The sequence below is a fragment of the Panulirus ornatus genome, chromosome 39, assembly GCF_036320965.1.
Source record: "Panulirus ornatus isolate Po-2019 chromosome 39, ASM3632096v1, whole genome shotgun sequence".
NCBI classification, from domain to species: domain Eukaryota; kingdom Metazoa; phylum Arthropoda; class Malacostraca; order Decapoda; family Palinuridae; genus Panulirus; species Panulirus ornatus.
In genome coordinates this window covers 4,078,372-4,222,550 of record NC_092262.1, presented here as the reverse complement: position 1 = coordinate 4,222,550, position 144,179 = coordinate 4,078,372, and the positions used below count along the sequence as shown (strand labels likewise).

The 144,179-nt window shown below is 39.6% G+C and overlaps 4 protein-coding genes across 7 annotated transcripts; 1 reads left to right on the top strand and 3 right to left on the bottom strand.

Annotated features, from left to right (window-relative positions):
• Positions 1-33,129: 33,129 nt before the first annotated feature.
• On the bottom strand, positions 33,130-50,353 carry LOC139761042 (uncharacterized). The gene is made up of 11 exons (XM_071684805.1): positions 50,133-50,353; positions 47,789-47,905; positions 46,551-46,739; positions 45,806-45,897; positions 44,296-44,465; positions 43,953-44,139; positions 41,418-41,557; positions 38,393-38,568; positions 36,526-36,675; positions 36,069-36,195; positions 33,130-34,655 (listed from the first exon to the last, which is right to left on the bottom strand). Exons 1-11 carry the CDS (start codon positions 50,187-50,189, stop codon positions 33,580-33,582), a joined length of 2,481 nt encoding a protein of 826 aa, XP_071540906.1. The 5' UTR covers positions 50,190-50,353; the 3' UTR covers positions 33,130-33,579.
• Positions 50,354-59,004: 8,651 nt separating this feature from the next.
• not (ubiquitin carboxyl-terminal hydrolase nonstop) lies at positions 59,005-78,924 on the bottom strand. 2 transcript variants are annotated; one of them, XM_071684804.1, is made up of 11 exons: positions 78,904-78,924; positions 70,216-70,345; positions 69,642-69,857; positions 67,556-67,728; positions 67,013-67,159; positions 64,524-64,627; positions 64,055-64,197; positions 62,119-62,222; positions 61,749-61,900; positions 60,443-60,592; positions 59,005-59,189 (listed from the first exon to the last, which is right to left on the bottom strand). In XM_071684804.1, the coding sequence occupies exons 2-11, from the start codon at positions 70,229-70,231 to the stop codon at positions 59,147-59,149; spliced, it is 1,248 nt and encodes a 415-aa protein (XP_071540905.1). In that variant the 5' UTR covers positions 70,232-70,345; positions 78,904-78,924; the 3' UTR covers positions 59,005-59,146. The 2 variants fall into 2 exon arrangements, with proteins under 2 accessions (XP_071540905.1, XP_071540904.1); XM_071684803.1 differs by lacking the exon at positions 78,904-78,924 and adding an exon at positions 72,270-72,508.
• Positions 78,925-80,544: 1,620 nt separating this feature from the next.
• On the top strand, positions 80,545-87,774 carry LOC139761040 (ubiquitin-like protein 4A). The gene is made up of 4 exons (XM_071684802.1): positions 80,545-80,701; positions 81,576-81,681; positions 83,654-83,862; positions 84,188-87,774. Exons 1-4 carry the CDS (start codon positions 80,654-80,656, stop codon positions 84,263-84,265), a joined length of 441 nt encoding a protein of 146 aa, XP_071540903.1. The 5' UTR covers positions 80,545-80,653; the 3' UTR covers positions 84,266-87,774.
• Positions 85,810-124,514, bottom strand: LOC139761039 (uncharacterized). Of its 3 annotated transcripts, XM_071684799.1 has the most exons (10): positions 124,400-124,514; positions 123,310-123,436; positions 122,760-122,902; positions 121,849-122,022; positions 120,092-120,204; positions 119,330-119,511; positions 117,972-118,091; positions 116,812-116,934; positions 111,047-111,326; positions 85,810-94,109 (listed from the first exon to the last, which is right to left on the bottom strand). In XM_071684799.1, exons 1-9 carry the CDS (start codon positions 124,489-124,491, stop codon positions 111,078-111,080), a joined length of 1,323 nt encoding a protein of 440 aa, XP_071540900.1. In that variant the 5' UTR covers positions 124,492-124,514; the 3' UTR covers positions 85,810-94,109; positions 111,047-111,077. The 3 variants fall into 3 exon arrangements, with proteins under 3 accessions (XP_071540900.1, XP_071540902.1, XP_071540901.1); XM_071684801.1 differs by lacking the exons at positions 85,810-94,109; positions 124,400-124,514 and adding an exon at positions 124,200-124,352 and having other exon boundaries at positions 110,266-111,326; XM_071684800.1 differs by lacking the exon at positions 85,810-94,109 and having other exon boundaries at positions 110,269-111,326; positions 117,972-118,088.
• Between the last annotated feature and the right edge of the window lie 19,665 nt (positions 124,515-144,179).

Below are 144,179 nucleotides of genomic sequence, written 5' to 3'. Positions count from 1 at the left end.
GCAAAAGTCATGAGTAAATTACGCATTCTAATGTTGATATACAACTAACAATATATAAACAAAAACCAAAATAAAAAGGTATATACTTCATTTATGATGACAGCAACACGATAGCTAATTTCCTAACGAGTAAAAATATATTGTGTTTCCATCTAAACGTCTGAGTTTAAAATACAGAATATTATAGTTATACAAAGATCAAGACTTGTAGTACAATATCTACACGTTTGTCCTGAGTTTATATATATATATATATATATATATATATATATATATATATATATATATATATATATATATATATTCCTATGAATCCACAGGGAAAATGAAACGATAAGTTCCCAAGTGCACTTTCGTGTAATTATCACATCATCAGGTTAGACACGCACAAAATTGTGATCCTTTCCAATATATATATATATATATATATATATATATATATATATCTTGACATTTTCTATAATATTCTGCCTCCGGACTAATACATTTACTTGAGGTAAAATAAATACAGACAACATTTCTATTTTCCCGGTAAGAGTATTAGAATCTTACAAAAAAAAATCTAATGCTTAGATACTTGTGAAATCTGCTGAGCAAATGCTTTAGAAAGGAAGACAGAAAATTATGGTGTGTGGTGGTACCAGGTGTAGGGTTGTGGCAGGTGTGTGGTGGTACCAGGTGTAGGGTTGTGGCAGGTGTGTGGTGGTACCAGGTGTAGGGTTGTGGCAGGTGTGTGGTGGTACCAGGTGTAGGGTTGTGGCAGGTGTGTGGTGGTACCAGGTGTAGGGTTGTGGCAGGTGTGTGGTGTTGACAGGTGTAGTTGTGGGGGTGACGTGGGTAGGGTTGTGGCAGGTGTGTGGTGGTACCAGGTGTAGGGTTGTGGCAGGTGTGTGGTGGTACCAGGTGTAGGGTTGTGGCATGTGTGTGGGTGGTACAGGTGTAGGGTTGTGGCAGGTGTGTGGTGGTACCAGGTGTAGGGTTGTGGCAGGTGTGTGGTGGTACCAGGTGTAGGGTTGTGGCATGTGTGTGGTGGTACCAGGTGTAGGGTTGTGGCATGTGTGTGGTGGTACCAGGTGTAGGGTTGTGGCAGGTGTGTGGTGGTACCAGGTGTAGGGTTGTGGCAGGTGTGTGGTGGTACCAGGTGTAGGGTTGTGGCAGGTGTGTGGTGGTACCAGGTGTAGGGTTGTGGCAGGTGTGTGGTGGTACCAGGTGTAGGGTTGTGGCATGTGTGTGGTGGTACCAGGTGTAGGGTTGTGGCAGGTGTGTGGTGGTACCAGGTGTAGGGTTGTGGCAGGTGTGTGGTGGTACCAGGTGTAGGGTTGTGGCAGGTGTGTGGTGGTACCAGGTGTAGGGTTGTGGGTGGTGACGGCTTAACAACCTACAACCAGTAATTCAATGGTTCCATCTCCACACTACAGAGCCGGGTGTGAGCTTCACCCATCCCAGCACACACTAGACCTTCCATCATCAACTCGACCCATCAATTCTTCACCAACAAAAGAAAAAACCAACCATCACTTCCCCATCACCCCCTTCAACCCTTCACCAACTCACAACTCACCAATGTATGAACATTTCTTAAACATATCTGCCCCATTTTTTCTCCTCTATCACCCCCAATATTTTCCTTCCTTCTGTCCCCATTTCCCAGCGACCTCCCCATTTCCGTCCCTCTGGTTCCCCCTTTTAAAGAGTTGTAACATTACGACCAACTACCCCTCATAAGTCTAGCCTCCCCCCCCACCCCCTCACCCCTACGCTCCCAGTACCTCATATTTTCTCCCCACAACCACCTTAAGCCTCCCCACAAAAAATAAACTTTCTCCATTTTCTCACAAAAATACAGACGTAAATCCTGCTGGTGTCTTCCCATACTTTCTCCATCAAATACTTCACATTCCTCCTCACAAGGACGCCACGTTTTCTCCCGAGACACTCTACGTTTTCTACCTCAGATATTCTATTTTTTTCGGCCTCAGACATTCTCTACGTTTTCTACCTCAGATATACTACGTTTCCTACTTCAGATATTTTACGTTTTCTCCATCATACACTCTACATTTTCTTCATTAAATATGCTATATTTGTTTCCATCATACATTCCATTTTCAATCCACCAAACACTTCATGTTTTCTCCACCAAACACTCCACGTTTTCTCCACCAAACACTCCACGTTTTCTCCGCCAAACTCTCCACGTTTTCTCCACCAAACATTCCACGTTTTCTCCATAAACACTCCACGTTTTCTCCACCAAACACTCCACGTTTTCTCCACCAAACACGCCACATTTTCTCCACCAAACACTCCACGTTTTCTCCACCAAACACTCCACGATTTCTCCACCAAACACGCCACGTTTTCTCCACCAAACACTCCACGTTTTCTTCATCAAACGCTCCCCACTATATTCTCCAGGCCTTTTTACTAAGCCTTCCTCATTCGCCAGCAGCCGCACACGAGAGAGACGAAGACAAAGCTTTATTGTACGAAAATATGAAATGAAAAATAAAAACAAAGGCATTCCATTGAAAGAAAACGAAAGAAAAGAAACTTCTATCGCGAAGGACTATAAACACAGAAGGATATCATCAAAGTCTCTCACCCGGTTTACTTTGCTGTGTACTAACATAGGATTTCCAGCTTTATGGTCAATGATATATTTGATTTTTAAGAACGTTTTCTTCAGGGACACGCAGTAAGATCGGGTATTGTTGTGGTTTCAACGTATTTTTCGCCTTTAGGATCTTTTAAAACTATATCAAACATTTGTGAAGATAAGAACAAATTTTCCTTAAGGTAGATCTGTTCAAAGGAACACACGAGGTTGGTGAACATTCCAGGAAGAACATGAACATGAACAAGGATTACCGTGAAATGAATATGTTGGATATATCAACACACACACACACACACACACACACACACACAAACACACACACACACACACACACACACATACACACACAAACACAAACACACACACGACATACACACACATACACACACACACACACACACACACACACACACACACACACAATACGTCACACGCTACAAGGTTGTATTGTCATAACTGGACAGAAAGGGAGGGAGTCCACCTTACCTGACTCCCACGTGGAGAGCAGCGTCGGTGTGAGAGAGAGAGAGAGAGAGAGAGAGAGAGAGAGAGAGAGAGAGAGAGAGAGAGAGAGAGAGAGAGAGAGAGAGAAGGGAGCCAATGCTCGCCCAATACCTCAATTTTTGTGATGAAATTGGTTTTTAGGTCTCTCTCTCTCTCTCTCTCTCTCTCTCTCTCTCTCTCTCTCTCTCTCTCTCTCTCTCTCTCTCTCTCTCTCTCTCTCTCTCTCTCATAGTAAATACGGAGGCATATATATATATATATATATATATATATATATATATATTATTTCATTTATTTTGCTTTGTCGCTGTCTCCCGCGTTAGCGAGGTAGCGCAAGGAAACAGACGAAAGGATGGCCCAACCCACCCACATACACATGTATATACATACACGTCCACACACGCAAGTATACACACCTATACACCTCAATGTATACATATATATATACACAGAGACATATACATATATACACATGTACATAATTCATACTGTCTGCCTTTATTCATTCCCATCGCCACCTCGCCACACATAGAATAACAACACCCTCCCCCCTCATGTGTGCGAGGTAGTGCTAGGAAAAGACAGCAAAGGCCCCATTCGTTCACACTCAGTCTCTAGCTGTCATGTAATAATGCACCGAAACCACAGCTCCCTTTCCACATCCAGGCCCCACACAACTTTCCATGGTTTACCCCAGACGCTTCACATGCCCTGGTTCAATCCATTGACAGCACGTCGACTCCGGTATATCACATCGTTCCAGTTCACTCTATTTCTTGCACGCCTTTCACCCTCCTGCATGCTCAGGTCCCGATCACTCAAAATCTTTTTCACTCCATCTTTCCACCTCCAATTTGGTCTCCCACTTCTCATTCCCTCCACCTCTGACACATATATCCTCTTGGTCAATCTTCCCTCACTCATTCTCTCCACGTGACCAAACCATTTCAAAACACCCTCTTCTGCTCTCTCAACCACACTCTTTTCATTACCACACATCTCTCTTACCCTTACATTACTTACTCGATCAAACTACCTCACACCACATATTGTCCTCAAACATCTCATTTCCAGCACATCCACCCTCCTGCGCACAACTCTATCCATAGCCCACGCCTCGCAACCATACAACATTGTTGGAACCATTATCCCTTAAAACATACCCATTTTCGTTTTCCGAGATAACGTTCTCGACTTCCACACATTCTTCAAGGCTCCCAGAATTTTCGCCCCATCCCCGACCCTATGATTTACTTCCGCTTCCATGGTTCCATCCGCTGCCAGATCCACTCCCAGATATCTAAAACACTTTACTTCCTCCAGTTTTTCTCCATTCAAACTTACCTCCCAATTGACTTGACCCTCCACCCTACTGTACCTAATAACCTTGCTCTTATTCACATTTACTCTCAACTTTCTTCTTTCACACACTTTACCAAACTCAGTCACCAGCTTCTGCAGTTTCTCACATGAATCAGCCACCAGCGCTGTATCATCAGCGAACAACAACTGACTCACTTCCCAAGCTCTCTCATCCACAACAGATTGCATACTTGCCCCTCTTTCCAAAACTCTTGCATTCACCTCCCTAACAACCCCATCCATAAACAAATTAAACAACCATGGAGACATCACACACCCCTGTCTCGTATCTCGTATTTATCTATTCAGTGGCACAATCAATGAGGTCCAGTACCTCATGTATGAGTTCTTGACCTTCCAGCACCTCATGTGTGAGTTCCAGACCTTCCAGCACCTCGTGTGAGTTCCAGATCTTCCAGCACCTCATGTGTGAGTGTCTAGCCTTCCAGCACCTCATGAGTGAGTGTCTAGCCTTCCAGCAACTCGTGTGAGTTCCAGACCTTCCAGCACCTCATGTGTGAGTGTCTAGCCTTCCAGCACCTCATGTGTGAGTTCTAGACCTTCCAGCACCTCATGCATGAGTTTCTCATCGTCCAATACACTGGAACCTCACACGAAAGGACAGGAACTTCTCTTCCTCCACTAAGCCACTTCACACAAGACATCAACATACTTTCCCTCGATCTCGCCAGACCAAAAAATTTCCTCCTGGATTCTGGCGCGTTTTTGTCCCCTGGAGCGGCGGTTTCCCGCCAAAATTGCATTCCATCTGGCGGCGCTGATGGCGCGAAGGAGCAAAAATCCCGCCAAGAACATAGCCATCTCACCTCTCACTGCGCCAGTTCCCGGCCGCTGATAAAGAGAACAAGAGACACACTCTCTCTCTCTCTCTCTTTCTTTTTCCCTTAATGCACAACCATTCCGCAGTGGGTTTTTTTTCATCAGTGTAGAGCGACAAGCGTTAGAGCGACCGGTAATGGATTGAAGCTATAACATACAACAAATCGTACATAGGAAAATACAACTTTCATATATATTTCTCCTACGCCATCATGGTAGGATCAGACTCCATATATCATATATATATATATATATATATATATATATATATATATATATATATATATATATATATATATATATATATTATGTGAGATGTTTGAGGACTATATGTGGTGTGAGGTGGTTTGATCGAGTAAGTAATAATAGGGTAAGAGAGATGTGTGGTAATAAAAAGAGCGTGGTTGAGAGAGCAGAAGAGGGTGTTTTGAAATGGTTTGGGCACATGGAGAGAATGAGTGAGGAAAGATTGACCAAGAGGATATATGTGTCAGAGGTGGAGGGAACGAGGAGAAGTGGGAGACCAAATTGGAGGTGGAAAGATGGAGTGAAAAAGATTTTGAGTGATCGGGGCCTGAACATGCAGGAGGGTGAAAGGCGGGCAAGGAATAGAGTGAATTGGATCGATGTGGTATACCGGGGTTGACGTGCTGTCAGTGGATTGAATCAGGGCATGTAAAGCGTCTGCGGTAAACCATGGAAAGTTGTGTGGGGCCTGGATATGGAAAGGGAGCTGTGGTTTCTGGCATTATTGCATGGCAGCTAGAGACTGAGTCTGAACGAATGAGGCCTTTGTTGTCTTTTCCTAGCGCTACCTCGCACACATGAGGGGGAGGGGGATGGTATTCCATGTGTGGCGAGATGGCGATGGGAATGAATAAAGGCAGACAGTGTGAATTGTGTGCATGGGTATATATGTATGTGTCTGTGTGTGTATATATATATGTGTACAATGAGATGTATAGTTATGTATATTTGCGTGTGTGGATGTGTATGTATATACATGTGTATGTGGGTGGGTTGGGCCATTCTTTCGTCTGTTTCCTTGCGCTACCTCGCTAACGCGGGAGACAGCGACAAAGCAAAATAAATAAATAAATATATATATATATATATATATATATATATATATATATATATATATATATATATATATAAGGAGTGGCTTATATACCATATGGTGTTTTCTGGTATATCAAGATATATTTGTATACCTAATCCTTGATTTGACCTCTATATAGTGCGCTGCTGTATTCGAAACTCGCTCTATGTACGTAACAATGCTCTCTCTCTCTCTCTCTCTCTCTCTCTCTCTCTCTCTCTCTCTCTCTCTCTCTCTCTCTCTCTCTAAGGACCCCTCTAGTTCTTAGTCGCTGAGGCCTGGGACCAAGTATGTGAGAGAGAGAGAGAGAGAGAGAGAGAGAGAGAGAGAGAGAGAGAGAGAGAGAGAGAGAGAGAGACAGAGAGAATGGATCACTCCCCACATCACATAACATTTTCGCTTAGTACAAATACCCTTTCAGAAAACGGGAAGACAATGAAACATCATGTTATGAAAAAAAAAAAAAAAACGGGAGAAGGGAGGGAGGAAGGGAAATATTCCTCCATCCAATCAGCGTAAAGCCTTTTCATGTTTACAAAATTACAATAGCGGGTTCCTCCCTTCCCCCCTCCCTCCCTAACAGCTCTCTCTCTCTCTCTCTCTCTCTCTCTCTCTCTCTCTCTCTCTCTCTCTCTCTCTCTCTCTCTCTCTCAAGCGTAAGGAAAAAAAAGGAAAAAGAGGTAAAATATTCTTAATACGTGGTCCTCTGGCTGGGTTGACTTTGATCTGAGAAAACAAAAGGATTATCGACCAATCTTGCAAGGTCTATAAGGCGAAATCCTCACGTGCCGATATGAGGATATAGCATCTAACACATCTTCAAATATGATAAGGTCTCTTTACTGTAGTACCCGAGCGTCAAAAGAGAGGAATGAAAACGGTGTGTGGTACCCTAATACACACACACACACACACACACAGACACACACACACACACACACACATACACACAGACACACACACACACACACACACACACAGACACACACACACACACACACATACACACAGACACACACACACACACACACACACACACACACACACACACATACACACAGACACACACACACACACACACACACACACACACACACACACACATACACACACACACACACACACACACACACACACACACGCACACACACACACACACACACATACACACACACACACACACACACACACACACACACACACACACACACACACACACACACACACACACACACACACACACACACACACACACACACACACACAGAACAAAGCAAGTCATTAGAAAGGTAAACAAGCTTACTATAAAGTACATACGAAGCTGGCCAAGCTTCAAGCTGGCTCGGGTCATCATTAACACAACAAACTAACAAATGTTAAACATGGCTTAAAGTTGACTACGTAAACACAGAGGCTCATTAACACTCACAGTTCACTTTCTGTAGATGATGTGTATGTCTTGGTAGGAATGTAGATGCAGCTGTAGAGAATGCACGTGCCACTGTAGAGGATGCACGTGCCACTGTAGAGGATGCACGTGCCACTGTAGACGATGTACGTGTCACTGTAGAAGACACAGGTGCCACTGTAGAGGATGCACGTGCCACTGTAGAGGATGAACATGCCACTGTAGACGGTGCACGTGCCACTGTAGAGGATACAGGTGCCACTGTAGAGGATGCACGTGCCACTGTAGAGGAAGAACGTGCCACTGTAGAGGATGCACGGGTCACTGTAGACGGTGCACGTGCCACTGTAGAGGATGCACGTGCCACTGTAGAGGATGCACGTGCCACTGTAGAGGATGCACGGGTCACTGTAGACGGTGCACGTGCCACTGTAGAGGATGCACGTGCCACTGTAGAGGATGCACATGCCACTGTAGAGGATGCACGTGCCACTGTAGAGGATGAACGTGCCACTATAGACGATGTACGCGCCACTGTAGAGGATGAACGTGCCACTGTAGAGGATGCACGTGCCACTGTAGAGGATGCACGTGCCACTGTAGACGGTGCACGTGCCACTGTAGAGCGTGCACGTGCCACTGTAGACGGTGCACGTGCCACTGTAGAGCGTGCACGTGCCACTGTAGACGGTGCACGTGCCACTGTAGAGGATGCACGTGCCACTGTAGAGGATGCACATGCCACTGTAGAGGATGCACGTGCCACTGTAGAGGATGAACGTGCCACTATAGACGATGTACGCGCCACTGTAGAGGATGAACGTGCCACTGTAGAGGATGCACGTGCCACTGTAGAGGATGCACGTGCCACTGTAGAGGATGCACGGATCACTGTAGACGGTGCACGTGCCACTGTAGAGGATGCACGTGCCACTGTAGAGGATGAACATGCCACTGTAGAGGATGCACGTGCCACTGTAGAGGATGAACGTGCCACTGTAGACGATGTACGCGCCACTGTAGAGGATGAACGTGCCACTGTAGAGGATGCACGTGCCACTGTAGAGGATGAACGTGCCACTGTAGACGATGTACGCGCCACTGTAGAGGATGAACGTGCCACTGTAGAGGATGCACGTGCCACTGTAGAGGATGCACGGGTCACTGTAGACGGTGCACGTGCCACTGTAGAGGATGCACGTGTCACTGTAGAGGATGCACGCGCCACTGTAGAGGATGCACGTGCCACTGTAGAGGATGCACGTGCCACTGTAGACGGTGCACGTGCCACTGTAGAGCGTGCACGTGCCACTGTAGAGCGTGCACGTGCAATAGCTTCCTCAGCACCTCACGTGTGGTGCCGCACCAGACGCCCGTTTTCTCTACCTTTTAACGTACGTACATACGTACGTACGTACGTACGCACGTTTTCGGTCGTTGCATGACGTGGTCCGTACTATTCTACTCTGTTCTCCTCCGTTGTCGACGCCGTTGCTCCGTTGGATCTCGTGGGACTTCCTTAACTACTTCACTTCCTCGTAACTAGGTAGTTTAACCTTCTCACTGGGACGGTGTGTGTGGGACGGAACCACCTCTGGGATATATATATATATATATATATATATATATATATATATATATATATATATATATATATATATATATATATATATATTTACGTCAACTAGCTGTTCTAACAACACTCAGACTACAGAGGAACAGTTCGTGTTGGCACAAGCACCAGGGAGCGTGCGTACGTCCACGCCTGCGTACTGTGGGTTACTGAGGTGAGGTTGTGGTGTGGTGTGAGGGTGAGGGAGGAGGGTGATGGTTGGTCATCGTGTATACACAAACTACCCGACCCTTCGCTTGTTTGCTGGAGCAGTTATGGCCATAATGAAGCAGTTTTGTAACGATTTCACTTCTTTTTTTTCAATAATACGACGATTTGACGACTGAACACGACGGTACGACGTTTGAACACGACGGTACGACGTTTGAACACGACGGTATACGATCCTTGAGCACGACGGTATACGACCCTTGAGCACGACGGTATACGACCCTTGAGCACGACGGTATACGACCCTTGAGCACGACGGTATACGACCCTTGAACACGACGGTATACGACCCTTGAACACGACGGTATACGACCCTTGAACACGACGGTATACGACCCTTGAACACGACAGTTCCAGCACTGAACACTGGAATTCGATCTTTGAACACGACGACACGTCTGTTCGAGGCACGTCGGAACGACCATTGAATACGATGGTTTGGCCTTTGGCCTGATTTCTCTGGGTCGTACTGTCGTGCCCAAAGGTCGTGCTGTCGTGCCCAAGGTCGTACTGTCGTGTTCAAGGGTCGTACTGTCGTGCCCAAGGGTCGTACTGTCGTGTTCAAGGGTCGTACTGTCGTGTTCAAGGGTCGTACTGTCGTGTCCAAGGGTCGTACTGTCGTGTTCAAGGGTCGTACCGTCGTGTTCAAGGGTCGTACCGTCGTAACCAAGGGTCGTACAGCCGTGCTCAACAGCTTCAACCACGTAAGATAAACATACGAACATCTATAATCCATTCGAATAATCCACAAGAAATGCCATAAGGTTTACGAACCCAAGAACGAATCATTTTCCCGGGAGTCAAAGATTCAATTGCTTCGTGAGCGACGTTTTTCAATCTGGCTTGTGACTCACGATTAATAGCTTGTCAATTGCCAGAGATGAATACAAACATATCCAATTTAGAAGAGTGATTTTGTTATGTTCTAACACGATGTTAAATGGTTCGACTCCATAGGACGAAGCAGCGACGAGACGCTTGGCAAGTGACGCAACTCCCGAAGCAGTGAGGCTCAAGTTTCGAAACAGGAAATATGCTTCCGAAGCAGCAGCGAACGAGATTCCGAAGCAGCGAGAGCGTCAACAAGACAGGGTAAGTTATTCATGGGCGTCGTCTGAAGGTTTAAAACAGTGAATAAAAATTTCGAGACAACAAATACAGTTTTGATGCAATAAATGAGGCTTCGAGACGGTACAGATATGATTTGAAGAACGTGAGCGAAGCTTTGAGACAATATATATATTTCTTTTTTCTTTCAAACTATTCGCCATTTCCCGCATTAGCGAGGTAGCGTTAAGAAGAGAGGACTGGGCCTCTGAGGGAATATCCTCACTTGGCCCCCTTCTCTGTTCCTTCTTTTGGAAAATTAGAAAAAAAAAAAAAAAGAGGGGAGGATTTCCAGCCCTCCGCTCCCTCCCCTTTTAGTCGCCTTCTACGACACGCAGGGAATACGTGGCAAGTATAATTTCTCCCCTATCCCCAGGGATAATATATATATATATATATATATATATATATATATATATATATATATATATATATATATATATATATTCGTAACGGATCGAGTCTTACAGTCAGCGAGTGGATGACGTAGTTATAATACGTCATACGAACGACACAACGACACAGCGAACGAAACTACAAGCGAGGCAAAGAAGCGCTTCGAACCAGGGATCTGAGGCTTGGTGAAGCGCGTGGGACAGCCAGCGCCCCTGGCGGCAGTGAGGGAAGGTAGACAAAGCCACGTCCCAGGAGGAACCACCACATGGTTGTTGTGACAATGTTTACTGCCTCACATTTCCTGGATTAATTTGGGGGAGTTGGCTAGTGTGGCCCAGAGCTGCTGTGGCCCGTCTCCCCCCCTAGCTTGTCTCGGGCCACCGGTAGTGGCCAGGGTGGGCCAGACGATGGCCAGATGTTGGCCCACATGGAGTACCATCCAGACACAGCGCTCGGGGCAAGAAGGACATATGATGCCACTCCCCCACCTCACAAGTCTCATACGACGTAATTAACTACAGTGATAATTACTCCTGTTTACCCTGTGGCATTACCTGTTGTTTACCTCACTACCTGTCTGTTTATAGAACTGTTTACATGTCTATTTACATATTTAAATGTTCGTACATCTATATACACGTCTATCTGCCTGTCTTTCAGTCTATTTCTCTATCTGATGTATCTATCTACTGGTCCATTTATCTATCTTTCCACATCTATCAATCTACCAGTCTATCTGTCTATCTATTCATCAATCCATCCATCTATCTCTTCATTAGTTTGAAAAATATTGAAAGTTGTTTCCGATGTTATCATGATAGCACTATACTGTTCAACACTTTAGTGCTTCACAAAGAACAGTAAATATCCCAAAGCTATATTCCTGTTGTGAACAGACTCCCTGTACCTGTTTGCCACAGTCCCACATCCCTGTTGTTTATAGAGCCACATCTCTGTTGTTTACAAAGCCACATCTCTGTTGGTCACAGAGTCGTGTTTCTGTTGTTCACAGAGCCACATCTCTGTTGTTCACAGAGCCACATTCCTGTTGGTCACAGAGCCGTGTTTCTGTTGGTTACAGAGCCGTGTTTCTGTTGTTCACAGAGCCTCATCTCTGTTGTTCACAGAGCCGTGTTTCTGTTGTTCACAGAGCCTCATCTCTGTTGTTCACAGAGCCACATTCCTGTTGGTCACATTTGGTTGCAATAAGGTACAACAGATCTGGAGGCATTGTCACAAACTTAAGTTATTCCTCCAAGTTTCTCAAAGTCTTTTTGGAGATACTTGAGTTTGCAAATCCTTGATTAGAGTTTTAAGATTTTGTAATCGTCTCAGCCAATCCTTGACGTACCTCCAGAGAAGTCCAGATGTACACAATCAAAGTTTTGTGATCTGTTATGAACCAAGCCAGGTCTCCAGTGGCTATAACAAATGACATACTATAGAGAGATATAGACCACAAAGGGAAAGATAAGGGTTGAGATACAAGATAAGAAAAGGGTAAAATACAAGAGATACTGATAAGAGATCTTCCGTCTCTTTCCAATGGCCATTTCATTCCTGTCTCTCGACGTATTTATGTCTAATGTTTATAAGGTCGTTAGAATTTTAAAAAGACGGGAATAATTGGGAATATACAAGGAAGCCTGATAACACAAGACCTGATGGTCCATGACCAGGTTATCTGCTGGAGGACAGTACATGGAAGGACAGATAACACAAGACCTGATGGTCTATGACGAAAAAACAAGTTTGGTTGAAGTATGTGGTGTGGGTTGGTCCCTAGTGAGGAGTTCTGTTGGTTTCGACTCCCTCCCCTGTTCCACACCCCAGTACCCTCCCCAGCCAGCCACACCCCCAGCTACAGACTCACCCCCCCAACCCCTCCCCCCCCCTGCTCCAGAAGACCATCCCTCGTGTGGTATGGTCTTGCCAACACCATCTGACTCCCAGTCACTCCCCCAGAACCTTCAGGTCTCCCCAGTCACTCCCCCAGTCCCTTACCTAACCACCATACAACCTCCCAGCCTCCCCCAGTATCCAACACCACCAGAGTTATGTGCAAGACTCACCTCCTCTCCCCCCCTCCCCCCCAGTATACTCCCCCCCCCAGCTCCCCCACGATCTGGGGGACCTACCCCCCCTCCCCTCCCCCCACTCCCCAGGGTGACGTCCGAAGACGCGAGTCGCTCACTCCAGGAATTTAATATTTGCTCTGCAGGAATGCCTGCGTTTTATGAACCTGGAAGGTAGGTAGGTAGGTAGGTAATGAGGTAGGCATGTAGGTAGGTAGGTAGGTAGGTAGGTAGGTATGCAGGTAGGTAGGCAGGTAGGTAGGTAGGTAGATAGGTAGGTAGGTAGGTAATGAGGTAGGCATGTAGGTAGGTAGGTAGGTAGGTAGGTAGGTAGGTAGGTAGGTAGGCAGGTAGGTAATGAGGTAGGCATGTAGGTAGGTAGGTAGGTAGGTAGGTAGGTAGGTAGGTAGGTAGGCAGGTAGGTAATGAGGTAGGCATGTAGGTAGGTAGGTAGGTAGGTAGGTAGGTAGGTAATGAGGTAGGCATGTAGGTAGGTAGGTAGGTAGGCAGGCAGGCAGGCAGGCAGGCAGGCAGGCAGGTAGGTAGGTAGGTAGGTAGGTAGGCAGGTAGGTAATGAGGTAGGCATGTAGGTAGGTAGGTAGGTAGGTAGGTAGGTAGGTAGGTAGGTAGGTAATGAGGTAGGCATGTAGGTAGGTAGGTAGGTAGGTAGGTAGGCAGGCAGGCAGGCAGGCAGGTAGGCAGGCAGGTAGGTAGGTAGGTAGGTAGGTAGGCAGGTAGGTAATGAGGTAGGCATGTAGGTAGGTAGGTAGGTAGGTAGGTAGGTAGGTAGGTAGGTAGGTAATGAGGTAGGCATGTAGGTAGGTAGGTAGGTAGGTAGGTAGGCAGGCAGGCAGGTAGGCAGGCAGGCAGGTAGGTAGGTAGGTAGGTAGGTAGGTAGGTAGGTAGGTAGGTAGGTAGGCAGGTAGGTAGGTAGGTAGGTAGGTACAACTTAGTGCATTAGGATTTAAGGGATTTCCTCTGATGTTCCCTAAACCGTTTGGACCACAGGTTTAACCTTCTGGACCACTGGTTCATTGAGTAGATATGTTTTCAAGAGTTTTGGTTTATTGAGGTTTATCTCATGGTTTATGGTTTATCAAGTCATGAACAATCAGGACTGTAGCCACAGGTTTAAGAGCCTCTGTGGCTCAGTGGCTAGGGGGGATTATCCTATTCCACTCATGGGCCAGGGTTCGAGTCCTGGGTCGGGCAGGGTAATTGGACGGTTGGCCCTCATCCAACCCAGCTGCGCATAATCATCCCCCCCTCCCCATCCCCATGAGAAAATAGCGATAAACCTGGCGTAGGCTGCAGTGTGTGTACGTGTTTTTTACACACACACACACACACACACACACACACACACACACACACATACACACATACATTAATATCGACAGATAAATACACAGATAGGTTGATAGATACATAGATAGATGATAGATAGATAGACAGATAGATGGATAGAGAGATAGATAGATAAAAGGCTAGATATATAGATAGATATATACATACATACATACGTACATTCACAGACAGATGGACAGACACATAGATTTATAGATATATAGAAACATATAGATAGATAGATAGATAGATAGACCCTGGTCCACACCACAGTTCGTATAACTATAATACATCAGAAACTGTTACACCCCCAACCCCCATTTTCTCCCTGTGTAGCGTCTGTTCACAACACCTGAACTACCTAACCTAACCTAAGCTAACCTAACCTAACCTAAGCTAAGCTAAGCTAACGTAAGCTAAGCTAACGTAAGCTAAGCTAACCTAAGCTAAGCTAAGCTAACCTAACGTAACCTAACCTAACCTAACCTAGCCTAATCTAACCTAAGCTAAGCTAAGCTAAGCTAAGCTAAGTTAAGCTAAGCTAAGCTAAGCTAACCTAACCTAAGCTAAGCTAAGCTAACCTAACCTTGTACCAAGATATTCCAACCACAGACGTCGTAAAGACACACCCCATCCCCCCCCCTCCCAGGAACCCTCCAGTGGAAGGAGGGAGGGAGGGAACCTCCAGTGGGAGGAGGGAGGGAGGGAACCTCCAGTGGAAGGAGGGAGGGAGGAAACCTCCAGTGGAAGGAGGGAGGGAGAGAGGGAACCTCCAGTGGAAGGAGGGAGGGAGGGAGGAAACCTCCAGTGGAAGGAGGGAGGGAGGGAGGGAACCTCCAGTGGGAGGAGGGAGGGAGGAAACCTCCAGTGTCTGATGGAAGGGAGGGAGGGAGGGAGGGAGGGAGGGAGGGAACCTCCAGTGGGAGGAGGGAGGGAACCTCCAGTGGAAGGAGGGAGGGAGGGAGGGAACCTCCAGTGGAAGGAGGGAGGGAGGGAGGAAACCTCCAGTGGGAGGAGAGAGGGAGGGAACCTCCAGTGTCTGATGGAAAGGAGGGAGGGAGGGAGGGAGGGAGGGAGGGAGGGAGGGAGCGAGTAAAAAAAATATTATTTAGACCGTGTGAATATTGTATGCTTGCCACCTCTCGACCCAACACACAAAGTGACACAGAGATCATACATTAAATGTGATTAAAGTGGGAGCGTTTGACATTCCCACAGCCAAGTGTGGCTACACTCCACCCACCTCTCATGTGACCTCCCACTGAACCTTATAATATTTCCTCAAACTCATGCGGGAGCTTTATAATGCCTTCACTATGTTGGTTTGGGGTTATATATGGCTATAAGGCTCCTATATCACTCATGAAGGGTTATAAGGCTTCCTAGAGTGCTATAAGACTCCTATATCCCTCGTGGAGGGTTATAAGGCTTCCTGGAGTGCTATAAGGCTCTTATATCCCTCACGAAAGGTTATAAGGCTTCCTGTAGTACTATAAGACTCCTATATCACTCATGGATGATTATAAGGCTTCCTAGAGTGCTATAAGACTCCTATATCACTCATGGAGGGTTATAATGCTCTCATAATCCTCCTCCACACCCACTAAATTACCACTTAGCCCACCTACACCTCCACACCCACTGACTCACCACCTACACCTCCACACCCACTGACTCACCACCTACACCTCCACACCCACTGACTGACCACTTACACCTCCACACCCACTGACTTACTACCTACACCTCCACACCCACTGACTCACCACCTACACCTCCACACCCACTGACTGACCACTTACACCTCCACACCCACTGACTCACCACCTACACCTGCACATCAACTGACTTACCACTTAACCCACCGAAACCTCAACACCCACTAACTCTCAGTGAACACCATGTAACCCACATCTCTTCCTATAAATGTTTAAAAAAAGACAACAACACAAAAAAGAATAGTCCCGTTTTAACAAGACTGGATTTTGCTTTCACGGTTCTAAACCTTTTAATACCAAACCACAACAATAACTCGCCAACACAAAAACTAAAACTGATAGAAAACGAAAGGAGGGAAATTGAATCACTGCTTCACAAAGCGATATGGAACCTGGTTATTGAAGAATGGGTCGTTTACAGGGAATATATATATATATATATATATATATATATATATATATATATATATATATATATATATATATACACTCGGCATTTGAATCTACGTTTTAAATGTTTATATCTTATCTAGAAAGCTATGGTTACCTGTTCATTCGAGATCTAGCAATAGTGTGTATGTGACAATGGGTCTAGGAATAGTTACTTAAAACGTATAGGGGTTGGTCACTTGTGCGTCTGAGCATTTGATGTTGATCTGGTCAGACATTTGGACAAACCAGATCAACATTGATCTTCCTCGTGTGTTGGTCAACCTTACTTTCCCTTCCTACCACCAGGGGGTATCGTTTATATGGCTCCTGCAGCGCCCAGGGTGTTGGCCACGTCCACCGGGGGAACTCACAAGCCAAGAAGTACTGTGATCTCTAACGTGTGTGTGTGTGTGTGTGTGTGTGTGTGTGGGTTACGTTCATGATAAATGAGTACATTTCAAGTCAGAAAGTTACTTCATGACCGTCAGCAATATATGTTATACTAAATCTAATTCTACTGTGCTGGAGACACGAATGGCGTCCAGAAAGCGGAAGGAGAAAGTGTAACACTTGTATGTCTGGGGAGTGAACGTTTTAGACGAGTGTGTAACTATGGGACGGAATTAAAAAGATCACGAGGCTAATTGCTTCAAACTTATGTGGTCATTATGAATGTAGTTTGTCAATGTTGTGTTTATAGATTTTAAATGATTTAAGAACATAGTTTACTAATGTATGAGTGACCTTTCGACCTCAATGTGGAGAGGTTCGACGATTGTTTATGTTGTGGTTTTGAGAGGAGTAAGGCTGGAAGTGTTGTAACCCACAGGTTGTTATGTTCATTGATGTTGTACTGTAAGGCTACAAGTGTTGTAACCCACAGGTTATTATGTTCACTGATGTTGCACTGTATTCAAATCAGATTCGATAAAAGTGATTCGTCTGGTAACGTTTCATTAAACCGATGATGACTGAAACACACGTTGCCTGTTTCAAAAGCTGTTTCAATATGCAAAGACCACGCAAGGGGGGGGGGGCGTAAAACTGAAACGTGTGTTCTTTTTTCGTAGTTTCAACAATATGTTATATCCAGATATCATATAACTCACTTCTCCCATGTCAGAAACCATCTCTTTGGCCTTCACCACCAACCATCTCTCTCTCTCTCTCTCTCTCTCTCTCTCTCTCTCTCTCTCTCTCTCTCTCTCTCTCTCTCTCTCTCTCTCTCTCTCGCGTTTCACAAAGGCATATATCCCAACTGCCACTCACAGGGCAACACTTCGTAGCCACGCTTGTCTGAGGGAAGGAAATTAACCTCAACATCCAGCCTCACTGTTATCTGCAATGTTAAATCATTTCACCGTTTTAACTCTTGGGGGTCATTGTAGGCTAGGATATGTTTGTGTGTTGATACAGTCATTACAACTGGTCTTTTATCATTCTCACAACCTCGTCACAACACGGACAGTTGTTCCAACCTTTACCCTAACACGAATTATGTAATCAAATATATATATATATTTATATATATATATATATATATATATATATATATATATATATATATATATATATATATATATATAGATTATATATATATATATATATATATATATATATATATATATATATATATATATATATATATATATATATATATATTCCTATGAGTCCACGGGGAAAATGGAACACGGTAAGTTCCCAAGTGCACTTTCGTGTAATAATCACATCATCATGGGAGACACAAGAAAGAAATATAACAGTCAGTTGACATACAACTAAGAGACGAAGCTAGGACGCCATTTGGTAAATGTGTGTGTATGTGTGTGTGTGTGTGTGTGTGTGTGTGTGTGTGTGTGTGCAATACCAATATTCCAAAGTAAGGATTAACATGGCGAACCGTGTTAATCCCTTCCCGCCACCTCGTACGCAAAACTCACTGTGATCAAATCATTGTCAGCAAAGTAATAACCTTGTTTTATAATCTCAAGCTGTACGAATAACAACCTCTTTCATATATATATATATATATATATATATATATATATATATATATATATATATATATATATATATATATATATATATAATCCTTACAACCATCAACGATTATAGAGGTTAATCTACGTTTCGTAATAAGAGAATATCAACCACGAGGTTGTAGAAAGTCTTTCCTTAATGATGGGGTTGAATAACACGTTATTCTCCCCGGGATCCAACAAGCTAACGTAAAGGCTAATTCAACAGACTGTTGCCGGAGAACAACAGTAAACGGAAATAAATGCCCCAAGCGAACAACGCACAAGAGAAAACAAATATATATACATGATGAAAACGATATGTACCGACTTACAGGATACTGGTCGAAGGCAACTACCACTGTAACAACATCTCTGTTACAGAAAACACAACCCTTGTAATCTCTGCTATATCATGGCAAACAATTGAGCATCGTATTGGCTTACAACACATGGGGGGGAGGGGGGAGGGGATAGTGTATGAAAGAAGATGGGGTGTGATCCTTGCCCACCGATGTGGCAATAGTGGCAAACAGATTACCCCGTTACCCTTCACAACTTTTAGTGAAATTAATTTAGCTGCGAGCAATGGCGAGAAATAATACACACACACACACACAGAGTGAGTCCACAGATATAACGTGAAGCATGATTGTCTTCAGGAAAAAGGATGCGTATCCATGGTGATCAATTTAAGGGGAAATAGTGCAACACTGTACTTGGAAATACGCAGTATTTTCTTCAATGCGTCAATATCATCGCTCTGGAATTAGCAGTCTTTCGTAAACACGACGCAATGTGATCTTGGGAAAACAGAATTGCATTGTTGGGTCAACAGCTTCTGTGTACTAAATATAAATATAATGTGGCAACGTTGAATGCCTTTGGTGGCCTATGATATCACAGTTCGCACCACTAGATGGTGTTGTACTTGTGTTTATATTACGACGGTTGTCGATGCTTCACAAGTCTATTTGGCTGGGAACTTTCTGCTGTATTGCGAAAGAACGTAATTCATTTTCTCTATGTAATATTTAGGCATCAATATCATATTTTTACACCTAACTTAGCCTCACCACCACTTAACCTAACCTAACCACTTAAACCATTATAACGTTAATTACCCAACTAACCTCCTCTTATTGTGTTGCATTATATCATTATCATGTATATATACCAACGCATAAGTTTCTACTCTTATTAAAATAAACAAAGTAACTTTATCAGTGTAACATTCTTGCCTTACGAAAATAAACAAAGTTAATAATGTAAGTTTCTTGTCTTATCAAAATAAACAAAGTAATATTAATACTCTAAGTTTCTAATCTTATTAAAATAAACAAAGTAACTAACTGCAAAAGTGTCTAGTCTTATCAAATTAGACAACGTAATGTTAACATTAAAGTTTCTTGTCTTACTAAAATAAACAAAGTAACATCAGCAGTCTAAGTTTCTAGTCTTATTAAAATAAACAGTACCGAGTATGTTATTGTTTACATAATCTACGACTACATTACAACCATGTTGTATACTGATTAAATCATAGCCTTCACTTCAAGTTGTAAGATTACCATAACTCAAGCCAACTATAGAAAAATTAGTAATTAAAAATTCTATTGTTATTTGACAAGTTTACTTACGAAAAGCTAACTGGCGTATGGTGAATATATAAACACGAATTTAATATGAAATTTCAGTTTACATTTAGATTTCCATAAGGCTTTCATGTCGTATATAAGAAGCGGGATGCTGATGCGTCAAGACAGAAAAACGAAAAATGAGTTTAATGAAATAAATTAATGGGTAACTACGGGAGATCAAAGCCTGGTCGAGAGGGAGCCTTTAAGCTCGTCCTTAAATCTATATTCCTGCAGCTGAGCGAGGCTTGTGCCTCCTGTGTCCTCGTTTGATGTGAGGTGGTTGTGACAGCTGATGGAAAGGAGGAGGAGGAGGAGGAGGGGCACCACCAGTTTAGCCATGGTTTCCACATTCCCTTTTCCCTGGATTGAATTTACAGCAGACTTATATTACGCGAAGGGAAAGATTGGTAAAGAGACGGGGGTTCTAGACCCAGGACATCTATCTATCTATCTATTTGAAGCCTGGTTCTCTGCTATTCCAAATCGTCCCACTCATGTTGACCCAATTGATCTATTAAACAAGCCGTAAAGATTATACACGCCAAATTAACTTAACATTAGCCTACCTCGTCTGTCATGTTTGCATATCATATACACCCGCTTAAGCCAAAGGTAAATTAACCAGTAGGAAGAAAGAAGATTTTTACTATTTCTTAAAATCTTTAATGTCTTCCTTTGTCTCGGCTGAAGCGTAGTAGGATGAACATAATAAGATGATAGACGAAATACGAAAGAGAAATACGTCAGACGAAGACAATTATTAAGTCGATATAAGAGAAGTTTAGAACTATGGCTAAACTTTCATATTGGGCCAATATTACCTTATCATATTCTTTTTCGTAAAGAATCGAATAATTCATCGACTATAAATGAATAAAACTATCATTTATCCTTTCTTAAAAATGAATATAATTATTTATCATAAAGAAACACTCTTGGTCATAGATTTACGTACAAAGTCTTCCTTGAAAAAAAGAAAAAATATCTTAAAAACCTTCAAAAAACTTCCAATATACATTTTATGGGTTGGATGCGAGGTCCATCCAAACAATCCATGGTTTCTATAGCCTCAGGGAATACGCTGGCAAAGTGCATCTTGTGATTTATATATATATATATTCAAGCCCAGAGAGGAAGCGGTTTCATGATGTAGGAAGACTTTCTGCAGAAAACTTTGGCATTTTCTTTAATGGCAAAACTTTTGGTTCTCTTCGAAATCGTGGCTATATCTATAGCAAGAGGAACTTATAGTATATAGCCTCGCTCTTATAGCAGTGAACAGATACAAGACATAACTCACTACAATGCCAGGCCATATTCCATGAACTCCTACATCACCCATCTGTCCTACAAACGCATATTTCATCAACATATTTAAAAAAAAAAAAGTTTGAAGTTACTAGCTCACATTCGCCGACATTGTGAACACCCACATTACGTTATCGCATCAAAAAATATCTACTTTACTGCCACATTGAATATCCTTAATGGGGGAAATTCTCACTTGTTATATATAAAAACTTGCTAATGAGGGTGTGATAGGCTACGGAAAAGTGTAAGGCAGTTCAAATAACTTTCGTCTTTATAACTAATACATTCCTGTTGGATTATAACGATGAAAGATCTAACTAATTATAGGAGAGTGGTCATGTACACTACCAGTACAAGTGGCGAATATCTCTCTCTCTCTCTCTCTCTCTCTCTCTCTAGTGTATCGAAGACAGAGAGAGAGAGAGAGAGAGAGAGAGAGAGAGAGAGAGAGAGAGAGAGAGAGAGAGAGAGAGAGAGAGAGAGAGAACTCAGTTACAAATTATGGCTTTCAAGATTGAATTACCCATCGAACTAAATGAGTAGTTAAGTCTGTAGTTAGGAGAGTTAGTAGGGTCAATAAGTAAATATAGTTATATCCATTTATCTATTCATTCAGTTACCCGTTCATGCATTATTTCTTTCATCTATATAAGCCTGTGTCTGTATCTTTCTGCGTACCTGTACCCAACAAACTGTAATATTATCAAAAAAATGCAGTCTTAGGAATGGCCCTGGTCAAATCAAGATCATAAAATGTTAATATGTCACTGTTATAAATACGTCAGTCAGTCATTTAAATGAAGCCCTGTATCTTTCACTTAATATATATATATATATATATATATATATATATATATATATATATATATATATATATATATATATATATATATATATATATATGAAGGGAAAAATACAGAGGGAAAGCGAGACCAGACACTAACACAGCTAAAGACTGAACCGATTATCCGAATTATTCTTTTTCTCTTTTTATCCGAACGAAGGAACCGGCCGGGTATATTCGTCCGAAGACAAAGGATACATACAAATATCACCCTTAAATGTCTAAAGTCATTAATTGTCCCTAATCCTCATGATTAAGACTGACACAGCTTTGACCCAGGCTTGGTTTAGCATGTCTGCTGTAACTCAACGGAATAATTAACAAAATAAATGCTTTCCCAAACTCCCTGGAGTCACACGTGTTGGTTTCGGACACCAACGCACTTCAAACAGAAACTACAGAATGAAAAGATTCCAATAATTAGCATTGTTAGTCGTAATATGACTCCATTTTATGCAGTATTTCTAGAAATAGAGAGCGTTACTGAATTTCCAATCAGACTCTAGTCTTGTGTGTGTGTGTTGGATATTAGAGAGATACACACAATATTTAAGTTTGAAATTAATTTTCTTGTTCCCACACACACTCCACTGGTGTCGCCACATTTCTCTATCCGGATTAACAGCGTTTAGATATTCCAACTGACTAACAACACTTCAATATTACCCGTAAAACTCTGATATATATATAAGTGAATTTCTACCTAATTCTGAGAAGAGCTATATGCAAATCCTACCCAGGGAAACATTACTCAGTCGAGAATTTCAGTATATATATATATATATATATATATATATATATATATATATATATATATATATATATATATATATTCCTATATATATTCCTATTCTCCATTTCAGTCACGTAAATCAAACCAATTTTCAAGTTAGTATTCTTTTAAAAAACCTTTGGATGAAATGTCATTGTAACAATATTGAGTAACTTAACTAATATTTCAGAAACGTAATATCTTTACTAAACAATTATATCAACCCTTTCAACACTTACTATTTCTCCTTTGAAAAGTAATACGATATCATGAACAACATCTACATTTTTAAATGCCTCAGAAAAATCAAGTAGAGCGAGCGGGGGACGCTTGTTTTAAATGGCCAGACACGTGGGCTTTAAATACCCCAGACACAACAAATTTAAATACCCGCAATACATTAAACGTAGGCTGAACACACGACGCATTTAATCAGACTTTTAAAAATCAAACAACACGCTAGTCATACATACCCAACACGAACTCTACATAAATTTAAATGCAACGCGTTTAAATACCTCATGGGCATTTAAGTTTAAATACCCCCAAGGCGGGGAGAGGTTTAAATATCCCAAACATGAGTGAATAGGAAAAAAATTGCCAGACAAGCTGGAAATGAATATATTGAACAGGTCGGGTTTGACTACGTGGGTTCCACGAGACTTAATCCCTCGACATGAAGGTTAAAATTACATTGACTGACTCCAGGTTTAAATGTCCTTTGAGGTGCGGGTTTTACGTAGATAAACATATATATATATTCCCTTTCCCTGGGTCCCCAGCGGCGGTCAGGAAGTCTGCCTTGTCCAACGGGTCAATGAGATCATTAGGTAAAGTACTGTGTGTGTGGGTCTATGTGTGGATTGTGCCAATTAGGCAGTTAGTGTCATGCTGGGGTCCTGAGATATGTTGAATCAGTGTTTGCAGTTTGTAGGCATGTGTAATATCTGGAGATCAGAGGGGCAGGCAAGCAAGCAGGTGTGGGAGATGGTAGTGTTAGATGGTTGTATGTCTGGTAGGATGGTGGTGCTTAAAGCCGAGCTGAGGTTGTGGTTGTGTTGGGGTTTTTGGTTCATTTTACTGTGTTACGTACGTTGTCCAAGTCGTGTATAATACGGTGTTGGAAACCTAAGTTGTTTATGTGAGAGGAAAGGATCGTTTTTCTTATTTCTAGTGCTGGTTATGGAGTAGTTTGGTGGATGAGGTGGCCAGTGCTGTTGTAAGGACCTGGTTACCAAGTGTATTAAGGTTGTATTGGAAGTACTTTTGATTAGTTACGTAATGAATGTCATGATGGCTAGGCTAGCTGGTGACTGCTATGTCCTTTGTGTTGTGCGGTTTGCAACTTTATGTAATTTGCTTCTGACAGGGAGGGTGACCAAGCAGATGAGATGTCATTTTGGTTATTTGGGCTTTGGCCTATTAACTACCAGGGTCATTAAAGCCGTCAGTGTCAAGAAACAACCAACATCCGAAAATATTATTTATACCTTCATCAGGTGTTTATGTAATTCGAAGATCACGCACACACTCTCTTTTATGTGACCCTTAGGCTTCAGGTGGAATGAATTGATCATAGGATTCTTTTTCTTGTCTAAATTTAGGGCTATGTGTGCCAGTGTGTTTGTAATCACCTATTTGTACAGAACACAGTGGGAGTACAGTACTTCCTAACTGCAATAATGCCATATTCAAGTGTTAATACTAGTAATTCCCCCATGTCCTTACAATCTACCAACTTTGTTATTCTTTATCTTAGAAACCCCATCCAGCATGTCTGCAGTCTCTCGTCACCTTTTAATCATTATTTGGTCCTTCTCCACCGTATTGTCTTTGATTGTAATATTGTCCATTTCTCAATCTTGATACAACCCATTTGTCTATGTACTGTTGTGTTTACTTGTTAACCTCCAAGTCTCTGGTTTAACCTAAAATCTCCAATTTTGCCAACATGCACTGATCTTGAATACTCTACATCATTTCAACCCTTTCATCTAACAAACCATATAGTATCTGGAAAAAGCTCTGTCTGCCCCCATATATTTTCAGAGATGATACGTGGATAAGGTTTACTGTGGGTACAGGAAGGTACAGAAACCTTTCTATTTTCATGCATACTAGTCAAACTAACAGGTCTATAATTACCAGCTACTTTCTTGTTACCTTACTTAAACAAGGCTGTGATATTAGTGCATTTCCAGTCTTCCAGAAGTTCTCCCGTGTTAATGGATGTTTGAAATGTGATTGCTAGGGAGTGCATATGATGCTGCTGACTTCCTTGAGTACTCTAGGGTGTATCCCATCTGGACCTGGTGATTTGAAAAGTAATAACAGCACCATCAGTACAGTCCTTTGAAGCAAAACGAGATTGTTTCTGGGAAAGCCTAGCACAGAATTATAACTACAGTGAGAAAATACACACGACCGGACATGACCTAAAAAATTTTAGACAAGGAGCTGTCAGAAGGGGACTCCACAGGAGGCCTACAGTCAGAAGAGGATCTGTGAGTATGAGTGACATCACCTTTGAAAATGCATTGGGAGTGGACATCATTCTTTACAGACACTGTACGTCCCTTATTCTCTTGCCTATAACTTCATATATTCCTCTCACACTTCATATATTCCTCTCTCTTTAGCTTTATTTAATAATCTACATTGTACTTCTGTTACAAAGCCCCTAGATCTCTTCCTCTCAATCATCATTACTCTCTGTTTCTGCTATGATTACATATTTGTACAGTATGAATGTGCGTGCGTGCGCCGCGCGTGTGAAATGCCATTCTTTGTTCCTGATACAACCTTGCTAAGGCAAGAAAATCAATTATGTAAAAAAAAAAATTTAAGAAAGTTGTATGTAGTTAGGCTAATTAGCCTAAATCTAATATATATTCATTTTCATGGGTAATTTCATATTGAGGACTATGTCATGAAAGGGTACTTATTCAGAGAAATACTTTCTTTGGTTTAAAGAGATTTATAATAAATAATCTTTAATACAAATAAATTGCAGAGAGCAGAAATGTAGTTTACAAAACCACAACTATCACAAAGATAATATTCGTTCTCTAAAAGGGAACATAAATGTGACAGAGAGGAGACACCATGAAGAAACAATCATCCTCTAATAACTCCATAATTTTCTTCATGTGTGCATTACCTACAAAAATGTGAAGAATAATCTATATGACACATATCACAACTCTATATCTGTCAAATAAGACATTCAACAGACTAAAAAGCTGACCCTTTTGCAGAAAAAAGGCAAAAGGTATGGCTGGAGGTTCTCAACAAAGTTAAAGGACTGGAGTTTCTCTCCTTCAAAGTCCAAAGACTTATTTACTATCAAGCGTTTCATAGAAATAAACTTCATCCAAAAGTATAACACTGAATTATGTATGATCAGTCTGCCTGAATACTTCAGATCTAAAGTTTCATTGCCCTTGTAAGTCAGCTGGAAGGTACACTAGCATCATGTATAACCTGCCACAAAATCACAAGATGAAAGATAATAAATAATGAGTAGTACCCCAGTAAAGGTAACAGATAATGAGTAGTACCCCAGTAAAGGTAACAGATAACGAGTAGTACCCCAGAAAAGGTAACAGATAACGAGTAGTACCCCAGTAAAGATAACAGATAACGAGTAGTACCCCAGTAAAGAGTACATTTTCTTTATGTCTATTTGGAGGACTGTTTGTTTTCATATGCTATAGACAAAAATATACTTGGATCAATTTCTAACTTTTAAAAAATCATGACCCCTAATAGAGCGACGTGCCCAACAATCAAGACCTTTTTGTCTTTTTGTGGCATATTTTGAGCATAACTTCATTAGTATCTATATAGTAGTTGCATAACTAACTTGCCTTTCTAATAGTTCACAAAGAGTAAGACAATTTCAGAAAAAATCTATATCAAAATAACTTCCTTCAGTCTTCCAGCACTTAAGTGTCTTCTAATGAATTATAACAAAAGCATTGTAATACTGACTGTCAACTTTCCCTGTTAATGTTACAAGCAATAGTTTATGGAAAGTACCTCTAGAGGTATGATTAACTTTTGTTAAAGCATTAAAATCTCGCATAATTTCACAATTTCATTTCCCTATATTGTCTATATTTTGTACATGTGATTTTGATTACTAATCCCTGCTAACAAAATGTAATACAGTAATGTATTTACAATAAGAACATAATTCTATCAGTACCTTGAGCACTTTATCACACTCAACAGAGGGATGGCTCATACAAAAACCTCTCCTAAACACCAACCACAACTTTAATCAGCATGAAAATTACAATAAAAGTTTCCTTCTCATATTAATGAGGCTATTCAGTGAAGGGGTAAAGACCTGAGAGAATCCCTTAATGAATCCAATCAATACCTAATTTCAAAAATGATTCTCCTTCCTTTTCAAAATCTTTTCTTGATGTATTCATATGCCTACTGATTCAACAGTTTTTGAGCTATGAGATTGTATCTTCCTTAAAAATACTTTAAAATTCACAACTTTGCCTTCTCCAAGACTGTTGGCATAGCAAAACAGTAGAGAACACAATCAGTGAATATTAATGAACTAAGAATAGGCAGAGAGTCGGTCATTATGCATACATGCTTCAACCATTTTTTAGAAGCCTGTAACCAAGCTTATGCTTCAGATACTATATACTGCAATGGAGCAATGAAAATCTATCTACCCTCCCAATGAAGAAATTTTGTTCCTCCAGGAAAGAACAACTAAATTATATATTCAAATAAGTGGTGATTTGTATCACGGCCATAGATACAACCAAAATGGAGAAATATTACTTAATTGAAAATGGCCTGTGGTAAGGACTTGAAAATAGCTGTTCAAATTCATATCTATCCTAGATTATGACATGCACTGGGTGCATTTAGATGTTCCATTTCAATATGAAAAAGAAGTCTTTACCCTCCTTCCTTGAACTTAGTGCTTGAGTACTATCAGCAACCCAGTAACACTGATACACAAGATACTGAATATCTAACAAAATCAATATCTGCTGACGTGCTACCAAAGCTGTTCCAGATCCATAGTGAAACCAACATAGGAGGCCTGAAAAATTTGGATACAAACATCTTATACAATAACGAGACTTTAAGCCAAAAACTTCATTTCTAGAATTTCTCTTTCAAAACTGAAAAATAAGAAAAGTCCTTCCGAGCACTGCCTCTACACTGGTCAGCGTCAATGTGGATCAAGATGATTTTTCTTTTACTATAGCAATCATGAAAGCACTTATCACAGAGTTTTTGAGACATCTTGAGAACTTGATGAATTCATGAAAACTGAAACTATTTCAGTTGCAGGCTCCCAAAAGGACGACAAAGAAAAAATGCAATGACTAACTTGTTGCCTATTCAGTCATTATTCATTAATGATGGTATGCCTAACGAATCTTTCAGATATCACAAAAAAAGCAGCAATTGCAAACAAATTGCCTACTAAACAAATGAAAAAAAAAAACACTTTTACATGTCTTAGGTCCATACTAAACCAATTATAATACCTCCTTAAATATTCTTAATTCACAGATATTTCTCCAGGCCCTTAACTTTAAAGGTCTTCCGAAAGGTGGTGGTGTTAACAAAATATAAAAAAAAAACAGTAGACATGACGAAGAGTAAACATCTGTACATATGACTGGTATTCAAACATCAACCATAACTCTGAAAAAAGCCTGAAAACCTTACACTACACCCATGGACCAGCACAAACACCACAAAATTATTTCTGTCAGATAAATATATCAGATGAAGGCTGAAATTCTTTACAGAATATAATACATGTGCTCAAGCAACCAGGTCAACACTTACAATTTACAATTATCCCAAACAGAGATAATGATTGACCTCTAAGCTTGGGTAGTATTAGTTGCTTTAGGTAGCATAAACTATCTTCAAATATACATTAAACCTTCATACATTAAACATACAAGTATGCAATTATTTTTGTGTTTGAAAACAATCTAAAAAGTGAAAAACCGTTCAATATTCTGCATGATATACCTGCGTCTATTTTTCCTGAATGCATGGAAATGAAACCTAAGACTACAATGTATCAACAAAGTCAACCTAAGGTCTTTTGTATCCACATTTTCCTATGTTTATCCACAACCAGTAACTATATTTTTTGTGCTGAGACATTTAACTGTATACAGAGGGGACCAAAGGCAAATCCAACCTTCCAAGCAGATTATCTTAAAAAAAATTCATTTTTCAAATTCTACATTACTGCCTGATTCTATCTAGCGCTTCTTTCACGCATGACAATAATCAAAAAGATTTACAAGATACATCAAATGAAGAAAAGACAAGAAAATAGCAGACTCATATACCAGGTTAAAATGACTTGGTCAGATCTATCTGACAATCAGGGATTATGACACTAAAACATCACCATGAGGTGGTCAGCCACTTATTGGCAAAAATTCTGTTATTTCAGATCATAAAAAACATGGAGGGGGGGTGAAAAAATATGTTTCTTGAAATAAGATACTGATAACATGGACTGATGAGTGATACATAGGTCAAGTTTTTGTTTGGATACTGCAGCGTGATCTCAGTCCTACCCTCACGAACCTAACTCCTAAGGTCTTACTATGCTGTGCTACTATGACCTCATGTGTTCCTGTCTAAGATACGCTATGAATCTCTCCAGTAGTAGGTTAGTTTGCCTCCTACATTAGTTTGCTCTCAGCTTTCAAGAAAATATGACATGCCTGGCACTCTTACAGCAACCTGTGATCAGCACGCCGACTCTTTTCACCCCTCTCCAACCCCAAATTTCCTTGAAGACACTCCTAACCTACATAAACAAAACATCATTTGTTATATCATATATCAGTAATCTCCTTAAAGAAATCAAGCAGTTGAAAGAAAAATGAACTGTAGGACCACAGCAGTGGTTGGAGTTTCTTTTAAACATGCCCCAAGGGCTATGGCCAATGTTTACAACTATATACCACCAACCCTCATAGTGCTCCTATTGCTTGAGGAAACCACCTTCTGCCACCACAGATCCATCATCTAGAGATGCAGTTCAGCACCACAACAGCATCAAGCCCATTTGAACTTATGCACACAGCAAGAAAAGCAGCCTAATTCCAATGATTATCAACATTTTATAGCCCAACATGTTTGTGTATGGAATGTTTGTCTGACTCTCTCTCCTTGTGAAAGCCACCCTATCTTAAAAATGCATTTTCTCTAATTTTCAGATTGCAAGCACTTTACAATAACCCATGAACAAAGTCATTATTATAATTATCAATGCTATCATTATTATTATTATTATCATTATTATTATTATTATTATCATTATCAAGGAATTTTCCCTCTTAGGCTCTGTCATCTGTTCTTGAATGCTACCTCACTCACCTCACATACGGGAAATGGCAAGCATGTATGAAAAAATATATCATCATTACTATTAATAATATGCTGTCAATGGGCTGAACCAGGGTATATGAAGTGGTAAAGGTAAACCATGGAACAATCTATAAAGGCTTGGGTGTGGATGGGCTTTGGTTTCAGTAAATATAAATTACAGCTAAAGGAAAGGTAAGCAAATGAGGTCACTTTATGTCTAATTTTGACAGTGCTTTGCCAGGGTAGTTGAAGCATTTGTACAAAAAAAAAGAAGGCCTAGACTTGTTTCTGATTCCCCTTGTTAAGACAAGGAAGATATCAGTGCCCCAGTCCTTCTCATTCCTATGCCTACTCATGTTTAATATAATAAGCATTACAATTACAGACACTATATTCTGATATTATCTTTTTGGTATATTGCCATAGTATTTTAAATCTAAAGTGCTTCAGTCATCAAGTCAGGTATGTGCTTGTCCTAGGAACACCGTAGTTATTTTCTAACTACATTAAGTTGTACAAAAAAGTATGCCATCTCAAAACCTTAGAGAATCATACAACCAAAAATCAAATTTGCTTTACCTCAGCATAAAATCCATTGAAAATACACCTTAATTATTATGAGATATTGACAAAAGTGCTTCAATACACATGACAATGTAAAATACTAATTTCACAGGTTGAATTTCAATACTTATGAACATATCAATCCAGATCTTAATATAAAAATACTAAAATTTATAAATCTTTTTAATGACAGTAATACAAATTGAAAAATAACTTTATAATGGGAGCTTCCTCAAAATCTGATTTCTAGTATATAAAAAATAAGTAAAAAAGCTTCATATCTACATCAGCTTTACCAGGGCAATTCATCTTATTGTATGATAAATATTTACAGAGAAAATACAGCAGATTAACAATTGAATCAATTCAACATTAAGTTACAGTACATTCCAAGAAATGTGTTCAGAGGACACTTACTTTCTGATTAAACACAAGCTGGTTTCTGCATTCCTTTCTAAGGGATACAAAATTTCTTTCTGTGCTGGGACAACAGGGAGACCAGTGCCTTTAACTCATTTACGCAAATGACTGCACAAACTCCAGAAATCTACTTGTAGTTTCATCCTCAACAACCAGCCACTGTGAGCCTGCTAATTACAAAAAAATAACTGACATTACAAAAGTTAATTACTAGTTTATCAATCCCACACAATTACTCATCTAGCTTCTTAAGCATGTTTGTCTGAGACATATTTCTCCAAAATCCAATTCATCACTGATTTTCTAGGCCTCAAGATAAATCATGAAGACCTGACCTTACTCTTACATGTCAAGCTCATGTTTGTACGAAGAATCATCCAATGAACACAATGATTCAGAAAATGGTTTTGCAAGCCCTACAGGAGTACTTATGTATTTTTCAAAGTTATAAAAAAAAAGGGATTTAGAGGGCAGAGCTTATTTACCATACTGGAACTTCATTCTAATGACAAGACATCTGTGACTACGTACAGAATGAAAACTTGAGCAAAAAATCAGAAAGCTGATTAATGCTGCATATAATACAATCCTATTAAAATGTCCCTTATCACACCCTAACTGTTATAAACAAGTCAAACAGTTGGACTATTACAGCAGGAGTTGGTGGGATTAATCGGTAGGCAATCAGGTAGCAATGACATGAGCTGTTAAACTGGATTTGATTCTCAACGATCCAACAGCTATCTTCCTCAGGATAATATTCTTCAGAAAAACAAAATTCGAAATGCTGAGAATTAAATCCTGACTAGCAGTTCATGTCTCATTACTACCTTAGTACATATCTGTCACAATAAGCAACATTTATGGGTTATCTGATAGTTTACTAATGTATGGAAAGATGAGTGCATTCAAGGAAATGACTTTCTGTGGCTAGTTGTTCAAGAAAAAATGATAGCTCTACACTGCATGACATCTGATCAATCTTTTGTCAAGTCAAAGGCTCTGTAGACTTCTGATTTTCACTGCTAAGCATCACAGTAAAACTTGCACACCAAAGAGGGATATGTTGAACAAAGAACCTCAATTTATTCACACAAGTACCTATAAAAAGACTGTTTTGTGCTTTTCACTTGAACACGCTATCGTACAATTTAGACAACCATAAGATAGCTCCCCAATCTGGGGAAACAATGCTGAGATGGGGACAGCTCCTATGTGATAAACTATAATGATGAGCCTTGTTTGGAGTGTGTTGAGTCAGTATCCAGTAATGACCTAACATGACCAGTCCTGGGGCTTCAATCAGTATCAACATGATCATTGACCTGCAATGAACTTGACCACCCGCTGCTCACTTATATCTGCTGCTAAATTTTTGGTAACCTGGCAGTTTTTGCATATTGTTACCAGCTTTTATTCTAAAATCAATGTTCCCACTTCAACTTGGTCATGTTAAATAATTCTGACTTCTGAATTAAGAAAGTCTAGATCCATGTATGGAGAATCTTATGACCTAACTTATTCAGGAAGTTCCTTAAAAAAATACTGACCAAATGAAAAATTTACAAGTATACTCCATCTAAATTAACATTTCAAGGAGTGACTAGTTAAAAATCCTGTATTCATTCTGCATTAATTTCCCTATATCACTATTAATGAAGTAATATGAACGAACATAAAAGACAAAACTCAAAAGGACTGGAAACTGTCACTTTAAAATAACCTTGTACAGGAAACTAGTTGAAACATTCACAGAAAAGCATCACTAATGAAAAATAATCTTAGAATATATATCCAGTATATTCTCCAGACTGTGTTTTCAAAAGATATCTATACATACTTAGCTTTACTAAATATCAACTCAAAAATCATCACCCCAGCCATCATCCCAAACATCCTTTGCTTCACTCGTATTTATTAAACCACTACTATGCAAACGAGTTGAAGGCAAGTTCACTGCAGGAGATAATGAGTTTCCAGTACTAGTAGCAACAAAATCTGTTGGAGAATGATTACTTGCAGATAATGACACTGATTTCATCTCTGAATCTTTGTGGAAAAACTTAGAAGGTGAATTACTTTCAGTAGTTAATGGAGATATATCAAATAAATCAATCTGATCCCCCCATCCACCTTCTCCTCCCCATGAATCATCTGCTCCACTTGTGTCAAGCCCAGCTAAGGTCTCTGAAACTGATGGTGTGCGTACTTTTTGTATTCCCTTCATCTTATAATTAGCTTCCATCAACATCGTTTCCAAGTCAAACTTCTTTGTATCAAACTTAGGTGCAAGGTCTGCGAACAGGTCCATTTCTGCATCCCGCTTTTTATTCACTTTAATTGCTAAGACATCAAACTCTTCACCAAGATTTTGAGTTCTCTTCAAATGTATGCTATTATCTGCTATTTCCTTATGCTTTAAACTTATAAGCTTCATTCCTGAACTTGGTTTCACATTCATTGGACATGACCCTGACATAACTTCCCTAATGTTATTACTACTGCCTACAGACAATGATTTATTTTCCACAGGTGTGCTCATCTTTACTTTACTGATAATCTTAGGTTTTGCAGTAGATGTAGTAACCCCTTCTTTCATCACATCCATCCCCAAGTCATTATCCTTTAACTGCAAATCAGCTTTTTCTTCATTGACTGACAGTATGACACGAGAGAAGTCTTCAGATGGAACATCTTGTATTTCCTCCCAGTCAGACGACCAAGCATCTGCACTCATACTTGCAGGTCCTGTAGGTCCAACACACTGATTGGTTGAATTGCCACTATCTTCTCCATCTGGGGAGCTCCTTTCCGGTATCTGAGCTAAAACTATACTATCAATTGAAAGGCTGTCCAGAGAAGTAACATCTGATTTGACTTCATTACTGACAGACTCTGGCCCCAGTGATATGGATCTTGGTGGAGGTGGTGGTGGCTCTGTGCAAAAAAAGAGAAAAAATATATGGTAACCTGTGCTTATGCACTTTTAGGGAACTAATTCATCATCAACTGCACTCCTTATTAAGCATTCAGTAATATCAGGCATAACAACAGGAGAAAAACTGGAGGAAGTAAAGTGTTTTAGATATCTGGGAGTGGATCTGGCAGCGGATGGAACCATGGAAGCGGAAGTGGATCATAGGGTGGGGGAGGGGGCGAAAATTCTGGGAGCCTTGAAGAATGTGTGGAAGTCGAGAACATTATCTCGGAAAGCAAAAATGGGTATGTTTGATGGAATAGTGGTTCCAACAATGTTGTATGGTTGCGAGGCGTGGACTATGGATAGAGTTGTGCGCAGGAGGATGGATGTGCTGGAAATGAGATGTTTGAGGACAATGTGTGGTGTGAGGTGGTTTGATCGAGTAAGTAACGTAAGGGTAAGAGAGATGTGTGGAAATAAAAAGAGCGTGGTTGAGAGAGCAGAAGAGGGTGTTTTGAAATGGTTTGGTCACATGGAGAGAATGAGTGAGGAAAGATTGACCAAGAGGATATATGTGTCGGAGGTGGAGGGAACGAGGAGAAGAGGGAGACCACATTGGAGGTGGAAAGATGGAGTGAAAAAGATTTTGTGTGATCGGGGCCTGAACATGCAGGAGGGTGAAAGGAGGGCAAGGAATAGAGTGAATTGGAGCGATGTGGTATACCGGGTTGACGTGCTGTCAGTGGATTGAATCAGGGCATGTGAAGCGTCTGGGGTAAACCATGGAAAGCTGTGTAGGTATGTATATTTGCGTGTGTGGACGTATGTATATACATGTGTATGGGGGTGGGTTGGGCCATTTCTTTCGTCTGTTTCCTTGCGCTACCTTGCAAATGCGGGAGAAAGCGGCAAAAAAAAAAAAAAAAAACAGGAGTAAAAATTTCATACTATTTGCCATTTCCCGTGATAGCGAGGTAGCATTAACAGAGGACTGATCCTTTGAGGGAATATCTTCTATTGGCCCCCTTCTCTACTCCTTCTTTTGGAATACGTGGGAAGTACTCTTTCTCACCTATCCCCAGGGATAAGGGGTATAAATATACTTGAGAAATTGGGAAGGAGGCTATAATGTGCTACACTAAAGGAAAACTTTCATCAAGTTAGAGGAGAGTCTTGTTCACTTCTCCAAGAACAGGACTTTCAGAGAGACCAAAACCACTTAATCTGCAACCTACAAATTACTCTTAATAAAATGACAAAACTAACCTCATATTCTTCACTCTTCACTAATGTTCATATAGGTTTAATGTACTTGACCACTTTCTGGGTTAATATGTTAACGACAACAATATTCAGATGTCATTCAGACCTTTACATGTATAAGCCTCTATCTTAAAAAACAAACATTATTCAAATTACGACCAACAAACCTGCAGGCTTGGATGAAACAGAAGAGGGAAGGAGGCTTCGGTTAACTTTGCTGCCATTAACTTTTGCCTCTGCAGAGCTTGTTTGTAAAGATGAAATTCCTTTACTTAATGGTAGGCTTGCTGCAGCCTGTGTACATCAAAGAAAATATCATCTTCAATGAGGTCTGACTATAAAATGAGTATTCATGTAAGGCAACAATATATACTGGTATTAGGAAAATACAGGAAATTAATCATCTTATAAACATGTCTATCAATCATTCAATAAATCAGTCTATCAACTTATATGCCATTCTATGCCAATAATTTTCAAGCTTTACAAAAGCAAGCTTTTCAACATCTTCCATTTGTAATTCATTGATGTACTTAACCAAACTATCAAAAAAAATTGGAAAGTCTAACTCAAGTCTTCTTCACATGATCAAAACAAGCAAGTACTGCCATGGCAGTTACTGACCTTTGGCTTGGCAGTTGTGAAGAGATTCTGTCGGTTTTCTCCAATGACAGTGTTGGCACCAAGGATGGGTACAAGTTCTGCGAGGGCATGGAGTGTAGACATCACAAGACTGTCGCTTGAGTCACGAATACCAAGCAATAGCTCTGGCAGCTGTATGTATGATACAGTTGAAATACAATATCAAAGAAAATAGACACTGAAACTTATGTGGTGAGCTCATCATTACTACTCGAATTCCATTCTCTGTGCATTTTCCAGACATTTTTTCATAATTCTATAAATAAATGATGTTACTGGACTCCACCTTCATGAGGTTAAGCCAACAGTGAATTGTCACCTTCAGCAAGTTTGTAACATCAGTGGATGAAAATGAGTACAATCTCATCAAGGAAACTTTCACCACAAAGGAGTCAATCACTTCCTTGCTACTGATTTATTGCAACCTTACAGCTACATTAACCACATACAAGAGGTCTTGGGTTACTGGGTTTACATAATAATAGCATTATAATAATCTTTAACTCATACAGTAGTCCATCAATACTGTCAAGCCTTGGGTCTCAAAGGTGAGTTTTGTAAATCTATAAATGCAAATGAGTTGAAAAGAATTACATACTGAAGCACATCCTTCTTCTCATTCACATGGTCTTTATATAAAATCATACATAAACAATCAAGCAAAAACCCACATGTTATGCAAATGTCTCAATGTCTGTAACTACATAATCAATATGTGCACTTATCATAGCATACTTGCTAATCCAAAGAACTTATTTTTCTTTTCATTGCAAAAACTTAATTCATTCATCAGTATCACTCAGATGTTGTAATCTAAACAATGAGTATTGTATAAAAGACGGTTTATGATACTTCAACCATTAGGTTCTGAATCAGAGCTCACTCCTCTTCTATTAAACTTGATAACATATCATAATACACAATATTATGTACACTGAACTAAAAACTGCAGGTACTTCATTATATGTTATCTTTCCACTTTTCCTACTTCTATATACATTTCGTATCTTTTTCCAGTTTTAAGACAACAGGCATGGTTGATGTGGAATTTTCTTATCTTGAGATAATTTTGGTCTAGAGTTTTTGGATGTCTCTTACATTTTTCCTGAAACATTTCTTGAGTGCATCACCAGCAGACTCCTCACATACTCTTCCATACAATAAATTCATCTGGCAAAGCAGTACTACATACAATGATTCTCATGCATAATAAGTATCAGATATATAGATAGATGCATGATTTGCCATTTTTGAATAAGGTAAGAAATGAGAGAACACCTCTGTGTACCCAACAAACTGCAATATACAGGGAATCAAAATATAACACTGAACATAAAAGGCATTCAAATAAACACCGGGGTCAACGTGCTGTCAATAGATTGAACCAGGGCATGTGAAGCGTCTGGGGTAAACCATGGAAAGTTCTGTGGGGCCTGGATGAGGAAAAGGAGCTGTGGTTTTGGTGCATTATACATGACAGCTAGAGACTGAGTGTGAACGAATGTGGCCTTTGTTGTCTTTTCCTAGTGCTACCTCGCGCAAATGCAGGGGGAGGGGGTTGTCATTTCATGTGTGGTGGGGTGGCGACAGGAATGAATAAGGGCAGGCAGTATGAATTATGTACATGTGTATATATGTATGTCTGTGTGTGTATATATATGTATACGTTGAGATGTATAAGTATGTATATGTGCGTGTGTGGACGTGTATGTATATGCATGTGTATGTGGGTGGGTTGGGCCATTCTTCCGTCTGTTTCCTTGCGCTACCTCGCTAACGCGGGAGACAGCGACAAAGTATAATAATAATAAATAAATATTCAAATAAACAAATTTCCAATACCACTTACCACTTCACTGGCTAACACATCCTTTGGAATCAGTGAAACATAGTATGGTAGATAAATGAGGAGGATTCCTCGAACAGTAGCATCATGAACACCAAACAAGCTGACAAGATGAGGCACAATGTCACGCTGAAACACTTCATCACTAAACAATCCATCTTCTGCATCATTAGCTGTACCTAGATGAAATATAAACCAAGAGAAATCATCAAGTTATTCAGAAAAAAATAATCATATTACTCATCTCTACTATTTATTTATTTATTTTGCTTTGTCGCTGTCTCCCGCATTCGCAAGGTAGCGCAAGGAAACAGACAAAAGAATGGTCCAACCCACCCACATACACATGTATAAACATACACGTCCACACACGCAAATATACATACCTATACATCTCAACGTATACATATATATACACACACAGACATATACATATATACACATGTACATAATTCATACTGTCTGCCTTTATTCATTCCCATCGCCACCTCGCCACACATGAAATAACAACACCCTCCCCCTGCATGTGCCCGAGGTAGTGCTAGGAAAAAACAACAAAGGCCACTTTCGTTCACACTCAGTCTCTAGCTGTCATGTAATAACGCACCGAAACCACAACTCCCTTTCCACATCCAGGTCCAACAGAACTTTCCATGGTTTACCCCAGATGCTTCACATACCCTAGTTCAATCCAATGACAGCACGTCGACCCCAGTATACCACATCGTTCCAATTCACTCTATTCCTTGCATGCCTTTCACCCTCCTGCATGTTCAGGCCCCGATCACTCAAAATCTTTTTCACTCCATCTTTCCACCTCCAATTTGGTCTCCCACTTCTCCTCATTCCCTCCACCTCCAACACATATATCCTTTTGGTCAATTTTTCCTCACTCATTCTCTCCATGTGACCAAACCATTTCAAAACACCCTCTTCTGCTCTCCCAACCACACTCTTTTTATCACCACACATCTCTCTTACCCCATTATTACTTACTTGATCAAACCACCTCACACCACATATTGTCCTCAAGCATTTCATTTCCAGCACATCCAACCTCCTCCGCACAACTCTATCTATAGCCCACGCCTCGCAACCATATAACATTGTTGGAACCGCTATTCCTTCAAACATACCCATTTTTGCTTTCTGAGATAACGTTCTCGACTTCCACACATTCTTCAACACTCCCAGAACTTTCGCCCCCTCCCCACCCTATGATTCACTTGCGCTTCCATGGTTCCATCCGCTGCCAAATCCACTCCCAGATATCTAAAACACTTCACTTCCTCCAGTTTTTCTCCATTCAAACTTACCACCCAATTGACTTGTCCCTCAAGTCTCTCTAGTATCATTCATAATTACAATGATAGTTTCCTTCCCTTCTCTGCACCTTCATCAAACAGCCCAACAAAGCAGCACAGAAATGTCAAACATCATAAAAATACTAAACTGAACAGTGAAGTCAAATGTTTCATTACCCTGTTCATAAGATAGACACCCCATTACTCAAAGGAAGGCCATTTAAATAATCAATTATTCTATCAACCTTTCATCTAAAATACCACTTCAGCATAACACCACAACAGTAATGATACAGCTTACATTTCATATGTATTAAAGAAAAATTCTGATCAAAATAATCTATCTAGTTTTACTACCTTATATATTTTCCTTCCATAAAACAACATTACAACTAAATTAAACAGAGTTGGTTATTGGTGGGTCTGTACAACAAGTTCTCTTTTTTTTTTTTTTTTTTTTTATACTTTGTCGCTGTCTCCCGCGTTTGCGAGGTAGCGCAAGGAAACAGGCCCCGATCACACAAAATCTTTTTCACTCCATCTTTCCACCTCCAATTTGGTCTCCCTCTTCTCCTCGTTCCCTCCACCTCCGACACATATATCCTCTTGGTCAATCTCTCCTCACTCATTCTCTCCATGTGCCCAAACCATTTCAAAACACCCTCTTCTGCTCTCTCAACCACGCTCTTTTTATTTCCACACATCTCTCTTACCCTTACGTTACTTACTTGATCAAACCACCTCACACCACACATTGTCCTCAAACATCTCATTTCCAGCACATCCATCCTCCTGCGCACATCTCTATCCATAGCCCACGCCTCGCAACCATACAACATTGTTGGAACCACTATTCCCTCAAACATACCCATTTTTGCTTTCCGAGATAATGTTCTCGACTTCCACACATTTTTCAAGGCTCCCAAAATTTTCGCCCCCTCCCCCACCCTATGATCCACTTCCGCTTCCATGGTTCCATCCGCTGACAGATCCACTCCCAGATATCTAAAACACTTCACTTCCTCCAGTTTTTCTCCATTCAAACTCACCTCCCAATTGACTTCACCCTCACCCCTACTGTACCTAATAACCTTGCTCTTATTCACATTTACTCTCAACTTTCTTCTTCCACACACTTTACCAAACAAGTTCTCTAAAAATGAATAAAAAATATTCACATCTGGGCTTTCACATTACTTTTTTACTATAATCTTATATAAAAATTACTGACAAGTAAAGGATATTACGCTCTTGCATCACTAAAGAAAACTAAAACTAACTCTTTCATCATAATTCTGTGTGCAATGACCACAAGCTAAACAACCAAAGAACATAGCTGTTGTATTAGAATCCTTTGCAAACTTCACAGAGCTTAAGTCTGCTGCATGAATACCACAAAACTATGACAAAGCATATACTGATCTAAACACCTCATACTACAATCTGACTCTTACAGATGGGTTCTGTCAGTTACATATATATATTTACGCTACCTCGCAAACGCGGGAGACAGCGACAAAGCAAAATAAATAAATATAAATTTACGATAAGAATAAGAATCCCCAGAGAAACGTTTGACAGACTCCACAACATGTAAATAAAACACTGCATCCAAAGAGGTGCAACATATCACCTGCATAACAGCTTTACAATATATCCCAACAACAACAAATCTCTTATTGAAAGCACTTCCACAGACCCAAAATTAAAGACAATCAACTTACCATTCTTTGGTATAAGAACTTTCGGCATTAGATGTGTAGAAGCAGCTGGGTGTAACAACACAGGGCGACTTAACAATGCTTTAGCCAAAGTACTAGACACAAGCTCTTCTGGATATTGACGCAAATTCTCAGCAACAGATCTAAAAGATAAAGCTCGTATCATTGCATATTCATAATTATCATCTGCAGTAATATATTCTATTCATTTTTATTTATTTTGCTTTGTCGCTGTCTCCTGCGTTAGCGAGGTAGTGCAAGGAAACAGACGAAAGAATGGCCCTGGGGATAGGGGAGAAAGAATACTTCCCATGTATTCCCTGCGTATTGAAGAAGGCAACTAAAAGGGGAGGAAGCGGGGGGCTGGAAATCCTCCCCTCTATTTCCTAATTTTCCAAAAGAAGGAACAGAGAAGGGGGCCAAGTGAGGATATTCCCTCAAAGGTTCAGTCCTCTGTTCTTAACGCTACCTTGCTAACGCAGAAAATGGCAAATAGTATAAAAAAAAAAATATCTATATATAAATGATTTGGTAAACAGAGAAGAGGTAGTAAAAGCTTTGTGGAAGATGAAAGCCGGCAAGGCAGCAGGTTTGGATGGTATTGCAGTGGAATTTATTAAAAAAAGGGGTGAGTGTATTGTTTACTGGTTGGTAAGGTTATTTCATGTATGTATGACTCATGGTGAGGTGCCTGAGGATTGGCTGAATGCGTGCATAGTGCCATTGTACAAAGGCAAAGGGGATAAGAGTGAGTGCTCAAATTACAGAGGTATAAGTTTGTTGAGTATTCCTGGTAAATTATATAGGAGGGTATTGATTGAGAGGGTGAAGGCATGTACAGAGCATCAGATTGGGGAAGAGCAGTGTGGTTTCAGAAGTGGTAGAGGATGTGTGGATCAGGTGTTTGCTTTGAAGAATGTATGTGAGAAATACTTAGAAAAGCAAATGGATTTGTATGTAGCATTTATGGATCTGGAGAGAAGGCATATGATAGAGTTGATAGAGATGCTCTGTGGAAGGTATTAAGAATATATGGTGTGGGAGGCAAGTTGTTAGAAGCAGTGAAAAGTTTTTATCGAGGATGTAAGGCATGTGTACGTGTAGGAAGAGAGGAAAGTGATTGGTTCTCAGTGAATGTAGGTTTGCGGCAGGGGTGTGTGATGTCTCCATGGTTGTTTAATTTGTTTATGGATGGGGTTGTTAGGGAGGTGAATGCAAGAGTTTTGGAAAGAGGGGCAAGTATGAAGTCTGTTGTGGCTGAGAGAGCTTGGGAAGTGAGTCAGTTGTTGTTCGCTGATGATACAGCGCTGGTGGCTGATTCATGTGAGAAACTGCAGAAGCTGGTGACTGAGTTTGGTAAAGTGTGTGAAAGAAGAAAGTTAAGAGTAAATGTGAATAAGAGCAAGGTTATTAGGTACAGTAGGGTTGAGGGTCAAGTCAATTGGGAGGTAAGTTTGAATGGAAAAAAACTGGAGGAAGTAAAGTGTTTTAGATATCTGGGAGTGGATCTGGCAGCGGATGGAACCATGGAAGTGGAAGTGAATCATAGGGTGGGGGAGGGGGCGAAAATCCTGGGAGCCTTGAAGAATGTGTGGAAGTCGAGAACATTATCACGGAAAGCAAAAATGGCTATGTTTGAAGGAATAGTGGTTCCAACAATGTTGTATGGTTGCGAGGCGTGGGCTATGGATAGAGTTGTGCGCAGGAGGGTGGATGTGCTGGAAATGAGATGTTTGAGGACAATGTGTGGTGTGAGGTGGTTTGATCGAGTAAGTAACATAAGGGTAAGAGAGATGTGTGGAAATAAAAAGAGCGTGGTTGAGAGAGCAGAAGAGGGTGTTTTGAAATGGTTTGGGCACATGGAGAGAATGAGTGAGGAAAGATTGACCAAGAGGATATATGTGTCGGAGGTGGAGGGAACGAGGAGAAGTGGGAGACCAAATTGGAGGTGGAAAGATGGAGTGAAAAAGATTTTGTGTGATCGGGGCCTGAACATGCAGGAGGGTGAAAGGAGGGCAAGGAATAGAGTGAATTGGATCGATGTGGTATACCGGGGTTGACGTGCTGTCAGTGGATTGAATCAGGACATGTGAAGTGTCTGGGGTAAACCATAGAAAGCTGTGTAGGTATGTATATTTGCGGGAGTGGACGTATGTATATACATGTGTATGGGGGTGGGTTGGGCCATTTCTTTCGTCTGTTTCCTTGCACTACCTCGCAAACGCGGGAGACAGCAAAAAAAAAAATATATATATATATATATACAGGATGGAATAGGCATCTTCACCCATAAACTTTTCATGACTCTAAATTAAACTCAAAGCATTTTTTATCTTTACTTAAAAAGAACAGAAATCCATATAATAACAGTACTGATTCTCTCTACTTTTCTAAGTACATTTTCCTCGTAACAGAAACATAGAATCTTAAAAAATTACATGGCTGACATGCTGAATGGCACTTAAAATGGAGGGAATATCTGTATGAGTGCAATACAAGTGAATCAGTATGCATTATAATACTCCCATGAATACTCACTTGAGAAACTCCTCTCTCCTCTGATCACTTAAAAGGAGAACATTTGTTAGGTTCTCATGAAGTTTCAAGAACTCATGACTAAACATGTGGTGATCCGCCAATACAGCTAAGCGAGGCCTCTGTGTCCAGTCATTGTTTAGCCCACTCTTCTGCACTAGTGATAAGAAATCTGCAGCCCCTGCCACTTCTGGTAATATCAAGGTAGCAGTCTTATCAATGGTAATCTAAATTACTATAAAACAGAGAAGTACGAAAGCAGTTTAATGAAACAGTAACCACAATCTATCAATCACATAATCATAATTACATTTCTTTTTGTAAAGAGTAGTAGATCAGAGCTAACCTGAAACAGTTTCTGGAGTCAAGATGTCTTCGACAAGACAAGCGAAAGCATAAGAATCTCTGGCATGCTGATAAGCTGGGGATATTCGTGATTTGTCATCTGGTGGAATAGACTTCTCATGGCAATAGCTGTTTATGTGTTCAATGTGATCACGAGTCAGCTCTCCAAAACTATGGAAAGGAAGTCAAATTTAAAGCCATATGCACCATATTTCCTAGCAAATATTCAATGTTACAAAAACATACTTCTGAATATGAAAGACCTTAAGTTCTCCGGCACGAGCTTGGTCTGATCTACCAATCACAGAATCAAATCATAAAACAAAACCCCATGTTGTTATATCATAATGCTGTCAACCGTCCCTTAAAGACAAAAGCTACATGCTAACCACTGTTTCCTGAAAGTGATACTGAGGTAAGCAGACAAGACTGAAAGTGTAAGGATGAGGGAGATACAGTGGAAGTTCTTTGAAGAGACAATAAATACCACATAACCACTCAGGATAAAACCAACACTGTTGCATACGATGCAGCAGTGTAATTCAAGCTTTCTTTCTAAATTCTTTTGGGGGGATAACTGTCTTACTAAAAGTATCACTTCAATATTGCAACAGTATAAAAAAAACTAATCAAAATTACATACATCAAATGTAATAATATATGTATGTGTGTGGTAATATACACATACTACAACATATTTCAAATAATGTTAGGATCATTTTCCTTCAACCTTCCTACTGTCATGTACATTTCTGAAATACAGAGAAGTCGCATGAATTAACTGCAGACTTTACACCCAATTTACATATTAATGAAGCCAAAATATAAGTAAGCCTTATTCAGAGTCTCCCAAAGTTAAAATCAACTGCTTGAAAGAATGCTCTTTGGCAATGATGACATGGTAAAGCTCTATCAAATGACATAACATAATGGGAGTTGCTCCACTACATTACACACATAACTAATCTTTCTTCCACATATAAAACAGTTCAAAACAATCCTTTGAATGAATTTTGGGCATATAATTTCAATTCACTATCACACTAAAAACCAAGTCACATCATTAACAATCCCAATGTCTAATGATACAAAGACCAAACTGCTGACCAATATGCACTTACAAGAATCACCAAACAGTGCAATGAATAGTTACAAACTGATCTAAAAACACTTCTATTCTTGTCAGCTTCACTCAAACTAACCATGATGAATTTTTTTTCACACTTGTTCATCAGATTTACAATAAAATTACTAAATAAGCCAAGAGCGATGACATTCAAGTGAATAAATAAATTAGGGCTACATTCAGTACAAAAAAGGTGCTCTGCATGAGTTATATCAGTTTTCCCTCACAAGCCAGCATTTAACTCAAAAATTTCTTTAATAAAAATGATCTCTTACAACCAAAACCCACATTTAAGTTAGGTTTCTCATGCATCAATTTCTATGGAAATACCTTCAAACACATCTTTCTGCACACTGAGCCTTACAAAACATTAAAGCCATCTCACCTGCAAGAGTACTCAAGACCCCATAGTTTCCATGCTCCATCGGGTGTGACAAAAATGCTCGCACCACTCACATTATTGTGACTCACACCTGCCTATAAAAAGACAAAAAAATATCCAGTTACTTATTTTTGCATGGGTATGGAATCTCATAATCTGATGTTATTCCAATCTATTTCTTGATTCTCCATTTGAAATGTCTACCATGAAATTCAAAATGGCCAAGATATTTGGCATACTGTTGGCACTACACATATATAAAAGTTTCAGCACCAAGTTGGATTTAATGATTTTATTCTATTTTTTTATTTTGCTTTGTCGCTGTCTCCCGCATTAGCGAGGTAGCGCAAGGAAACAGACGAAAGAATGGCCCAACCCGCCCACATTTAATTTTAATGATATATCGAAATATATACCACACATGACCCTTACAACTTCATTTTGGGTGTACTGCATATCCTCCCAATCCACAATAAATCTGCCAGTGTTCAGTTTACAGAATATAAAAGGCCATTCTAGACATTTTGTCCTAAACCTGAACAAATAAATTGGGTTTGGGAGGATACAGTCAGAATTTGGAACTGTTCAGTTTTTCTCCAAAAATCTGAATCGTGTTCCGGTCCTGACGTCCTCCCATAAAAATCAGTCTCAATTTGGTAGGATACACTCCACCTTGTTTTCTAAAGGAACTTTCCCATAGTTACTAAACACTACCATTCTATTGTATGAAGGCTAACTATAAACATACCCTGTCATGGAGAAAAACTAGTGTGTCAATGATTGACAAAAGTCCTGCTGATATATGAAGGGGAGAGAAGTGTTCAAGGTCCTGGTGGAGTAGTGGTGTGGCTCTCTCCATTACTAATACCACCTCCCCTCCAATTACGCCACCATCAAGATATTTCAACAGTCCAGGATGACGGTAAACTCTGCTGGCCTAAATCAAAATGTTACAAGAATTAATCAAAGCAGGCACCACATGTAATGAGAATTTTACAGATTCCATCTTACAACTTTATTTTACATTCTAACATACATTATTCCTATGATAATGAGGTGCAACTGAAGTGATTGAAGAGGCAGTAAGATTCCAGCCATGGATTTGAAATTCTTCTAAAATGATGGAATGAGCATGATAATGGGGCAAAAATGTTGGAAGTATGCCATATTCCACAAAGAAAAAGTACGAAGAGTTTTTGATATGCTTTAAAGATCAAGCATATTCTTTAAAGTCTGGTCGTACTATATTCTGATCTTGTAAAATTCCTAGTCCTCATAATGAACATATTTCGGTAGCTTATGAGTACCCAAGTTCAAGGGTAACTGTTCTGCAGTAATCTCTTTTCATTAAAGGCAAAGGGAAAAATGTGTATGACTGGACAACCTTACTCTAACTACAGTAAATGATAATTACTTAATGTTACTTAATACCACTTATCACAACTGTAACTTACAAAGATTTCCATCCAAACAGCACAGGGTACATGGCTTATTCTGCGCTGATGTATCTTTGTCTGACCTTCTTCCCCATACTAAGATTCCAATCCCTTGCTTGATATATTACCCAGTTACACCCTAATGGCTTAACACAATTTACATCATGAGGTCATAGAACTGCCTAATGGTACTTTATAATTTTCTAAAATATACATCATAAACTGTGCCTGTTGGTAAGTTAGTTATGAATGATATACATCAATGTGTACACAAATAGTTTCCAATAATGTGGTACAAAAGGAGCCACACTTCACAGCACTGAATCATTTATAAATCTGTATGTAAAAACCGCAATGAAAATTACCATTGTGCTAAGAGAAGGGTTCACTATGCTAAACTTTATTAGCACATCCACCATCATCAGATCCATTCCCAATCCCATGAGGGAGATCAGGTACATTCAACCGCTAAAAGACTAACAAACAACCTCAAAATAATAGAAAATATAACAGCTTACATACAACATACACAGCACTTAAGTCCCATCACCTGTAAAGCTCTTTCAATATATGGCCGCTTGCGAGAGGATGGAGGGTGAGCGGCAGAGAACACAGTTACCGGTACTCCCTCTAAATCCCCGGGGGCCATTGTCCAATCTTCATAAACCTGAAACACAGCTTATTATTCTGACTGTTTCAAAAGTGTACTAACAGGTCATTGCCAATAACAATTCTTTACATTATCTACTACAAGATATGATAAAGTTGTAACTTTAATAAGATGAGGGAATATTACTTAACCATCTAAGTACTGTCATCATATACATGCACATTTTATGGGGGATAAGGAAGAAACTATATCACCAATATGTGAATAGGCCATATATAGATCCAATACATCAACTGCATCTCTAATGAATTCCCCCCCAAAAAAAATTTTAAAACTCAATCACCCACGGATCACTGTTGCAGGAAGACAGTACACCCCACACTGATACTCAATGTAAGTATCCAAGACTTTGTGGGAAAATATTTGAAGAATAACCAAACTACAAAAACAACTGAATTTAGACAGAGAAACGTGCATTCGAGCCACTGGGGATGCCCTAGATTTAAACAACAGTGGCACATAAAGATTTACATACTTAAGCATCATGCCAAGGTTTCACTGTCCATGACATGCTGGCTATAATGGCTGCAACTTAGAAATCTCAACGGCATACAGTACGACAGTTTATTAACATTTCTAGGATTAAAGGCTGAGGCAATAAGCATACACTACAAACCTTAGATAGTCAACTGGTTAAAAAGTGCTATCAGTTCTCTGTCAAAGCCAGGTAACTCATGAGATAATAGATTTTAAATGGTGCCTCACAAGGTTGGGTAAACTGGCAAGACGGTTTACTAAGGTTTACAGAATTTACTGGTAATGGAATATTCCTTGGAACAATCCCTGTTTCAGATACTGACTTTCCTAATTCCCTGAAGGACTAACTAGACCCCCATCTAATTCCCTTGGGTATTCTGGTTCCACAAGTGTTATGAAAACTGAGATGTTGGTGAAAAACTAATTATGGTAACAGGCAAAGCTGGTGCCGTCCATGTGCACCGTATAGGTTCAACCTGAAAGTTGTTGTTCAAAGTTGCCAGAAACATCTGTTTTACAATGGTGGTATATTGCATGGAGAATAAGACTGAAGTGTGACTAGTACAATGAATTCATTTCCTTGCGTGATAATAAGTAACTTGATAGTGGGGAGGGATATAACAGATTTAAGAATAATAAGGGATTACTTAATAAGTGAGGGAAATACTTTGAGAAATTAACAGAACCTTGGGAAACATCACCTAAATTTCCCCAGGGGCAAGACCTATATCAATTTTTACTGTTTTTGTTGACATGGCTAACACTTGTCTCTAACACTGTCTGCATCCCTAAATGGTGAAACGTGTGTGTGTGGAAAAAGATTTTCTTTGAAGCATTCTCATCTAAGAGCTCACAAAGTAATTTTCTAAACAATTTTGTCATAAAAAATGTATCAAAAAATATATGTATATATTAACTCTGGTGGAAATGATCATAAAAGTCTTCTTTCGGATGGCCACTTGTTTACGCACATCTACAGTATATTAAACAAGGCAGATTATACGAACCACAATTACCAAATAAATCTAAAAATGTGGTAAATAACAGCTGTTAGAATTTTGGGGAAGTTCTCTTAGATTCTAATAATTTCTAAAATTGCTTCATCTACTAAACAGCGTTCAACCATATATTTCCTACCAGCCCTCCCCACTGCTGAGCTATTTTTTGCCGTAACAAAAAAGCATTATAACAATCACGTCCCAGCATTCTACATGTATTCTTCACACAGTATAATATCATTGCAAAACAAGGTTAATTACATTGGAAAGTTACATTTCTAGCAATATCCTACCCAGAAAGCCAGGAATCGACCACTAGGGAGGGAGTAATACACATTCACAAATGTTTATATGTTAGATTTTGGTGGGTTAGGTTATATCATGCTATGATAAACTAGGTTTATCATATTTTCTTAAGTTATCCCACAACTCCCAAAATGTTCATAGATCGCAAAGTCCCTCTGGGATATAAACATTCCCAAGATATATTACCTGGGATCCAACATCCCTGGGATAACCTATTCACCTCCAATCTCATACCGATATATATATATATAGATAGATAGATAGATAGATAGATAGATATATAAAGTGACGAACCCACAAACGACAAATTTTTCCCATATAATTACGATCAATACACCAATACAACCCCTGAGAACACTTCTGTCCCAGACATTTATGGGATATGAGACATCCCACCCGTCCCCACAGCAGGACATTAAGATAATAATATAATAATAACTTACGGAGCCATTCTCCCTCTCCACCTCCAGGTGTCCCAGTGCACTGTCAGTGTTGCCCATGGCTGGACACACGCCACACTCACATATATCCCAGCCAACACGACGGGAAATGTGGTAGAGAGAGGCTGCTGCTGCTGCTGGTGTGGTAGAGTGGCTGGTTGCTGTGGTAGAGGCTGTTGATGTTTGTGGTAGACAGAGTATGTTTACGTCAGGTGGGGGGTCGGGTGGGGTGGGTCAGGTCTGGGGGGGGGGCCCACGAGCCGCCCACCCAGTGTTGCCAACGCCAGGCCGCCGCCACCATCATAAATCACTACAAATACATTTAATAAATCATTAATCAACGTCAAATGTCATCTATCGAGCTAACTATCATCTATGTCTCAGCCAGTATATTTACCTTGGGACGTCTATGCTTTTCCTCTTCTAACGACCTTACAATTAAGACGATAAAGCTCTCATTAAATCCAATCTTAATTTCATAATTATCTACATGAACGGTACTAGGAATCACTCTTACACTCGTGTATGTTATTGGAAAATTATCTTAGCTTTAAAGTTAGGAAGAAATTAAGAGTTTTTTGAAGGCCAGGGATAGACAAACACGACCTGGGGGTCTGAATTAATTCACCTTCCTCTCTAATTACTTTGGGAGTAATTCAGTCCCATCTTTTGGGATCAATATCCCAGAGTGGTGTTGCATTGTATCCCAGACTCACCTTTCCTCCCACGTGGACTGTTAGTGTGGCAATACAACCCAGAATACGTGTGACCAAACAGATGGTTGTATGAGGTCTATCAATCTATCGGTAAATGGTGATTATAGAAGAAAATTCCCTTATCCATGTGAACTCAACAGATTAATTGATATTATAAGCAACATAGTTCTACAAGCAGTCTCATCAAATTATATATATAACTTCTATAGACAACTTTGTGCCATAATAATAGCAACGAAATAACACTATTGTCATTCTGGAACCCCATCACGGAGACATATTTTGGTAAGAAATGAAACTTATTAACATGAGATATATGATATATGAGTAGGTGATTACTAAGACATGAAACTCATTCAGAATAATTAATGAATTATAAAGATCAGTGATAGGCAGTACATAATGCAGTTCGTAAACAACGTAATATAATACAGTTCAGGGTCGGCTTATAACGTAATGACATTATATAAATTAGTGTTTGGGGAACCTATAATATGGGTTAACGAGAAGCAAGATAAAATATATAAGATAGATATGTCATTATTAGTTATATGCAATGAACACCTTTTCGAGCCCGTTGCCATAAATCATCCAAAATTGTTACATATTTCAATTCTCCCTCGAGTGGTTCTTGATTTTCACTTTCTGACCATCTTACTGTTCTAATACTACGGTATGAGAGTTTAGATGAATTCTTTTACAAACGTAATTAAACTATTAATGAGAAAACTTCATTTAAAGTACCCCTTATCTACGTAGATAAATGCATTTGTAAATATAGTGAAAACAGTAGACCAGAATACAGACGATATATAAACATACCTATTGATAATACATTGATAATTGCAGACTAGGTAAGAAAAAATGGACTTTTGTACATTCGATTGTCATTTTATCTCCAACTGACAGAAAGCAGAATTATTAGAGAAATTGACGAATGGTTGGGAGATGCGTAAGGTTCAGAAGGGAATATTAGATGCATGAAATAAGTGCAAGAAAGTGACCTACCGTATATACTCGTCTATAAATCTACCTCGTGTACAGGTCGACCCTTGATTTTCGACCAAGAAATCATTTGTGATATGCCTCGTGTATGGGTTGACCCAAATCTTTTTTTAGGGTAATGGAACAACAAATTAGGGTAATAAAGTACCATACTTCACGGGATATATAACATTTCAGAAAATCCTCATCAAAACCATTTTACCACTTATATATTGAGGGTTGTCGAGCCTGAAACACAGAGCGCCGAAGGTAAATTACCATATATCAACACATTTTACACTAAAAGGCAGGTAGTTACAGCAAAAACATTGTACATTTCCATTCAAGTATTCATTTAAATCAATTAGGATAGAAAATGATTGTGATACAAGTTTTCTTTTAATTGAAAATCACTCGGAAAGCGATGACGGCGACGTGTTTGAACAGAAAGAAAGCGAGCGAAAAGTCGATTATTTTCATGATTTTATCCTATAATCCACTGTGGTACGTACGGCATTTCAGCAAAAATATATTACATTTCCGTGAATGCATTATATCAAGCACAGTATGAATAGGATATCATTGTAATATAATAGTATTTTACCAGAAAACTATTAAAAAACGACTAACATCTCGTAAACATCGGAAGGTTAGGTAAAGTCTTGTTCTCATGTATTTTATCCTATTTTACATTTGAACACATCACGTTTCAGCAAATCTACTCATCGTGTCTGATAATATATTCATTCAGGCACAGTTAAGTAAAATATACTTGTGACGTAACATTTTCTTTAAATGAAAACGATTCGAAAAACTAAGTGCGGTATGATCTGGTTGAGCACTGGTCCAGGAGTAGCCTCTTCCTAATTGTGTTTCTCTTCTTATTATCTTACTTCTTATTTTCTTAAAAAGATATTTTCAGACGCTGCATTATCTTGTCGTACATGTTGTGTGGCCATAGTAACTTAAGAGAATATAACAAGTTCGTGTTAAACTTGTAAGGTAAATATCTTTATTTATGTCCTGCTGGACAGACATTGTCTGAATCCCAAATGAAAATGTAAACTGTCTTTGACTATAATTATTTAAAGATAACACCATCACAATATGCGTTTAATTCTTATATGATTTAGCAACGGATGTATTAGCGTTAAAGAGAAAGCTTGCAAGAAAAAAATATACGAATAGATTGAAATTCTACGACTAATATCACGATAGCAAAATAAGATTTAAGAGAAGTGATTACATGAGGGCCAAACCAATACGTAACTACGCACATGAAAATATATTGAAGTAATACATACGAGAAGGTTTGTAGCGTACTAAACTACATATGGTCATTTGCTAAACGCCTTATGTTTCGTCTCTCTAATGACCGGATCACGGGTATAATTATTCTCTAATGGCCTAACTATGAATGGAACAAAATTCTAAAGACATTTTTGTTCCATGGGCTTTGTCAGAATCTCACACGCTGCCGATCAAGAGGTTTCTTGTCAGAAAACTAATATTGCCAGCGGCTACAACGCTCAATATTGATCCCAGTTGTAGCACCATGTAGAACCTTACTACATATCACTTTCTTGAAGAATTATTTACAAGAAATAGAGCTATTCTGGTGAAATTAGACGTAAACTACTTCAAAGAATTAAATTCAAATGAGTCAGAGATACCACGTTCTCTGATCTAATGGTATAAATTATATCACGTACAATATTTGGGGTCTTTAAAAAGTACTTTTAGCATCTCGGTTATCTTTCATGGTTGCTAAGGACGCCATCTTAGTTGCTATGGACGCCATGTTCACTCCGCAAGTTCATTTTCGGACTTAATGAACATTACGACACAAACCAACATTTTTCTGAATTATATCAAATATGTAAATACGATGCGAAAGTCCAGTTATACACACGAATAAATTACTAAATGCTTAAACATATGTTAAAGAAATGCAGCAAAAAAATCACTAAAAATAATAAATGATCAGATTGTTGACTTATGAAAGACTCGTAAAATATGTAATTTCACTTGAGTGGTCCTGAAATATTATCATTAAATGGTTTTCACTATAAGACTGATAATGCTGTAATTCCTCACTCATGATTTTCTGAATCTATTTTTGGGTTTCCGCAAAGGGAACATTTAGAGATGTATACATGCTTTCTCTTCAAATTTCAATTATTTCATTTAAAGAACGCAATATGAATACTGAAGGACTGTAACAAGTTAGATTACCGCTGAATTTTCCCAAGGTAATTTCAGTAAACAAATTTATCAGCTTACTGTTCTTCATACATTTTGACACAATTCTTAAAATCATGCATTTTCCAGAATATGAAATTTGCAATTAGATCAATAATACAATCAACCCTCTCAGACCTTCAGTATCGATTACACAAAAAATCCATACCTCGAGGACCTTTAGATATTCATGGTGGGAATAACAGAAACATGACACTTGCAATCGAACTTGAGTCTTGATATATTATGTCCATCCCAAGTTATGACTGTTGACATCTTTAACCAAACTAAGGATCATTATATCAAGGTTTATTCTTGATAAAAATGGCACTCTAAACTATTATGGGGACAACAGGTCCAAACTACAATGTGGCTCATACTGGCATTTCCAAAATACGTCAAATCTCAAATGCTGCACATTGCTATTCTAAAGATTAAACATTTTTGGAACTCTTACCTGAATACCAAAATGCCTTTGGCTACAGACACTGCATTTACGAAAAGTTATACATGTGTTACTGGAGCGCCTGCATCTTGCACATGATTGTGTCTTGTCAATGAACAAAATTAAGCAGAGTCTTGTTAAGCACGTCACCCCAGAAGTTCATCACTGCTCCACTCTTAATCAGAGCTGCTTTGAATCTGCAAGAACCTCATAAAATGGGCTTTGCGAATTGTAATTCATATACATACATACATTCTATATATTTATATGTATGAATTGTATTTACATATTTTTCTATTAATTTATTCAGGTAACTTCATTTTCTTTTATGGGTCTGCAGCCATCTTTATACATCTATACCCATACTGATAATGGAGGCAATAGCTTTCCTGTTCTAAACATCATGGGGATATATATCAGTTTTTCAAATATGTTGCATTATCAGGGCTCAATATCAAGACCTCATGGTGGAGATAAATGTTAAAGAAAATTAACAAAACCAAAGTGGACTGTGACTTAAGTTTATTGAGACTGAGCCATGACATGAAGGCCGAGCGTGGCGCCCTGCCGTTTATCACAGATAGTGGCTGGTCATGTGGTAGTAGTACAAGCTAAGGCTGCACCCATTCATGTCATTCACAACCAGATCAAAACTTCTATACATGTCCCTTTATTGCACACAATCAACGGTCATCTTTGCCCGCACACATCCAGACACTCACCATACACGACATTAGGGTTTAATCACATTTACTCCCTGTACACAATTATGCATTCATTCAAAAATATATCACATGAGTACTTTTCATTTTTTTTTTTTTGAAATGATATGTAACTTCTGATAATGGACAGTTTTTTGATAAACTCAATTCAGCAAGACAGGAAAACTGATTATGCTACATCAGAAATAATGTACAATCATAAGAAATACTTCATGATGGAAACAAAAAGCCTTTCACTTTTAAAAAACAAATGAGAGTCTGAATGTCTTATATAAATTTAGCTCACTGGCACATACAACACACAAATCACTCTATTTTGAGTTAATGAATCATGCCAAAGAAAGGCACATTTAAAAAGACTAAAACCCAGAAGAACAGTAAGATTTACTAAATACATTAAACGAATCCTGACTGTTTCTAGCATTTATTAAAGTGTCAGTAGACAGCAACAAAATTTGAAATGTATTTCAATTTAAGCAATAATATCATATACAAAAAACATTATTTGTCATTTCAATCTTGCTGTTAAGTTGATATATCATTTAAAATAAAGATACCCAAAACTGTTCCACATTTCACTTTTGGTACAAATGAAAAACATGATTAGTTTTAAATAACAAGTTCTCACTTCTCAACAAAGTACAAAAAATGCCAGATTTTGAAAGAATATGTTGAGTTTTCAATCAAAATCTTCTCAGCCACAGCCAAAATTTAGCTTAAACAAAACAGTTTTACGACTGAGAAATGAAGAACTGGATGCCATTTACATAATCAAAATATCCAAAGACCAATACATATAAAATGGTTTTGACCCACATCATTCGTTCACAGAAAATAAGTGAGGGGTACACACAGACTTTTCAATATCCAGTCTTTCCAACAATCATGAAATCACTTTTAAGGTCTTATGGATGGGACAACACGGTACAAGGAATATGATCCATCCATCCATTAAATGGCCAGGCATGGCTGGCAGGATATTTTTCACTATGGCAGAAAATAAAGCCAAAGAGTCTGTAAGTTAAGGCCCCAGACTATGCAAAGTCTTCATATTTGGAAGGCGCTACCCCAAGGAAGAGGGAGACAGTGTACAGGATATTAGCTTTTTTCTATTTTAACCTTGAAAGTATATCATTTACCATATCAAATGAGCATTTCTTGATGAACTTCTTATGAAAATGGATAAACTGAAATAACAATTAAGAGTCATCTTCACATTCACTTAATATACACATTTCTTAATAAAATGGAAGTAACTCATTCTATTCATTAATACTGGATTCACGTGTGAAAATGGAAAAATTTCTGTGCCTCACATGATAAAATTGTGCTCTATATCCTGCAAGTGTTCACTGGCTCTGATGCACTCTTTATCATGAGAGCCAGCAAGTGCACTCATACAAAAATTTTTATGCCTATTTTGATCTTACAATACATAGTTCATTTAATACTGTTTACAAACAGTTTCATTTCAAACCTGTTTATGCTCTTCAAAAAGCTGTGACCTAAATGGTAAAGTATGGATTTTATGGGAAAACTTCACAAAAGTTTGATAATGATTCAAAATAAATTTCTACATACCTCCAAAAAAAATGCAAAGCTGGAACTGAAAAGACAATTATAATTCTACTACAAGTAAAACTTGCTCTTCATTTTAGCTTGTCATGTATGTTTTATTAACAAAATGCCACTTTAAAAAAAAAAATTCTACAAGCTAAACATTCAGTCATAATTGCATTCTTATTCCCATGCATAACATTGTCTAAATCTCTCACACATTACATATGTACACTCCCACTATTCAACTGTTCATTGTGTAACATGCATATGCAAAAACACTAACATAACTCACTGGAAGAAAAACATTATTCCTAATTGGTGTTCAAAACTTATGAGATAATGACAATGATGTTCTGAACAATGGCAATAATTAGCTGAATTAGTTTAACTGAAGTGATCATCCACATCCATACAATGAAGAGCACAATATGATTACCATGACTAACCATATTTGATTGACACACTTTAAGAGCTAAATGTGTGACAAGCACCTAACAGTCTGAAATCTGTCCTGTGCAAAAGGTATTGATTAGAATAAAAATAACTATCTAATGAAAGGCATTTACAAAAGAGTACAAAAGCCTACTTACAGTTCTAGAGGATTGCACGCAATGATGCCGGCAGGTTCCCAAGATTTCTTTGCAGGACCCATCATCGACAGTATGAAACTAAATAGAAGTGGCCGACTTAAAGTACCTGCTTAATTACTTGTCTGAAATACTTGCCACATATGTACCACTGTCAAATTTCCAAGTCGCTGGTAACACAGAAACAAATAGTATGCTTTACAACACTTACACACAAAAGTTCTCGTACATTTGTGGACAGTATGTTGCTTACGGCCTCAAGGGGGTGGGATACCATCTGAATGCTATATATTCAACAAGGAGGCCATTGCTAGAGCACCGTGTCATAATTCTTGAGACACACTGAAGGATATATTCCATGGCCATATTTACCATAACCTATTGTACAACTATTTCAGACTGATTTATATTAGCTTTTAATTGTTACATATGGTGGGGATGAATATATTATTCATATTCTTAATAAGCATATGTAACAGACTTCCACATTATTTACAATCTTCTTTCATATATCTGGAAGTTGTACAAAAAATTAGAAGAAATACAGCAGTGTAATATGGCTTCAAATTTCACACTTTGGCTTTGAATACCTGTAGTTTTAAGTAGTCTTTCAACACAACAATTAAGAATATACTTTTTTGACATGGACATGACAAATAAACTATACATGTAAAATGCCCATAATACTGTTTAAAGTGTATAAAATATTGATACTACCAGAAGCAAAACCGAAGTTATTCCATTTCTTTTATAAAAGATCAGATGTACCATGTCAACAGATTCTTTTATCAGAAGAAAAAGAATATGCATCAATATAATAAAAAAATGGCTGAAATTATGAGTCACAGATTAAGAACTTTAGTCCACATAAGAATAACTTTCCAGTAGCTTCTGATCCTTTAAATGAAGTAGGAAACCAATGTCCCTGCTAAGTTACCTGACAAAGCTAGATAGTATTATCGATCTCTTCAGCCTAAACTGATTTGTAGATCAATTTACCAAAATAACTTTAAGCTGCAATTTGATGGGACTTAGCTCAAGCAATGCTGGTTGTTGCAAGTTTATCCACTACTATGAGATCACCATACCCACCCTGAACACCAAGTTCTAGGTCTTATTTTCAATCTAGAATGAAAACAAGTTAGTTTCACTATCACCTTAAGAAGCTCTGAATACCTGATAACCTTTTGCAATTACACTTCAGAACCATAATGGAACATTTATGTACTGAGGACTAGATCCAATTTACACCTTTATCTTCTGTTTAGTCATGGAAGACACAAATCAAGACAGAAATGTTCACCCTATTTTGGTGAAAATCCCTCAGTTATAGAGTAAAAAGTAAGCATTGTGACACCCTGATTATCTTCACAAGCTAGAGTCTTTGGTCTTCTCTGCAAGTACACTACAAACTGGACAAGAAGCAAATAGAAAATATGATCTGCTATCTCCAAGACCAACAAGGCCTTTATTCCTGAATGCTACTGCAGCAGTCTTGTCTTGTACGATCTATACTGAGGTAAATCTTCAAATGTACAGACTTCTCACATGACTCCCTTTCCTACGAGATGCCTTTTCATAAACTGCACTTGAGAGTTTGTATTTAGACTTGCAGACTGACCGCGAGCTGTTAGCACTTGTCATGAAACGCATTCCCTGCACTTCAGACCAAATCAGCAGATTGACACTTATGACTTGCAGAAGTCAGATGAGATTACTGAGGTTGAAGTTTGTCATATCCGGTGTTTTGCAGGTGAGGTATTCAATCATACTCTAAAATTTGCTTATGATAAAAAAGGAGGTACCTGAAACATAAGTAAAATATCAGTACACCAAAACATATAATCTTTAAAGACTAGGTACCTATAAAAATCTATTTCTTAATATATTAGTTATGGCCTTCTGCAGCCATTTTCCAAGCATGCTACCTTTGAAACCTACTAACCAAACAGATTATCATTCACATCAACGATTATATATCACCAATTTCTATGCCTGATAAATGAAATACACATATTATGCTGCAGTGATTCATTCTTTATTGGATTTAGGGTCAAAACTGGTGGTAACTCAAACCTCTGCAAGCATTTTTCTACACATCCTGTATCAATACTTTTTGTTTTCACCCAAAAAATACATTATGTTTGTCTGCACTGAATTTTACTTACCACATCTCAAATCTGGACAACAGTCTATCATGGCCAGTTTGGATGAGTCTACATAATTTCTCATATTATCCCACATTCTGTTTATGTACTGAGAGCAAATCTAGAGACTGGTATAACGTAATACACCACCAATCTTCCTTTAGTATTTGCATATAATGCTACTTTATAATACTTTTTTTCTGTCAATAAGCATGTGTTTTATTTGACTGTGTATTCAAATATTAATCCTGCAAGCTGTTATATCGCAATCTTTCATGCACAACTTTACCAAAGACTTTCAGGAATTACAAACAGATAAGATGAGATGGTACTTTTCTGGACTGGTTTTTAAGTATTTCACCGGAAAATTCTGGGTATATTGGTAACACAGGCTCTGCTGCGATGGAAGTCATACTGAATCTCTAACAAATTAACTCTCTATAAGAAATTTGTTAATTTATTTCAAATAACATTTCAATAATTTCCAAATGAATAAGGTAAGGCTAAATGGATAATTACAATGTATATTTTTAATAACATATTTCTATTCTTTGCTCTGTCTTCCACTCAGCAATCTCCTTCAACCATAATACAGAGATATACATCATGTAATCATCAATTGTCCTGATTCTTTGTAATATCATACAATAATAACAAGATCAATGTGACATCATGACACTCATATCTTGAATAATTCAAACCACCTTAAAATTGTCTGTGAATTAATAAACACAAACTAATAATAATAAAACAAACCTTGGGCTTTTACTAAATCTATCAATATCTCTTAACAATTCATTATGTAACCATTACACAATTACTTCACAGCTGCACCTTCATATAAGTAAACAGACACACTAAAATCATCCCTTCAATAATCCTTTCCAACACCTTAAAAGAACTTCACTAACCCTTCACTCTGCAGCACATCCTGGATGGTGGCTCTTGTGATCATGTGATCATCACATTTGTACCACTGGTCACGATGTTGGCGCACATAAGCTGTATAGTGACCAGCATCTAGGTTGCCTACATGGTTAACTACCGCAAACAGAGAATATCTGTAAAAGATAATACCATGTATATTTCAATAAAAACAAAAGGTACACTCTGTGATCTTAAATGCTATAAAGAATACCTAAGGGTATTCTACTAATTTCTAAAACTGAAAACTACACACATACATGACTATGAACTGGTGAAAGAAAACTGTCTCCGATTGTAAATACAAGACACACTGCCACTTGTGTGACAAGTGGGGTGACCAATCAGCATTTCTGCTGTTGGTTTGAGACAGCATTAAAAAGTCTTTTCTAGCAAATCTAGTTTTCAGTGTGTTACACACAGTTATGGATACATGCAGACACAAATGGTTATAGCAGTCCCCACGCAAGTATATGGCCACTAATTAGTTCATGCCCTCTTACAACAGTAACTTTTGGTGGATGGTAAACTTGCAAACTTCAGGTTTTCTTGCACTTGACAATCCTGACAAATCAAAAAGGCAAATGTGTAGCTGGTTAAGCCTAACGTACATCAGTAAAATGCTTCAGTTATCTTGGGTGAAGCTGACAGTGGAACATATTTTTCATTCTCATCAATACCAAATTCATTAAACTCTTAATCACTTAGCAATCCTTGAAAACAGATTTCAAAATTTGAAGATTAGTGTAGTTAAAATTCTTTGCTTCCAAACATCAGTTTTCTAAATTTCAAAAATAATTGCTAGTCTCCTTGATACTAGAAGGATCAATTTCACCCATTTCAACTTCAAATGAAAAAAGCAAATCACATATACTTTTGATACAGAGATAATGTTTTCTTGTAAATTTTCAAGCTTCTCAGAATCAAGTTCTACTATATATGTGTAAGTGCTTTATAATAAAGGAGCTTAGACCAAGTCTTTATGTATGGATAGATTAAATGTGGAGCTAACTGCGTTAGGTAAACTGCTAAGGCGGAGTCTCAATTACAGGAATAAGAGTAAATGCTAATCTTCAGTGTAATATGACTGTGATTCTAATGATCGAAGACTGTCACTGGTAGATTCACTACAATTCTATTTGGCTGAAAATGGAAACCAGCTTTGAGATAAATTGAACACTTTATTCAGATGTGTCCGATTCTTTAATGTTAAACAAATCCAAAGCAAGTGAGATCAGCGTAGGTAACATGTTTCTGAAATCTTAAGTCTAGTTAAAAAGAAACCTAACTTACCTATTATTTATATCAGTCGGATGTGCTGTGACACCATTATGGTTGTTGTTGTTATTCCTTCTGTTTGACATAAATGGAGTCATGTCCAAATGTTCAGGAAAGGAAATGAATGTTGATATTTTCTTGTGTAACCTGTTGCTATGCTCGAATCTCTGAAAATATATAGCTTACAAATCAGATATATCATGCAATGCTAGGAATAATATATAAAAGTTCACTATCAACTTTACTGTTTAAGTATGATTTCAAAAAAGCTATCAAATGATATGGAGACATACAAGTCAATGAAGACACATGAAATGGCTCACAAAAACAATTTGATAAACATTTGTCTTGGTGTTCCAAGTGAGGTTCCCATAACAAAACCTACCTTAAGATGAAAACTACAAACTATAGGAAGTTTCTTCATAGTCAGTTGTTTTGTGGACTCCTGATAGCTTTGACACCCGTTACATTTTATTTTTGCACTGCTACCTGCAACAGAAATATATTACCTGAATGTAACAAAATGTTTGAAAGCAACTTACAACAATGTATCAAATAATCATGGTATGTAATTCATACTTTTCCTTTCCTTTCACAAGATCTTCACTCAGGCCTAACCTATCCTTCTGGATCACATTTCTTTATATTGCCTGGATTAATCAACTTCTCATGGAGTAAACAATCTTTTCACCAAAACATTTACTTGATACTGCCTAGGATCACCATCTGTTGATATGGTATATCTTATGCTTTCTACCTCACACTTCCCTTCAGCTGAAAGGGTTCTTTACCTGCTGATGGAATAAACTTATTCTAAACCCTGATTCTTACCAAGACTAAACAGCACATGTTAACTTCATATCACTAAGAATATCATGCATGTCTTCTTTTTCTTATTTATTTATTCATTATCATACTTTGTTGCTGTCTCCCGTGTTAGCAAGGTAGCGCAAGGAAACAGACAAAAAAAATGGCCAATCCCACCCAGAGAAAATCTATATCGGGCCCAGCCTTGATGTAGACTTTAGGCTGTGATTGGAGCCTCCTATAAAGAAAAAGAAAAAATAGACAAATAAAAACAATGCATACTGAGATGCATGCAGAAATGAGAAACTGCAAAATACCAGTAAATCATGGCAATTTGGATATGCCATCCATTCTAGTTACGTAATTCATTCTTCTGAAGAATTTGAACATATCAAAAGGTAATCCATTAGTATTCACAAATAATCAAAATTCTGTAAGTTGTTTGGCTGTCGTATGCTAAAGACTGTACATGAGTCAACATGAACACTGTGCACTGAACACGTCCATGACTGCACCTTGCTTATCATGCTCCAACTCATTTTCTACTTGATAAATGACATCTTCCAAATGCCCCCAACATTCACCTCAAATAAATACCACATTCATTATTCTGACTCTTAATCAGTCACTTCTAAAGACATTACTTCCAAAGTAATATCCTTTCATCCATTAATCGATTACTCATTTTAATACCACATTTATCATCTGTTAATTACTCATTTGTATCCCAAATTCATCTGTCAATTGTTATATTCTCATATCAATTATCTATCAATTAACTGTTTTAATCCCACATTCACCATCCGTTAATTACTTGTAATCCCACATTTATTATTTCCTTCCTAAGGCTTTCAAGCTTTCTTATCTCATCATAACTTCAAAAAACTAAGGAGTAATGGATGCCTATGTACAACAATGAGGTTACCCTTAGTTATTCACATCAGGTTTGGGAAGGTACAGTATACCAGTACAATTTTCTGATAACTTACAGAAATGCAAGAAAAAGTAATATTTCTTGTGAAGTTAGAGCATAAGCAAACAAAACAAAAGCAACAGATGGCTACTTGACTACTACAATGAAAAGATGGTGATAAAGGGCTATCAATGGTCAAATACTTGCAACATTCCCATCAAAACTATTTTTTAGGTCAAGAAAGCACAGCATACAGAAAAAGTGAAAGAAGTAAGGCACTGACTCTGAGTAAACATTTATCTCCAGGAACTCTGTCCAGAAAACATATGCATATAAGCCAATAACTTAAGCATAATGGAGAACATTCATGGTGGAGGGCAAGAGTGAGTAAACAACTTGTCAAGGCACATGAATGTTTCACCGTCATGAACAGTGCATAAATTATGGTTTGAAATGCAAGTTCTGCATTTGCCATCCAGCAAAATTATGGAAAATACTTAAAATGAATCAGGGAAACTATAATTTAGCCAAGTGGTATGAAAAGGGAAGAAAAACTTAGCTAGGATCACTTGACTGATGAAGCTCTTCACTACAAACTTACCTAAATGCTCTGGTCGAGTAAATCGGTCTAAGCAGTCGGCAAGAGAAGTGGGGACAGTTTTATCTGCTTTACTGGTACCATAGGGACATGGCCCCAGGTCCAATGAAATATCCCAAAAAGGATCTATTGTAGTTGAGACTCCACTGAAAGTAATTACCATATGATTATACACAATAAAAACCCAGTATTAAAATTTTAAACAACTCTACAAACAACTAATCCAAGCCATACAATTGCTATTTGGTGCTAGATATCACAAATTTCCTATACAAGTCAAGTTCAGCATTTTAGTTAACACTGCAAAAATGGTAACAGGCATAATATGAAAACATCACATGACATGAATATCTTATGAAAACAAATTCATAAATAAATGGTTACTAACACTCAAATTATCAATCTTCTGCTATAAACTCTAAATGCTAAGGGTATAACATAGTCAACATACTTTCCAGCAGCAGATACTCACTTGCAAGCTTGACAGACAACATCTGACTGGAGTCCACCGGTAAAAATTTGGTCTATAATACAGGAACATGTGTGCGTGGAATCTCCATTGGAGGGAAGATTGCCCTGAAATTTATGAGCATAGGTGGTGCAATTATTCAGCCAATGACAAGTATAAATGCAATTACCAAAGGCCCACAATTCAACACATACAACAGTGACTTGCACGACTCCTAGTGATCCACAATACTGACTTGCCTAACACCTAATGATCCTTAGCACACCCTAATGCAAAAAGTATCTCCTTTTAAAGCTCCCCTTAAAGCACTAGCAATCTACTAACCTTTTAGCATTCTGTTAAGTCACCAACCTTATGGAGTACTGTACAAACATTCAAATCTGTAAACTATTTTGTCTATTCAACTACAATTCAAATATGAACCCCATTCTTCAAAATCCAGATTGCTCTCATTTGTTTTCACTTTCCAATTTTCTTTTACTATCCTACATTCCTTTATCAGTAAAACTCTTCCCAATTCTCTCATCACTTGAATTGCAACACCCATCAACATTCCAGTTTCTTTCAAAACATATTTCTTCACAGATATGTCCAGCACAAGATGAATTTTCTCATCCCAAAAATATATGTACCAAATAAACAAATAATAAATATTCTTTTACCTTAATCTACCTTTGATCTTAAGACATTCAATCTTTCAATATCCCCTTTAAAATAAGCTCTTTTTATCGCTTACATTCTATGCTGTTATACCTGACAATAATTGACACAGTCTTCAACTCCTATTCAATAACTAGGTCACTGTGTGACTGATGGCAACTCCTGGGAGGGCCAATGTGATCCTTCTTTTTCCCTAAACCACAAATCTGAAATCTCTACCCTCACATATCTTTCAAAACAACTGCAACCTACCAATCTTTAAAAGTTTTCTATCTATCCATCCATCCATCTATCCATATCTCCGACACCTGTTCCAAATGAAACTCCCTCAAAGGAGTGGCCATGGTAAAAGTCACCATAGTAAGTGAACTCCAGTGCTGCTTTTTAGTATTCAGTGCCTCACCATTTAATAGGCCACGGGCAGAGGGCAACTCTTGCGCAGTGTTTGCTGAGGTTCCCACCTAATGTTCCTACTGACTAATTCTACCTAATGCTCCAACCAACCACTACTACCTAATGCTCGAGCCTAAATGTTCCTATCTACTACTTCTATCTACTGCCCTTACCATTCTGCCGAAAGGCAGGGATAGTGCATAGTGCTCACTGCAGGAAAAACTAGCATTACGATTAATGAGTTATGCGAGTTAAGTGTTTTCAAGTGTTACGTATGACAAAGAGAGATTGTACATTTGTGGGCAGAATGCCAGAAGTCTGTGTTAGTGAGCCAGAAAGAAAAGACAACTAACTGAAATCCATTGAAGTGCTGGCTCATTAAGCAGATGTCACTAACCCTCCCAATACCCAGGCGGGAAGTACTGGTAATATACCTTCCTGGTCGCTGGATGCCTACCAACTACTCTCAACAAAATTCAAAAATCTCTATGCTTTTCTCTCCTTACTTCTCCCTCTAGTTAACCTTTCTTATGTATCAATGATGGCCTAACCTTAATGTAGACTTTTGTTCAAGGCTGAAGCCTCTAACATAAAACCTTTTACAGATCAATAAATGTAGAGTATACGCTTGTTGGCAAATAATCCCAAAACATGTAATCTGCTTTCTTCACAAGACTTCACTCACTCTATTCTTTCTACTTTCATCTTATACTCTTCAAGCACTTCATTAACCTCTCTCTAAAACTGTCCCAAGCCCTTCCTAAATCAGTAACCACTGATTATGAATGCAGCTTTTCAAAAAGCCAACTAGATATCTTAATATCAAATTCACACAATGCTGTCTGTCTACTTATAATATGTAATTCTATTCATAATTTCCAAGAGTGCAGGTCAGATAATTACAGTGTCTAAAATCACTCAAGGAAATTATAGAACACATGAATGCCCTTCCATAAATCATCTATAATAATACTTCAAGAATAACACATAATCATAACCTCTTTTTAACTGTGCCATCTATAATAATCTAATCAATATATACGATGACTCATTAGGAATTAGTATGCATGATGAATATCGAGCTCTTACTGGACTGGTGAAAATGGCTGCTGAAGCGAATTCCATTTGAAACAAAAATCTTTATATGAAAATGGCTGCTGAAGTGAATTCCATTTGAAACAAAAATCTTTATTCAAATTTACCCTATGATAATTATGTTCATTCCATCAAAGGGGCTTCTGCTGAAAAGAAATGCACAATCATCAGTTACACATATCAGTGATACTAAAAGGCTTTGTTACTGCCAAGAATATCTTGCAAATGAAAATCATTATCATAGTGGTCTATGTTAATTAGTGAAAAGATAAATGAAGGTCCTGAATCAAATTCATGGTTTGGAACTGCATCAAGAAAATTTGCAGAGAAAGATAAACAGTTACCTGGCAATGACGATGTAATACATCAAGGGCTGCAATGAAGAACTCATGAGCGTCTTGTTGCTCATATCCTGCCAAATGTCTGGCATGAGTCCATATAAGGTGAAGCAGTTTGTGGAGTATCAGAGGGGCTTTGTTCCCACTGTAGAACTAAAATGAAAACCTGAGGTTAACATCTACCTTTGAATAATATTTTTCTCAAGCCAGAAAATCTATGCATATGTGCTATGCACGTATTGCATTTTGCAACCTGCTATGGTATATTAAGGATGTATTTATGTTTATGTCTCAAAACTGCTAAACCAATTCTTACTCAATAAGAAAGATGTGAAAATGCTTTGGCAGTGTTATTGCAAGAGTGAACTTTGGTGCCAAGGGATTTCACTGCATAAATGGATGATGAAGGATATCGAAAATATAAATAAACTTTACTTTAGCATATAATCTAAACGGAAGACTCATACACCCACATGATTACCCTGGATACAGTATCATAAATCATTTAACTAAACAAATGGGTCATATTTCAAATATTCATATGCATACCTCCTGGAAGAGTCTTGAAATTTCACAGACCAAGCAACGTGTAGCGTCATTATTAAATTGACATATATGCTTGTCTGATAAGAAGTAGTCTCTAAGCAATGGTGTGTGCGTCAATGCTTGGATGATACAACTCATGAAGCATGTGTTGCCTAGATTGATTAAGCCACGAAGACCTGACAAAAGGAAAGCCAAAATACAAACATTAAAGTAATGACTTAACTCAAATCTAGAAAATAATGTAAATGGGAGATGAGATGGAACTCTTAATACCTTACCCTCCCACCAATATGCTATTCCATATTATTTATCTAACCTATACTTAAAACTCCATTATTTCTTTTGACTCATCCGACTTTATCAAATATCAGAATATTTAGAACCACAGGTCATATTAATACAAGAAGAGAGAAAGATTTGATCTCTTAATTACATATTCCCTACATTTGAAAAATATGTCTAGATCAATATAATTCAAATACTAAAAATCAAAAGTATCTTAAGCTTACAAAATAGAAAAATATCAGACTCTGCCTGCAAGTGATTACTCTGCAATTGAAAAAACATTTTTGGCAAGGCTGTATAACTGTCTCGCCAAGACGAGTTCACCAATTACATGCCCCTGCATGGAGCACAGCCTTAAATAATTCCTAGATTAAGATTATACTCTATTTTTGTTTACTGATAATGATAAAACCTTGCTAGAGGTGACTTTTCATCCATGGCATAGTCACAAGCAAGCAAAGACAAATAATGCCCCTTTACGCATTCATAAATATTCTATCTATTCATTCATCATCTATTATACTTTATTGCCGTTTCCTGCATAAGTGAGGCAGTACCAGGAAACAGATGAAAAAAGACCCATCTACTCATGTACACACACACATGTACATTTTCTTTTTTTTTTTTTTCAAACTATTCGCCATTTCCCGCATTAGCGAGGTAGCGTTAAGAACAGAGGACTGGGCCTTTGAGGGAATACCCTCACCTGGCCCAAATCTCTGTTCCTTCTTTTGGAAAATTAAAAAAAAACGAGAGGGGAGGATTTCCAGCCCCCCGCTCCCTCCCCATGTACACATGTACATACATGCCCATATCTTTTCTTTCGCACTTGTTTACCGCTTCCTGCATTAGCAAGGTAGTGCCAAGAACAGAAGAATATGCTTCATTCAGTCACATCCATCCTCTAGCTGTTATTCACAAAAACCACAGATCCTATGCAGAACCAGGCACTGTGGTTTTCCTCAGCTCCTTCACTTGCCCCCATTCAGTCTACTGACAGCACACTGCTCCCAGAAAACCAAATTGCTCCAATTCACTCTGTCCCATGCACATCTTTCACCTTCCTATATGTTAAGAGCCAAATGACTAATTCGAAGACTCCTTACATAGCTCACCTATCCCGACATGTCACTTTTAGTCTGCACATTTGTAAGAACCCTTACTCAACACTTGTCCCACTATGTAAATATCTGTTACTATGTACATTTTCAATCCCTAGGGAAGGGGAAGATAAAATACTACTCATGTATCTCTTTGCATGTCTAAAAGCTGACCAAATGTGGTTGGAGTAGAGTACTAAAAATCTTCTTATCCAGCACTGTTACCTTCCAAAAGCAGGAACAGATACCTATACATTTAATTTTTTCCTTGACACATATCAATTATCTATTCCTGATGCTACTTCAATCATAAGGGCAACTGTTAACTGGTGTTAAAAAAAACTAAGCATTCAATATTGTTCAAAATAATACATCAACATATAAAGACAATAAAATTCTAACAAGATAATCTATTCTTAAAATTTCTATGTTCATGTGTTTATAGGCTTTGTATATTCATTGTTCTGTTCTAACTTGTACAGGAAGAATAAATTTCTTCTCAGTTAATTATGCTACCTACGTGATCTAAAAATATCTTTAAGTAATTTCACATGTACTCAGATATTAACAAAGCATAGAGTGCTGCAACCACTACCACTGTTAAGGACAAAATGGCCACATGATCAACATAACATTCTTTAGGCACTTCTAATTCCAAGCTGTAACAAGCAAATATCATCAATAAGCACTCAGCCGTGACAAACCTATGGTTGAGTTCGGCGTGGGTCTTCGCCTTTTAGGATGGGCCTGCAAAAGATTCATCTCGACAGGATCAGGTTCCCATGATCTGTACTCTGTGTCCAACCCGAGGGATCTGCGAGACTTCTCCTTACATGCGTGAGCAATGCGGCCAATTTCAGAGTCATAGACATAATCACCGCATGCCAAACATAAAATCTGACCCTGCTCTACATCCACAACTGAAATCATATCACATTCATGAGTTACAAGAAAATTATTGAATAAACTATAATAACAAACATTTCTAAGCAACTCTATAATCATCTTGGGGTATATTTTGGGTGCTATTCCAAGATTCTTATATTACATTGGACCCAAAAACCCTGAGAAAAAGATTTAGCCACAGAAGAGCATATACTTACAACACTAATACCATTTGGCATGAAACCAATAAACATATGATATTAAAAACAGACTTTGAGCACATTTGATAACCAATGCATTTTGTAAACTCACAATTTTGGGACTAATAACTTTGCTTATCTGGTTACTACTTTGAAATTCAACTTCACCATAACATATGCGCTAAAAACCAACCTAAATTGTGTTGCATGGAGGCTGCATGATCCTGGATATGTCCCTGATAGCAAGCAAAGTGAATGCAGTGCAAGCAGGCATGAAGTCTTGGACCATGAGCACCACAAACTGAACAAGTACACCAATTTGCCTGCAATAAGAGCATTATATATATATATATATATATATATATATATATATATATATATATATATATATATATGATAATTGAGAAAATCTGAGCAATTTTGTATCAACTACCAGATAGCAACATAGATACATACAAGAAAATATGATTAAAATGTTTCCAACTAAAGTATTCATGACAATGACAGAATATTACAAACCAAATGAGGTAGGGTATTTGCAAATTACCTAAACAAATATACACTACATATTAGTGTACAAAGGACAAAGAAATCCAAGTCAATCATTTATTCATAATTACCTCAGAAACGATATCATCTCAATATTGTAATTATTACTTTGCAGGTGGATGCCAAAATTCTCCCTAAACCATAGTCTGGTAAAACAGTTTTCTGTAAACCATATCCTATTATGAAGACAATCCTTTTCCAGTACAAAACTGTATCAATACCTTGGGACAATAAAATTAAATAAGGCTCATAGTAAAATTAGAAAATACTTCCCATGACTCATGATTTATAAGAAGCATCTTACAAGAGAAAAGTTACAGTAAAATCACAATCACATTGCAAACTCCTTCATTAATATGCACATATATGAATCCTCTAGGGCTAAGTTAACTTTTGAGGGTTTTATGCTGTATTTGCTAATGGTGTTTGATTATTGTTAAACATCCAATTATGACAAAAAATAATTAAAATAATGCAAAGATATATTTAACATAGGTCAGGAATAGTCTTCAAACAGCAAGTTACAATCTTAACTAACTGGCTTTTGATGACTGAGTAGCTGTGGCCAACCTTAACATAAGCCTAGAAAAAAGGTTTGTACATTTAAAAAGGCACATGAAATTTAAATTCTTTTTTTACACAGTGGCCTCAATACATGTTTTAATTATATATATATATATATATATAATGACTTCTACATATCAGGGAGACAAAGTTTTGAGCATTAATTTTGAATAAAACCTTGAATCATTAATTGATAAAAAGTACATTATCAATTTTTACTTCTGAAAAATCAAAAATTTTATTTTCAATTTAATAACCTTTCAATAAAGCGGATCATTTAGAAGACTGTGAAGGTCATGATGGAAAATCAGATTTCTTGAGTTATATTTCCTAGTGGGTTTTCATAATATTTCAGTAATGACATTTAAACTTTCTAAATCCACCAAGACAAGCCAGGTCTTAGGTGTCATTATTAATACTTTTCTCATACAACGTCTCACAGGCCTATATGTGCCATTTTCGGTCATATGGTTATAACAACCCTGATATAGGCCTACAACCACCTCATTACACCTGACCGAGGCGAAATGTTTCACGTTGGGAGGAAAAAAAAATATTAGAAAACACTAATTGCATAAGAGTTAAGAAGCGTCTTTGTACTTCCTGTTATAACGTCATATCAAATGATTCACCTGCCAAACCCACAACTGATAAGGGATGAATGAAATTCCTCCTCATGCCAAGCCACCAACCATACCTACAACTCCAAAAAAAAAAAAACTACAACCCCTAAGAGAAAGCAAGCATTTAAAAAAAAAAAACCCCACTTTGAGATTGAAAATGTCATATACAAAGGGGAAAAAAATGTGCGCAAAATTGAATGCTCCTTGACCGAAACTTTGGCACCATTTTGGTGGCAGGTTGCGACGTGTGGCAACCCTCCTCTCAGCTGATCGGTCACCACCACCACCACCCACAACAACGCATCTTGTCAAACACAAACCTCTCTCACAACGCCCTAAACACACTTAAAACCCTCTCAAACAGCCACTGCCACACTGCTACGCCCGTGGACCACCTCTCCGGGAGGGAGGTGGCCCGGTCGTTCCATTACTTCCTAAATAAAATGCTAAACAAGGGCGGTGGGGGGGAACACACGTCCACTCGCCGCCGATCAGCTGACGGGGGCCTCACCTTCTGCCGCCTGGCCGCTTTACTGGTGCAGAAGACGAAGAAACTGTAGATCAGGCGGAATGGCTGCGTCCCTTTCGATGACTTGAACTCAGAAAGATGACCACATCCTTCCATACTCATATTTCACTGATGGGCTTCCATTTGGCGTTTGGTTCACAAGAGAGACAAATGAGTGTGGCTGGTGGCCTGCCTGCCTGCCTGCCTGCTACCCCCACGCTGCCTGCCACCCTCAGTGTTGCCATCTGGTGGCGCTGCGCAACAACAAAGGCTCAGCCCCGCGCGCCCACTTCAAAAGTTGTTAACCACTTTTCTCATTTACTCCCATTAGCCGCCCATTTGACCCACCTCGGCCGCTCAGAACACGCGACGCACTACGATCTTGTTGTAATGTAATTAATGGTGGTAATTGCGATAGATGGTATAGGGTATTTAAGTGATTTATTCCAAGGCGTGAACGTCAATCTCAAGGGCATAGCTCGACACTGTTGCCATTCCGGGATCATCCATTTCTTTCATTAGTCAATGACCTAAAGTTATTAATGAGGGAAAATCTATATAATTGGTCTTCCTGCCGTGTTCGAACACCGAGACACTTAAACCCCATTCAAAGCATGACTGGAAGTGATCATCAGCCTACGAATATTAATACCAGAAATTAAACCCTTGTCAGCAAACTGGCATAGTAATACAAGTCGTGAAAACGCCAAGATAGACGCAGCCATAAATGATTGATTTCCTTTGTTTCCATGCTCGACACACGTCTCTATCAACGTAAGAACATCCATTCACACGACACGAGCTTCGCCCTTGATGTTGTAATGTGTATAACAGCATAATAACCCCCCCTGTTCTTGGTTATTAGACATTACGAGCCATCCTAACTGGTAACTCCGGGGTATAGTGTAGTGTCAGGTCGGCCCCATGGCAGTTTCGTCACAAACATTAGTTCAGATAACGAACCATCTACTATACGTGTATACATCTGCTATAGAACGAGTCCCATCGCGTCACAGACACGTATAGACATAAGTAAGGCACCACCACTACATATTTCTCAGAGCGAGCCACGTAATTTAATTCCCACTCGTCATTAGCCAGTAAACTCAACCACGGAATGATAGGAAATCATGGGGGGTGATGTGGCCATTATGAGAAATGTATGTGGTGAGCAAGGGCCCTGGTGGTCCTGGTGGCCATTGGTTAACTGGGGTAAGTAGTAGCATATGTTGGGGTCTGGCCAGTACACGCGGCCACTACCCGGCCAGTCACTGGTCACTAACCTTCGGTTTTAGGGCAGTACCCACACACACACACACACACACACACACACATGCCCTAACGGGAGACTGTGATTAATGTCACTATGGTATGCGTCTATGCGTCCCTCCAGGTGTCTGTGTGTCCAATAGATCATGAGACATCTACGCTATGGCGTACAGCAGAGCGTATAACTTGGAGAATTCCCTTTAACGAATGGCTGGCTGGCGCGTAAGGAATGAAACACAGCGAAAAAATCCTCTTCATTCATTCATTCATCTTTCATACATTCCTCATGGCTTGGGCTTAAAGAGACAACGTATCTGGTGGGCTAATTATACACCTTCACCTTAGACAGACGTCGAGTTAATGGATTGTAGATATCCCTTGTGAAATAAACTACTTTGTGGGTTATGTATTGATGGAGGTGGTGGTAATCCATGATACAAACAGAGGGACCAGGTAGACGAAAAGAAAAATGCAGCTGGTTTTCCATGACACACCGTCCCCCAGGGTAGATATTCTACTCCATATTTAGATAATCTACTGCACATTTATGTACATGTGTGGGTGTATGTATGTATTCATACAGCTGTGGTGAACAGGTTTGAACTCTTGTGTCTCATCCACCGTCCACAGCAGCAAGTGTCGACACGTAAACAAAGGGGACATGATTAAGACTGAGGCGAAACCCATTCTACCATTTTTAATATCTAGGAGAACTGGACTCCCTTGGCCACATCGCTGCTCATACACCATTACCATCATCTGCCCCACCTTGCAGTACACTAGAGGGAAAACTTTATCTATTTTACCCCCTGGAAAGCAGAGAAGTTCTCATGTACTCCACGGTAATGGCGCCCAGCGTTCACAAAGCAGGGTATGACATACTGCTAATTTCCTGTGAAATGAAGACATCTATATAATGAGAAGCCTTGTCAATGTATGAGACTGCTCATCATGGGTAGTTCACGAGCCATAGTTCATCTATATGGCCGTGAGCCTCGGTAAAAAAAGGAGAAAGAATAGAAACAATTGTCACACCAGATGAAGTTACATCCAAAAGTATCCATTATGATCCATCAAACTGTTATCAGAATTGAACTAGAGGGATAAAAAACATTTTTTTATCTTTATTTACAAGATTGTTGCACTAGGTTACGTACGTGTTTATATATATATTATGTTGTTCGATTTAATTAAGGGATATTGATTACCGGATGGAGCATAGTCCCTTCGCGTATGGCATTTTTAACCCCCCCAAAGTCCAAAGGTCAGGTCAAGGTGTTACGCCATCGTGTTCGAGAGTTGTATTATTATTGTCTTAACAACCGTACTGCTTGTTCCAAGGTCTTTTAATCATGCTTTTGAAGGTCGAGTCGTTTATCTTGAAAGTGCAGACCTTAAATCCTCTTCTAATCTCTTAAAATCCTTGCTGATATTATTCAACTTAATCTCATGTAACACAATTAAATGTCTTGGTTTCAAAGGCCATATAAGGATGTATATAGACATATAAATTCTCTTAAAACAGTCGAGTTAGCATACACCATTAGATTCACGTAGGTCATTTTATTTCCCTATTCTCAATAGATTCATGTATGACTATCTTCCTTTTATTAAACAGAAAAAAAAACTCAAAATTCACCCCACAGCCAAACGATTTGAAGAGAAACCTGACATTAATTAAACTAAATACAACGTTGTTGTTAAAACTATCTTAAGCTACGTTTAATCATCTGTTAAACATTGATTTTATATCATAATACTTCTATCCTTACCCTAATAAACTTAAATAAACATGAATAAATCTAAATAAACTGTCCATAATTTAATTCACTTTTCGTAAACATTTAGCCAACCTAGAATAACTGTTTAAGAAAGTATTCGTGAATTAGAACACTTTACATAGACCAGTTAACATGGCAATATGACTGACATTTACTTCATACATGTAATATATTCTTTCAGTAACAGCAACATATTAATGTAATCTCAAATTACACTAGTGTTGACGCCATGCGAAAGGCCAACAATACGCAGTTACCAACTGCGTATATACGCTCTTTTTAAAGTATGATCTATATATAATATACATCTGAAATAAATATTTAATAATATAATTCAATTCAGAAGGCTCGTCTCTAACCAACGCCTTATTCCTCCTGGAAAAATACTGTCTCTGGTTGATAACTACAATTTATTTGTAATACTTTGTTACTGTCTCCCGCGTTAGCGAGGTAGCGCAAGGAAACAGACGAAAGAATGGCCCAACCCGCCCACATACACATGTATATACATACACACACACACACACACACACACACACATATATATATATATATATGTCCCTGGGGATAGGAGAGAAAGAATACTTGCCACGTATTCCCTGCGTGTCGTAGAAGGCGACTAAAAGGGGAGGGAGCGGAGGGCTGGAAATCCTCCCCTCTCATTTTTTTTTTTTTAATTTTCCAAAAGCAGGAACAGAGAAGGGGGCCAGGTGAGGATATTCCCTCAAAGGCCTAGTCCTCTGTTCTTAACGCTACCTCGCTAATGCGGGAAATGGCGAATAGTATAAAAGAAAAAGAATATATATATATATCAAAACTTACCTTGTTTCGACACTCGTCCAAAATACTAATATTATTTCAAAATGGATTTATTCGTTTCAAAACTTACATAAAACTATATCGATTGTTTCTCAATAGTGTACGATAAGCTGTGGCGCTGACGAGTTAAAAGATAAGCTTGCGTTGTATGACGTCACTTGGCTCCTATCAACAACAAGTGACGTCACGTTACCCCCCCCCCCAGTGGCAACTGGTAACGCCGACGTCACTTGTAGCGGGAATTGGCAAGTGACGTCACAGATTCCGTAGTGACGTCAACTTTCGTAACAGATGTCACGTGGCTCACGAGGACGACTGGTAACGCTGACGTCACTCGGTAACATATCTTATTTCATTAACCTTCGCTGGTGACCTCACATTCTCGAGTGACAGGCAATACCTCCAACTGCCAATTTGTAGTGATGATACTACGGTAATCTATCGTTATCTTTGACAATCTATCGGAAGTCATTCACATTATGAACACACACATGTAAAACAAACATAAAATACTACGGTAATCTATCGTTATCTTTGACTATCTATCGGAAGTCATTCACATTATGAACGCTGACATACCAGCCGATAGACACAGATGTAAAACATGAAATAATATATATATACATAAAAATCTGGCGTGTAAATGTCTATCGTTGGTTGTAATAATAGCTATCTAAAGCTAATGGTAATTAAGCTAAAATCTTGATACTATGTTTGACATAGAATATGGCTGCTCTAGCGTATGAACATGTAAATATAAATAGACTAAAAAAGGTATTTAGGGTCTTTAAGAAAATGTTTATATCTTGAAGAATATCATCCTAACCTTATTTATGTCAGTAACACGCTTATCTTATAATAATTTCCCCATATCAATCTACATTTACTTGGGGATTAATAAGTACACCTTATAGTTACAGCTAATGACGATATATTACGTGTAATTAAGCGACTTCCATTAAATTGCTTGAAAGCGCTTTAAACTGCCTTGAGCTAGGGAGACAAGATGGCCGCCCGAGGCTAAGCGGAGCGTCACTGGTCGACAGAGAAAATGATATTCGTCCTTGTGGCCTCCAGCATATTGGTGACGCTACCCCCCACCTGCTTCCAGACCGCTTCTTTTTTTTCTTAACAGCGTTACCTGACCTCCAAGGTGTCAGGGAATCTATTTCCGACGCGAATTTCCTCTTCAAATTCCGTTATGCTTTACTCCTTCCCTCGGGTATAAACAAAGCCAGTGCGTCCAATGCGAATACTATATGTAAAAAAAATCCTAGTTCCATGTATGGACTTATTTAAGACAAAGATGGACTGATTATCTTTGTATTTGGTCATTTAACGCAAATAAAGTGGACTTAATTGTGTAGGGATGTGTAACGCATGGGCCAAGTCTGAAAGGGGAAGGCTTTTAAAGTCTTTGTAATTTAAATTCTAATCTTTTTCGCCACATCGTTGCTAACCATTTCTTGTTTTCTATAATATCTACACTCATAATACAGTAACTTCAATGTAAGTTTAGGGACACCAAATTCCGCTGAGGCTATTGTATGGTAGTGAACATGAATTTAGAACTGGGGAAATACTTTGCATTGTGATAAGTGGACATGATAAACGTAAAATAAAACAAGATGTCATACGAAATAAATAACGCATGGAATTAAAATAAAGAACAGAATGCGTATTCATCATCTATCTTCAGTTTCTAATAAATACTTGTTTAAAATACTAAAAAAAAATTATGGTCATGTTGGGGAAACAATTAATAGCAAAAGATGATAACTTAATAAATGTAAACAACATTAGACTACGCAAGTATACATACGCAGAGGCGTACATACCTTTATGACGGAAGGGTACATAAAGCAGTTTTTTTTTTTCTTAAATCATCTACATACATGAAGAAAAAAAAATGGATTAAGGGCACCGCCACAGCAGTGAAACTGTATAGCCTATCGCCATAGCAGTAAGAATGTATATGCTATCGCCATAGCAGTAAAACTATACAGCCTATCGCCATAGCAGTCAAACTATACATCCTATCGCCATAGCAGTCAAACTGTGCAGCCTATCGCCATAGTAGTAAGAATGTATATGCTATCGCCATAGCAGTCAAACTATGCAGCCTATCGCCATAGCAGTAAAACTATACAGCCTATCGCCATAGCAGTCAAACTATGCAACCTCTCGCCATAGCAGTAAAACTATACAGCCTATCGCCATAGCAGTATGCCTGAACAGCCTATCGCCATAGCAGTAAGAATGTACAGGCTATCGCCATAGCAGTCAAACTATACATCCTATCGCCATAGCAGTCAAACTATACAGCCTATCGCCATAGCAGTAAGAATGTATAGGCTATCGCCATAGCAGTCAAACTATACATCCTATCGCCATAGCAGTCAAACTATACAGCCTATCGCCATAGCAGTCAAACTGTGAATTTCTCTACCCAATAGCCACATTATGTTCTTGACCTTCAGTTCACAGGTCACAGCCGAGATGCCCTGGGCAATTACGAAGGCCAGGGGATGAGATCGTTAGAGACATAACCCTGAGTGACACGGGTGGTGTATAGCCTTATCTACCCTCCAACGTAAACAAGCAGGAGAGTCAACCTTTGTTTATTGTCTACTGTTGTCTAAAATCAACAATGAAGTGTCGCGCCAGCCAGCCAAAAAAAAAAAAAAAAAAAAAAAATCGGTCAAAGCCTCCGACAGGTTACATTACGACCCAACAACATAAACACAAACAAAAACAAAACCACTCACCGAATTAGTCTAGTTGAGTTAATGAAGCGGGCAACCTGCGCTTGATGACGTCTGCCTCAAGTGTTGTGGGACGTCATCAGTAAATGCCTTCTGCAGTAGCAGTAGTTAGTACTTTGGGAACCATGGACAACGCCTCTTCCCTCCTGCACCAGCAGGAAAACACTTGGACTGTGGTGGACAGCAGTTGCTTCTGTTTGTCAACATGGCACTGTTGTTGTTGTCTGACCCATGGGCCTCTCTCATTCACTCATCCATTAAAAAATAAATAAACTCTAATACACCACTGAAAATATAATAATAATAATAATAATAATAATAATAATAATAATAATAATAATAATAATAATAATAATAATAATAATAATAATAATAATAATAATAATAATAATAATAATATCTATTATCTTTATCATCATTATCATCATCATCATTATTATCATTATTTTACATATCATTGGTAGCAGAGTACATTTAAAACATTGAGATTTTCTCATATGTCATAAAAAAAATTCAGGGAATAACGAATAATTAAATCACAATATTTGTTATCATTTTCTCCCTCTATTACGGAAGAAGGAGAGAGAAAATGGGATCAGTAATGGAGTAAGAAAACTGTCATAAAACTCAATATGAATGGTAATTAGGAGAAACTGAACTACACCTTGCATATCTATGTCATTTTAAATTGTTCCTTAATTTGCATCTTGATTCAAAATATGAAAACTCTTAAGTAAAACTTTGCCCATAATTCGACACTTAAACCAGTTTGTGTATACTAAACACAGAGAATAGTAAACAAAAATACGAATGTAGAGATGAATAGATTTTTTCCAGACTTTTTGGTTAATATTATAATAAAATCTGAATTTAAAGTCTGAGCGAAACTGATGCCTAATTGTCCAGCAGGCACTGGGACCGCTTGAGGCAGCGCATATATAGATTACCAAGGACATCTTGAATGAGTAAGGTAGAGCCGGCTTAATACGATTTTACATTGTGTTCCTCAATGATTTCTTATCATTACGTCTAACTGAATACACTATATACATCTAGACCTACTAAAATGATGTAGAAATAAGATATAAGTGGCTCAATCCAGTAGTATCCTAAAGATATGTTATGATTCTGGTTATCTAGCCTTATCTCTCCATTTTCTCCAGTAAGTGATATCATCAATTATGGTGTGAGTGCATGACCACGGCTCACAAGATGGACAGAATAGATTAAGGTAGGAAAAAATATATCGTAATATTACCACGTCTATCTTGCTGCTCTTTGAAAGGTGAGTCCACAACCTATTACTCTGCGGATTTGGAAGAACCAGTCACGTTTTTCTATTTCTTTTTTTTTTCTTTCACTAGCGATGTTGAAATAGATTTCTTACCGTACATAATACAACAGCTTACATGAGGTAGAAGCCATACGTGAGTCAGGTAACTGTGCGCTGCTTGAACGCTCTTCTTTTTGTACGCTATCGTTATTGTTCGCTAAGGGACATTTTAAACCTAAATAAATAATATATATTTTTCTAAAATATCCAAAAAAATGTATTTGAATGTGATATAAATCATTAAATGATTACGTTGTGGTAGAATTTTATTAAAGTACGAGGGGCTGGTAATATGACAACTTTAAGGCATTAGTGAACGCCTTATATTTTGACCAATCAGCTGCTGCGGGTCAGAGCACATGCAGACGCCAGGACGTGAGGTTATCGACGATTCCCAGCACCAAATTAAAGGTGACCAAGATGAAAATCACCGTCAAGATATTACAAGGGAGCGAGTGCAACGTGGAAGTAAGTTTTGTGAGATAATTACTGGGATATAAGTCGATTTCCTGAGGGTGGTTTTTGACAGTGGGGGTTTGTGGAACTTGTGTACCAAGGAACCTAAATATGATTTAAAGGTCTGGTTTTTAACATTTAAAATCACTACTTAATTGTATTTAAGTCAAGGTTGGCGGTTTTTACCCCGAGGGTTGATTAGGTTTGTGGATATATATATAACCTTCATAGCCTGGTTCGAGGTGATCTCACAGAATTCGTTTAAGTTGGCTTTTAATTATATATAGAGGCAGCAATATTATCATAGAACTATAAATAGTAATGGAGGTATGATCAGCAAGTAAAGAAGACAATAAATATAATAGGTAAATTATTTTGTGAGTTTAGTAGACCACGAGTGTAGTTATGATCGGGTAAACTTGACCCCAAGGCTGAATATCGGTACTCCAAGTGTGGCTTGGGGTCTACCTGTTTGTTATTGTACTGTACTTTTATTTGCCAAACTAATTTTGAGCTTTCTTATTTCAGTTACAGCTGTATGAAATAGACATTAATATGATTAATTTGTTACGATTGATATTTTTTTTCGTATTTCTTTGTATCTCTGAAACGATAAAATTTTTCAATATGTTTCTTCCTTCTTTTCGTGGATGCTGTTAATCATTTCTCACTGTAGCAAACTTTTGGAAAGTAATGATGAAGTCTCCTTTTACAGCTAATTGGTGTAATTCTAGGCATAATACAAAAGTTCAGTGTTATGTATCAAATGTTTATTAAAGCTTCATTTAGTTATCTTAGAATATTTGCTTTATCATGAAGTAATTCCCATGTTTGAGGACTTTTATTTATAAATAAATATATGTTTCTCTTTTATACATACACTTAGGTTCTAGAGACTGCCAAAGTTTCTGAAGTAAAAGATATTGTGTGTGAAAACCTTTCCGTTCCACCTTCGGCACAGCGTCTTGTTTACAAAGGAAAAACATTATCAGGTATGTCAAAGGTTATTCAATCTTCTTGCATTACTGTGCTTATTAAACTAGTATCCCATTAGATCAAGATTAAAAGTTATTCAGTATTCATTTATATGCGATCATTTGTGATGGAAAAATAATATAAAATAATTGACAAAAGGAGGCAGAGGCCCCTACTCTTCATTTCTGGATTACCCTTATGGCAGTGTGTTGAATTTTATCTGCTTCAGTTTCAGCTGATAGTAATGTTGCCGTTTAAAATTATTATTTATTTATTTATTTTGCCTTGTCGCTGTCTCCCGCGTTAGCGAGGTAGCGCAAGGAAACAGACGAAATAATGGCCCAACCCACCCACATACACATGTATACACATACACGTTCACACATGTAAATATACATACCTATACATCTCAACTTATACATATCTATACACACACAGACATATACATATATACACATGCACATAATTCATACTGTCTGCCTTTATTCATGCCCATCACCACCCTGCCACACATGGAATAACAACCCCCTCCCCCCTCATGTGCGCGAGGTAGCGCTAGGAAACGACAACAAAGGCCACATTCGTTCACACTCAGACTGTAGCTGTCATGTAATAATGCACCGAAACTACAGCTCCCTATCCACATCCAGGCCCCACAGAACTTTCCATGGTTTACCCCAGACGCTTCACATGCCCTGGTTCAATCCATTGACAGCACGTCAACCCCGATATACCACATTGTTCCAATCCACTCTATTCCTTGCATGCCTCTCACCCTCCTGTATGTTCAGGCCTCGATCACTCAAAATCTTTTTCACTCCATCTTTCCACCTCCAGTTTGGTCTCCCACTTCTCCTCGTTCCCTCCACCTCTGACACATATATCCTCTTGGTCAATCTTTCCTCACTCATTCTCTCCATGTGACCAAGCCATTTCAAAACACCCTCTTCTGCTCTCTCAACCACACTCTTTTTAGTACCACACATCTCTCTTACCCTATTGTTACTTACTCGATCAAACCACCTCACACCACATATTGTCCTTAAACATCTCATTTCCTGCACATCCACCCTCCTGCGCACAATTCTATCCATAGCCCACGCCTCGCAACCATATAACATTGTTGGAACCACTATTCCTCCAAACATACCCATTTTTGCTTTCTGAGATAATATTCTCGACTTCCACACATTCTTCAAGGCTCCCAAAATTTTCACCCCCTCCCCCACCCTATGATTCACTTCCGCTTCCATGGTTCCATCCGCTGCCAAATCCACTCCCAGGTGTTTTCTCTGAAGAATGTATGTGAGAAATACTTAGAAAAGCAAATGGATTTGTTTGTAGCATTTATGGATCTAGAGAAGGCATATGATAGAGTTGATAGAGATGCTCTGTGGAAGGTATTAAGGATATATGGTGTGGGAGGCAAGTTGTTAGAAGCAATGAAAAGTTTTTATCGAGGATGTAAGGCATGTGTACGTGTGGGAAGAGAGGAAAGTGATTGGTTCTCAGTGAATGTAGGTTTGTGGCAGGGGTGTGTGATGTCTCCATGGTTGTTTAATTTGTTTATGGATGGGGTTGTTAGGGAGGTGAATGCAAGAGTTTTGGAAAGAGGGACAAGTATGCAGTCTGTTGTGGATGAGAGAGCTTGGGAAGTGAGTCAGTTGTTGTTTGCTGATGATACTGCGCTGGTGGCTGATTCATGTGAGAAACTGCAGAAGCTGGTGACTGAGTTTGGTAAAGTGTGTTAAAGAAGAAAGTTGAGAGTAAATGTGAATAAGAGTAAGGTTATTAGGTACAGCAAGTCAATTGGGAGGTAAGTTTGAATGGAGAAAAACTGGAGGAAGTGAAGTGTTTTAGATATCTGGGAGTGGATTTGGCAGCAGATGGAACGACAAACTATCTAGATGAATTAATAGTTTGTAATGAAGCTGTCCTTATCAAGGGGAAATAGTCATCTTTACAATATCTAACTTATTTCTTTGATAGATGAGATAACGCTTGAAGAGGCTGGCATTACTGATGGAGCAAAAATCCATCTAATGGGGAAGAAAGGAGAAATGGCATCTCCTTCAGGTGGTGCAGGCTCCTCAAAGAATGTAGCAGCAACATCAGATTTCTTTATTCAGTTAGAATCTTTTCTTAGTAAACACTTAACTCAAGAACAGACTACAAAAGTAGTCAGTGAATTTAAAAAGGTTAGTTACTAGTGTCATTTAATTAGTGTTTTTTATAGTAATTTGAGGATAAGATCACTCAAGTTACAAATAACTGGTGTAGGACTTCTATGGCTTCAAGGCTACTGTTAGTGGGAAAATGGTGGACTTCTTTAGAGTGAGAAGTTCCTTGATGAGACGGTACTCTCATTCATTTACAGACAATGATAGTCTTACTGAAGGTAACTTTACCCTCATGGTGCAGCCACAGGCAGATGGAGTCCAATAACATATTTAATTTTATGGTATGATATACAATATTTCAGTATGTTTGGACAAAATGTTTACCTCAGAATTTGAATTTCAGAGTTGCCAGTTGATGGTGGACAGTATGAACTTTGATGACATTGAAAGATTTGCAGCAAGCAACTTTACTGAGTTTTAAGGGTACCTTTAAAATGCACTGTCTTGAAAGGAACTTTATTCGATGCATGGAGATAAAGAATGACCTAACACTGCTGCCAAGGCATCCTGATGAATGAATCATATCTTGTTTGCAGTATAGTTTGATAGCATGCAAATTTACATATTGAAAAATAAACTCTGTTCTAGAATTAGGACATTGACAAAACAAGTGCTGATGATAATTGTTTTGTTCCTTGTGAGATGGTCATGTGATCAAAGGTTTGATTATTTCAGCCTTATGAATTACAGCGATGTGTGCAAGTGTTATTGTGTATTGTGTCTGTGTACTAGAAGATTCCAGTGACTCTTCAAACATGCAGACATATAGTTAGAATTTACTTATAAATGGTGAAAGAGGGGAGGTCAACCATGGATGGCCATATTTTTGTTGTGCATCGTCAAATAACTTGCGTTGTCATGGAAACTGTGACAGTTTTAGATAGCTCATACTAGTACAAATCCATGAGAAGTTTGTGTATGTATGTCTAGTGATTAACTCCGAGTCTTTTCAAACCTAGAGTTTGCCAGTTGTCTCAATATTTTTCAATAGGTACATTAGATTCTTTACTTCTAATCAGTTTAAGTTAGATATTGATTATCCTGTTGATATTGCAACATTTAAGGTTGTTCTTTTGTATGTATGGTCAGGAGAAGCTGAACAGTTGTATCTTTGATTCTCTTGAATGATTAGATGCACTTTATCTTGGTACCTTTTAAAGGGAAATGTTAGGCATAACTAACTGCTTCCCTTGTTGTGCTGATAATGAGGTCAGTACTAGATAAGATATATATAGTATAAGTTTTACCTTGCTTTAAATGCTAGGAAACTGCATTATTGTAAATAAATATGTGAGTGAATTAAGCAGGATTTTAAAGTAATAGATAATAGCTGCACGAGCCATTTCTGCGAAATGTAAGGCAGCATTGGAATTGGTTTGTTGTAGGATACCAGTTCTGATGATTGAGAGAAATGGAGTAAAAGAATTTAACTTTTAGTCTGTAAAATGAGTACTTTGACAAGCACTTCCACTCATGCAGTTTGAGAAGAACCCTAAGACTTATAATACGCTGTACATATAAATTCTGTAGTATTAAATGCTGTGCTGCTTTTAATTCAGAAGGTGAGGGGAGATGTTCTTGCATTGACCTGACTTTTGTGGAGCTTTGCACGAGAATGAATGACTTTTCTAAATCACGTATTTTCCTTATACAAATTCATGGATTGTTTGAAATGTTACCAGCAAATCTTCCCATATATTTTCCTGTTAGGGAAATAGCTTTCCCTTCAGATTGGCATAAGGAATTTAATAGATAAAATGGAGAATATCATGTAAATTCTTTTCTCCTGAGCTTTTGTTTGTACTGAAAACCATGTCAGGTACTCATCAGGAACTTTGTATTTTGTAATAAGAATTATGTAATATCCAGAGTAAATATCCATCTCAGATTTAAGTGAGTAGGCTCAGTGGGTACTAATAAATAATTAATTTTATAACTCTAGGACCTCCTTTTTGGAATTCCTGCAGCTTCAAGGCTGCACTGCAAGGGGAATGATGGACTCCTTTGGTCAGAGAAGGTCCTCCGTGAGATTGTACTTATTTTTGTCCATTGATGATGATGATATCTCACTGATGGTGACTTTTTACCCATAGTGTAAGCCAATGCAGGCAAAATCCAGTAACACCTGCTAATGAATATTCTTTTATCATGTATAGCATATATAAGTCATTTGATGTAGTGGCTATAATATATATATGTGTAGTGTTTAAAAGTACTTATGAAAGAATAAGCGTACTGAGTAAAGCTATGGTAGGATTTTATCATGACTACTTTAAACTTTTACAGTTGTTAAGAACCATTTGTTATTTATTGACTCCCTTCGATACCATGAAGTGACTGGAAATAAGTTGAGCATTTGTTTTTATTGCATTGGATGTATGGAATGCTTTGTGACTTCAAAAGTGTGAGTGGCTCTTCAAGATGTTTGTTTGGTATTTATTTTGTTTATGTTTAAAAATAGACATTAATTGGAGGATATATACCCAAGGGATATTTTTTTAGCCAGTGGGCAGACCTTTAGTGTATCAACTCATTAGCTGAATTAATCACTTGTTTAACTCTCATGTATTGCAGGATTTCATAGTTAAGCTATGCATTTAATTGACCCACTACTAGCTCATAGGTGTAATGAAATACCTAATCCAGGGTGTTGCCATTCATATCTTTAAAAAAGGGAGCTTGATCCTGTGTTGGTCAGGTAATCTTGATTTCTTTTATACAAATGATAAAGTAAATGGATAAATATCATGAGTGCAATACAAGGGATGTTCAGTATCATATTTACCCCAGTATTTTTCTTCCATAGACATCTGTAAACTGCCAGATTAGTTCCTAGGTGTGCCTGGTTAGGCACCTTTGGACACCAGTCATGTCAAGTGAAAGGATCCTCAAAGCACTTCTCACAAGCCACAATTAGTAGCAACGTGCAGTTTCCTATACAAGCTTCACATTCTTGCTTACTAACTCATCCACAGAAACCTTGTTTACAGCATGTTTGTTAAACCGTATTCTCAGTTTTGCCCATCAAAGATTGATTTTCCACATTTTTTGAAGCAGATTCTCGTACAGCTTATGTGGATTTTGATATGGATAAAATGCAATGACTTATTCTCTGACCCATCCCAATTTTTTTATTCTCTAAATTTGTGATTTTTTTATATTTTTTTTTCATGTGCAAAAGAGTGTCTGAAGCTACTTTCTTTTAACTCTCTTTTGTAAAGTAATATTTATACGAATAAATGTTCCACATACTTGATGTTTCACCCAGTGCCTAAGTTAGCGACCTGTAATGGTAATTGTTAATGTTAAGAAGCAGTGATGATTTTGCAGCTTGATTTGTGCATGCAACAAAGAAGATTCCTCCATGTGAGTCAGAGGGTTGATTGTTTAATACAAAGCTCCGTTCACAGCAAAGCTCAGTGGACTGTTTAAATGTGTAGTAATGATGGGATCATTACTGTATTATTATAGTCACAGAACAGTTTGTTTTACATTGGCTTACAGGCATGCCACTTCAGTGACTTTGATTACTGTTGGATAATGTTTAATGGTAAAGAATTGTATGTAAATGAATCCCTTATTCATTTTAGCTTTAATTGTTGAACTTTTCTAAGAACATCCCTTGTGTTGGAAGATTCTGTTGTTACAAAATTTTTCCCTAAGAATATAAATCTCGCATGAGAACTTCATTTGATTCCAATCCCAACTGAACATATTCCTTTTCTTGGTCGTCCATTTATTTCAAATACAGAACAATGTTAAATACGCGTTTAACTTGGGCATAGGAGAAAAAAAAGTATCCTAGTTTTGGCGGGATTTTCAGTAACTTGTTTTTGCTAAATTTTATCCCTAGATCATGAAGATTTAAAAAGTTAACAAAGGTACTTAAAATTTTTCTTGCTGGAAACATCAATAAAAAGCATGAGACAGCTTGTTCTTTTACTGCTGACCAGTGAAAGTGCCTCACCTTCACTCCATCCCTGCTAATGTTATTACGGATTCATCTTGATGGCTAGTTTGTAATGGCTGTCTTTTCCAAATACCCTTAAGTCCAACATTAGCTTTGGATTGGAATTGAACCATGATATACCTGCGAGTACATTGTATGATTTTACTGCTAATGTACTGGAATTAAAAAATATTTATTTATTATTTATTTTGCTTTGTCGCTGTCTCCCGCGTTAGCGAGGTAGCACAAGGAAACAGACGAAAGAATGGCCCAACCCACCCACATACACATGTATATACATACACGTCCACACACAGCACATATACATACCTATACATCTCAATGTATACATATATATACACACAGAGACATATACATATATACCCATGTACATAATTCATACTGTCTGCCTTTATTTATTTCCATCACCACCCGGCCACACATAGAATAACAACACCCTCCCCCCTCATGTGTGCAAGGTAGTGCTAGGAAAAGACAACAAAGGCCCCATTCGTTCACCCTCAGTCTCTAGCTGTCATGTAATAATGCACCGAAACCACAGCTCCCTTTCCACAGCCAGGCCCCACAGAACTTTCCATGGTTTACCCCAGATGCTTCACATGCCCTGGTTCAATCCACTGACAGCACATCTACCCCGGTATACCACATCGTTCCAATTCACTCTATTCCATGCACGCCTTTCACCCTCCTGCATGTTCAGGCCCCAATCACTCAAAATCTTTTTCACTCCATCTTTCCACCTCCAATTTGGTCTCCCACTTCTCCTCGTTCCCTCCACCTCTGACACATATATCCTCTTAGTCAATCTTTCCTCACTCATTCTCTCCATGTGACCAAACCATTTCAAAACACCCTCTTCTGCTCTCTCAACCACACTCTTTTTATTACCACACATCTCTCTCACCCTATTATTACTTACTCAGTCAAACCACCTCACACCACATATTATCCTCAAACATCTCATTTCCAGCACATCCACCCTCCTGCGCACAACTCTATCCACAGCCCACGCCTCGCAACCATACAACATTGTTGGAATCACTATTCCTTCAAACGTACCCATTTTTGCTTTCCGAGATAATGTTCTCGACTTCCCACATTCTTCAAGGCTCCCAGAATTTTCGCCCTTTACCCCATCCTATGATTCACTTCCACTTCCATGGTTCCATCCACTGCCAAATCCACTCCCAGATATCTAAAACACTTCACTTCTCCAGTTTCACTCCATTCAAACTTACCTCCTAATTTACTTGACCCTCAACCCTACTGTACCTAATAACCTTACTCTTATTCACATTTACTCTCAACTTTCTTCTTTCACACACTTTACCAAACTCAGTCACCAGCTTCTGCAGTTTCTCACATGAATCAGCCACCAGCGCTGTATCATCAGCAAACAACAACTGACTCACTTCCCAAGCTCTCTCATCCACAACAGACTGCATACTTGCCCCCATCCATAAACAAATTAAACAATCATGGAGACATCACACACACCCCTGCCGCAAACTTACTCACTGAGAACCAATCACTTTCCTCTCTTCCTACACGTACACATGCCTTACATCCTCGATAAAAACTTTTCACTGCTTCTAACAACTTGCCTCCCACACTATACATTCTTAATATCTTCCACAGAGCATCTCTATCAACTCTATCATATGCCTTCTCCAGATCCATGAATGCTACATACAAAGCCATTTGCTTTTCTAAGTATTTCTCACATACATTCTTCAAAGCAAACAACTGATCCACACATCCTCTACCACTTCTGAAACCAAACTGCTCTTCCCCAATCTGATGCTCTGTACATGCCTTCACCCTCTAAATCAATACCCTCCCATAGAATTTACCAGGAATACTCAACAAACTTATACCTCTGTAATTTGAGCACTCACTCTTATCCCCTTTGCCTTTGTACAATGGCACTATGCAAGCATTCTGCCAATCCTCAGGCACCTCACCATGAATCATACATACATTAAATAACCTTACCAACCAGTCAACAATACAGTCACCCCCTTTATTAATAAATTCCACTGCAATAACATCCAAACCCGCTGCCTTGCCGGCTTTCATCTTCCGCAAAGCTTTTACTACCTCTTCCCTGTTTACCAAATCATTTTCCCTAACCCTCTCACTTTGCACACCACCTCGACCAAAACACCCTATATCTGCCACTCTATCATCAAACACATTCAACAAACCTTCAAAATACTCACTCCATCTCCTCACATCACCACTATTTGTTATCACCTCCCCATTAGCCCCCTTCACTGAAGTTCCCATTTGTTCCCTTGTCTTATGCACTTTATTTACCTCCTTCCAAAACATCTTTTTATTCTCCCTAAAATTCAATGATACTTTCTCACTCCAACTCTCATTTGCCCTCTTTTTCACCTCTTGCATCTTTCTCTTGACCTCCTGCCTCTTTCTTTTATACATCTCCCACTCATTTGCATTATTTCCCTGCAAAAATCGTCCAAATGCCTCTCTCTTCTCTTTCACTAATAATCTGGCTTCTTTATCCCACCACTCACTACCCTTTCTAATCTGCCCACCTCCCACACTTCTCATGCCACAAGTATCTTTTGCGCAAGCCATCACTGCTTCCCTAAATACATCCCATTCCTCTCCCACTCCCCTTACGTCCTTTGTTCTCACCTTTTTCCATTCTGTATTCAGTCTCTCCTGTTACTCCCTCACACAAGTCTCCTTCCCAAGCTCACTTACTCTCACCACTCTCTTCACCCCAACATTCTCTCTTCTTTTCGGAAAACCTCTACAAATCTTCACCTTCGCCTCCACAAGATAATGATCAGACATCCCTCCAGTTGCCCCTCTCAGCACATTAACATCCAAAAGTCTCTCTTTCGCGCGCCTATCAATTAACACGTAATCCAATAATGCTCTCTGGCCATCTCTCCTACTTACATACGTATACTTATGTATATCTCTCTTTTTAAACCAGGTATTCCCAATCCCAGTCCTTTTTCAGCACATAAATCTACAAGCTCTTCACCATTTCCATTTACAACACTGAACACCCCATGTATACCAATTATTCCCTCAACTGCCACATTACTCACCTTTGCATTCAAATCACCCATCACTATAACCCGGTCTCGTGCATCAAAATCACTAACACACTCATTCAGCTGCTCCCAAAACACTTGCCTCTCACGATCTTTCTTCTCATGCCCAGGTGAATATGCGCCAATAATCACCCATCTCTCTCCATCAGCTTTCAGTTTTACCCATATCAATCTAGAGTTTACTTTCTTACACTCTATCACATACTCCCACCACTCCTGTTTCAGGAGTAGTGCTACTCCTTCCCTTGCTCTTGTCCTCTCACAAACCCCTGACTTTACTCCCAAGACATTCCCAAACCACTCTTCCCCTTTACCCTTAAGCTTCGTTTCACTCAGAGCCAAAACATCCAGGTTCCTTTTCTCAAACATACTACCTATCTCTCCTTTTTTCTCATCTTGGTTACATCCACACACATTTAGACACCCCAATCTGAGCCTTCGAGGAGGATGAGCACTCCCCGCGTGACTCCTTCTTCTGTTTCCCCTTTTAGAAAGTTAAAATACAAGGAGGGGAGGGTTTCTAGCCCCCCGCTCCCATCCCCTTTAGTCACCTTCTACGACATGCGAGGAATGCGTGGGAAGCATTCTTTCTCCCCTATCCCCAGGGTTAGGGGAGAAATGCCTTTAGGTTTTATGATCACAGTTGTGATATGTGTTGCATTTCAAAAATTTAGAATGTTTCCTTTAATTTTTCAGTGCTCTCTTTAATTGGATGCTAAGTAAATTGTTCAAGGCTGTAGGTATTTTGGATGTGGATGTTTTGGTAAATGATTTTTGCTTGAGTGCGCTGTAAATGTGTGTCTATAACTTTTCAGAAAGTGTGTCTATGACTTTTCAGAAAGTGAACTATATTGTTTTTTTTTTATTATACTTTGTCGCTGTCTCCCACGTTAGCGAGGTAGCACAAGGAAACAGACGAAAGAATGGCCCAACCCACCCACATACACATGTATATACATACATGTCCACACACACACATATACATACCTATACATTTCAATGTATACATATATATACAAACACATTTATTTATTTATTTTGCTTTGTTGCTGTCTCCCGCATTAGCGAGGTAGCGCAAGGAAACAGACGAAAGAATGGCCCAACCCTCCCACATTATATTATATTTATTTTATTTTGCTTTGTCGCTGTCTCCCGCGTTTGCGAGGTAGCGCAAGGAAACAGAGGAAAGAAATGGCACAACCCACCCTCATACACAATGTACACACACTCACGCCCACACACGCAAATATACATACCTATACATCTCAATGTACACATATATATATACACACACAGACACATGCATATATACCCATGCACACAATTCACACTGCCTGCCCCTATTCATTCCCATCGCCACCTCGCCACACATGGAATACCATCCCCCTCCCCCCTCATGTGTGCGAGGTAGCACTAGGAAAAGACAACAAAGGCCCCATTCATTCACACTCAGTCTCCAGCTGTCATGCAATAATGCCCGAAACCACAGCTCCCTTTCCACATCCAGGCCCCACACAACTTTCCATGGTTTACCCCAGACACTTCACATGCCCTGATTCAATCCACTGACAGCACGTCAACCCCGGTATACCACATCGATCCAATTCACTCTATTCCTTGCCCGCCTTTCACCCTCCAGCATGTTTAGGCCCCGATCACTCAAAATCTTTTTCACTCCATCTTTCCACCTCCAATTTGGTCTCCCACTTCTCGTTCCCTCCACCTCCGACACATATATCCTCTTGGTCAATCTTTCCTCACTCATTCTCTCCATGTGCCCAAACCATTTCAAAACACCCTCTTCTGCTCTCTCAACCACGCTCTTTTTATTTCCACACATCTCTCTTACCCTTACATTACTTACTCGATCAAACCACCTCACACCACACATTGTCCTCAAACATCTCATTTCCAGCACATCCACCCTCCTGCGCACAACTCTATCCATAGCCCACGCCTCGCAACCATACAACATTCTTGGAACCACTATTCCTTCAAACATACCCATTTTTGCTTTCCGAGATAATGTTCTTGACTTCCACACATTCTTCAAGGCACCCAGGATTTTCGCCATCTCCCCCACCCTATGATTCACTTCCGCTTCCATGGTTCCATCCGCTGCCAGATCCACTCCCAGATATCTAAAACACTTTACTTCCTCCAGTTTTTCTCCATTCAAACTTACCTCCCAATTGACTTGACCCTCAACCCTACTGTACCTAATAACCTTGCTCTTATTCACATTTACTCTTAACTTTCTTCTTTCACACACTTTACCAAACTCAGTCACCAGCTTCTGCAGTTTCTCACATGAATCAGCCACCAGCGCTGTATCATCAGCGAACAACAACTGACTCACTTCCCACATACACATGTATATACATACACGTCCACACACGCAAATATACATACCTATACATCTCAACGTATGCATACATATATATACACACACATATACATATGTACATAATTCATAATGTCTGCCTTTATTCATTCCCACTGCCATCTTGCCACACATGAAATAACAATCTCCTCCCCCTTCATGTGTGCGAGGTAGTGCTAGGAAAAGACAACAAAGGCCACATTCATTCACACTCAGTCTCTAGCTGTCATGTTTAATGCACTGAAACCACAGCAAACAAAATACCTAAAGTATCAATGTGAGTTTTCAAAAACTACTACATTCTCCAAATTCTGAATGGTGAAAAGTGATAATTAGGGCAAGTTAGTGACTACTGATGTTAACAGTAAAAAGAAGTAATGTCCATGCAGAGACCAAAAGGTATGGCTGCATAGCAAGGCAAAGCCAAAGAGTCTTGGTGTTACACAAGACTTTCTAAAGGCTCCTGCAGTCCAAAACTGTACTACTAAATTTCGCGTTTAACTTGGGCATAGGAGAAAAAAAAGTATCCTAGTTTTGGCGGGATTTTCAGTAACTTGTTTTTGCTAAATTTTATCCCTAGATCATGAAGATTTAAAAAGTTAACAAAGGTACTTAAAATTTTTCTTGCTGGAAACATCAATAAAAAGCATGAGACAGCTTGTTCTTTTACTGCTGACCAGTGAAAGTGCCTCACCTTCACTCCATCCCTGCTAATGTTATTACGGATTCATCTTGATGGCTAGTTTGTAATGGCTGTCTTTTCCAAATACCCTTAAGTCCAACATTAGCTTTGGATTGGAATTGAACCATGATATACCTGCGAGTACATTGTATGATTTTACTGCTAATGTACTGGAATTAAAAAATATTTATTTATTATTTATTTTGCTTTGTCGCTGTCTCCCGCGTTAGCGAGGTAGCACAAGGAAACAGACGAAAGAATGGCCCAACCCACCCACATACACATGTATATACATACACGTCCACACACAGCACATATACATACCTATACATCTCAATGTATACATATATATACACACAGAGACATATACATATATACCCATGTACATAATTCATACTGTCTGCCTTTATTTATTTCCATCACCACCCGGCCACACATAGAATAACAACACCCTCCCCCCTCATGTGTGCAAGGTAGTGCTAGGAAAAGACAACAAAGGCCCCATTCGTTCACCCTCAGTCTCTAGCTGTCATGTAATAATGCACCGAAACCACAGCTCCCTTTCCACAGCCAGGCCCCACAGAACTTTCCATGGTTTACCCCAGATGCTTCACATGCCCTGGTTCAATCCACTGACAGCACATCTACCCCGGTATACCACATCGTTCCAATTCACTCTATTCCATGCACGCCTTTCACCCTCCTGCATGTTCAGGCCCCAATCACTCAAAATCTTTTTCACTCCATCTTTCCACCTCCAATTTGGTCTCCCACTTCTCCTCGTTCCCTCCACCTCTGACACATATATCCTCTTAGTCAATCTTTCCTCACTCATTCTCTCCATGTGACCAAACCATTTCAAAACACCCTCTTCTGCTCTCTCAACCACACTCTTTTTATTACCACACATCTCTCTCACCCTATTATTACTTACTCAGTCAAACCACCTCACACCACATATTATCCTCAAACATCTCATTTCCAGCACATCCACCCTCCTGCGCACAACTCTATCCACAGCCCACGCCTCGCAACCATACAACATTGTTGGAATCACTATTCCTTCAAACGTACCCATTTTTGCTTTCCGAGATAATGTTCTCGACTTCCCACATTCTTCAAGGCTCCCAGAATTTTCGCCCTTTACCCCATCCTATGATTCACTTCCACTTCCATGGTTCCATCCACTGCCAAATCCACTCCCAGATATCTAAAACACTTCACTTCTCCAGTTTCACTCCATTCAAACTTACCTCCTAATTTACTTGACCCTCAACCCTACTGTACCTAATAACCTTACTCTTATTCACATTTACTCTCAACTTTCTTCTTTCACACACTTTACCAAACTCAGTCACCAGCTTCTGCAGTTTCTCACATGAATCAGCCACCAGCGCTGTATCATCAGCAAACAACAACTGACTCACTTCCCAAGCTCTCTCATCCACAACAGACTGCATACTTGCCCCCATCCATAAACAAATTAAACAATCATGGAGACATCACACACACCCCTGCCGCAAACTTACTCACTGAGAACCAATCACTTTCCTCTCTTCCTACACGTACACATGCCTTACATCCTCGATAAAAACTTTTCACTGCTTCTAACAACTTGCCTCCCACACTATACATTCTTAATATCTTCCACAGAGCATCTCTATCAACTCTATCATATGCCTTCTCCAGATCCATGAATGCTACATACAAAGCCATTTGCTTTTCTAAGTATTTCTCACATACATTCTTCAAAGCAAACAACTGATCCACACATCCTCTACCACTTCTGAAACCAAACTGCTCTTCCCCAATCTGATGCTCTGTACATGCCTTCACCCTCTAAATCAATACCCTCCCATAGAATTTACCAGGAATACTCAACAAACTTATACCTCTGTAATTTGAGCACTCACTCTTATCCCCTTTGCCTTTGTACAATGGCACTATGCAAGCATTCTGCCAATCCTCAGGCACCTCACCATGAATCATACATACATTAAATAACCTTACCAACCAGTCAACAATACAGTCACCCCCTTTATTAATAAATTCCACTGCAATAACATCCAAACCCGCTGCCTTGCCGGCTTTCATCTTCCGCAAAGCTTTTACTACCTCTTCCCTGTTTACCAAATCATTTTCCCTAACCCTCTCACTTTGCACACCACCTCGACCAAAACACCCTATATCTGCCACTCTATCATCAAACACATTCAACAAACCTTCAAAATACTCACTCCATCTCCTCACATCACCACTATTTGTTATCACCTCCCCATTAGCCCCCTTCACTGAAGTTCCCATTTGTTCCCTTGTCTTATGCACTTTATTTACCTCCTTCCAAAACATCTTTTTATTCTCCCTAAAATTCAATGATACTTTCTCACTCCAACTCTCATTTGCCCTCTTTTTCACCTCTTGCATCTTTCTCTTGACCTCCTGCCTCTTTCTTTTATACATCTCCCACTCATTTGCATTATTTCCCTGCAAAAATCGTCCAAATGCCTCTCTCTTCTCTTTCACTAATAATCTGGCTTCTTTATCCCACCACTCACTACCCTTTCTAATCTGCCCACCTCCCACACTTCTCATGCCACAAGTATCTTTTGCGCAAGCCATCACTGCTTCCCTAAATACATCCCATTCCTCTCCCACTCCCCTTACGTCCTTTGTTCTCACCTTTTTCCATTCTGTATTCAGTCTCTCCTGTTACTCCCTCACACAAGTCTCCTTCCCAAGCTCACTTACTCTCACCACTCTCTTCACCCCAACATTCTCTCTTCTTTTCGGAAAACCTCTACAAATCTTCACCTTCGCCTCCACAAGATAATGATCAGACATCCCTCCAGTTGCCCCTCTCAGCACATTAACATCCAAAAGTCTCTCTTTCGCGCGCCTATCAATTAACACGTAATCCAATAATGCTCTCTGGCCATCTCTCCTACTTACATACGTATACTTATGTATATCTCTCTTTTTAAACCAGGTATTCCCAATCCCAGTCCTTTTTCAGCACATAAATCTACAAGCTCTTCACCATTTCCATTTACAACACTGAACACCCCATGTATACCAATTATTCCCTCAACTGCCACATTACTCACCTTTGCATTCAAATCACCCATCACTATAACCCGGTCTCGTGCATCAAAATCACTAACACACTCATTCAGCTGCTCCCAAAACACTTGCCTCTCACGATCTTTCTTCTCATGCCCAGGTGAATATGCGCCAATAATCACCCATCTCTCTCCATCAGCTTTCAGTTTTACCCATATCAATCTAGAGTTTACTTTCTTACACTCTATCACATACTCCCACCACTCCTGTTTCAGGAGTAGTGCTACTCCTTCCCTTGCTCTTGTCCTCTCACAAACCCCTGACTTTACTCCCAAGACATTCCCAAACCACTCTTCCCCTTTACCCTTAAGCTTCGTTTCACTCAGAGCCAAAACATCCAGGTTCCTTTTCTCAAACATACTACCTATCTCTCCTTTTTTCTCATCTTGGTTACATCCACACACATTTAGACACCCCAATCTGAGCCTTCGAGGAGGATGAGCACTCCCCGCGTGACTCCTTCTTCTGTTTCCCCTTTTAGAAAGTTAAAATACAAGGAGGGGAGGGTTTCTAGCCCCCCGCTCCCATCCCCTTTAGTCACCTTCTACGACATGCGAGGAATGCGTGGGAAGCATTCTTTCTCCCCTATCCCCAGGGTTAGGGGAGAAATGCCTTTAGGTTTTATGATCACAGTTGTGATATGTGTTGCATTTCAAAAATTTAGAATGTTTCCTTTAATTTTTCAGTGCTCTCTTTAATTGGATGCTAAGTAAATTGTTCAAGGCTGTAGGTATTTTGGATGTGGATGTTTTGGTAAATGATTTTTGCTTGAGTGCGCTGTAAATGTGTGTCTATAACTTTTCAGAAAGTGTGTCTATGACTTTTCAGAAAGTGAACTATATTTTTTTTTTTTATTATACTTTGTCGCTGTCTCCCACGTTAGCGAGGTAGCACAAGGAAACAGACGAAAGAATGGCCCAACCCACCCACATACACATGTATATACATACATGTCCACACACACACATATACATAACTATACATTTCAATGTATACATATATATACAAACACATTTATTTATTTATTTATTTATTTTGCTTTGTTGCTGTCTCCCGCATTAGCGAGGTAGCGCAAGGAAACAGACGAAAGAATGGCCCAACCCTCCCACATTATATTATATTTATTTTATTTTGCTTTGTCACTGTCTCCCGCGTTTGCGAGGTAGCGCAAGGAAACAGACGAAAGAAATGGCACAACCCACCCCCATACACAATGTACACACACTCACGCCCACACACGCAAATATACATACCTATACATCTCAATGTACACATATATATATACACACACAGACACATGCATATATACCCATGCACACAATTCACACTGCCTGCCCCTATTCATTCCCATCGCCACCTCGCCACACATGGAATACCATCCCCCTCCCCCCTCATGTGTGCGAGGTAGCACTAGGAAAAGACAACAAAGGCCCCATTCATTCACACTCAGTCTCCAGCTGTCACGCAATAATGCCCGAAACCACAGCTCCCTTTCCACATCCAGGCCCCACACAACTTTCCATGGTTTACCCCAGACACTTCACATGCCCTGATTCAATCCACTGACAGCACGTCAACCCCGGTATACCACATCGATCCAATTCACTCTATTCCTTGCCCGCCTTTCACCCTCCAGCATGTTTAGGCCCCGATCACTCAAAATCTTTTTCACTCCATCTTTCCACCTCCAATTTGGTCTCCCACTTCTCGTTCCCTCCACCTCCGACACATATATCCTCTTGGTCAATCTTTCCTCACTCATTCTCTCCATGTGCCCAAACCATTTCAAAACACCCTCTTCTGCTCTCTCAACCACGCTCTTTTTATTTCCACACATCTCTCTTACCCTTACATTACTTACTCGATCAAACCACCTCACACCACACATTGTCCTCAAACATCTCATTTCCAGCACATCCACCCTCCTGCGCACAACTCTATCCATAGCCCACGCCTCGCAACCATACAACATTCTTGGAACCACTATTCCTTCAAACATACCCATTTTTGCTTTCCGAGATAATGTTCTTGACTTCCACACATTCTTCAAGGCACCCAGGATTTTCGCCCATCTCCCCCACCCTATGATTCACTTCCGCTTCCATGGTTCCATCCGCTGCCAGATCCACTCCCAGATATCTAAAACACTTTACTTCCTCCAGTTTTTCTCCATTCAAACTTACCTCCCAATTGACTTGACCCTCAACCCTACTGTACCTAATAACCTTGCTCTTATTCACATTTACTCTTAACTTTCTTCTTTCACACACTTTACCAAACTCAGTCACCAGCTTCTGCAGTTTCTCACATGAATCAGCCACCAGCGCTGTATCATCAGCGAACAACAACTGACTCACTTCCCACATACACATGTATATACATACACGTCCACACACGCAAATATACATACCTATACATCTCAACGTATGCATACATATATATACACACACATATACATATGTACATAATTCATAATGTCTGCCTTTATTCATTCCCACTGCCATCTTGCCACACATGAAATAACAATCTCCTCCCCCTTCATGTGTGCGAGGTAGTGCTAGGAAAAGACAACAAAGGCCACATTCATTCACACTCAGTCTCTAGCTGTCATGTTTAATGCACTGAAACCACAGCAAACAAAATACCTAAAGTATCAATGTGAGTTTTCAAAAACTACTACATTCTCCAAATTCTGAATGGTGAAAAGTGATAATTAGGGCAAGTTAGTGACTACTGATGTTAACAGTAAAAAGAAGTAATGTCCATGCAGAGACCAAAAGGTATGGCTGCATAGCAAGGCAAAGCCAAAGAGTCTTGGTGTTACACAAGACTTTCTAAAGGCTCCTGCAGTCCAAAACTGTACTACTAAATTAACAGGAATGTAGTCTCCTTTGGAGTGAGAAGTTCTTTGATTAGACTGTACTCTCAGTGATACAGCCTTGCCAAAGGTGACTACATTCATGGTGTAACCAAGAAGGCAAAGTCTAGTAACACTTTAACATTTTGTCAGTTTGCTTAAGACTTCTAGGAGATTTGCAGCAATGCATACTCTATTTTCTAATTTTCTTGGGGGATGTGTCCCCTTGTCCCCTGGGTACATCCATGTTGCACTGTTTACCTAATTTCATTTTGCTGATATTGTGCAGTCAACAGCAGGATTGACTGCTTCATCTTTTTAGTTTTGTAAAGTGAGCAAGAAATAGGTTAGTGATCACAAGTTTACCTGTCATCAGAAGTTTTGGTCAAGAAATAATCACAGATGAACAATTTTGTTATGATGCTACAAATTGTGTCACTTCAAAAATCATATCCCTGCCTTTTAGGGAACCATTTTGTGACATCTTCCAAAAAAATTGGTAAAAACCAATTTGAGTCATTAAATACATCTCAAGGTTCAAAGTTATGCCATACATAGTACATGGGGAAGACCATCACAGATACTCAGCAGGACAATATTGTTAGTAAGTACAGTACTATTATTGGCTATGTTGATGTCGTTATTAGTGCTGATGATGATGTTGGAATTAGTACTGATGATAATGGTGTTAGATTTATTACTAATGATACTTAGATATAGTGGTCGTGATGCCAGAGGTGGACTTGATGATATTTTGGGTGGAGTAGTGGTGTTAGTAGTGATGTTAGTGTTGGAGTTAAATTTTATTAGATTATTAGGGAAGTAACATAATATAATACAAATTTTTTTTATCATTATTACATGAGAATTTATTTACAAACCCAAATTTGTGAAAATAATTAATGTACAATAAAAATAACCTGAAAAATTATGTAAACTTACATGCTGTGCACCTTCAGTAAGTCTATGCCTAGTTCATATCAGGGTAGGTGGGCATGTAGACTCCCTGAGAATGTAAGAGACACATCACCTCCAAGAGGTAATTTAGTGTTCTGCACCAACATGTACATATAAGTGTGGGCAGGTCATTGATTGTTTGGGAGTTGTACAAGACAACAGACAGACATAACCCTTTCTCCTGTCAGCTTGTCAGTAGATACAGTGTTCATGTTTGCCATGGTACACTTTATACAGTATCATATTTGGATTGAGGTTGTTCAGATGCAGTAGTTTAGGTGGGGCCCAACCTGTGATTGTGGTGATTTGCTTGTTTGTATATTTATGTCGCTTTCCCCAAGTGGAACATTTAGAAAATATTTGAAAAATACAGTTTTCTCTATTTTGACATTAGCAGTGAATAGACAGTTATTTCCCTGAGCTAGAAAATGTAACACTCACAAGGAATACAAACTGCTCTTGTCTGCTGAGAGATATTGCAGTTGCTTTTGTCAGCCAGAATGGCTTTTTAGTTGGGATGAAAGTCATGGTTTACAGCTGTAATCCTTCCATCATGTGTTAAAAATGCCCAGAACCTGACGAGTGAGCCTTTACTGGTTAGACATCAAGGAAAAGCATTGCATATGAATATGAATGTTTTGATCCATTTAATTGTTAGTGAACAGTAGGAGAGTGCTTGGCTTACTTCCCACAACTGTAAAGTCAAAACAAATGCCAGAGGCTCCCTGCCTATCAAAGAAGAAATGGCTGTTTTCAACGGGGATGATCTTTCCTGGGTTTCTAGTTTGAAAGCTATTGTATAAGCAAGGTTCATGAACATGGCTGGTAGGTGTTCATGTTACTTATACTGTGTTTATATTAAAATTACACATATGTACTTTCCTATATATGTACATCAACTATATTGTGCTGTATCAACTTTTGTCAATGTAGAAAATATTCCTGAGCTATATTCTTATGGGAAGTGTTGCTGTACTATGCTTGCATATGATCACATCACCTCAGACATTGTGTTCAGGTTAGTTAGCATTCAAGTTGGGCTGTACAAAATGCAAATTTCCAATTAACAAGAACACTACAACACTAGGTTACTTGCTACTTGGTTTTATGATTTGTCTTTTCATTTTGGAGTACAGCAATGAAACAGGTAGGAAGTAGTTGGTCGGCAGCCAACAACCAGGGAGGTATATTACTAGTATTACCCACCAGGGTTTCGGGAGGGTTAATGACAACTATGTAGTAAGCCAACATTTCAGTGGTTGTCATGTTGCACTCCTCTGACCACAGATAGCAATCTTTTCTTTCTGTCTCACCCACACATGGGCAACTGGCATTCTGTCCACAAGCATACAATCTCTCCTTGTCATACATAATACTTAACTCACACAGCTCATTCTTCACAACTCTAGACTTTCCTGTAGTGAGCACTATGCACTAGCCCTGCCTCTTGGCAAAATGATAGGAGCAATAGATGTAAGTAGAAAAATTTAGGCAGAGGTTGTAAGTAAAAACATCAGGTGGGAGTGTTAGGTAGAATTAGTCTATAGGAACATCAGGTAGGAGCCTCTGCAAACACTGCATTAGAATTGCCTTCTGCCAGTGGCCTGTTAAGGATGAGGTACTAAAGGCTAAGAGGTGGCACTGGAGTTCACTAGTTATGAAGACTCTATTGCTGTAGTTTCCTCCTCGAGGGAGTTCCAGGTAGGGACAAGCATTAGAGATATAGATAGAGAGATAGTACTGAAACAAAGAGGTAACCTTACCAAGTGTGATATCCAGCTTAGCATAGGAAGACCCAACTGTAAGAAAGGATATTTTCCTTTCCAATGTCGCGCAAAGTGTTCCCCATGCGATGATATATTTTATATAATGAAACGGTATTAAAACCAAATAATTTATTCAGTAAATGACAATATTTCTTTTAGGATACTTGAGGAATACTTTAAAATATGCTTTCCATAAATTTGTTGAACAGTTCAGGACAGAGTACAGAATATTTTTATCTAGAAAAGTTAAAGAAGGCATGGCTATGGCAGTGAAATTTATTTTGGATTTCTGCACAGCTATGAACAACAAGCAGTGGAAGTCTTTTTTGAGGTTTTCACAACTACAAAAAAATGGCAGTAAAATTAATTGTCGAGTGTTGCACAGATAATATACGATAGTCACTCTTACCCTGCTACTAAATTTACATTTTAGGCTTAACATTGATAAGTACACTTTTTCATTGCCTTCTAAATACATGTATTAAAACTTCATTTTGGTATAATTGGTCAAGTTCTTTCTTTCCAAGATATAAATTTTGCTGTCTGATCACTCTTGTGGAGGCTAGGGTTAAGACTTGTGGAGGTTTTTCAAAAAAGAGGAAACAATGTTGAGAAGAGAGTGGTGAAAGTTAGTAAGCTGGGAAAAGAGACTTATGGGAAGAAATACCATGAGAGACTGAGTGTAGAATGGCAAAAGGTGAGAGTAAATAGAACAAAGGGAATGGGAGGTATTTAGGGAAGCAGTGATGGCATATGCAAGAGATGCATGTGGTATGCGAAAGGTGGAAGGTGGGCAGATTAGACAGGGTGGTGATATGAAGAAGTAAAGTTGCAAGTGAAAGTGAAAAGATAGGCATTTGGGCAGTACTTACAGGGAAGAAGTGCAAATGATTGGGAGATAGCATAAAAGAAAGCAGCAGGAGGGCAAGAGGAAGATGCAGGGGTTCAAAAAGAGGGCAAATGAGAGATGGGGTGAGAGAGTATCATTCAACCATAAGGAGAATAAAAAGATGTTTTGGAGGGAGGTAAATAAAGGGCCAAAGACAAGAGAACAAATGGGAACATCAGGGGAGAGGGAAAAAGAGGAAGTGATGACAGGGAGTGATGGAGTGAGCATTTTGAAGGATTGTTAAATGTGTTTGATGACAGAGTGGCAGATGTAGGGTGTTTTGGTTGATGTGGTATGCAAAGTGAGAGTCATAGAAAGTGTTTTAGTGAAGAAAGAAGTGGTGAAAGCCTTACATAAGGTGAAATGCAGTAAGGCAGCTGGAGCGGATGGTACTGCAGTTGAATTTATTAAGAAAGGGAGTGACTAGGTTGTTGACTGGTTGGTATGGATATTCATTGTGTGTATGGTTCATGCTAAAGTGCCTGAGGATTGGCAGAATGCATGTATAGTGCTACCATATAAAGGTAAGGAGGATAAAGATGAGTGTTCGAACTACAGAGGTGTATAAGTTTGTTAAGTATAACTGCTAAATTGTATGGAAGGGTAATGATTGAGAGGGTGAAGGCATATACAAAGCATCAGACTGGGAAGCAGTGTGGTTTCAGAAGTGGTAGAGGATGTGTGGGTCAGGTGTTTGCTTTAAAGAATGTGTGAGAAATATTGAGAAAAATAGATGGATTTGTATGTGGCATTCGTGGATCTAGAGAAGGCATATGATGGTTGGTTGAGATGCTTTACAGAAGGTCTTGAGAATATATGGTGTGGGAAGTAAGCTGCTAGGAGCAGAGAGAAGTTTTTATGAAGGGTGTAAGGCATGTGTCTGAGTAGGAACAAAGGAGACTGAATGGTTCCAAGATTGGTGGGGCAAGGGTGAGTGATGTAACAATGGTCATTTACTTTGTTTATGGATGGGGTGTTAAGGGAGATAAATGTAAGTCTTGGAGACAATGGTGTGTATGCATTCTGTGTGGGATGAGAGGGCTGGGGAAGTGTGTCAGTTGTTGTTTGCTTATGATACAGCACTGGTGACTGATTCAAGTGTGAACTGCAGAAGTTGGTGACTGAGTTTGGAAGAATGTGTGAAAGTAGAGTTGAGAATGAATGTGAATAAAAACAGGGTTGAGGGACAAGTCAGTTGGGATGTAAGTTTGAATGAAGAGAAATATTGGAGGAGGAAGTATTTTAGATATCTGGGAGTAGGCACAGCAGTGAATGGAACCATGGAAGTGGAAGCGAGTCATAGGGTGAGGGTTGGAGTCAAGGTTCTGGGAATGATGAAGAATGTTTGGAAAGAGAGAGACTTATCTGGGAGGGCAAAAATGGGTATTTTTGAAGGAACAGTAGTCCAAACAATATTACATGGCTGCAAGGCATGGGATATAAATAGGGCTGTGCGGAGGAAGGTGAATGTATTGGAAATGAAATGTTTCCAGACAATGTGAGTTGAGAGGTGATTTGATCGAGTAAGTAATGAATAAGGAGAGAGAGTGAGGAAAGGTTCACAAAGAGGATATGTGTGTCAGAGGTGGAGGGAACAAGGCAAAGCAGGAGACCGAATTGGAAGTGGAAGGATAAAGTGAAAAAGATTTTGAGCAATTGGGGCCTTAACATACTGGAGGGTGAGAGGCATAAAAGGAATAGAGTGCATTGGAACAATGTGGTATACCAAGGTCGACATGCTGTCAATGGACTGAACCAGGGCATGTGAAACGTCTGGGGTAAACCAAGGAAAGGTCTGTGGGGCCTGGATGTGGATAGGCAGCTGTGGTTTCGGTGCATTACACATGACAGGTAAAGACTGAGTGTGAACGAATGTGGCCTTTATTGTCTGTTTTCTAGACATTACCTTGCTGAAGCAGGGGGTAGCAATGCTGTTTCCTGTGGGGTGGGGTGGTGCCAGGAATGGATGAAGGCAAGCAAGTATGAATATGTACATGTATGGGCATTTATATATATATATATATATATATATATATATATATATATATATATATATATATATATATATATATATTTTTTTTTATATACTTTGTCGCTGTCTCCCGCATTTGCGAAGGTAGCGCAAGGAAACAGACGAAAGAAATGGCCCAACCCCCCCCATACACATGTATATACATACGTCCACACATGCAAATATACATACCTACACAGCTTTCCATGGTTTACCCCAGACGCTTCACATGCCTTGATTCAATCCACTGACAGCACGTCAACCCCGGTATACCACATCGCTCCAATTCACTCTATTCCTTGCCCTCCTTTCACCCTCCTGCATGTTCAGGCCCCGATCACACAAAATCTTTTTCACTCCATCTTTCCACCTCCAATTTGGTCTCCCTCTTCTCCTTGCTCCCTCCACCTCCGACACATATATCCTCTTGGTCAATCTTTCCTCACTCATCCTCTCCATGTGCCCAAACCACTTCAAAACACCCTCTTCTGCTCTCTCAACCACGCTCTTTTTATTTCCACACATCTCTCTTACCCTTACGTTACTCACTCGATCAAACCACCTCACACCACACATTGTCCTCAAACATCTCATTTCCAGCACATCCATCCTCCTGCACACAACTCTATCCATAGCCCACGCCTCGCAACCATACAACATTGTTGGAACCACTATTCCTTCAAACATACCCATTTTTGCTTTCCGAGATAATGTTCTCGACTTCCACACATTCTTCAAGGCCCCCAGAATTTTCGCCCCCTCCCCCACCCTATGATCCACTTCCGCTTCCATGGTTCCATCCGCTGCCAGATCCACTCCCAGATATCTAAAACACTTCACTTCCTCCAGTTTTTCTCCATTCAAACTCACCTCCCAATTGACTTGACCCTCAACCTTACTGTACCTAATAACCTTGCTCTTATTCACATTTACTCTTAACTTTCTTCTTCCACACACTTTATCCCTGTGGATAGGGGATTAAGAATACTTCCCACGTATTCCCTGCGTGTCGCAGAAGGCGACTAAAAGGGGAGGGAGCGGGGGGCTGGAAATCCTCCCCTCTCGTTTTTTTTTTTAATTTTCCAAAAGAAGGAACAGAGGGGGCCAGGTGAGGATATTCCAAAAAAGGCCCAGTCCTCTGTTCTTAACGCTACCTTGCCAACGTGGGAAATGGCAAATAGTTTAAAAGAAAAGAAATATATATATATATATATATATATATATATATATATTTCTTTCTTCTTTCATACTATTCGCCATTTCCCGCGTCAGCGAGGTAGCGTTAAGAACAGAGGACTGGGCCTCTGAGGAAACATCCTCATCCAGCCCCCTTCTCTGTTCCTTCCTTTGGAAAAAAAAAAGAAAAAAAAAAAAAATACTTCCCATGTATTCCCTGCGTGTCATAGAAGGCGACAAAAAGGGGAGGGAGCGGGGGGCTGGAAATCCTCCCCTCTCGTTTTTTTTTTTTTTTTTTTTCAATTTTCCAAAAGAGGGAACAGAGAATTGGGCCAGGTGAGGGTATTCCCTCAAAGGCCCAGTCCTCTGTTCTTAACGCTACCTCGCTAACGCGGGAAATGGCGAATAGTTTGAAAGAAAAAGAAAATATATATATATATATATATATACGTGTAGAAAGAGAGGAAAGTGATTGGTTCTCAGTGAATGTAGGTTTGCGGCAGGGGTGTGTGATGTCTCCATGGTTGTTTAATTTGTTTATGGATAGGGTTGTTAGGGAGGTGAATGCAAGAGTTTTGGAAAGAGGGTCAAGTATGAAGTCTGTTGTGGATGAGAGAGCTTGGGAAGTGAGTCAGTTGTTGTTCGCTGATGATACAGCGCTGGTGGCTGATTCATGTGAGAAACTGCAGAAGCTGGTGACTGAGTTTGGTAAAGTGTGTGAAAGAAGAAAGTTAAGAGTAAATATGAATAAGAGCAAGTTTATTAGGTACAGTAGGGTTGAGGGTCAAGTCAATTGGGAGGTAAGTTTGAATGGAGAAAAAGTGGAGGAAGTAAAGTGTTATAGATATCTGGGAGTGGATCTGGCAGCGGATAGAACCATGGAAGCTGAAGTGAATCATAGGGTGGGGGAGGGGGCGAAAATTCTGGGAGCCTTGAAGAATGTGTGGAAGTCGAGAACATTATCTCGGAAAGCAAAAATGGGTATGTTTGAAGGAATAGTGGTTCCAACAATGTTGTATGGTAGCGAGGCGTGGGCTATGGATAGAGTTGTGCGCAGGAGGGTGGATGTGCTGGAAATGAGATGTTTGAGGACAATGTGTGGTGTGAGGTGGTTTGATCGAGTAAGTAATGTAAGGGTAAGAGAGATGTGTGGAAATAAAAAGAGCATGGTTGAGAGAGCAGAAGAGGGTGTTTTGAAATGGTTTGGGCACATGGAGAGAATGAGTGAGGAAAGATTGACCAAGAGGATATATGTGTCAGAGGTGGAGGGAACGAGGAGAAGTGGGAGACCAAATTGGAGGTGGAAAGATGGAGTGAAAAAGATTTTGAGTGATCGGGGCCTGAACATGCTGGAGGGTGAAAGGCGGGCAAGGAATAGAGTGAATTGGATCGATGTGGTATACCGGGGTTGATGTGCTGTCAGTGGATTGAACCAGGGCATGTGAAGCGTCTGGGGTAAACCATGGAAATTTGTGTGGGGCCTGGATGTGGAAAGGGAGCTGTGGTGTCGGGCATTATTGCATGACAGCTAGAGACTGAGTGTGAACGAATAGGGCCTTTGTTGTCTTTTCCTAGTGCTACCTCGCACACATGAGGGGGGAGGGGGATGGTATTCCATGTGTGGCGAGGTGGTGATGGGAATGAATAAAGGCAGACAGTGTGAATTGTGTGCATGGGTATATATGTATGTGTCTGTGTGTGTATATATATGTGTACATTGAGATGTATGGGTATGTATATTTGTGTGTGTGGACGTGTATGTATATACATGTGTATGGGGGTGGGTTGGGCCATTTCTTTCGTCTGTTTCCTTGCGCTACCTCGTAAACGCGGGAGACAGCGACAAAGCAAAATTTAAAAAAATTAAAAAAATAATATATATATATATATATATATATATATATATATATATATATATATATATATATATATATATATATATATATTCCTGGTAAATTATATGGGAGGGTATTGGTTGAGAAGAGGGTGAAGGCATGTACAGAGCATCAGATTGGGGAAGAGCAGTGTGGTTTCAGAAGTGGTAGAGGATGTGTGGATCAGGTGTTTGCTTTGAAGAATGTATGTGAGAAATACTTAGAAAAGCAAATGGATTTGTATGTAGCATTTATGGATCTGGAGAAGGCATATGATAGAGTTGATAGAGATGCTCTGTGGAAGGTATTAAGAATATATGGTGTGGGAGGCAAGTTGTTAGAAGCAGTGAAAAGTTTTTATCTAGGATGTAAGGCATGTGTACGTGTAGGAAGAGAGGAAAGTAATTGGTTCTCAGTGAATGTAGGTTTGCGGCAGGGGTGTGTGATGTCTCCATGGTTGTTTAATTTGTTTATGGATGGGGTTGTTAGGGAGGTGAATGCAAGAGTTTTGGAAAGGGGGGCAAGTATGAAGTCTGTTGGGGATGAGAGAGCTTGGGAAGTGAGTCAGTTGTTGTTCGCTGATGATACAGCGCTGGTGGCTGATTCATGTGAGAAACTACAGAAGCTGGTAACTGAGTTTGGTAAAGTGTGTGAAAGAAGAAAGTTAAGAATAAATGTGAATAAGAGCAAGGTTATTAGGTACAGTAGGGTTGAGGGTCAAGTCAATTGGGAAGTAAGTTTGAATGGAGAAAAAGTGGAGGAAGTAAAGTGTTTTAGATATCTGAGAGTGGATCTGGCAGCGGATGGAACCATGGAGGCGGAAGTGGATCATAGGGTGGGGGAGGGGGCGAAAATTCTGGGAGCCTTGAAGAATGTGTGGAAGTCGAGAACATTATCTCGGAAAGCAAAAATGGGTATGTTTGAAGGAATAGTGGTTCCAACAATGTTGTATGGTTGCGAGGCGTGGGCTATGGATAGAGTTGTGCGCAGGAGGATGGATGTGCTGGAAATGAGATGTTTTGAGGACAATGTGTGGTGTGAGGTGGTTTGATCGAGTAAGTAAAGTAAGGGTAAGAGAGATGTGTGGAAATAAAAAGAGCATGGTTGAGAGAGCAGAAGAGGGTGTTTTGAAATGGTCTGGGCACATGGAGAGAATGAGTGAGGAAAGATTGACCAAGAGGATATAAGTGTCGGAGGTGGAGGGAACGAGGAGAAGTGGGAGACCAAGTTGGAGGTGGAGAGATGGAGTGAAAAAGATTTTGTGTGATCAGGGCCTGAACATGCAGGAGGTTGAAAGGAGGGCAAGGAATAGAGTGAATTGGATCGATGTGGTATACTGGGGTTGACGTGCTGTCAGTGGATTGAATCAGGGCATGTGAAGTGTCTGGGGTAAACCATGGAAAGCTGTGTAGGTATGTATATTTGCGTGTGTGGACATATGTATATACATGTGTATGGGGGGGGAGGTTGGGCCATTTCTTTCGTCTGTTTCCTTGCGCTACCTCGCAAACGCGGGAGACAGCGACAAAGTATATAAAAAAAAAAAAAAAAAAATATATATATATATATATATATATATATATATATATATATATATATATATATATATATATATATATATATAAGGGAGCGGGGGGCTGGAAATCCTCCCCTCTCATTTTTTTTTTAAATTTTCCAAAAGAAGGAACAGAGAAGGGGGCCATATGAGGATATTCCCTCAAAGGCCCAGTCCTCTGTTCTTAACGCTACCTCGCTAATGCGGGAAATGGCGAATAGTATGAAAAAAAAAAATATATATATATATATATATATATATATATATATATATATATATATATATATATATATATATATATATATTTCATGTGTCGCGGGGTGGCGACGGGAATGGATGAAGGTAGCAGGTATGAATATGTACATGAATATGTATGTATATGTCTGTATACGTTGAAATGTATAGGTATGTATATGTGTGTGTGTGTGTGTGTGTGTGGGCGTTTATGTATATACATGTGTTTGTGGGTGGGTTGGGCCATTCTTTCATATGTTTCCTTGCGCCACCTCACTAACACGGGAGACGGCAATTAAGTATGATAAAAAACATACAGTAAACATATATATTTACAATGTATATAGATTTGCCTCCCAAATTATCAGGGCTTATTCACCTTTTATCAAAGAACTGGGTATGGTTTACTTTCCCAAGTCATATGTTCTGTGCTGGAAATAATACAAAAGATTCAAACTTCCTAAGCATACTTAAAATTTCCTACTAAAACCTAATACCACTCTCAGTAGTTGCTTTGTATGATTTGTTGCTTATGTAACTTTTATATTTTGATTATTGCACGAGCTGCATTCATAATACTGCATATATCTAAGACTCAGAATTAATGATTTTCCTCTCACTGCTCATACTCACGCTATGTAAACAGGATGCTAATAAGCATCATTCAGTCATCTGTTTCCGAGTCCCTTGCCAGTATTCCATGTTGATCTAATATTGCCAGCTCTGGTTCCGTTTTGAGAGTGATGCGGTGGTGTGGATCATCCATGGCAGCCAATGTAGAGGTCTGTGCAGAGAGGGGGGATTGCGGTGGGTCATGAGTCATGTCCAGCTCCTCTCCTAGTTCCTCACCACTCATTACTTCCGTATTCATGGGCACAGATGAGGAGTTGCTGATCAAGATGCTCTTCTCACTCTGATGAAGTTTAAGACAAAACAAATATGGATGGATGTGTATGAAATATGAGGAAATAATGGATAGTGTAATTTGTACTGTTCTGTATCCAAAATATAAACTCAAAAGAAGTTACTGCTTAGTACATTTTTACCTGGGGATAGGGTAGGTAAAATACTACCCTATGCTTCAAAGGTTACTTAAATTTCACTAAGATGGGTGGGAGCAGTGGTTTGGAAATCCTCCCCTCCCCTGTCATCACTTCACAAAATTTGGAACAGGAGTAAAACAAGGATATTTCTTACTTAAAGGTTCATTCATTAGCATCTTACACTCTCAGTAAAGTAGAACAAGGCAAGAGGATATAAGAAAAAATAGTGTCGATATCACATTAAAAAGTCGAGCTTTCAGCTGATATGTAATTCTACTCTTGGGACATACGGATGGCATACTGTTAAGTTGCTAACTAGCATGCACATTATATTTTCTTAATATGCTGACATGACTCATTGCTTCATTGAGGCCAAACATGCCACCCATGGGAGCAAAAATAGAATGAAAATTTCAAAATGAATTACTCATATTGTCATAGAAGTATTTTGTGTAAAGAAGTGGTGTAAGCGGAAACGTGGGTCTGTTTAGAGTTTTTATTCTTTGTTTCTATGTGGAACTGGGAGCTCCCTCTTCTTGGAGGAAAGAATTAACAAAATATAATTGCTTGGCTCTGGATATACTTTTTTCTTTTTTCAAAAGCTTGTGCTTTGCTATAACAAATGAGAAACTGTATTTTATTAACATGTGTTTTGATGGCTGTCCACTAAATACATCTCTAATGAGAGATTAATATTATGTCTGTATAGTATCTATTATCATAAGCTCCAGTCCCAATTACATGGGGTGGGTCTGCCTCAGAGGCATACACTTTTTTATGGGAATTAACTTCATAAATGTGGTCTGCAAAGTAAACCCAGTCTCACAAGCTGGCTAAGGGCAAGGATGCTCTGTTCTTTAGATATATATATATATATATATATATATATATATATATATATATATATATATATATATATATATATATATATATATATATATTTTTTTTTTTTTTTATACCTCGTCGCTGTCTCCCGCGGTTGCGAGGTAGCGCAAGGAAACAGACGAAAGAAATGGCCCAACCCCCCCCCATACACATGTACATACACACGTCCACACACGCAAATATATATATATATATATATATATACATATATATATATATATATGAGTGAGTGCTCAAATTACAGAGGTATAAGTTTGTTGAGTATTCCTGGTAAATTATATGGGAGGGTATTGATTGAGAGGGTGAAGGCATGTACAGAGCATCAGATTGGGGAAGAGCAGTGTGGTTTCAGAAGTGGTAGAGGATGTGTGGATCAGGTGTTTGCTTTGAAGAATGTATGTGAGAAATACTTAGAAAAGCAAATGGATTTGTATGTAGCATTTATGGATCTGGAGAAGGCATATGATAGAGTTGATAGAGATGCTCTGTGGAAGGTATTAAGAATATATGGTGTAGGAGGAAAGTTGTTAGAAGCAGTGAAAAGTTTTTATCGAGGATGTAAGGCATGTGTACGTGTAGGAAGAGAGGAAAGTGATTGGTTCTCAGTGAATGTAGGTTTGCGGCAGGGGTGTGTGATGTCTCCATGGTTGTTTAATTTGTTTATGGATGGGGTTGTTAGGGAGGTAAATACAAGAGTTTTGGAAAGAGGGGCAAGTATGAAGTCTGTTGGGGATGAGAGAGCTTGGGAAGTGAGTCAGTTGTTGTTCGCTGATGATACAGCGCTGGTGGCTGATTCATGTGAGAAACTGCAGAAGCTGGTGACTGAGTTTGGTAAAGTGTGTGGAAGAAGAAAGTTAAGAGTAAATGTGAATAAGAGCAAGGTTATTAGGTACAGTAGGGTTGAGGGTCAAGTCAATTGGGAGGTGAGTTTGAATGGAGAAAAACTGGAGGAAGTGAAGTGTTTTAGATATCTGGGAGTGGATCTGGCAGCGGATGGAACCATGGAAGCGGAAGTGGATCATAGGGTGGGGGAGGGGGCGAAAATTCTGGGGGCCTTGAAGAATGTGTGGAAGTCGAGAACATTATCTCGGAAAGCAAAAATGGGTATGTTTGAAGGAATAGTGGTTCCAACAATGTTGTATGGTTGCGAGGCGTGGGCTATGGATAGAGTTGTGCGCAGGAGGATGGATGTGCTGGAAATGAGATGTTTGAGGACAATGTGTGGTATGAGGTGGTTTGATTGAGTGAGTAACGTAAGGGTAAGAGAGATGTGTGGAAATAAAAAGAGCGTGGTTGAGAGAGCAGAAGAGGGTGTTTTGAAGTGGTTTGGGCACATGGAGAGAATGAGTGAGGAAAGATTGACCAAGAGGATATATGTGTCGGAGGTGGAGGGAACGAGGAGAAGAGGGAGACCAAATTGGAGGTGGAAAGATGGAGTGAAAAAGATTTTGTGTGATCGGGGCCTGAACATGCAGGAGGGTGAAAGGAGGGCAAGGAATAGAGTGAATTGGAGCAATGTGGTATACCGGGGTTGACGTGCTGTCAGTGGATTGAATCAAGGCATGTGAAGCGTCTGGGGTAAACCATGGAAAGCTGTGTAGGTATGTATATTTGCATGTGTGGACGTATGTATATACATGTGTATGGGGGGGGGTTGGGCCATTTCTTTCGTCTGTTTCCTTGCGCTACCTCGCTAACGCGGGAGACAGCGACAAAGTATAATAAAAAAATAAAAAAAAAAAAAATATATATATATATATAGGAAGAGAGGAAAGTGATTGGTTCTCAGTGAATGTAGGTTTGCGGCAGGGGTGTGTGATGTCTCCATGGTTGTTTAATTTGTTTATGGATGGGGTTGTTAGGGAGGTGAATGCAAGAGTTTTGGAAAGAGGGGCAAGTATGAAGTCTGTTGGGGATGGGAGAGCTTGGGAAGTGAGTCAATTGTTGTTCGCTGATGATACGGCGCTGGTGGCTGATTCATGTGAGAAACTGCAGAAGCTGGTGACTGAGTTTGGTAAAGTGTGTGAAAGAAGAAAGTTAAGAGTAAATGTGAATAAGAGCAAGGTTATTAGGTACAGTGGGGTTGAGGGTCAAGTCAATTGGGAGGTGAGTTTGAATGGAGAAAAACTGGAGGAAGTGAAGTGTTTTAGATATCTGGGAGTGGATCTGGCAGCGGATGGAACCATGGAAGCGGAAGTGGATCATAGGGTGGGGGAGGGGGCGAAAATTCTGGGAGCTTTGAAGAATGTGTGGAAGTCGAGAACATTATCTCGGAAAGCAAAAATGGGTATGTTTGAAGGAATAGTTGTTCCAACAATGTTGTATGGTTGCGAGGCGTGGGCTATGGATAGAGTTGTGCGCAGGAGGATGGATGTGCTGGAAATGAGATGTTTGAGGACAATGTGTGGTGTGAGGTGGTTTGATTGAGTAAGTAACGTAAGGGTAAGAGAGATGTGTGGAAATAAAAAGAGCGTGGTTGAGAGAGCAGAAGAGGGTGTTTTGAAATGGTTTGGGCACATGGAGAGAATGAGTGAGGAAAGATTGACCAAGAGGATATATGTGTCGGAGGTGGAGGGAACGAGGAGAAGAGGGAGACGAAATTGGAGGTGGAAAGATGGAGTGAAAAAGATTTTGTGTGATCAGGGCCTGAACATGCAGGAGGGTTAAAGGAGGGCAAGGAATAGAGTGAATTGGAGTGATGTGGTATATCGGGGTTGATGTGCTGTCAGTGGATTGAATCAGGGCATGTGAAGCGTCTGGGGTAAACCATGGAAAGCTGTGTAGGTATGTATATTTGTGTGTGTGGACGTATGTATATACATGTGTATGGGGGTGGGTTGGGCCATTTCTTTCGTCTGTTTCCTTGCGCTACCTCGCAAACGCAGGAGACAGCGACAAAGTATAATAAATAAATAAATAATATATATATATATATATATATATATATATATATATATATATATATATATATATATATATATATATATATATACACAATGGATTGAATAAGGGCATGTGAAGCATCTGGGGTAAACCATGGAAAGTTTTGTGGGACCTGGATGTGGAAAGGGAGCTGTAGTTTCAGTGCATTACACATGACAGCTAGAGACTGTGTGAACGATTGTGGCCGTTGTTGTCTTTTCCTAGTGCTACCTCACGTGCATGTGGGGGGGAGGGGGGTGCCATTTCATGTCTGGAGGGGTGGCGGCAGGAATGGATGAAGGCAGCATGTATGAATATGTACATGTGTATATATGCATGTGTTTTTGTATGTATATGTATTCCTATGAGTCCACAGGGAAAATGAAACACGAAAAGTTCCCAAGTGCACTTTCTTGTAATAATCATATCATCAGGGGAGACACAAGAGAGAAATATAACAGTCAGTTGATATACATTGAAGAGACGAAGTTAGGACGCCATTTGGTAAACATGCGATTGTCCAAAACATGTTTACCAAATGGCGTCCTAACTTCATCTCTTCGATGTATATCAACTGACTGTTTTATTTCTCTCTTGTGTCTCCCCTGATGATGTGATTATTACATGAAAGTGCACTTGGGAACTTTTCGTGTTTCATTTTCCCCGTGGACTCATAGGAATATCTTGATCACGTGCAAAATTGTGATCCTTTCCAACATGTATATGTATGTATACATTGAAATGTATAGGTATGTATATGTGTGTATGTGTGTAGGTGTTTATGTATATACATGTGTATGTGGGTGGGTTGGGCCATTCTTTTGTCTGTTTCCTTGCACTACCTCGCTAATGCAGGATACACCAACAAAGTATAGTAAATAAATAATATATTTATTCATACATATTTGCCCTTTCCTGCATTAACAAGGCAGTGTTAAGAACAGAGGACTGAGCCTTGGAGGGAATATCCTCACTTTATTATACCTGGTCACTCCCTCCCAGTATAATTAGTTGGTATGTCTTCAATAAACTGAGTACTTTAATATTTATTTCAGTAGGCTCGTGTGAGTGTTTTATTTACCACTTTGTCCTATATGCAACTTTTACATTTTCCCTCCCATCATTTCCTACTCTACAATGATATCATGTGCTACTACTCATAAGGATGAACTGCAGAAAATATGCATAATGTATGATGTTTGGCTGCTAACTAATGAACGAACATGGCAAAAACTTTATATCATCAAACCAAGTTCTTGCATGATTGTATGGTTTTTATTTTCTTGCTAGAGTCACTTTTGAAGGGTTACAAATAAAAGCACAACTAGGCAATCAGTCATGAAAGCATTTGTGTGAGGATTAAAGTTCCTCACCTTACAAATTAAATGATTTCTTATATCTCTTGACCTTCAAAGAATTTTCAATCGATTTATTGTTGAAAAATCAATGAATGATCTTAATGAACTTTAATATTTTTGCTATCTTTTTGATAATATATTCATCTCAAAACAAACACTGCAGTGGAAAAAACTACACAGCAATATTTACCGAGGATTGGGCAAGAATCTGTTCCTCTGAAAGTATAATTTCTTGGGTGTCTTGTAGTTGTGACATCTGCTCTGGGGTTGCACTCAAAATTCTAAGTTCACATGATGGGGACTGAGTTATTACCTGAGAGAGAGAAGCAATGATATGAAAATTAGAAAAAAAGCAGTTCTTACAAGAAGTGCTGTTAAGTCCTATATTGTTCAATAGAACATATTTCTACCACTATGCCATCTCTTCTTTCCAATGAGTTGGGAAATATAGTCACTTTAGCACACTTTTGACCCTGGCCTTGCCTATCTCCATACATTCCACATCAACTTGCATTGTCTGCATATTCCTTCCTTATACATACTGTATTCTTGTATCACATACATTAATTCCCACTTTAAAGCAGGTAATCATACACCTAAACTTGTAAGTGTTAAATTTATATGAGGAAAATGTGCATACTTTCTTATTCACATCAATGTTATAAGTATAAATCATCAGTTACACACTCTTGGGGTAACTGGTGTATTTCTGTCAGATATAAAACAATGAAATTCAAGTGCAGAAAACATGAAAAAATTGATGATTAAAGTAGTGACAAAAGTCAAACACATTCCTGTAAGGCATTAACTGATAATTCACACAGATGCAGAGGTGGAAACATTCAGAAGGGTAACATTAGCTTTCAAGGAAAAAATGCCAAGGTTTTATCCAGTGAAACTGATTTGTGATCATTTGAGGGTATGATTACAATTTGTGTATCATTGGAAGAGAGGTTTCCTCATGTTATACACTTATGTTACCTGTTTCTAAACCTCGTACAAATGCCATGTCTAAAACTTATACACACATGCACAACCATCTTAGCTCATGCCCATTACCCATTTATCAACCAACACTAAAGGGAACGACAACAAGCTGGGTTTGCTCAGAGTCAGATGCCTTGTGGAGATAATGGCTAACATGTTTGGAAAGTGTGTGCATACACCACTTTACTCTGAATGTTGAGAAGGTAGCATAAAAGATAAAATGGTGGAAGAGTCATTTTCAAAACTTCTGATACTAATCAGATTTGATTTTAGATACAGCACTACTTGATGAAAATAATGAAGTCTTAATTCTAGCAAAATATGCATACTTTCAATGAATCCTTAAAAATATTGGACCCTTACCTTAACATCACTGAGGTCCAAGTTAGAATTCTGAAGAGAGTCGAAGTCAAAAGAAATATCTTCTGTTACAGCAGGATCCTTCCGAACAGAGGAGGTGTGGCCAATTTGGGGTGTCTGCTGCTGGGGATCAAAGTTTTAAGTTTCTACTTCATACTGTCGTTTTATGCAAACTAGATGAGTTAATAGTTGTTTTTTTTTTTAATTTTCCAAAAGAAGGAACAGAGAAGGGGGCCAGGTGAGGATATTCCCTCAAAGGCCCAGTGCTCTGTTCTTAACGCTACCTCGCTAATGCGGGAAATGGCGAATAGTTTGAAAGAAAGTTTATTTTTAGCCATACATCAGACACAAAGATAATAATATACTGATATGATACATTACCTTCACCATCTGGCTGAATATTTTCATAGAGGTTGTTAAAAACACCTCAGTATTTAGGATCTACCCATGAATTCAGTTTTGCATCGAATATCAGTGTGGGCATTCCTGTTACTGTTTAAGTAAGGAATCTACTATTTAAGATATGGACATACAACAAACTGCGACATTTCTATTACTACAGGAATATTCAGAATGCAAATGAAGTAAAACATCCTTAAAATCCCATACATATTGTCATGCTAGTTCCTACATTCCAATTCATCTTTCCAGTACATATTTGTCACTTCAAATGTTCAGGCTTATTTTGTATGTGGTTTGCATATGTGCCCAAACAACAAGCAAATACACAAGATGATTGAAGCTGATTTGCTAATCATTATGCTAGACAGCTTTAAATTTATAACTTCCATCAAACATGTGCAAGCTGAACTTTTCATACTCAGTATGGAATCAATCACAGCCGTGGCATTCCCATGTTGGTGTGCTGTTCCTAAGACTGATACTAGGCATCAATTATTAATCATAATTTGATGGAGGGATGATTAACAATGCTGTGAAGCATGCAAAATTATATTACCTTAGATCACCTGTTATGTTAGTGAAGGGTCATGCAATGCTGAAGCTTTTGCATATCCAACCTGTTCAGTTGAACACTGCTTTGAATATTTTAACTTAAAATGTATATATGTCGGATACTACGAAACAAATTCATTCCCTTCTGCCTGCACTGTTAGCTCTTCACAGAAATTAACAGAAGTCCATGGCAAGATCTGCTTACTTGGCAGAGATAGCCTTTTAAGTTAGGAGATGACTTTCTGATTTTAATCTCAGAATGATAAGCCAAGCTTTGTGATCTTTCAGATATTAATGAGAAAACTAATCTAAAAACGGCCAAAATTTATAATGAATAATCCCAGACTTCAAATTGAATGACACAAACACCTCAATGGGACACATGTGAAAAGTGCTTTTTTGCTTACCCTATTATTTCGTGGCTGGGTAACCATGCCCCTCATGCGACGTTTCCAAGCTGAACGGCATTTTGAGTCCATGTTCTGACAAATCTTATGCCATACCTTTGATGAGATGTTAAATTTGTATTGGAGGTGACATCGGATGCCAAAAATCATTAAAGGGTCTAACTGTCGTTTGTTCCATCTGCCTGTATTGGAAAAGAAAAGGTAATTAAAGATCCATCTGTTTTTGCTGTGAATATACTCTGGACAAATCTTAATGATAATGAACTAGAAGTAAATTTCAATTTCAAATATTATTCATCTACAAATAAACTACTTTTCCATTCAGCCAGAGAAGTACAGTGTAGAAAATTTTCTAATTAATCCTGTGAAGATTTGGTAAAATGTACCGTAGGTACTGTGTACACAGGAACCTCTTAGGTTTACACACTTTTGTTATGTTTTCAGCTCAATCTTATTAGTACGAGTGAAAGACAGGAGAATATTATATCCCAAGTATTAAGGATATATCTGGGTATCCAGAGATAGAAAATAATATATATGAAAGGTCAAAGTAAAAATGTACAACAGTCAAATGTTATATGAAAGGAGGGGCAGTAGATTATTCATACAAATGTAAAAATGTATGTGTAAAGCCTGAACTTGGCATCTGATGTAAGGCATACATCAACCTTCATTTGATGAGAAAATATTTGAAGCTGAATACTGAATTCTGCTTTGTGTGTCTTCCAACAGTATATAACCATGTAGCTGAGCTTAACTTACTCCTTCCTGATAAATTAGAAGTAGCCAATTCTTCCTTGGTAAAAAGGTAATCCAGCAAAGTCAGAGCCATTTTCTCAGCTGTAATGCAAGTTGAGTTGATATGAAGAAGGTTCCTGTGGACAAATACAGGTCTGTATTTAGACTAATCTCCATTGTGTTGATTATACATTAACCGGATCACGAGGCTTTATTTGCTCTCCGCATCATTTTCTGAAATTAAAAGTAAATCAAGGAGACGAATTACAAGACTCTGCCTGCATAAGGTTACACCCTTGATGAAAAGTCACTACAGCAAGGCTGTACCACTATTAATGGGTGAAAAGAGTTCATAAAACAAAAAAGAAAAAAGAAAAATCTCGGGGGACCTCTCACTCCACAGGAGTCCATAATTTCCCCGCTACTGGATTTATGCAGCCTTGAAGCTGCAGGAACCCTGTAAATGAGGTCCTGCAGTTATGTAATTAACCAAAGGAGAGGTCCATATTATTTGTTTGGGAAATAGGTTGCACAGATTCAACACAACAGTATGTCAAACTAACCAATAAGGTGGTCATCTCTTTTTTAGCTAATTGCAACTGAATGCTCACCAATTGTAAATTGAAAATAAAAACTAGCAATTTAGTCATATAATTTGGGCTAAATGGCCATTAAACCTTCTAAGAGAGTAGAACATCCAGCTGCAGTTACATAATGTTTTAAATTTCTTTAACTCCCATAATGGCGTGAGAGCCATTTTCCAAACTTAAAGCAAGATGGAACACCATAAAATCTCAGAATATTCTGGTTGCTCAGAATTGTATGTACTCTAGTTAAGGATCTAATCATATCAAGTGAAAGTTCTGCTGAAACATTAAGCAAACAAAAGCATTGCCTTTTACTTCACCATAAGAAATAAATAAATCAGAATGTACAAAAAGTAAGGATGGTGTATATGTGAATGTGTTTGCAAGATCAGCTGCCGAGGTCTATAGCATTAGCACAACAAAACTCTTCCTCAATAACTATATACTCCTGCTACTGTAGAACTCTCATGCAACAAGAGGAAGGTGATTTGTTACTAACAATACTTTTAGGGTATTTTTGCAAAAATGTTCTCATTTGGATCTGTGTATTATATATGCTTCATAATAGCTCCATACTATGAAAGTCTGTTACATTTGTTAAGTACAAATGAAACATGATAAAAGGTACACTGAAACTACAAAGGCTAAAAAACCTTAATTATTCAATAACTTGTTTTTTCTGGAAGTTCTATCAATCATACACTAACACAGTTACAGTTACCAACAAACCTCCTAATTCCCCTGTAATTCACAAAATCTTCTCATGATATATAATCTAATTCTGATGAAGAATTGAGCAAGGTATCATACTCTCAATAACTATATGTATGCAAAGAGTATGATTTATAAAATAATTTTCCATTCATGTTTATATTTTAAAAGCAGAGTGCTGTTTTCTGAATCAAGCCAGTACACTACAGTACCTCATAACTCTGCCAATCAATCCCACTTGCACTATGCTTATGATCGTTCTTCACTGTAACGAAGGAATTTAATCAGCCTGCCATGCTGGAGTGAGAGTGGGCCCAGAGCAAGGAGTTTTAGTGCACTTATTAATTTTGTTAACTCTAAATGTGGTGTGCTCCATATCAATGTGAGTTGCTTGCCCATTCACCATCAGTTTAATATCTCTAGTCTCTTTCTAAACATACCACTCCATAGAGAACTTCTAGACTGAAACCACACAACACTTACTGAGGAGTTATTGGGCATCTAACTCGCAGTGTTGGGTGTGAGGGATCCCCAAGCCATGAACCATGGGGAAAGTCTTCTTCCGAATTTAGGGATATTATGTTCATGTGGTTGTTTGTATCTGTGTCCTGCACAAGTATTGGGCCATTGGATGCATCAACAGCCAATTCTACAGGCCTGAAAATTATAATAATTTATCTAAACATGAAAATATTAAATTTACCCCTTTTTCATTTGATCACTTTCATACAATAGCTTCTTCCATGTCAAAAAGGTTAACATGCTAAATCCAGGAGGTCAGAGCATTACCAGGCTAACAATGTCTGAACCAGTATTAACCAGCAGATAAGATGGATGTAAAAATGATAACAAACAGTATACATGTCTAAAGTGAAGGGACACTGGGATGATAAAAACTAAGGATAGAGGTGGAAGAACAGTTCATGAATTTATGTTAAAAAAAGAAAGATCTTAGCAAGGAAGAACTAACAGTATGTTACATAAGAGGAATGCAAGTTTAAAATTTTGCATTCATTACACTGAGAAATAGTACACTATAAATACACAGAATCAATTTATGATATACAGGACTTCAGTGCAGTGAGTTGGAAGAAACTTAGCAGATAAGAATAATACAAAAATAGTCTAAGCTGCTAAATACTAAGGTGTGATTATAGATCTTTCAAAATCCTTGGATTAAAAAGGAAATGACTAAAAGAATACAACTGGGCAAGAAAAAAAAAGAAAAGTGTAGTGAAATATAAAATTCTCTTCCATGAAATTTATACTACAAAATGAATATGTCATACAGACTTCAAAGAAAATGTATTTTGAGAAGTACAACAAAGTGCAGAATTCTGCAGCCTAAAATATAAAATCAAGAGTACAATTAAGTCACTTAGAACTCAGCTTACGTATTCTGCTCATGTTGCTTGCCAACCAGTCTTTCCACTGCATCCAGCTTTGTTGATAATCGATTGCATGTCTGCACCAGGACAGACACCTTTGTCTCTAGAGAAGTCAGGCGAGTGTTCATGCAAGTTTTGATCTCATTTACCTGAAAGACGATAAATTTTGTTACAATACAAAAGAATGGTCGGTCGGCAAAATTGTTAATAGTTTCTATGGTGGTCCACCTTCCCATAAATCTTAGAAGTTACAAAAGAAAATCAAAGCAGTAATCAGGGAAAATAAAAAATCATCACTATAGTACTTAATTTTCCCTTTTCTTCTAATAAGGAAGGGTATTGGAGTTTACACCATGCAACCTCATAGGGCCATAGTAGCTTTCATAAGGATTCTGGGGGAAGAACATTTTTAGTATAAATGAAAACATTTTTGTACAAGCAGTCTATTTTTTTGAGGGTTTAATCAACAAGTTGGTGGACAGGGGAAGGCCAAAGTTAAAATGCATCCAGCATGTAACAGTCAAAGGAAGTTCTAAAGACCAAATTTTTTTTTTACCTCTGACAGTAAGTGGTTTAACAGATCCAACTGAGTGACACGAATGCGCTTGACTGGGGGAAGTGAGGCCGAGTCTTCATAGTCGTCCTCGCTCTCCTCCCCCATGATGCCCAAACTTCTCTCCAGCCTACACATGATAAACATACAATATGTAAATTCTGGAATATATATCATGGATGGAGATTTATCTAAGAATTAAAGAGAAAATGGAGATAACCAAGAAACATGAAAACATCTTTTTCGTCCACAACTTTTGCTATAAAGTACAAAATCCCTGATCATGAGCACTGGTGCCTAGTTGCTGAAATGACAGCAGAAATATACCACTATTGACCTCGTCTGCTGTTGGGGATCACATAGCCCCTTGCTATAGTCTGAATATTGGCATCAATTGTTATATGCATGTTGCTAAATCACATATGTTCCTGGTATATAATAACTAGAATATTGATTATTAAGACAAATCTTGAGTGCCAATGGTTTCAAAGGCTTTGTTGAATTTTTTAACATGTGTATTACCTGCTCTGACTTCAAGTGACCCTATAATTCCCCTCATATATTACTATCACCTCATTTATCATCATTCAGTAAAGTACAATAGCCCCAACAAAGGTAAAATGCTGTTATTATATTCACTAAACACCACAGCAGAACTGGAATACAACATTAAACAAGTCACGTTAATAACCGAGATGTGGAGACCAGTGGGTCATTTACCTTAATCTACCTCATCACAACCTACTATAACAACCTACACAACAACATCTCACATGACGGTCCATACCAGAGTGTTGTGTACCATCCTGACCCCCAGGACTGAGTGGAATCACTCCATAACTACTCGAACTACAGGTGATACCTGATCGTGACCGAGTTAACGAGCAAAATACCTGCTATACCCCGGCCTCCAGTTCTCACACTTCCACTCAATTCCACCATCGATTTTCATGTAGTGGACACATTCAACCTGCCATTTACACAATTCTCACAACCTCGAGCTGGAATTGAAGCTAACAGGAGGATCCTCCTGTGTTCATAACCATTTAGTACAATGCTAAAGGTCAAAAAGCCCACCAAAGAGTCACTGTACCTCGAAATCTCGCAAAATCCCGTGAAGAGCGAGGACAACCTGGACAACAAAGATGGCGTCGTCTGCGGCCGTGTGGCCCGGCTGGGGGTCATGCACTCAGCCGCTGGACGGGTTGTAGACTACAATTTACAGTTTCTAGATTATAAAATCTACAGGGAAGTGTTAGAGTATGTATATGTTGTCTTAAAAATCTATAAAACGTAAGGATACGATAAGGAAATACTATTTTGATTATTTGGTCGGTTTTCACTGATACTTTCTATCATAGAAAATGTGTTTACATTTATGGGAGCCTAAAGAAATTTGATGGGTCATTGTATATCATTTATCCCACACTTTCATGCATGTAGTATACTTCATATAGATTCATAATAGTTGTTATATAAAGTATTGGCCAGCATGAAGCAAAAGATAATGGGTTATGCGTAGATTTCATTATTCAAATATATGATTCTAAGCCAACCAAAGAAATATCCAGTCTCTCTTGATTTCGACATTGTGTACCCACATGATTAGCCATGTACCACATAGATAGACAGATAGATAGATAGATAACAGATAGATAGATGTTTAATGACCACAATTTAGAAAGATGACCCAGGTAGTTCGTAGTATACCTCACGCCCACATATCTACCCCAATACAGACCCCATAATTGTGAATTTCTATCAGTTGAATTGATAATAGATGCTGATAGACGCGGATAAAGTTAAATGAATTATCGTAAACGATAATTTATTGTATTTTCAAACTATGGCTATATGGTCAAGAAATTTGTTACACATTTTGAGGTAATGTAATATATTTGAGAAGCTGTGAATACAGTCACGGAACTAAATAATAAATTATGCTCAATTATGTAGCGAAATTTATGATATTAATGATCACTGATGATTACAATTAGTGGAAATTAACTGTATAATTCAAATGATCCCTAAGTCTATTTCCCAGAGTTAAATTACAGTAAAAATATAATCTATTCTCTTGTAAGAAAGTAGAGAAAAGTGTTAAATATATATTTTTCAGCCTAAAAGTATAACATATACGAATTTCTTTACCTTAAATGATAAGTTATATTACGTTATAGTTAATGAGTATGGAATCATAATGAAACATATCAAAAGTATCTATTTCAAAGCTTAATTACTGATGTTAATTGTCTTATAGCAACATTTACTCGACCATAATATTATTCACAATGAAAAATATGATCTACGTTGAGATTTTGTAGGAAAAGTAAATATATATATATAAATCTCGAGAAAGATGGTAAAAATACAAGTAATAACAGAGGGTATTTTTCAATCCCCGTAAAATACATTGTTTCAGAATTAGAATATAAGAACAACCAAAATCTTTTCTATAATGATCTCTAGTGCTGCCAGACTGTACTTAATTATGGATAATGAATAACTACTTGGTATATTAAACATATAATCAATTCAAAACTTAATTGCTGACCTAAACAGCGCCAATGCCAAATTTTGAAACCAGAAACTTATTCATCAAGAAATATATGAACTATAATAATATAGACAAGACCTTTGAAATATATAAACTATAATGATATAGACAAGACCTTTGAAAGAAAAAGATAACTCAAACGTAATCAAATTAGACTTAGCTTCATTGTATTGATCATATACTTCATCATATATAAGATTTTGGGGTTAGAATTTTATTTTGGGGGGGACTTATACACTGTCATTAAGCTTTGACTGAATATATGTCTCATGTATTTCATAATTATTAAGTGCCAGTCAGCATCAGAAAGCATTATACAATAGTTTAGGTTAACATTAAGGTAAAAAATCCTATCATTGTATTATCAAGCATTATACAATAGTCTGGGTTCATAACTGAGGTAAAAAAAAATCTATCATTATATTTCAACAAGAAACACAATCTATTTTCGGCTTGAAAAAATGCCCTAGAACAATAAATTTCTTCCCTGTATCATTTATTATTTTCTTTAACATATTCGATTTGATTTAGAATATCAGTATAGACCAAAATTTTTCATTAAGTTTTTTGATCCAAATGACACTTGGGGATCATTAATTTCTATATTGTAACTAATCAAAAAAATAATTTATGTACAGTAATTTTTAATTATTGGCTCGTTGTATGTTAATGGAAACATTATTGATTATTTCTAGATGAATTATACAATAATAATAAAGAAAATGATTGATATTTTGGTCGAGGTTGGGGGTTGAAAGATACGTGTAATATATGAAAAAAATTTGTATGATCATATTTTTCATCATAAATAAGACTTGAGGTTATTGATGATCTAATTTTGGGATCATTTTGTCCTGTAATCAAGATGTGGAATGATCTAGTCACCTCTAGTTCTGTGGAAGCACTAATTAACATTTTGTATTGATGTGTAAGGCAAAGAAATTTTTATATTTTCCTTTACATCAAATTTGTTACCAAAACTATTTTATGAAAACCTCATAATTTACGTTTTTTTTTCTAAAATTATATAAATTTGCTTTAAAATCTCTGGATAATTTAAATTTTCATATCGAATTAAAGTTTTAGGTCTAAGTCACGATTGAAACACCATTAAATTCTGTTATAGAGCTTTGAACTAATTAAAATTTTCAATATATTACATAAAAATTTGCTACCTATCGGCCCAAGAAGCATTTCATATTACTTTTTTAAGTTTATACCCAAAGAAAAAAGGCATTCAATGTTTTTCCAATCTCTTTTTCGAGCCTGAAAAATACTCTTAATCTATTTATCATCGGCGAAATAAAGCATTTAATTACAAAGTTAAATTCAATCTAAAGTCTCAAATGTGATGCGTCCGCGTTAGGCATTATCATAAGCGTAAGTGTTTGAGTTTCGAGTCTGTCTATATTTCTTTACGTTAAAGAGCGTCATCGCCAACACCTTTACGAAGCTACTTACAAATCTATATACATATGCATACACTTAAAAGCAACACTATATTCAAAATCTCATCTTCATATCAAAGTTATTTTGCCAAAATGAGACAGTAGAAGGAGTTGAAATTAAGTCTCCAGCCACTAGGTGGGTCTCATGCGCTTCTTTGCCGCGTTATGGCGGCCACTGGACAAGATGCGAGTCTGTTTACATCATTAGGACGTACACGCATCACCAACGCACGTACGAACACACACATACACACACCCCTAATACACACACAAACACCTATATCACAAATTACGTCCTATTCCACCTTCATATCGAAGTAGTTTACGATATAATACGTATCATAAATTGAGCCACGAGCCGCGAGATGGGGGACTAGTTAGCGGGAGGCCGTGTTATGGTGGCCACTACACAAGTGGCAAGTCTGTTTACATCATCATCAGGACGCACGGAGGTCCACCATCAACAAAACGTTATTACTTCACCATGTGTTTTCCACTATTTTTTTTTTTTTTATACAATTACCACGATGGACGAAGGAGACCAGGATTCTCTTGTGGTTTTATAAAAGTCATGGACGGCTTGGGAAAGTCTGTGTAGCTAATGGCCAATGAAAAAGAGGGATGCCATTTTTATTTTGCCATTTTTTTTATTTGCGTTAGGCTAAAAGGCCCCATTTTATTTTGCCATTCTTTTATTTACGTTAGGCTAAAAGGCCCCCACGAATGTATGGGTGTTTAAATTTGTCATTACATTAAATAACATCTTAAGAATAATGTATCAGGATGTTTGTATACAATATGAAGATAAACAGACTTTGGCATGGGAGCAGATTTGATAAGAGAATTGGGATGGAAGCAAATTTGATTTATCAAGGAATTGTGACGTACATTATGGAGATTGGTAATATTCAATATAATCCTACGATAGATAGATATATCTATCGTACTTGTGTCGGTGAATAGATACCAAGTCATGAACGTACAGTACCCTAGACTGATGTATGAAGAGATGAGTGAATCTAGAATTAGCGTAACACGCGGCTGTAAACAGAGACGCAACTTTGCATTTAGCAACGCTTGGTCGACTACCACAAGACAGTTAGCATAAATATACGTGTATTAAACAAGAGTATAAGGTCACGCACAGAACCCTCAGAGGAGACTTGAATAGCTCATTAAACTTTGACCTGATGCCCAGGGCGTGAACGCTGAAGATGTGGAGGAAAAAAAAAATAGCTGTGTACCCAGATTGAAAGATATTGGGAAGGTTACGATAGGGAAGTTTGACAAGAAGATCCTAATGCTATAGCGCTAGGCCATCTCGACAGACGCACAGACAGACAAACAAGGAAGCCGATGGAAGGATACGTACACAAACATACAAGGATTACATTGAACTAAAATAATCTGATTCCTTTTAGAGATTATTTTTCCATTTCATTTCTCTTCACGTGTTTCTAATAGGTTTCTATGCCCTACGAGCATCTTGGGTATATATATATATATATATATATATATATATATATATATATATATATATATATATATATTCCTATGAGTCCACCGGGAAATGGAACACGATAAGTTCCCAAGTGCACTTTCGTGTCATAATCACATCATCATCAGGGAAGACACAAGAGAGGAATATAACAGTCAGATGATATACAACGAAGAGACGTAGCTAGTTTCCGTGGTCAACTAAAACTAATTTTTTTTTTTTTTTTGAAAACTAGAGCAAAAATCCTTTTGAAAATGGAGTCATCTAAATATAAGAGTTCAAAGGTGAAGTATTTGAATTCGCGCGACCATCAAGGATAAAGTGATCTTATTGGGCGAGCGCGAGGCCAACTGGACTCAAATGCCAAGTGTAACTGGGTCTAGCTGACGAACACCTGGGGATAGAGTGGGAAGATGTGAAATGACATGTACTCAAGGCCCATCAAAAGTCAGAGGGTACTTTGAGGCGAGGAAGACAAACGAGGTGATTAAGGCTCGTAATGAGGGGCATGAGGAAGATTGGGTCGTATACCGTCGTGCTCAAGGGTCGTATATATCTCCAGGGAAAAGTTTTTATCGAGGATGTAAGGCATGTGTACGTGTAGGAAGAGAGGAAAGTGATTGGTTCTCAGTAAATGTAGGTTTGCGACAGAGGTGTGTGATGTGTCCATGGTTGTTTAATTTGTTTATGGATGGGGTTGTTAGGGAGGTGAATGCAAGAGTTTTGGAAAGAGGGGCAAGTATGCAGTCAGTTGGGGATGAGAGAGCTAGGGAAGTGAGTCAGTTGTTCGCTGATGATACAGCGCTGGTGGCTGATTCATGTGAGAAACTGCAGAAGCTGGTGACTGAGTTTGGCAAAGTGTGTGAAAGAAGAAAGTTAAGAGTAAATGTGAATAAGAGCAAGGTTATTAGGTACAGTAGGGTTGAGGGTCAGGTCAATTGGGAGGTAAGTTTGAATGGAGAAAAACTGGAGGAAGTAAAGCGTTTTAGATATCTGGAAGCGGATCTGGCAGCGGATGGAATCATGGAAGCGGAAGTGAATCATAGGGTGGGGGAGGGGGCGAAAATCCTGGGAGCCTTGAAGAATGTGTGGAAGTCGAGAACATTATCTATGAAAGCAAAAATGGCTATGTTCGAAGGAATAGTGGTTCCAACAATGTTGTATGGTTGCGAGGCGTGGGCTATGGATAGAGTTGTGCGGAGGAGGGTGGATGTGCTAGAAATGAGATGTTTGAGGACAATATGTGGTGTGAGGTGGTTTGATCGAGTAAGTAATGGAATGGTAAGAGAGATGTGTGGTAATAAAAAGAGTGTGGTTGAGAGAGCAGAAGAGGGTGTATTGAAATGGTTTGGTCATATGGAGAGAATGAGTGAGGAAAGATTGACCAAGAGGATATATGTGTCAGAGGTGGAGGGAACGAGGAGAAGTGGGAGACCAAATTGGAGGTGGAAAGATGGAGTAAAAAAGATTTTGAGTGATCGGGGCCTGAACATGCAGGAGGGTGAAAGGAGGGCAAGGAATAGAGTGAATTGGATCGATGTGGTATACCGGGGTTGACGTGCTGTCAATGGATTGAATCAGGGCATGTGAAGCGTCTGGGGTAAACCATGGAAAGTTGTGTGGGGCCTGTATGTGGAAAGGGAGCTGTGGTTTCGGGCATTATTGCATGACAGCTAGAGACTGAGTGTGAACGAATGGGGCCTTTGTTGTCTTTTCCTAGTGCTACCTCGCACACATGAGGGGGGAGGGGGATGGTATTCCATGTGTGGCGAGGTGGCGATGGGAATGAATAAAGGCAGTGTGAACTGTGTGCATGGGTATATATGTATGTGTCTGTGTGCGTATATATATGTGTACATTGAGATGTATAGGTATGTATATTTGCGTGTGTGGACGTGTATGCATATACATTGTGTATGGGGGTGGGTTGGGCCATTTCTTTCGTCTGTTTCCTTGCGCTACCTCGCAAACGCGGGAGACAGTGACAAAGCAAAATAAATAAATAAAATATATATATATAAGACATTACGCTTTATGCTTTACGATAGACTAGCCGTGCTGTACGCTTTATGATCTAATAGGCTTTACGCTTCAACTACCCATACGCTTTACGCTTTGGGTCCACCAAGGCACCCTAGACTTGTATACCCCCCTGATAGCGTGGTGCGTGGTGGGGTAAAGACCAGTTGGTGGTCTGCAGGATGGCCCGCGGGCAACGAGTCACCTGGTCCGCGCTCAGGTAACGAAAATAACAAAAAAAAAAGAAAAAATCACAAAAAATCACAGTTATTTGATAGCCCACGTGCGAGATATAAAGGGTGAAGGAAAGGTCTTAGCAGGTTTTCAGTCCTTTCAATCACTTTATTGCCACTCGACATCGATCAATGGTCTTCATTCACTCACCCATAGGTTGTAGGATGGGTCTACAACATTGTGGTTGTAGATGGAAACTTAGCGCCCTCATGACTTGTATCGGAATGCGGTGGTTGTAGGAGAGTAGGTTTGGATGGTGGTGGCGGCTCCCTTCCCCCCAAGATGGCGCTTCATACAAACCTTCCTCTTCACCACGTAACCCATTTTCATTTTCATGCTTAAGTCTCCCATTTTCTCTGTCTCTCTCTCTCTCTCTCTCTCTCTCTCTCTCTCTCTCTCTCTCTCTCTCTCTCTCTCTCTCTCTTTTTCTTTCCCTCCCCCTTCTCTCTCTCTCTCTCTCTCTCTCTCTCTCTCTCTCTCTCTCTCTCTCTCTCTCTCTCTCTTTCCTCCCTGATTTGATCTATCTATCTGCCTATACCTCGACGTAAACCACCCCTCTTAACTACCAAATTGGCCTACGTGTTTCTCTCCGGCTTTTTGGGAAGGCAGAGGTACATAGGAGAGACGTTTGAACCAAGTGGCGAAAACCCAAGAAAGAAGATGGGATGCTGGGCGGGGGCATCCTACTGTACTCTCCTCCATCCATGGGCGTCTGGCAAGAATGCAACATGACCTTTCCCAGGCGTTGCTAAACCTTCGAATCTTTTCGGGAGACTCACTTTACGAGGCGGGAGAGAGAGAGAGAGAGAGAGAGAGAGAGAGAGAGAGAGAGAGAGAGAGAGAGAGAGAGAGAGAGAGAGAGAGACATGGTGGTGGTGGTGGTGGGAAATGGCTTGAGGAAGCAAGTGTCTGTGACAATAGAAAATGGGTCTTGGGTCATCATTGACACCATCTACTGGGTGACAAGAGTAAATACATAGTGTTCTTTTTTCTTAGTTCCCTAGAATTCAAGAGGGTGAGGGGCATGCATGGGTAAAAGAAGAACAAAAAGAAAAGAAAAAATGAATTGGACCGACGTGGTTTACGGGAGGCGACGTGTTTGCTGTCACTTAGGGAAAGGGGGGGAGGGGGGAGGAATATTCGTGTGGGGTGTGGGGGCTGGGGGGGGGGGGTTCTTTTAACTGGCAATGTTGATCTCCGGGTTCCAGGACGCTGTGTGTGTACGACAGCTGGCGAGTGGAGGGGTGTCAATGAGGCTATTTGTGAGTCGGGTTCCCGGGCGCTACCTAACCTAGCAGGGGGGGGGAGCAATTAGTTCTAACTGGAGGATCATATATATATATATATATATATATATATATATATATATATATATATATATATATGGAGGAGGAGGAGGAGGAGGTCCGTGTCCATGTAACTATTGCCTCAGCCAGTGACCATCTTCACGTGTGTGGCGTCCCTCAGGGCCAGCACAACCCTGGGTCCTCTACTGTTTCTCATGTAGGTCAATAACTCGGTCATCAGACTCGATCCGCCTCTAACTACACCTCACAACTGATCCTGATCTTACCACTGAAATAAGGGAGTCTAGAAACACACCGAGATGAGCTAAAGGTACTGGACGAATAAAGTGATAAATAAACATTCAGTTTTTAAGTAAATGAAAGGTGTTATCACAAGGAAGGAAAGACAACACAAGACCCTATGTCTGTCGTTGTTGTATTGGCCTCGAAGACTTACCACAACGAGAGGGTTCACAAAAGACTAATTAAAACAGAGTTCTGAACGACACTGTGTATTACCAGTCTGGTCAGCTGGTTTCAACGAGGCTTATGGATTTGTCTAAGCACAATTGCTGACGACAAAAGATTATAATGAAAACCCAAAAACAATTGGAAGATACGAAGGGAAAGAGAGAAATAGATCTGACCACACCCACAGACAGGAGGAAAACGGGGCACGTGAATACCACTTTCGAATTTCCCACTGGATGTGACGACAGTGGATCATTCTTTGCAAGATGGTGCAGTTGGTCAACCACTGGAGGTGAGTAAGAGAAATGTTACATAAGAACTGCCGACAGACAATTACCACCATGGAACACTCGACCAAAGGGACCAATTTCAGTGGAAGAGTGGGTCACTGGCCACTGAAAGTTTCGAGAAATGTTATGAAGGGGAAAACAGGACATTACAGACCCGTGTCCTACTGGTATAATGTACCTTTCCAAGTGCACGATAGGTAATTGAATAGGGTATCACACTTCACGAGGACTGACCTGGACCCCATGGTCGACACAGGTCGCAATCGTTCCACACTTATCTATGCCTGGTCTTCCTCCTCTATATCCACCACACAACATGGGGGGGGACCACCAGACAAGGTTGTAGAAAACGTCACGTAGGATCATCCTCTCTCCCTCTTACACCAACTATATCGTCATCATCCTGGTCCTCCCGGACCCTCTCTAACCATCACTCACACCCAACAGTTGCTGGACCATCCCCGCCACCGTCATTTCCTAATACCAGAGATCCCCCGTCCCCTGGGTTGCAGTTCGGTACCACAATTACATCAAGCCCAACCCAGCTCGTACAGACAGCTGTAAGAGTAGCCGCATCCCATCTATTGTCAACATTATCAATAATCAGTAGATTGTATATCAAACTTTATCTGAGAGGAGATTCTGTGCAACAGCTCCCATCCTGTAGCCTATATTCACACACACACACACACACACACACACACACACACACATATATATATATATATATATATATATATATATATATATATATATATATATATATATATATATATATATATATTCTTTCATACTATTTGCCATTTCCCGCGTTAGCAAGGTAGCGTTAAGAACAGAGGACTGGACCTTTGAGGGAATATCCTCACCTGGCCCCCTTCTCTGTTCTTTTTGGGAAATTAAAGAGAGTCTATTACATCCTATCACGCTGTAAAATCTTCATCTTTAATTCTCTGTATTTGGCGAAGATAACATATGGTATATCATAAGTATATATATATAACAACAGGGTTATAATTAGCCCGGGTTGTAAGTCTGGACAGAGCATTGGAAATTACAGTCATGTGTGGCAGAGGAAGGTAAGGTTTGGGAGGGTGTGGTCGACACAGTTTGACTCTGTGGGACTTGGATGACTTTGCCGCCAGTTTGATACACTTGATAGCGTTGTGACCGCTGCCAAGGAGGGCTGTTAAGCAGGTAGTTCAGGGTCTGTGGTCATGCGACTTGTCCTTAGCGACAGCTGGAGTGAAGCCGAGATTAATTCTCAGCTTCAGCAGGGGTACCAACGGTAAGGGAATTGGGTATCCACTAACATTTTCGTTTTATATTCTTTCGTTTCCTTCTGTTTGGCTATTCTTTTTCCAATTCCCTTAGGCTTTTTCTCTCTATTTTCCAATGTTCTAGTGCTAGTGCATTCCTCATATTCTGTCAGTATACGTTAGCATGTCAATACTCATTCTGTTTTCTTAAATCATCCACTTGCCTTCTAAAAATAACTTCTTCTTCTTCTTCTTCTTGTGTTTCTCCCTTTTTTCTTCATCTTTTATCTTATTTTCTCGTCTCTGACTCCTCATTCCTCTCCCTGAACTGTGTTTCTTCCCAGAACTTCACAGGAACTCTGTTCTTCGTATCAAATCTTCGCATATATTTCGTTGTCATTCACTCCCTCTGTGTTTCAGGAACGCCCATGTATCATGAGGGGGGGGTAGCGGGAGGAAGGGGAGATGGGGACAGAAGAAGAAGAGGAGGAAGAAGAAGAAGAAGAGGAGGAGGAGGAGGAGGAGAGAGGAGAGAGAGGGGTCAGGCTTGGATGACAAGGAAGGGAGAGGACGAGATTTTTTGAGGGTCATTTCAGAGTGGCCAGAGGGACGGGTTTGGTAAGGTGTCGGTAAGAAATGAGGAGAATGAATGAGGAGGAAGGAGGAAGGAGGAAGAGGAGGAGGAGTAGGAGGAGGAGGAGGAGGAGGAGGAGAGGGGCAGACAGAGGTCGAGTTTCAATGAGGAGGATAAGAAGAAACGAGACTTCTTTGGAGGGGGACGAGTTTGGTGAGGCGCTGGTGAAGAAAGAGGAGGAGGAGGAGGAAGAGGAGGAGAAGAGGAAGAAGAAGGAAAAGAAGGAGGATACGGAGGAGGAGAAGAAGACAGTGGTTGTATTTGGAATAACAACGAAAAAGAGAGAAGATTTTATCATTTTTTTTCTTTTAAGACAGAAGAGTAATTCCAGAGGGACGAGTTTGATGAAGGAGTGAGAAGAAGAAGGAGAAGGAGGAGGAGGAGGAGGAGGAGGAGGAGGTCGTTAGTGGGTGGTATGAGGAGGGTGCAGTCGCCGGGCAGTGTGGTGGTGGGGTTGTGTGGGGGGGGTTGTGTGTGTGGGGGGGTTGTGGTGGGGGTGAGTGGCGCCAGTGTGGGTGTGGCGTCTAGCGAGCGTGGCCTGAAGGCTTCGCAGTACACACACCTGCTTCTCGTCCCCCGGCCTCCCTCGCCCCGCACCCCAGCCAGTGGACCTGGGGGCAGGCTCACCTCCCCAGCCACCCACCCGAGGCCCACCCACCTCCCCAGAGGACAGGGGGGGAGGGGGGTGTCATCCCGGGGCCCTTCGGGGTCATATGGGGCTTCGGCAGCGACGGGGTCTGAGCGCCCCCACCACCACGACGACCCCCCCAAACCCCCCCGTACCCCCCCCAGCTCGGGCCATAAACAGGTCTGGTACTTTCGTAACCCACGTCATGGATCCTCCAGGAATGGGGGGGGGGGGGGGGTAGAGGTCAAGACAGCCTGGGGGGGAGGAGGGGTGTGTAGAATAGACAGCCAGCCTGTGTGTGTGTGGGGGGGGGTTAGACAGCCAGTCTGGGGGGGGAGGGCGCGTTAGATAGACAGTCAGCCTCGGGAGGGGGGCGCGTTAGATAGACAGCCAGCCTGGGGGGGGGGGGGCGCGTTAGATAGACAGCCAGCCTGGGTGGGGGGGGGGCTAGACATGCAGCCTGGGGAGAATAGACAGCAGGTCTGGGGGAGGGGATAGACAGCAATCCGGGGTAGGGACAGGTCAGAATTTGATACCCCAGACTCAGGGGTTGGGTGGATGGGGGGGGTACTGTCTTTGCACCTGGGGGGGGGGAGGTAAACTGGGGTGTGTGTGTGTGTGTGTGTGTGTGTGTGTGTGTTGGGGAGGGGGATGGGGGAGGGGGGAGGGGGTGTGCCTATGGAGGGGTTCCGGATTCTTCCTCCCCCCTCCCCCCCCCCACAACACCCCCCACACCCCATAAGCTACACCTACACACACACCCCTACACAACCCCCCCCACACACACACGTACATCCCCCCCCATCTCCTCCCCTTCCCCAACCACACGGTTGCCTCCGTGTGTGTGTGTGTGTGTGTGTGTGTGTGTGTGTGTGTGTGTGTGTTTTTCTTTCTTTTTTCCTCCTCCTCCTCCCCCAGCCTAGCGTTGAGCCAGAGGGAGCGGTGGGTAGGGTGTGCCCTGCCACGAATCGGATCACCCCCCCCCCCCCCCACCTACTGTTGTCCACTGGCTCATTAACCTCATCACACTAACCCCCCCCAACCCCCCACCCCCCCTAACCCCCCACCCCCACAACTGGTGTGGCAGGCCCAACAGCAGGTACCCACACCACACCAGACCACGCCCCCTGTGTGACCCCTACATTAATCACCCATTCTACTGACCCACCACCCCCCCCCCACCCCCCCCCATCCCCCACCGCCCCCCCTTTTCCCCCCTTACCTTCCTTACCTCCCAGGTGGTGACTGGCAGCCACCTGGTGACTCACCGCCAGCTGGTGTGTGATTCACCGCCAGCTGGTGTGTCATTCAGGGCCAGCTGGTGTGTGGTTCACCGCCAGCAGGTGGGTGATTCAAGGCCAGCTGGTGTGTGATTCACTGCCAGCTGGTGTGTGGATTCACTTCTAGCTGGTGTGTGATTCAAGGCCAGCTGGTGTGTGGTTCACTGCCAGCTGTTGTGTGATTCACTACCAGCTGGTGTGTGATTCAAGGCCAGCTGGTGTGTGATTCACTGCCAGCTGGTATGTGACGCTGACCAGCTGGTATGTGACGCTGACCAGCTGGTATGTGACGCTGACCAGCTGGTATGTGACGCTGACCAGCTGGTTTGTGACGCTACCAGCTGGTATGTGACGCTGACCAGCTGGTATGTGACGCTGACCAGCTGGTATGTGACGCTGACCAGCTGGTATGTGACGCTGACCAGCTGGTTTGTGACGCTACCAGCTGGTATGTGACGCTGACCAGCTGGTATGTGACGCTGACCAGCTGGTATGTGACGCTGACCAGCTGGTATGTGACGCTACCAGCTGGTATGTGACGGCACCTATATCAAGAAATGTATATTTCCAATCCCCTGATTTTCGAATCTTTATTTTGAATTCTACATTTTCTAAGAATATATATATATTTGTCTTCTAACTGGATGTGTCTCATGGTTTCAAATAACGTTCTTGAAGGCTTTTAAATGCGTTACTATGACTGAAAAAATGATTCCAATGGAGAAATTTCCAGTCGTGGCAGAAAATCTGGAATTGTGTAATCAAAAGTAAAAGAGATTCCAACCCTTTGTGAAGTATAGGGAAGGTGGGATCCTCTTCCCTGTGCTGTAAGTCAGGATTCTATCCTTCTCTGTACTCTTCTTAGGATTCGATCCTTTTTCTCTGTGCTCTTCTTAGGATTCGATCCTTTTTTCTGTGCTCTTCTTAGGATTCGATCCTTTTCACTCAGCTGTAAGAAGGATCGGATTCTTTTTACCTGTGCTGTATTGAGAATCGGGTGTTCTTCCCTGCGCTATTCTAAGTGTCAGGATACACAGTTTGAGAGAGAGAGAGAGAGAGAGAGAGAGAGAGAGAGAGAGAGAGAGAGAGAGAGAGAGAGAGAGAGAGAGTCCAGCTGGAGGACCAGTCTGGGGTAATGCATTAATACACGGCTATTTGCAACACTCGAGGGTTGAGAAAGGGGTGTCGAACTCCGAGGACGCGATGTATGATGCAGGCAACAGCAGCAGCAGCAGGAGCAGATGTAGGAAGGCTGGTCATACATTATGAATAACCAATTGAGATGCTGATGACATCGAAATCAGGTGACATGTAGTGATTATCAATATCAATCATTTCATTACAAAAAAATTCGACTACCTTGAACTAATTAACGCCATACATCTATGTACCTACGATAGATTTACGATTATGAGTAGACAACGAGACATAGCTTGAATTAGTTTATCTATCCTAGTTATTCTTCAGTGTCTCGGTATCCTATTCGAACCAGTTTCATCTGAACTACTGATCCACTAAACTCATGAAGTTGTTTATATCAATACGAAGCTTCGAAACATTGAAGGTTCGATCACTGTTCCCATGATGGAAGTTTGGGGATCTCTCTCTAGGCTTCCAGGGCTCTTCGAACGGATCATCTCGCGCAGGATTCGAAGCAGGGTTATCTATCACAGACTTTGAAGCGTCTGGGAATAAGTCAGCTCATGCTGACTTCGAAGCATCTTGAAATGGGCCAACTTCTGTGGGATTCGAAGCATAGAATGGGTCATCTTGAGCAGGCTTCGAAGCATCTTGAAATGGGCCATCTTCTGTGGGATTCGAAGCATAAAATGGGTCATCTTGTGCAAACTTCGAAGCAACTTGAAATGGGTTTTCTGGCACAGGCTTTGGAGCATCATGAAATCAGTCATTTGGCACAGGCTTCGAAGCCTCTTGAAATGGGTCATCTTCTACACGATTTGAAGCATCTTAAAAAGGGTCATCTGGTATAGGCTTCGAAGCCTCTTGAAATGGGTCATCTTCTACACGATTTGAAGCATCTTAAAAAGGGTCATCTGGTATAGGCTTCGAAGCCTCTTGAAATGGGTCATCTTCTACACGATTTGAAGCATCTTAAAAAGGGTCATCTGGTATAGGCTTCGAAACACCTTGAAATGGGTCATCTTCTGTGGGATTCGAAGCATAAAATGGGTCATCTTGAGCAGGCTTCGAAGCCCCTTCAAACGGGCCATCTTGCACACATTCTTCGAAGCATCTTGAAATGGGGGAAGGGTGTGTGTCAACTCGTACAGGCGTCGAAGCATCATGAATCGAGCTGTCTCGAACTGATCACGAAGCGTCTACGTATAGTTCCTAACCACACACCTCGTCCACTGCAATGGCAGGCCGGCCCTTCCTCCAAAGGACCTCCCTCCAGCCCTTCCTCCAAAGGACCTCCCTCCAGCCCTTCCTCCAAAGGACCTTCCTCCGACCCGATGGGTCCTGACCGACCACACCTTCAGCCACGCCAGCGGCTCTCGAAGGACCTCCAGGATCTCTGGCAGGAACCCCCCCTCCTCCACAGGAGGTACTTTTCATTCCCGCCTCGCGCCGGAAGCTGAGCATCTTAAGTTACCAACCCCCTTCCCTTCTTCTCCTTCTCCTCCTTCTTCTTCTTCCCCTCCCCCCCGTGCGCGCGCGCGCCCCATCCTTGCCTCCCTGCGTCTGCGAGATGCTATGATCGCGTGTTTAAAACCCAGCTCAGCTTCCTCGTCCAGATGAGTTCCTCCTCCTCCTCCTGCTCCTCCTGCTGTTGCTCCTCCTCCTGCTCCCCTGCTCCTGCTCCTGCTCCTCCTCCTCCTCCTCCTCCTCCTGCTCCTCCTGCTCCTACTGCTCCTCCTCCTTCTGCTGCTCCTCCTCCTCTCCTCCTCCTGCTCCTCCTCCTGCTCCTCCTCCTGCTCCTCCTCCTGCTCCTCCTCCTCCTGTTCCTCCTCCTGCTCCTCGTCCTCCTCCTCCTGCTCCTCCTCCAATTTCATCTATAAGTCGTACGAAAGAGAAAAGAAAACTAACTATCAATTCGTCTCTCTCTCTCTCTCTCTCGAGAGAAACCCCCCTCCCTCCTTTTTTCCCTCCCTTTCCTAACTACAGAACTACGCCTCCCTTGACAGCTCCAATTGGGGGGGGGGGGGGGTTTCTTCGAGACGGAACGCCCTGGTTTCATGAGAAGGCCAGGGCACCTATGTGTCGGCTCGGCTATACGTGTGGGCAGGCCTGACCTGTGTGTATATGAGACGGGCGCCACCATCAACATAACCAGTCTTGCATGAATGACTCCGGCTGGCCATTCACTCTCTGACACACACACACACACACACACACACACACACACATACCTAGCGCCCGCCCCCCTCTCTCTCTACATCACAGGTGGGTAGGGCAGCTGTCTTTCTACTACTCAGTCACCGCTGCTGTTGCTCTTGCTGTTGCGACGCGTCTCCTGGCTATTGCTCATTCATTTTCTGCTGCCACACCTGCTGCGTTTAGCCCCCCTAAGGCTGTCATTCTACTTCTCAAGTGATTTTCTGCTGCTTTTCTGCTGTCTTGCTGTGCCTCGTGGCTCTGTTTCTCAATGACCTGCTGCTGCTGCTGCTGCTTCTGTTGCTCCTTGCTTGCTTGCTTGGTGGCTGCTTTGCTTGCCTGCTTGCGTGCCTGTGTCTGCTTTTTATCGGCACTCGATAATTGAAGGCTCGGCGAGGGCTTACTTTAGCAACACTGGACTTAGTTAGCGCTCACCCAGGAGCTCGCGTTGGCAACGCTGGCTGGCTGGTGGCTCACTGGTCGCGCCGCCCTGATTGGATGGCGCTCCGTGGGTGCCTACTCTTAGCGGTGGTTTGAGGTCATGTTCTTCTAAGTCCTTCTAGCCAATCCTGATCGTGGAACTGAGTCCCTAATCAATGCATCCTGTTTCCAATCACCGAATCTAACTTCCATTCAGGGTATGGTTCTCTGCTAATCCGAAGACTGAATCGCTAATCATTCGCTCTAACGAGTGTTTAGCATATCTAATCCCTTAAGATCGAGTGATACTGCTAACCATTATACCCAATCGCTACTCACAATGCCCAGACGGAACATAATGTACCCAATCCCCCAATAGACTATGTCCAATCTCGAATCCTGTCTACCTAAAGAGGGTGACCACTATCCACTCAAATTTCCCAGCACTGTTACATAAAAGACGGGAAACGAGTGCATGACTACAGCAATCAGTCTCATTCAGTCAAGTATAAGGACCTGGTCCAACTGTAACCACTTCAAACAGGGGACATGCATGATCAACTTAGAAATACATAGCAGACGACAGAACTGGGGCAGTGGAGGATGATATGGGCGCTTCTCCAGCCACATCCCACCGCATCTTTAGGGGTCGTGGAGGATGATATGGACGCCCCTCTACATACTTCCTCTCGGAGGTTCAAGAAGCTATTGGAGAAGCAGGAGTGAAGATAAGGGTCGTTAAGTGAACGAGTGGAATGGCATGGGTGCTTCGCCAATGACATCTGTCATCATCTTCTGCGCTTAGGAACACCGGATGTACAGCAAGACCAGGATGTCAACTGATTAGAATGCGCAGTGATGGATGATAGGATCGCGCAATAATACAAATGGGTCGTTTGGTACAAGTGGTTCAGGATGTGGCGGACGTGGAGGATGGCATATTCGCTCCTTAAGAAGATGCCTGAACCTTGGAGACGGAGGGAAAAGGTTCGAGCCTCTCTCTCTCTCTCTCTCTCTCTCTCTCTCTCTCTCTCTCTCTCTCTATATATATATATATATATATATATATATATATATATGTATAATTTTTTTTTTATTATATTATGTCGCTGTCTCCCGCGTTAGCGAGGTAGCGCAAGGAAACAGACGAAAGAATGGCCCAACCCACCCACATACATATGCATATACATACACGTCCACACACGCACATATACATATCTATACATTCTAACGTATACATACATATACATACACAGCCATATACACATATATACATGTAAACAATTCCCACTTGCTGCCTTTATTCATTCCCGTCGCCATCCTGCCACATATGAAATGACAACCCCCTCCCCCCGCATGAGAGCGAGGTAGCGCTAGGAAAAGACAACAAAGGCCCCATTCGTTCACACTCAGTCTCTAGCTGTCATGTAATAATGCAACGAAACCACAGCTCCCTTTCCACATCCAGGCCCCACAAAACTTTCCATGGTTTACCCCAGACGCTTCACATGCCCTGGTTTAATCCACTGACAGCACGTCGACCCTGGTATACCACATAGTTCCAATTCACTCTATTCATTGCACGCCTTTCACCCTCTTGTATATATATATATATATATATATATATATATATATATATATATATATATATATATATATATACATATATATAAGGGACTATTTCTTGTTACGGTTTTTTACAAAACTCTCAAACACGATTTACATATAAGTAACTCCAATGTTAATCTTAATCAGTAAACTACAAGTGACAATATTCCACTGACGACCAAAAAAAAAAAAAAAAGGGTCAAACTGACCATCAGACAAACTGGGGCGTCGTGGCTCACTGGCTAAAGCATTCGACATTCCGGTATAAAGTTATGGGTTCGAATTCTGGCCATTCTTACGTCGGGAGGGTCGATATTTTTACTGCACAACCAGAGAGAAGCGACCGTCTTGCCAGTCATATCAAATCATTATATGTTCTAATAACACAAGACTAATTCAGGGTCTTTGCTGATATATATATATATATATATATATATATATATATATATATATATATATATATATATATATATATATATATATATTTGGGAGCCGTTTCTCGTGTAGCGAGGTAGCGCCAGGAACAGACAAAGAACTCACATTCATTTCTTTGGTTTTGTGTAATTCACCGAAACCAGAGCGACCTATCCACAACCAAGCTCCACAGACCTTTTCATGGTTTCCTCATGATCGCCCTCTAAGTCGCTCCCTGTATACCACATCGCTCACTAGTTCGTTCTATCCCATGCACGCCTCACACCCTCCTGCATGTTCAGGACCCTATCACTCAAACATCTTTCACTCCATCCTTCCATCTCCAATTTTCCTTCTTGTGCTGTCTACATCTGATATGTATATCCTCTCAAGTCAGCCTCTCTTCTCTCATCCTCCCCATGTGACCAAACCATTTCAGCACACACTCTTTGGCTCAATGTAACTACTCTTCTAACTCCTGCATCTCTCTCTTACCTTATTTCTTAATAGATCCGTTCTCCTCACTCCACATAATCATCAAGCTTTTCATTTCCAACATTTTCCACCTTCTTGCACATTTTTTCGATCTAAGGCCCACCGTCACGACTGCTATACCATCAAACAGAGGCCCATCTTTTCCGACATTCCTCAGTGCACCCAGGAACTTCGCCCCCTCACCCAACCTATGGCTCACTTCAGGTCCCATATGGTTCCATTTGTTTTCACGTCCACTCCCTGATATTTTGAACACTCTCGATCGTCAGTTTATCTTCATCCAATCTCACACTCCGTCCAACCTGTCTCTCACATACTCACCTTACCTTTATCCATATCTACCCTCAGCTATCTCTTCGTGCACACAGTCTTCCACACTCAACACAGCTTCTACAGTTTCTCACTCAAGTCTGCCACTAGAAGCGTGCCGTCAGCAAACAGCAGGTAACTGACTCACAACCCAGAATCCTCTAGCCAAATATACTACAGACCCGCCCTCATCTCCCTCACTACCCCGTCCATAGTCATAATAAAGTTATTTCCACTACCACTACTTCTACTACGACTACTACTACTACTACTACCTCTACTACTACTACTACTACTACTACTACTATTACTACTTCTACTTCTACAACTACTAATGATAATCGGAGCTGAGTATATCAGGGAGATGCCTAATATAACGAATTAACACAAGTGTCTACCAAGATAAAACATACAATAACATTGCCAAATACTAGATTACCTCAACGCAAGATTAATGAACCATAGCATCATATCAATATATAAATCTTAACACAAGTTTAGACTTGTTATTCTAGAGTTTGGGATTAACTTGTGTTAACAGAGAAGTAAAAGTGACTCTACCAAGCGTAACTGGTGTATGGCAATTGGTCCTACTGATTGGAAACGTCACGAAATCAATACACGGAAGTAATTCATCTTTTTTTTCTTTCGCCACCAGATATAATTCCGGGTTGATGAATGACATCGAAA

Coding starts and splice junctions, on each gene's coding strand:
- not (XM_071684803.1), bottom strand. CDS start 72,389: ATGAGTATGGAAGGATGTGGTCATCTTTCTGAGTTCAAGTCATCGAAA. Junction 70,346..72,269: donor AAGCGGCCAGGCGGCAGAAG/GTGAGGCCCCCG, acceptor CTCTTATTGCAG/GCAAATTGGTGTACTTGTTC. Junction 60,593..61,748: donor CCGACTGATATAAATAATAG/GTAAGTTAGGTT, acceptor TATCTTTTACAG/ATATTCTCTGTTTGCGGTAG.
- LOC139761042 (XM_071684805.1), bottom strand. CDS start 50,189: ATGGGCAACACTGACAGTGCACTGGGACACCTGGAGGTGGAGAGGGAG. Junction 44,140..44,295: donor GACTCCAGAAACTGTTTCAG/GTTAGCTCTGAT, acceptor TGATATTACCAG/AAGTGGCAGGGGCTGCAGAT. Junction 36,676..38,392: donor ATGTGTTAGCCAGTGAAGTG/GTAAGTGGTATT, acceptor TCATACATACAG/CTGCCAGAGCTATTGCTTGG.
- LOC139761039 (XM_071684799.1), bottom strand. CDS start 124,491: ATGACCCCCAGCCGGGCCACACGGCCGCAGACGACGCCATCTTTGTTG. Junction 123,437..124,399: donor GGATTTTGCGAGATTTCGAG/GTACAGTGACTC, acceptor TATCATGTGTAG/GCTGGAGAGAAGTTTGGGCA. Junction 122,903..123,309: donor TAAACCACTTACTGTCAGAG/GTAAAAAAAAAA, acceptor ATCGTCTTTCAG/GTAAATGAGATCAAAACTTG.
- LOC139761040 (XM_071684802.1), top strand. CDS start 80,654: ATGAAAATCACCGTCAAGATATTACAAGGGAGCGAGTGCAACGTGGAA. Junction 80,702..81,575: donor GGAGCGAGTGCAACGTGGAA/GTAAGTTTTGTG, acceptor ACATACACTTAG/GTTCTAGAGACTGCCAAAGT. Junction 81,682..83,653: donor CAAAGGAAAAACATTATCAG/GTATGTCAAAGG, acceptor TTTCTTTGATAG/ATGAGATAACGCTTGAAGAG.